The 117,593-nt window shown below is 44.1% G+C and overlaps 4 protein-coding genes and 3 long non-coding RNA genes across 10 annotated transcripts; 6 read left to right on the top strand and 1 right to left on the bottom strand.

Annotated features, from left to right (window-relative positions):
• Window positions 1-2,481: 2,481 nt before the first annotated feature.
• Window positions 2,482-11,740, bottom strand: qpct (glutaminyl-peptide cyclotransferase). 3 transcript variants are annotated; one of them, XM_062396792.1, is made up of 8 exons: window positions 11,362-11,740; window positions 10,613-10,845; window positions 8,052-8,198; window positions 7,389-7,670; window positions 5,211-5,378; window positions 4,682-4,781; window positions 3,731-3,847; window positions 2,482-3,639 (listed from the first exon to the last, which is right to left on the bottom strand). In XM_062396792.1, exons 2-8 carry the CDS (start codon window positions 10,742-10,744, stop codon window positions 3,422-3,424), a joined length of 1,164 nt encoding a protein of 387 aa, XP_062252776.1. In that variant the 5' UTR covers window positions 10,745-10,845; window positions 11,362-11,740; the 3' UTR covers window positions 2,482-3,421. The 3 variants fall into 3 exon arrangements, with proteins under 3 accessions (XP_062252776.1, XP_062252777.1, XP_062252778.1); XM_062396793.1 differs by having other exon boundaries at window positions 10,613-10,840; XM_062396794.1 differs by having other exon boundaries at window positions 10,613-10,755.
• Window positions 11,741-12,511: 771 nt separating this feature from the next.
• Window positions 12,512-21,119, top strand: mocs3 (molybdenum cofactor synthesis 3). The gene is made up of 13 exons (XM_062397674.1): window positions 12,512-12,728; window positions 14,032-14,164; window positions 14,281-14,373; window positions 15,542-15,662; window positions 16,508-16,586; window positions 16,791-16,904; window positions 16,972-17,080; window positions 17,649-17,711; window positions 18,224-18,387; window positions 18,496-18,543; window positions 19,088-19,184; window positions 19,921-20,028; window positions 20,933-21,119. Exons 1-13 carry the CDS (start codon window positions 12,636-12,638, stop codon window positions 21,088-21,090), a joined length of 1,380 nt encoding a protein of 459 aa, XP_062253658.1. The 5' UTR covers window positions 12,512-12,635; the 3' UTR covers window positions 21,091-21,119.
• Window positions 21,120-21,951: 832 nt separating this feature from the next.
• Window positions 21,952-65,884, top strand: prkd3 (protein kinase D3). Of its 2 annotated transcripts, none has more exons than XM_062397787.1 (19): window positions 21,952-22,322; window positions 23,356-23,976; window positions 45,253-45,391; window positions 50,073-50,204; window positions 50,744-50,901; window positions 52,036-52,228; window positions 52,327-52,404; window positions 52,498-52,684; window positions 53,601-53,724; window positions 53,953-54,030; window positions 57,822-58,098; window positions 59,640-59,692; window positions 60,085-60,157; window positions 60,261-60,367; window positions 60,505-60,666; window positions 61,870-61,968; window positions 62,055-62,322; window positions 62,768-62,853; window positions 63,913-65,884. In XM_062397787.1, the coding sequence occupies exons 2-19, from the start codon at window positions 23,710-23,712 to the stop codon at window positions 64,084-64,086; spliced, it is 2,655 nt and encodes an 884-aa protein (XP_062253771.1). In that variant the 5' UTR covers window positions 21,952-22,322; window positions 23,356-23,709; the 3' UTR covers window positions 64,087-65,884. The 2 variants fall into 2 exon arrangements, with proteins under 2 accessions (XP_062253771.1, XP_062253770.1); XM_062397786.1 differs by having other exon boundaries at window positions 52,033-52,228.
• A 4,029-nt stretch (window positions 65,885-69,913) lies between these two features.
• Window positions 69,914-72,296, top strand: LOC133961458 (uncharacterized). Its single transcript, XR_009922012.1, has 3 exons — window positions 69,914-70,281; window positions 71,449-71,541; window positions 71,687-72,296. It is a non-coding gene; the product is annotated as an uncharacterized LOC133961458 (long non-coding RNA).
• Window positions 72,297-77,201: 4,905 nt separating this feature from the next.
• Window positions 77,202-79,865, top strand: foxa2 (forkhead box A2). The gene is made up of 2 exons (XM_062397580.1): window positions 77,202-77,557; window positions 78,245-79,865. The coding sequence occupies exons 1-2, from the start codon at window positions 77,486-77,488 to the stop codon at window positions 79,418-79,420; spliced, it is 1,248 nt and encodes a 415-aa protein (XP_062253564.1). The 5' UTR covers window positions 77,202-77,485; the 3' UTR covers window positions 79,421-79,865.
• A 1,658-nt stretch (window positions 79,866-81,523) lies between these two features.
• LOC133962106 (uncharacterized) lies at window positions 81,524-96,898 on the top strand. The gene is made up of 3 exons (XR_009922079.1): window positions 81,524-81,821; window positions 93,313-93,498; window positions 95,088-96,898. It is a non-coding gene; the product is annotated as an uncharacterized LOC133962106 (long non-coding RNA).
• A 138-nt stretch (window positions 96,899-97,036) lies between these two features.
• LOC133962107 (uncharacterized) lies at window positions 97,037-97,784 on the top strand. Its single transcript, XR_009922080.1, has 2 exons — window positions 97,037-97,390; window positions 97,532-97,784. It is a non-coding gene; the product is annotated as an uncharacterized LOC133962107 (long non-coding RNA).
• The last annotated feature ends 19,809 nt before the right edge of the window (window positions 97,785-117,593 follow it).

The following is a 117,593-nucleotide window of genomic DNA, read 5'->3' as shown; positions in this document are numbered from 1 at the left end:
CCAACTGACGTGTTAGGGACACACACACACCCAGGTATGATCAGCCTGTCGGGGGCCTGCATGAGAAGGGGGTGTCTTGTGGTTAAAAAGCCCAAAACACCGGTTAATGCTCAGGTGCACAACTGAAGATATGTCCCTATTATTTGTTGGTGGTTTCTAACATCTGTTAGCATCTATTGGCGGTCGGCAACTTAACAACTGCAAAACACCTTCAAAAGTACAAGGGATATTCACCGTGTTGACCTATGTTCTGAAATTAAATTGAAGTCATTCTAACTTATATACAAGCTGCACATGTGAACAGAAATAAAGAAGGTTCAGTTTAATTTTATGAAATACACTGACTATAAAATTTTCATTGCAGGTAAACCAGGTAGGATAAACACAAAGTTTACTGACTTAACTCTGCACCATAGAGTGTTTATATAAAGGTCTGCACACAAACATTAGGCAGTATGTTGTAGAACTGAGGAGGACTCACTACTGAGTAATTTTGAAGTAGCTCCAGCCTTAACACAGGCCAGGAGACCAGAAAATTACAAACAGGCACTGCACTAGTTTTATAAAAGTGTATGCACACTTTATAAATATTCATGATCAAAAATACACAAACGCCTGATAGTGTTTATTTACCATCCTGAAACATGGATACAAGGGTTAACATGCAGCACCTGAATGCAGCGTATGATGTAGGTGGTTTCTCTGTGTTCACCGCCCTCATTTGAAACTGGAGGCGTGTTCACTGAACAGTGTGCAGCTCAGTTTATATTTGGTTTCTCCCACTTTCTTCTTTCCAGTGAACTCAATGTGACTCACCACTGCCCTCTGTCGGTGTCAGGGCACACACCGCTGAACACTATTCACAAATATACTTCACATTGTATTCATTCTCATTAACTTATTTAATACAAGCACATTTTTTAGGCCATAACTAACTAACGAACTCACTAACTGAAACTAAATGTACCTTTGTTGATCCTCAGAAGAGAAAATTAAAATCTGACACAGCAACACAAACTATTGTCTTGATCTAAATCTAATTAAAGAACATAACACTTGATTATTGCGTTTTAAATAGTAGAAAACTAGTTTAACTCTCTTTGACATCATATCAAATATAAAGACCAACTTAAGATAAACTCCTCTTTATCCCTAAAAATTTGTGAATCAGGCTCTGGCAATAAAAGCATGAATCAGACTATGGTGGGCGAACCAGGGATTTGCAGGTGCTGGAGCAGCTGAAAGAAAACCCATATCTGTTAAAATCTCTACCAAAATGAAATCAAAAAGATCTTCACTTGAAAAACCCTGGATCCTATAATGCAAGGCTTTAAGAAATTGCAAATGCTTTATAGCTGAATGTCTTTATTGGAAGCTGCTCAACAGAGGTGATGGTTTTAAGTGGTTTTAAATTATGGTTTCTGACATTAAATAACCTTTTGTGGCTCAGTGTTTTTAATACCAATCTAAAACACACCTTTCATGGGAGAGTCCGGGCCCTTCCACATGACTCCCCCACCGCACGGCTCAATGTGCTGCACTGTAATTCAGCTGCATATTAAACCTCAGCTGTTATTAAACTTCCTGAGCAATGCATCAGTTGGCTGTCAGACACAGAGTCCTGGAAGCCACAATAGAGTCTAGGGCTATTACATGTAGTCCTGTTCAAACACGCTGTTCCTCCCGCTGGTTGGTCTTTGCCTTAGATTAAAGTTAATTAGCCTTTTTTTTTTTAATAACCAAAATTAGACAAACTGATGTTTTCTTTACAGTCTCCGAGCCAAGTCTCACTGGTGATGACTGACAGGTAAAGGTTGAAGCTAGGTTACACAACACCCGTTCTCAAAAGAAACAAGAACAAATGGAGTAAGAGTGGGATCGGCACAAAAGTATGGAAGTATAAAATGAAGGTTAAAATAAAGAAATGAAATGCTTCAAAGCAGGCGACTAACATTACTCTACCAGCCAAAAGAACACAACATGAACACAACATGTTGAACCATGTACTTTTAGTCTCCTTCAAGACAGAGGTAAACTGTATGTTGGTGTGCGCTGTTTCTAGGCTTCATAAGGATTTCTGATTGCAGCAAACGGGGGAGTCCGACCCACGTTCGGTTCTCATGGGAGGGGGCTGGATATGGAAGGGGATTTGGGTGGTGTGGAATTCAGGGGAGGTCCTCCCTGATAGGATTAAGTGAATCATGGGATTGTTGTTGTCGAGGTGAGGCTGAAGGATGGAGGGATTGTTTGGTCTGCTGCTAGGAAGAGAGGGCCCAGGCTTCAAGGCTGAGAGAGAGGAACTGTACTGGCCATTCTTGCTTAATGCTATGAGGTCAAAACGACGGGAAAAGGTTCACACTTCCTCAAAGGTCACCTCTCTGTATCATAACGACCAAGCTTCAGAGCAGGATCAGCGTCTTTGCCCCCAGTGTACTCACATTCAAGCAAAGACTTCAAGATCAAAAACTCCCCACGATCTGCTTTGTACTCTGAATCAACATTTATTTTCAGCCTCGAAATACAGGAAGTCCAGATTTGGCATTGTATATTATTCCGGGATCTTCCACTTTAACATCGCTGCTAATACAGAGACGTATAAACAAAGGCAGGCATGAGAAACATCAGCACGGGAAGTTATCCCCGTCGCTATCGGAGATGACAGGATATGAAGTGCTTAATATGTTGTGATAATACAAATACACCCACTTCCTGCCACTGACAGCTTTACAATCCAGACACTGAGCAGATTTACGGGTGGAGAAGAGATGTCACATACCCTGGAGCTGAGGCACACCTTGTGACACATGTGCGTTGCAACATGGTAGTTGTCACATGTAAAACTCATGTGAATGACCTGTTGCAAGTGTCCCCAGTCTGTTCCCATTGTAATTCTGGGAGAGCACACATGAGCAACTTTGGACTTGCCAGGCAATAATTTCATATTTTCAAATTGTTTCCCTCAGAAATTGGAAAAGTCAGGACAACATTTATCATTTATTTTTAACTTCTTGTCCTCATGCCTGATCCTCGGCCTCAGCATTGGCACTGAGACGCCTGCTCACAGGGTAAATGAGGGGTTTAAGGGTGATATAAAGAGAGCAGTGTGGTAAACACAGAAGGTCCTGTGTGCTCATCTCACTGCTGGGGACTAAAGCTGTGAAATCTCAAAGAAACCATTGAGAAAAAGAAGAAGACTGCTTATATATGTATATATATATATATATATATATATACTAAGAAAATATCAGCATTAAAATGGATTTTGATATCATACAGGAGTTCTCATACAAACATATTCTCTGTGTTAGAGAATGCAGTTGGCGGCCGCACACTGGTATTTAAAGAGCCGCTAATGCTATGTCTATAAAATACGAGCTGAGGATCTTTTCTGCATTCAAACATCGAAAGAAACGTCATGATTTTATGGAGCATTCTGTGGATTAGAAGGTACTGATGGTGCTGAAGTGATGGATGTGATGGAAGGGACAGCTGGTCTGGCGCCGAGGTACTCCAGGACAAAGACCTGCATGATCTTGTTGAGGTTCTGAATGGCGGAGCGATCCAGGTTCTGTTCGTTGTCGTCGAACGTGTGCCACACGGTCGGGAACGGTGAGGGGATGAGGTGGAGGACACGTACGCCTGAAAGAGGAGCACAGGATGAGAACCCAAAAGATTTGACACACGTCAAATGAGACCATGTTTAAATGACTGTGTTAATGAGTGTGTGTACCTCTGTTCAGGAATGGTATATGGTCGTCCTGTATGTGGCCGACTGGTTGATCAGGCCAGAAATACTGCACGCTGTTGGGATGATCCGCCAGCTGGTTCATGGAGTGGAGACGCTTTTCTGAGGATACAGGAGGCAAAGAGTGATAATGTGTATCTGTACGTTTAGTTTCATGAAAAAAAAACACTAATGTTTTGGTTTGAGCAGTTTGGAAACATATCCCACGACCACACAAAAGAAGGCACACTTTTGGTTCAAGACCAAATACTGATCTGATATATCAGCTGATATATTTCTATATTTGGAAAAGAAAAATGGCAAAGATCCCTAAGATGTTGTTTTTAAACGCGTGTGAAAAAGAAATGCAATTGAGTCTTGATATTTTACCATTGAACCATAAACTAAATACTTAAGATGAAAAATAAAACAAAAATACCAAACCAAACATAGAACTTGAAGTTTAAAAAGTGAAGATATAAATCTATTCTGCATTGTTCAATATATAAAATGCTCACAAGAATCCTCATACCGTATGATATAAAAGGCTTGTATTGTCCGACATGTTCAATGTGTGACACTATCTGCTTCCAACCAATGTTAAAATAAGTTTAAGTTTAAATAAACAAAAAAAAAAAGATTCTTATTATGGCAACGATTTGAATCTAGAAAGAAGCTATCAGGCCCTTTAATGCTCCGTTACTGAATTTAAAATAAAAAAATAAATGTAATGTCTCTGGTGTAGTCAGAGAGGAAGGGAAAGTTACAGGCTAATTCCAACACTTTGAACTGTCAGCAGATTGGCACATTGGCCTCCGCACACTGACGAATGGCTTTAATGGGACTGGTAATTCATAACTAGTAATTACAGTACAATGACTCATGGCTGATTTGTGGCGGCTGCCTGGCACATCTTCAACGTGCCAGGCAGCAATAGAAGAATGTGAGATCATTCACCAATGTTCTGCAGTCTGGTGAGCCAGGGCGTAGTGCTGGGGAACTGGTTTCCAAAGTGAGGGCTGGGAGCTCCGATCAGGTCCAACAGCATGAGCAGATCCTGGAGGAGGAGAGTCGAGGGGGGAGGATTGTGAACCATGCTGGTGAGAAACCTTTTCTGACATCCTGATGATAAATCTACTGTCCACACGGTCAGATTTTATCTCTGTGTGTCCACACAGGATTTTCTCCATGTTGTGATAAACAGTAGCAGTATCTGGGTAGAGCCAGGATACAGAAATACTGTACATACCAATGAAAGATAATAAATTATCTTTGATAGCAGGACACCCAAGACTCCCAAATTATAAAATATGTGTCTTTGTGAGCTTATGAGATTCCTGAAAACACACACCTGTTTTAGACTTTATTGTGTGTGTGTCTCTGAGTGTGTCAAGATCAGGCATAAGCAGTTTTTCCTGAAATTGATGAGGGTGAGCAAAGGGATGATGTTGTCATTAAGAGAAGGATGAGTAGAAGTGATATGTACTATGCCGTGTAGCTGGTTGGTGTGTGTGGCCCCGGCCGGGTGTGGCGTGCTCTCCATCTTCTGGGCGAGGTGGCGGGAGCCGTAGAGGGAGTCCGTGGGCGTCCAGTGGAAGAGGGCCTCCTCTCCGTCGAAGAAGATCAGCTGCAGGGTCAGGTCGGGGCTGGAGCTCTACAGTGGGAGGTAGAAAAGAAAAAAGTTGTACAGCAATGCCCCAAAAAAGTTTGTTATTTGCACAAGGTTAAGGTAGACAATATCCTTCTATAAGAATTAAAGTTTAAACAAACTTACAGGAAAAACTACATGTGATTTAAGTCTGTTTTTTCAAGGGCGTAACTTTGGGTGGAACATTCGGGGTTTGGGTGGGGTGGGGTGCTTATGGTCACTGCCCATTCAGCTTTAGTTTCGCTAAAACTTAGCCAGTTCCTACAGATTGAAATGCAGTGGTGAAAAAACGTGCAAGTATCCACTACAATTCTGTGGAACCACAACCCCTCGAAAAATAACGAACAACAAAAATTGAATCAAGATGCTTTTTCATATTTTTCATTCTTCATGGTATTGAGATTATGGGGTTGTGGTTATAACCCTACATCCCTCCCCAACCTTGCTTTGCAAATGTACCAGTTCAGTTTTTACTTCATTCAGTTGCTGCCCTCTAGTGGCCATTTAAATGACAGCGACGAAAAAAACAGCAGCAGGGTTAAAAAAAAAAATATATAGTTTTGATTTCATCTCTTAAGATTTGTTCCACATATGCCTCTGTAATGTCATTTTAACCACGTCTCCTATGTGGGGAATCAGCTGCGACTGATTCCATGTCCTCCTCCTCCGATGTGTTTGTATTCAGAGGGATTCTTATTCCCTCAGTGAGCTTTGTGACAGACAGGCCGAGGCCGAGGAACGTGTCCCTTGGCTGATCTCCACGTCACAGAGTCTGTCACTCTCCGCCCTATAGACGAGACTTTCAACTGTCACATGGGAAACGTATGAATGCTAAGTGTTTCCCCTCTGCATCTCTTGTACATGCAACTACTAAATATTGCTGGTGGCAAATAAATGTTTACGACTATAAGAAAGAAAAAATAATTTCAATGTGGGTTGTGTTCCAAGTGAAAATGAGATCGAGTGTGGATATTTACAGAGGTTTGTTTAAATAATCAAATTTGTACACAAATCAACATGCAGACTGTTTAGTAAAATCTGTAATCTCTTATTGAATGACTCATTGGAAATGCTTACAGGAAAAGGCTGGTGAGATGAAATCACCATAGCCCCACAAATAACTGCAATATTTATTACATTTTTGTTGCCGTAAAGAAATTAAAATCATCAATAAATGTCGTATTTGTCAATACTGGTCTTTCCACGAGATTTGTCAAAACCTAAACAGAAAAGCGATCCTACTAACAGGTATTGTCATTATAGCCCAACCGTGTTAAACGATGGCTTAATCCTCCATTGCCTTTTTTTTTTTATTATGCCGACTAACGAAACATCCATGTGAGCTTTGTCCAAGGGGCGAGGTATTTGCAACATAGGGACATGGACTATCATTTTAATCATAAAATGTATTATCATTATTATTATTACTATCCTGCAGTTATAAATACTAACTGATGTGCCAAATGCAAATAGGTCCCAATAAATTTGCTATACGTATTCTTGATTGAGTACCATTTGCTACAAACTACAATTCCCAGGTTGTTAAGTAAATGACTCAGCCCTTTGTCCAAATGAAGCTTTATATTTGTGACCTATTTTTAAAGAGAGACATCGTTCGCGTGATTGTCATCGACACTTGTTGACTGGCAGAAAAATGTAGAATAACACCTCAATAACAACAGTCTTATCTACGAAGCTCAACTTTGTTTTCATTGCAACACTGATAAAATGTCTTCTAAGGAAGCATTCTTCTTCTTACACCTCGGCTTGAAGTGAAAGCTGTTTCCAATGTTTACGTGATGAAAAGGGATGTCCACCCAGTTCTGATAACGTCTGCCATGTTTGGCCTTGTTATTCAAGAGCTTACTGGTGTTGACTCTGTGTGTAGGACTTTCCAGTGATTCATGAGTACAATTCAAGTTATTACGACATCACGATATCTAATGCACTCTGGATGCATTATGAAGAAGATGTTTGACTTATTATACATGCAAGTCAATTGTTAGCCCACTACACCTTCTGAGTCTTCAGCTCTTCATCCAGGGCTCGCGCCACCTCCAGCATCATGGCACAGGGAACGGCAGAGTCGGTGGCGCCCTGGAACTCCCTCCCGTGCCACTGTGGCGGGTAGTACTTGGAGTCATAGTGACAGGCCAGAACCAGGCGGCGCTGGGCTGACGGGTTGAGGGTGGCGACCAGGTTGGTGAAGGGCAGAGGGCCGTAGGGGGTTTGTGACCTAAACTTGTCCTCTGTGACCTCCCAGCCGGCGCCCATCGAACCAAGGGTGGTTTTGATATGCTGGAAGGAAGATGAACACACACACATGGACGTATTACTAGTTAGCAAAGAGTGCTCCACCACTTATCACCCCATGAGAAACTAACGGGTGTATGTCCGTTGCAGATAACCTGTGAAAAGGAATAATTGTATTAAGATCTGTCACGTTTTGTAATGAAACAGCATTTTGTGATTATTGACAAAACAATAAGACATCAAATGTGTTTAAAAAAACAGTAGGATATCAGCTGATATCCGATGTCTTTAGTTGCCGTGATGTTGGTAGATGTAAATGTGGCGTTCTCCCCAGACTAAGACATTTTTCTTGCCAATTACTATCAAATATCTTTCACAACAAACTGCATAGGGTTGTGGTCTAATTCCATCAAACGATGATCCCACCTCCTGCACAGCTTGGCTGCCCGAAGAGCCCGGGTACCTGGTGACCAACAGCGGCCTCAGATCCCTCTGCCACATCTGCTCCAGATCTGTGTGAGACACCGCCGTGAGAATCTCATCCTGCGTCAGTGTCACTGCTCGGTGATGGAGCTGAACGGGACCGGAAGAAAGAAAAACAAGATGAGACGACATGGTTTCAATTGTTATTTAAAGAGGAAATACAGGTGCACATAGAGGAACTATTCTAAGGTCTCATTGTGGTGTGTGATCATGTTAATCACTGTTAGAATGTTATATACAAACATTATCATGTTTACAAATATTTTCCATCAGCGTTCCGGTTCAACAACCTGTTACTAAGGGCAGTGGAAATCTTCCTGTTATGGATTTAAATGGAGCAACAATGTGGATGACACATAGAGTGAATAACCACTGTCAGTGACTCACATCAGTCAAAACACCCGTTTATTACTGGAAACTACAAACGGGGAGGTTTATTTCAGTATTTAGGATTTGATAATGACATCTCAGGAAAATATCCATTTAAAAACTGAATTACTAACAGTGAGCTACTTTAATATCAGCTATAACAACGTGTAGAGAAACCAGATGGTATTTTCATGTAAAAAAAATTTAAATAAACAATTAGAATTCACTCTAACATCTCCTCAGCGAGAGACTGAACAGCCAATTAAAGTTGTGTGAACTGTCGCTGATTGAGGGGCTTCATATACGCACAATGGCTGCTTTACTGAATCAGGGATCCACAGAAGAGTGAGGGGCTCTTTTTCTCGAAGACACAGCCCCTTGCAAATCAATGTATTTGTGCATCTTAAGCAACACAATATGGGCTCAGATTCATGTTCCAAGCTGAGTGTCAGTCCGGTGTGCTCATGATTGTGGTCAGAGGTTTAAGAGAAACATATCGATCCTTCGATCCCATGGTTCTGTTTTCATTTGGTCTCAAAGTTCAGCTGCTAAGCACCACGGTTGTCCGGGTAACAACCTGAACTGACATGGAGGAGGGGGGGGGGGGCAGAGCTGATTGTGAATGTCAGAGCACTGTCAATGCATGCGTGTGTTTGTGTATGTGTGTGTGTGTGTGTGTGTGTGTGTGTGTACAATTCCAGCCTCGCAGATAACAGAAATTCTGGGTAGTAATGGTGGAAGTGACAAACATATAGTGAAATTATCCAATCCAGATAACAAGCCCTGTCTGTTTGGTTATGGGTTTGTTTATTTGTTTATCTGCTTTTAAGCAAGATTACACAAAAATATCCAAACTGATATCCACGAAGCTTGGTGGATGGATGTGAAATGGGTCACAGGAAGAACCAGTCACATTTTGGTATGGATCTGGATCAGGTGGTGGATTACATTTTTTTCAACTTTCTTCAACATTGAGGGTTTTGCGACATTTTCCCTTATTGGCGAGTTCAATTAATCATTTAGTCTTTACCATTTCAAAAAACAGTGAAAATATAGCGAGCATATTTCCAGAACACCCAGGGATTGTCATTAAGTCCAAAACACAATGAAATTCAATTTACAGTGAGAGTTATCACATAGGATCGGACGGGAATATTAAACGTTTGGCACTTACTGAATAACTTCAACAATGAACTGATGAAGTGACTGATTAACTGACATCACATTGTAGCCCTGCTCAAGAGACGTATGTCAGCTAAATAAGCTTCTTTTAAAGGGACATAACAGTACTACACGTTTGTTCTTCCTCCTACAGTTTGGCGTGACTATCCTTTCGGGGCACATTCCCTCAGTCTGTCCATTTACAACAGAATAAACACTCACTTGCAAAACATGGACCACACTACTTGCTGACTCTGAGTCCTGTAATCAAACAGTGGCACAAGCATAGTGCCCGAGGTATAATTATGTGGTCATGTGATCCAAAGAGCTGGTGGGGCTCACTGAGCTCAGAGAGGGTTAAATTGGGGGGTCCACTTAGAGGTCTATAAATACCTCAGACCTGCAATTGGAGGATCAATGATGAGGACGGTGCTGCCATAGCAACCAGGCAAAGAGAAGAGGAGGAAAACACAGATGAGGGAACAGGAGTGGCCAGGCATGTACCCCAGGTGCATCTCAGGGGGATTACACAAGCAGTGCCAAGAATCTGAGCACACGACTGCTGGGATATCATGAATATTCATGTTGGATTAATGTAAAAGATGGATTCAAACATGTTATTGCCTATTTTATAATAAATAACAGTAAGCACTGGGGATATTTCATTCAAACGGAAACGTGCACAGGCAGTGGCAAAATATCCACTGAAATTCATTGCATTTCCCCAATACTATTGCTAAATAAATTGAGTACACACACATGATATAGTATGATGCAAACTGTAATATCTTTATCAAATGACGATTCAAATGAATAATTGGGAGTTAATCAAGCAACCAATCACATGAGCCTCGTAAAAAACACTGACTGTGGCAAGTTAAAAAAAAAATGGCTCCACTTTTTCAGACACTTATCTGATTGACTGAATGTACAAATGTGACTGAACCTGGTCAAGCGTTGAGAGTAAGTCTTACCTTTTCCTGTGTCCAGGGGATTGCAGTGGCGCAGTGGATGAATGTGAAGCAGATGAACACAGTGTAGAATATGTGCATTGTGGAGGCACCCTGGCTCCGCTCGGCCATCGCTGCTGTGGCTCCTCTGCACATTCCTCTCCCTCCTGTGTGAGAGCTCACAGGATTGTTGCAGTCATGTGAAGAGCAAGAGGGAGGACCTGAGGCTCTTTACACCACAGCGTCACCATACTGCTCTGTGTGTGGGTGTGTGTGCGTGTGTGTATTTGTGTGTGTGTGTGTATGTGTGTGTGTGTGTGGGGGGCAATATTGACATAGTGATACAAAATAAGATAATTGGTCGTTTTCACCACCAAACCAACAGTGTAGGTCAAAGGACATAATCCAATGAGACCTATCGTGTCCTCTGATTATTGGACAACATTTTAAATAGGACAAAAAATAAAATTTGACAAAAGAATGCATATACTTGTCTCATAATGTATTAACAAACTAACAAACTAACAAACTAACTAACTAACTAACTAGTTAACCAGGCAGTAAAACTTATTACCCAATAATATATTACTTTTGATAATTTATGTTTCATACAATTACGGACTAATAATACTGAAATAAGATACAATAATTAAATAAATAATCAAATACCCCATTACTAAATCATAAATCCCTTATTTGATCAAATATTTTCTATATATAGACATAATAAAACAACTAATTCATAACTTAAGTATTTTCGTCTTATTTCTCACTCAGAAGGCGGTGCAGGTTCTGGTCCAGGCTCTGGTCATCTCACGTCTAGATTACTGTAACTCCCTCCTGGCAGGTCTACCTGCTACTGCCATCCGACCTTTGCAGCTCATCCAGAATGCAGCAGCTCGACTGTTTTTTAACCAACCGAAATTCACTCACACTACTCCTCTCCTCCGCTCCCTTCACTGGTTTCCAGTGGCTGCTCGCATCCGGTTCAAAACACTAGTACTTGCGTACCATGCTGTGAACGGATCCGGTCCAGTCTACATCCAGGACATGGTCAAACGTTACACCCCACCCCGTTCACTCCGCTCTGCTTCGGCTAATCGGCTCGCTGCTCCCTCACTGCGAGCTAAACACTCATCAAAAACACGACTGTTTGCCGTCCTGGCTCCTAAATGGTGGAATGAGCTCCCCATTGACATCCAGACATCAGAAAGTTTACACATCTTCCGCCGAAAACTAAAAACATACCTCTTCCGCCTTTACCTTGAATAAAAAGAAATAAAAAAAAAAAATAAATAAATAACAACTTTTGAAACTAACACTTTAGTAGCACTTAAATGGCACTTAATTATAGGACTTTGTAGTTTTGCTTTATTTTGAAGAAATTGTACTTTCTTGATTCTTGTCGTCCTTGGTATGTACCCTCGGGTTTGAATGCACTTATTTTAAGTCGCTTTGGATAAAAGCGTCAGCTAAATGAAATGTAATGTAATATAATAATGGACTTATTAGGTCAAAAATTAAATAATATCTGCCATATATAATTGTGAGGGTTCTTATACTGGAAATACTTATTTCATTTTTTTTGTCTATTTTCTTTTCTTTTCTGTATTTCACAAAATCTTGATTCAACATTACGTTATTTTTAAGCAAATTAAAAAGATGTCAACATCAATTGTGAGGTAAATATAATGAAACGACAAACCACAATCGAGATGATGATAGAAAACGTAAAGGACACAGTTAATTATAAAAAATGATCTACAATAATTTAACAAAAGAGGAAGGCATTAAGTTCGATTTATGGAAATAATTCATTTTATCAAATTTCTTTTCTTTTTCCTGTTAAATACATTTTCCTATTGAGCCCATTCACAGCGCATCGACGTCATCTACCACGTGGTCTCATTTCACGTGGCATAACCCGGAAGTACGTTGCCTGGTCTGCTCCACACTCTGTTCGCAGATACAAAGTCTGTCCTGGTGACACGCTGTTGATCGTTTCCTAACAGAAGTGTCGTGCTCGTGTTGAGCAGCAGCAGCGAGGATGTGCGAGGAGCTGCGCAGTTTGAAAGCTCAGCTCAGGGAGCAGGAGAGAGACCTGGATGCTCTGAGGAAGAAGCTGGCTCAGCTGGAGAAGGTATGGAAGTTTAATGAAAATGACCAATATTTATACACTTGTTAAATTAAAGTCTTTCAATGTTTAAAAAGTGTCATAAAGCAATAGGGCAGTAGCTTAATTTTATCATTTGAATAGAGCTACATGCTACATAAGGTTAGCAAAACAGCCCGTTTCACCCAGGTTCTCCTATGTGTAGTAGAACACAGATACTCCACCTAGCTAGTTGTCATATGCATTTCCTGTTGACATGCTGATACAGGTGGCAGTTCAGTGAGATCAGTGCTGGTGATGCTGTGATATCCTCCCCCCTCATGTGTGTGAAGAGGAAACTTAATTTATTGATCTCCTTTAGAACCCCATCTTCAACTAAGACCCCAGTAATGATGGATATGCACATGGTCAACCATGTCAACAAAACAGATCATTATCACCTCTGGGAACAGGGGATGTTTTGAAAAGAAGGTTGAGGGGAAGGGTATTCAGCTGCAATATGCAAACTTCCCCACTAGATGTCACTTAATTCTCCGCACTGAACCTTTAAAGTGTTTGGAATAAGACATCACATGTTATAATGAATGACGTCTGAGGACAATGAGCCCAGTTCTTTAAAAGGAGAGAGTGATCACAGAACACCCATGTAACATCATGTCAAAAATCTCTCTCCTCATCTCATTTTCATCCGCTTATCCGGGGTCGGGTCGCGGGGGGAGCAGCTCAAGCAGGGGGCCCCAGACTTCCCTTTCCCGGGCCACATTGACCAACTCTGACGGGGGGATCCCGAGGCGTTCCCAGGCCAGTGTTGAGATATAATCTCTCCACCTAGTCCTGGGTCTTCCCCGAGGTCTCCTCCCCACTGGACGTGCCTGAAACACCTCCCAAGGAAGGCGCCCAGTGGGCATCCTTACCAGATGCCCGAACCACCTCAGCTGACAAAGATGTCAAAAATAAGATACATAAATACTTGCTAATGCAATCTTATACTAATGTGATAAAATAATAAATAAACATGTTTTTAATCTACCAAATAAAAATATACTTTATCATCATAAATGACAGAAAATAGACTCCCAAGTCCAAACTGGATATTTCAGAATTAATCAGAGGCAGTTACCAGATCAAATCTTGAAGTTTGTAAGGACATCAAATCCCTTATGATGTAGCAGCACTCCGTTAGCTGTATTGCCTGTAGAGCTAAAGAGTGACATAATCAAAGATTGTGATGTTATAGAGGTACTGTAGATTGATGCCAAATGGACCAAAGCTCCTGAACAAACTAGTGTCCTTTTATTTGATCTAATAATCGTCTTGTGTTGTAATTCAGAGTCACACTCCAGCACTGGAGCTCCATGACAAAGTGACGCCCCTCACCCCACTGAAAGCCAAGCCGGCCCTGAGCAACGAGGACATCATGCGGTACAGCAGACAGCTCCTGCTGCCTGAGCTGGGTGTACAAGGTATGGAAGACCACATGCAGTGTCATTCTAGGATACAGCCGAGTAAGCACTCTGTCAAGTCAGTTCTATTTTATGGTGTGACTCATCACAACAGAGAACGTCTGGACTGTCCACAGGTCAGCTGAACTTATCCAAGACGTCAGTGCTGGTTGTTGGCTGTGGAGGACTCGGCTGCCCCCTGGCGCAGTACCTAGCAGCAGCAGGCATCGGTAGGTGGTCTACTTGTGAAACCCATCCAAGCTGATTCAATCATTATCCCTTCTGTAATTTTCATCAGATACTAAATGTATAAATTTAGTGTTATGAAATCTTGACATGTCAAGTGTTTCGTCTTGAATCAGCAGAATCTAAAATTAGTAAAATGGTTCCAGGGGCTTTTAAATTAAATAGGGAGGGGAGAGGTTTGTAAGATGTGTATCCCAGTACTCATTTTAGTGCTGTATAATGAATACAATCTGGTGTACAGTGAAAACGTACTACAGAGAAAAGAGTATATTCAATTTATGACATATTTATTTAAGTTTTCTTTGGCCGTTGAACAACACCATTGTTTATCTAACTGAGGATAACTGTTGGAGTTTGTTTACAGGCATGTTAATAACAGCATGCTGGTTAACAGTGGTTGGATGTAACAAATACATTTACTTCCTCACTTTCCTTAAGAACATTTTTCCTGTGCTTTATAAAAGTAGTTTTATTTGTGGGTACTTTTCACTCTGAATCCTCTACAGATATCAGCAAATATCTGTACTTTCTAATCCACAGAATTGTATAATACATTTTGTTACATGTTCACAAAGTTTAAAAGTAATCACTAAATAAAGGGGAAGGGATCCACTGATCTTCAATGAGAGCAGCAGCAGCATCACTGGTGAAGAAACATAAAGTATTTTCAGTATCAACATCTGCAGCGTTCTTTATTAATATGACATCTGTGTTATTCTTGTACTAAACAGAATATGTGGTAGAGATAGCTAATGGTGTAATTGAGTGTTGCATTAGGAAACAAGCTACTCTGGGCAATTACTTTTACTTGTAAAACTTAAAGCATATTTGAACACAAGTACTTACTTACTTTTACTCAAGTAGAAAAGTTAATGTGGTACTTTTCATGCACATTTTTTTGTTATTTGTACTTTTACTTGAGTAAAATGTTTGAGTACTTTCTCTACAACTGCTGGTTAGGGACAGAATCACTGAGAGAAATTCTGAGAAAAGGCAAAGACCGAGTGCTATAGATAGAAAGTACCAGTGGAGTCTGCCAAACACATCCTGTTCAATTTGACTTTAATTGTCACGATTCACAAGCATCATCTTGTCACTTTGTCATTTATTCTGAAGCTTTTCTGTCTGACCTGTTCCTCTGTGTCTCTGCAGGGCGTCTGGGTCTGCTGGACTACGACCAGGTGGAGCTCAGTAACCTGCACAGACAGGTGCTGCACGGGGAGGAGAACCAGGGCCAGGCCAAGGCTCTGTCCGCTGCCAATGCAGTGAGAAGGTACTGACTGGTACCCGTGCATACTTAAAAAAAAACTGATCCTACCTAGAATTACACATAGTGTCGTACAGTATACAGTACATAGAGGTCAATCTTACCAATCCTCTCCTAGATTTAAAGTGTTTGAGATAATGTATTCCTGCGCACTTGTGCCAAATTTGACCTGAAAGTATTTATTAGTAAATTAAATATAAATAAATGCTCAGTAACAAGGATAATTGGTGTATTTATGTGTCCTTGGGTTGCTGTGTAATGTATGCTGGCGCACTCCAGTCTCACCACAGATTATATTTGGTTGTGTATTCCTCCCCAGTCTGCAAATATTGTGTAAACATGTTATTTCAGAGGCAGCTTTTCTCCCTCACAGTCGGCCTACTGTGGTTAGCACACACACAGTGACGACACACGGCCACAAGAGGGCGTCATTTCACTGACTTGCAAAGAGAAGGACAGTGTTTTTATGCTGCATTACACTAACACTACAAAGTATTCCTTCTTTTATTGTTCATTGTTCATTGATAAGTTAAGCTGTGTGCACAGTGCATGAGCATTTATTAGCTCCATCACCTCTTTGACGGCTGAGAGATGGACAGCACAGATTAACAGGGGGGTTGGGTTGGGGAGGGAGGCGGCCGTCATGTGACTCCGATCCCATGTCCCATTCAAAGCTCACATGTTGTTGTTTTTGAGCTGTTCTTGCTTTAACTGAAACACCAGCACCGCCCTGACATGGGCTTTGTTTTTAAAGGTCAATAGTACTTATGTAATGCTGCTCTGTTTGGTTTGAATCAGACAATTATAGACGATCATAACCGGCTTCTGTGAATCTGACGTATTGTCTGCAGGTTGAACTCCACTGTCGAGTGTGTTCCCTACCACCTGCAGCTTTCGTCGGAGAACGCCTTGCAACTCATCCAACAGTATCCTGCCGCCTCACAGTCCTCCACCTACATCTGTTCCGCAGATCTGCTGCTGGCTAATTCTTTGTCATGAATATTTCCTACAGCTGCCGCCCGCTACGTCCATTTCAAGCTTATTGTTTCCTTTCAGAATTTTGCAGAAACCTACTAACTGATCTCGTATATTTTCAAACTCTGGTGACACCTTGACTTTGCTGACGTCATGTATGACATCGTGGCCGATTGCTCAGACAATGTCCCCACTCGCTATCTGGTGAATGACGCCTGTGTCCTCAGTGGGAAACCTCTGGTGTCAGCAGGCGCCCTGAGGATGGAGGGACAGGTGAGGCCGGAAGCCTTCGCAGTGGCCCCGCTCTCTGATCTGTAAATTAATTTCTGTGTCTCTCTAGTTGACAGTATATAATTACCGTGGAGGCCCCTGCTACAGATGTCTGTACCCAGTGCCCCCTCCCCCAGAGACGGTAACCAACTGTTCCGACGGAGGGGTGCTAGGAGTGGGTGAGTGTTTTTTACGCCCAGGTCGCGCTGGATGCGTGAGTGGTGCACGTGCGTCACGGAACATCTGGCTTGTTATTGGCGCCCATGTTATCAGGTTGGAGCGTTTACACTGCCTCAGGCGCCTCAGCTGCCTGTGAGCCGTGCTGCCCTTCAGGAGAGTCGGGGTCTCGCCTGTTTTAACACCAAGCGGTTCACAAAATACCCAGTGATCTTACGCCACAGTGTCCATGTCTGTCTGTCTAATGTGACACAAATAGTTGCAACACTTGCTGTACCTGTTACAAAGTAAAAGGGCTTTAGTGTTTCTGTTGACTGAATCAGTTCACCTCAAATTTGTATTTATACTGCAGGACTAGGAGAAGCATGGCTGTAGACATGAGTCCTGGCATTCTGTTGAGTACTTATATTCACAGAAATACAGGAGGCAAAGCAGCAGATCAACTACACAGCCGGAACACTCTGCACGTGCACCCAGTGTGGCCCGGGCCTTACTTGTCCTGAAGACATTCACTTCACAAAAAGCACAGTCTTTGTAGTTCATAGTAATCGTTTTCCACTTTTCTTGAAGTTCCAGGGACAATGGGCTGCTTGCAGGCCTTAGAAGTCATGAAGATCGCCTCTGGACTCGGCTGTATCCTTTGATTTTCCATCACTCACTCCCACGTTGCATGCAGAACCACCCCTGACCAATTTGTTCAGGCGTTGCGATGAATCAGCACTCATCAACGGCCAGAAGGGATTTCATTGTAATCAAAGTCAGTGATGAGAAGTGCTGATTTGTGCCGCTCTGATGAAACAAAACAAAAACAGGAATATTTTAGTTTCCCTCCTGTGGAGTCCGCTCACTACTCATGGGCCATTGTCTCCTGAAGCCTCTGTGGTTTCAGCGCTCACATGCTTATCTGGAGACTCACGTCAGAGAATAGACTCACTCTGTCGGGCCCTTCTGATCTGCATTGTGATACTCGCGCCAACACCTGGCTCTGATGCGTCAGCCCGGGGGAACAGTACAGTGTTGTTTTTCATACAACGTGTTGCTACGGTGTTCATACACGACTGGGACACACGCCTGCTGATTCTATGAATCAAGCCGCGCGGCGATCCTCTGAACAAAGTGGCTTTATCTTTGACTGGGCGCTCCAGCTTCCTGCGGCCAGAATTTGCTGATGTTTGACGCTCAAGACGCCAGATTCAGGTCCATCAAGCTGCGGCCCAAGCAGGCTGGCTGCGCAGTGTGTGGAGAGAAGCCCAGTGTGACCAAGCTTGTGGACTATGAGAGCTTCTGTGGGTCGGCCGCCACAGATAAGGTTGGTCACGAGAGATGAAACAGATGTGACTGAACATGACACGGCACATGTAATTTCCCCTTAATCATCAGAAAATTCTCTTATTTTCTCATTTCCCCTGTGTTTCAGTGCCGCAAACTCAACCTCCTCTCCGGGAATCAGAGGATCACTGTACAGGTAGGGAGTATATCCAACGCAGCAGTCAGCCATTGCGTGACTTCCTCTATTTAGTGCTGTTTATTGTATGATTACTCACAATTTTCTCCGTTTTCATTTGCATTCATAAACTGATTAGATCTCAGCGCTGACCCAGCCCCAAATGGGAAATGACTTAAAATGTGCCTGTAGATTTTCTATGGGAAAGAAAAACATGTTCCATTTGGCAGCAGGAGCAGCGGCGATGGGATTGCATCTGTTTATATTTCTGCAGAATCTGCACTTTCAAAGCCGCTGAGTCATTAAACACAGCGATGGGGATCATGATTGATTGGGCTGTAATCGAGATTGGGCAAAGGGGCTCCAGTCAGAAACCGTGTTGTTTCCTGTGATTTAAGGAGAAGCAGTTAAAAACGCTTGTATTACTCCACAAATCCAACATTTAGCTGCAAGTCATTTAGGTTTCCCCGTTTAACTGTGGATACTAATCAATGTCTTTATCCCAAAAATATAGCCACACCTCTTCCCTCTCTCTCTAAGTTGTGCTGTTTTGATATAATTCCAGGATTATAAATCGATATTGGACAACGCTGAGCCCCATCTTTTGTTGGACGTGCGCCCTCTTGTGGAGGTGGACATTTGCCACTTGCCCTTCTCTCTCAGTATCCTTTTGATGATGAAGCCACAGGAAACTCTCTCACTGTGTCATAATTCTGTACTTTGACTTCATCTTTATCTGAGCCTGACTGATACTTATATTAAGGAGTAAAAAAAGTAATATATATATATATATATATATATATATATATTAGATTTTCAAGATTCTCAAACCTTTATGACAAAGCAAAGTAACTGCGGTTTGATGTTTCAAAGTTAACCATAAACTTTATTATTTATTATAATTGACTATAGATAAAAAAAAAACATTAATACAAAACCAATATCTAGAGCTTTAATTAAGAAAACAAACTGTTAACATAAATGCTCCTTATTTCCCATGAAGCACCACTAGGTTGTCTTGGTTTGCCCTCTACACGTTCCAAAAGGCGAATGCTTCCTTTTGTAACACGTCAGTTCAGAGGAGCGTGTGATTTTTGTTGGTCATTGTCATTTTTGCGCTGATTTATAGTTACAACCATTAGTTTGGTGGCGGTTAAATTTCTTCACTCAAGCTGGATTTGCAATTGGCTATTTTAAAGTTAGCGTCCCCAGAGGTCAGTGATGCTCTAAAACTTTGAAATGAAGAAATCGGTGCAAATTAGCAAAATTCTGACTGATGCTCAATGTCACTGACCCGACTCTGAGAGGTTAATATGGTCAAACAGTTATATTGGTCAGGCTCTAATGTTTTATCACTTTTTTTTCCTGTTTGATTATTTCCCTTCATATTCCTGTCAGACATCCCACTCGCCCGTCTAGAGGAGAGAGAGAGTGGACATATGCAGTTATTCCAGGAGCGAATCGGCCAGTTGAAGCAGCAGACGGCAGGTGACCGCCGGCCTCCAGGTAACGTGACAAATTGCCATTCGGGCTCCGTACACGCTGTTTGAGATGAGCAGACGCGTAGAGACGTCCGTGTCCTTCTCACTGTCCCCTGTGTCTGTGGGCCAGAGGCTCACGTTGGACACCCAGTAGAAGGTTGTAAGGAGGTTGCTAGGTGACCTCTTTTCCAAAACAAGCGGTCAACCTGAGCAGCTGGCCTGCTTCAGAGAAATGAATACTCAAAACGTTATTTTGGTGGTGGTGCTCTGGATTCACTGTGCGGAGCTTTCTGTATCAATGAGCTAAATTTAGGTTTTGCGGAGTTTTATCTTTAATACTTCAGTCTTGATTGTGAATTATTCAAATTCAAATCTTGTTAACTCAGATTTGATTATTTTTAACTTTTTACCTGCTCATAAATTAAACACAGAATTTTCATCGGCTTTCTGTCCATGGTGTAGAATGGGTCAAGGAAGAACTCTTCAGATATTGGTCAGATCCAGGAATATCGTTTTTACTTTCTTCATCATTTTGGTCCATTTTTTAAGCAATAATGAGATCTTTATGTCAAAGTTTAGACGTGTAGAGTTCTAATATCTGTGAATAGGTGAAATTTAGTGTAGATCTAAATAATAATCCAGATGGTCATTCAAAATTCATATTTTTATTAGGAATGATTTTAATTCTGTTACCATACAGTAACAAATCTAGTCTGATTTTAACGTGAGCAGTTTGGAGACGTTTCTACATACATGGCATATGTATCTGATCTCAATATGCTGAATTGGTGTTAAAGATGCCAATCAGCCATGGTGTATGTTCTCTGTCCTCTTCCAGTTTGCAAGTTGACTCTAAAGCGAATTCTCCTTATAATTTAGTCCCATCATTGTGACCATACTGTGACAGCTCTGTGTGTTATCTCCCCCAGTGTATGTGATCTGTAAGCTGGGTAACGACTCTCAGAAAGCGGTGCAGCTGCTGGAGGAGATGAGTGGATCTGAAGTGGACAGTATCACACTGAAGGACATCCGCGGAGGCCTCGCGTCCTGGTCAAAGAAAATAGACCCCACATTTCCACAGTATTGATCCATCAATAAACTTTTATTTGAACAATTGCTGCATCTCTGTTTTTTTTCCCCCTCCTCTCCATCTTTCTTTTAGGTAGAGTGTGTCGAGTTACAAAACCTCCCATACCGAGCATGTCAATGGACCTGTTTCTAAAATGTGTTGTTTAATCTGCTGTGTGTGAGGTCATCAACAACATGAGCTGCAGGTAGATAACACACAAGCATCCTTGAGAAAATATTCCTGTGTTTCCCTTCATTTATTTGAATATGTATAACATGACTCTTACACTTTCTTTTTAGAACAGGCCACTATCCTGGTCAGAATAAATGACAACTGACCCAATTTACTAATTAAAAAAAACAGTCTTGCCCCAAACCTTCGGGATCTTGGTTGTCTCTGCCTCACTTTCTGACGTTGAACTCACTCCTGGACATTTCGAATGTGTTATGGATTGACATGCAAAGGAGTATTTGTTCTGTGATTTGGTAGTTTGTTAGTTTTTCTGTTTTGTTATCTGTGTCTTGTTAAAAAAATTGAATTTCATGAATAAGATATATATAAAAAAAGAGTCCAGCTGGTTGCGGGGTGATAGATGCCACGGTAGAATGAAATCTAAAATCAAAAACCTTCTTTATTTATTGTTCATTTGTGAGTCAGTGCATTTCTTGTCGTCCAAGGCGCCTGGACTCCACTGTGGAAAGCTGTGTGTTTCAAACTGAACCGGGTCGTGTGTGGGATCGTTTTTTTTTTCTCCTTGGCTTGACCAAGTTGAAATAACGGAAAAAGAAAAGCACATGCGCATTTGGTCCGAGCTCCAGCGGAGGCGCCATTGCCTCACAGGCGCTGTAGTTCAAGTTTTCCTCCCCACACATGGAAAGTCAGTTATGCGTGGATAATAAAAAGACTTCAAGCCCCAGCGTCGGCCGCGGCTCTTTCTCCTCGTCGAGCAGAGGGGGGAGTAGTCACAGCTGGAAGAAGGATAATAAGATGCGCATGAATTTACACTCTGGAATAAAAAGATAAGAAAGACAAATAAATGGACGGCTCGGCTCTCCTCCGCGCGCCCGTGCGTCCAACTGAAGTCGGTGCTCGTTGCGTGTAGGCGACGCCGCTGCGCCTTTTCGTGCGTAATACTACCAGAAGAAGAAGAAAGTGCAGGGTAGTAAAAGTTCAGGCTCAGTTGATGGAGTTAAAAAGTTTCTTCAGTCCGCTCACAATGGAGAGAAACGCGCCCTTCGCTCACTGTGAAGGTAAAGTATCATTTCTGGATCTTTCCCACTCGACGTTCGCCGCTTTGCTTCTTCGAACGGGTTAACTTCTACTTAGTGTCCCGGTGAATGTGCACGTTGGGCGCTTGTATAACTTGTTTTGCTGGCGTTCTCCACTCGGCTTGTGTTCTGCCAGCGGAGCCCGATAGAAAGTGGGAGGGGTGCAGATGTTGCGGAGCCGCGGTTCCAGATGTTGGTGGAGTTTGACCTCGTGTAAACACAGGAAAAGATGCGCTTTGTCAACTTTTGCGCATCGGTGGGGCTTTACTTGTCATGTTTTACTCACGAGCATGTGTCGTGTAGCAGTTCTACTTGTGACATGTTTATTAAAGTCACTAAGAGCTCGATAATACACTTAAGTTTAAACTGTGGCTGCTCTAGCATGGCTCATTCACTTAAAAAGGCAATATGGGTTAACTGACAGCTAGCCTTCACACAATAATAACAATGCAAGGACACAACCCAACACAACACAGCACAGCACAACAAAACACAGCACAGTACCACACTGAACAGCACATCACGGAACAGCACAACCCAAGACAACCTAACACAGCACATCACAGAACAGCACAAAACAGCACAAGACAAGACAACATAAGACAACACACCAGCACAACACAGAACAACACAATGCAGAACAACACAGCACAACATAGAACCACACAACCTAACACGGCACAAAACAAAACAAAGAAACAAAACACAGGAAAGCAAAACCTACTTAAACCTATAAGTGCTTTAAGAGAGTGGAGAGTGGTTATAATTGTGTTTTCAGTATCTTGATAATTATACTGGAAACTTTTCATGAACCCATGGCAGAGTGCCACGGACCCCTGGGGCCCCGTGTCCCCTGTTTGAGAACCACTTTTCACCCTTTAAGTGAAGAGCTGTTTCATTCATACATCTGAGCTCCACCAGTCAACACTTTCTCCACTGTATTCAGAAAGATGAATTGTTTATTTCTTTGTGAAACTAGCTCTCTGTGTTTGTCCCTGTTTGTTTGCGGTGGCAGGTTTCCTGTGGTCGGAGTGGATTACTGACTTCAGTAAGGAGAGGGAACACCACTGCAGGGTATGAAGCTTGTGGCGGTGATTCTACTGCACACGCCCGCGGATGGTCCCGAGACATTTCCTCCATCACCCTCCCACTTCATTGATGAGTGTGTGGTGTGTGAGCCCAGGTGGGCGGACAGTATACTACCCTCTTCGTTTCTAAAAGAAACAATGTCACTTCGATAAAAAAACAAACATCCAGTGCTCAGTCACCGACGACTGATGAGGACCAAAGATTCCCCCCGACCAAGAGTTCATTCCGACTCTGAATCCTCCACTATTCAGCAGTTCACGTCGCCATTGGAAGAAACCCAATGTCTGCCTCCTCTCCCCCGTCCTTACCTCGAGCCTACCTCCACTCTCTCCAGCCGCTCCACCCGCCCTCGTCGCCTGGACCGCTCTACACGCGGCTGTCCAACGGCAGCCACAGCGCTCCAAGCCCCACCAACTCCCGCAGCTCCTTCCACGGGGTGTCCTTCCTTCTGCAGATCGGACTGACCAGAGAGACGGTCAACCTGGAGGCCAGTGACCTGTCGCTGTCCGCCGTGAGGGACCTGGTGTGCTCCATAGTGGACCAGAAGGTAAGGACGCCTTTATTACGAGTCGCACTGTACACAACAAATTTTCTCTTCTTCAAATCCATGGAGACCCAAAACAGTTACTTTTGTTTTCGAACAATGAAATATTTTGGGGCTTCTGGTGTAGACAACAGTTATCAAGGTCAGGATTTCTGCTCGCTCAATACTGTTTACAGTCCAACTAGTTTCCTTATCACATATATAACCGACGAACCAGCGAAGGCTACAGCATGACCGAAAAGGCCTGGTGAGGAAGCAAATGCAAGTGTTTCAAAACATCTCAGTTTCTTGCTGCCCAGACTAAAATTCCACCCTGGACTTTTCAAAGTAAAATCGGACCAGCAGCGTTTCCAAACTTCTCCTTTTTAGGGGCTCTAGTAGGAGTAGTGTGAGCACCGGGCGTATCCATAGCAAACATTGATGTGTTTTCTAACAAAAAAGTATCGTATTGCCTAAAAATCCCATAGCCGATACATTTCAGTCAATGTATTAACAACATGTTGATCAAAGTACAAACAAAAACCAGAAGAATTACGGCCCCGAAAATATTGTCCCTCCCCGAAAGATTCAGCATTTTCGCTTGCAGAATCAGTTTGTAGAGTTGCACCTTAGGGTAACAGAGGCAGAACATGACGATGCACTCGTTTAATTTTTGTTTTTGAGTCCTCTAACCTATTCATCGGTTAAGGTTTGTTCCCAGAGCAGACGTCCCGGGCCTCGTGCCCCAAACATGACTCAAATACCCGCAAGAGACACAACAGCACCGATGCTAGTTAGGACACGATGTAGTAGCCGCAGTTATTTATATTGCGGTGTAATGTTGCTGGACTTAACAAAATGCAAGTTCTCGCATACAAGCTCACATGCACAGAAGTACTCTGTGGTTTTTGCTCGGCCCCCTGTGCGATTTTGGAAGTGCTTCATTTTCCATAACAATGATGATGTGTTGTACAACCTCGGTATAAGAAGTGGCTTTAACCACACGTATAGGCCGAGTCATTACAGATCATTTGCCATCTTGTATTTGGCCGTGTGAGAATATTTTAAGTCTATATCAATGGCGCCAGCTTTAATTGGCAGGTTCTTGCTGGTTGGTGCTGAGTGTGTGTGTCGGTTTAAAAGTGAAAATAGGGCTAAAACATTTACATTTTCTGATTTAAAGGCGCACCATATAAGATTAAGATGCATTTATTAGTCCCAAACACATGCATGCAAAGGCACACTCATGCAGGTAGGGAAATTTAATCTCTGCTGTTGACCCATCTGGTGCAGGACACACAGAGCAGTGAGCGACCATGTACGGCGCTCGGGGAGCAGATGTTGAGGGAGTAAGGTGCCTTGCTCAGGGGCACTAGACAGGGTAGGGAGACCCTTGGATTTTTGGACAGATCAATCCAGGTTCGTCTTTTGTTGTCTCTCTGTGGAGTCGAACCAGAGACCTTCTCTGCCCATAGTCCAAGTTTCTGCCACTAGACCACCGCCTCATAAGCACTGTGTGATGTCTGATGGGTGGGTGGCTATAGCTAGGTAGCTAGGTAGGCGAGTAGATAGGTAGATAAAAGGATGGTTGGATGATAGATAGATATATTTATAGATAGATAGATAGATAGATAGATAGATAGATAGATGGATGGATGGCTGGATGGATGGATGGATGGATGGCTGGATGGATGGATGGATGGATGGATGGATGGATGGATGGATGGATGGATGGATGGATAGATAGATAGATGGATATTTCTCTACTTATGCCGGTGCTGTAAACCTCGGACTCAGTTATTTTGAGCCCATGGATCGGCCCTGCCCTTCATAGCTGTGTGGGATTAATGGTGTGTAAAGCCTGTTGGAATAATGAAATGGCTCCTGTGTGCAGCCACACGTCGCTGTTTTAAACGCTTGTGCATAATGATGATTGCTCCACTTGTGTCTGTAATTATCATTGACTGGATAAAAAAAGAGGGTGATTAAACAAAGCACTTTTCATCAGCCCCCCAGGATCTGAACATTTAGGTCGGTCAGAGCTGCATTTGCTGCTCGAGGGGGCTGATAGCAGAAATAAGGAAAAGAGAGAAAAAATGAATGAATCATAAACTTGTGCGGAGCAGCAAGTGCAGGATATTGAAGGAGCAGTCTGTGTTCAGCCTGTGTCCTTTGGTTCCATGTTGTCCAAGTTGGCATTCCAGAGGAGCGCGGTAATGTTGTTGTTCTTTACGAGGTCTGCTGATTCTCACTAGCTAGTTATGAACAGTTCTGGTCCGCAGAGCAGAAAATCTCATCACTGCATATTTACATGGATCCTGTAACCCTGGCACAGTCTCAAGAATCTGTAACAGGAAAAGAGTTGAATCCTCAACCCTTTTAGAGCTACTGCACAGATAAATGTGTTTTATGAGCTGTGAACTAAATTATATGATTGTTGTTTATAGAAGAAATCAACATTTATGGGTTGAACATGGCTCATCCCACCACATGTGTTTAGAACTTGCTAAAACCATGCTTATGTAGAGGTAACCATTTGGGATGACTCTTCATCATGAAATCAGTATATATTTGAAAAAGTGAACACGTCTCTAATCAAAGGTGGGCTCTCCCTCCTGCCAACAGTGGCCGGCTTGGGAGTGGGAATCTGCAAACCTCGACAATGATGTCTGTGTGGATGGGGTATGGGGGATAAGGGTGGTAGGTAGGTGGGCCATAGCCCCGCCTTCAAGCACTGCGTTATATAGGCATTTTTTTAATTTCCATTAAGAAGCACTTTAGCCAAAACTTACTGCGGGAGTTACACTTTAAAGAAAAGCATGGAGGGTTGTTGGTAATCTGCCACAAAATGATCAGGATCACATATCGCGACTCTATGAATGTGTATCACTTCATATTGTATGCAATCGTGTAAAGAGGCCTCAGAGTCCAATAAATTATGGCAGGAAGCTGTCTGATTTATGGCCCACAGTCATGGGATCTTTGAAAGGGCTATATCTACAGTAAACATCTGCACATATAGTGTATTATATACTGTACATCAGTAACACAGGACAAATCGAGCCAGTTCATCCACATTATTGTGCATTTCTTTTATTAAACGCTGCCAAACGCAGTGTTCTGCCTCAGCTATTTCATGAAATCAAGCCATATGGCTTTGATATCAATGGAAAATATGAGTGTGAGGCCTTCCGCGCTCTCCAATCCGGCCCTGTCTCTCTGTCTTGTTCTGAAATGTGTGTGACAACGGTGAGCCTTTCACTAAGTCCACCCGTTGCCGGACAGCTTTTCCAGCTGAGGATCCCTGACCCCGGCTCAGCCCTGTTGACAGTCGTCCCAGGATGTCTCCAGTCAGCAGAACCTCAGGTGTCTGTCAGCAGCAGAGGCGAGAACGGAAAAGGGCTTTTTAGACCACATGTGGTAATATCTGCTTGGAGATGGAGTCTGGCTGGAAGTGTATTCCCCTCTTCATGCTGCTGCCGTTTCCTCCGCTGAGAGCTGGCCTGCTCCGCTGAGTGACTCACCGCTCAGCCATGCAACAAACATGGATGCTCGTCCCCAACTGCCCATTCAGTGTCGGGTCTTTTCCGCTGTGTCAGCTGTTGTGAAAAGTCACAGTGGGATTTATTTGTATGCAAATCACATTAGTTATCATGCAGATACCTCGCTGGCCCTCAGACTTGTATTACAGCGGCAGAGCAAGTTCATCTTCCTGCTGATGATCAGGGTCTGGGTCACCGTGCCAGCAGAGCAAGAGCAGTGAACCAGATTTACTTTCCCCATTATTTATTTTCATGGGATCCCAAGCTTCTTTTGGACCGACATGGAAAGGTAGCTTGTCCACTGTGGACTGTCTCGGCTTTGGTTTTTTCCCCAATACACAGCCAATCAACCTCCACTGCTTCACCCCTCACTGACCAATCGGATTAGTGAAGCTGCTTAACTAAACACAAGAGTCCCTCTATAGCTTCCATCTGTGTAGGTCTGAATGTATAGTGGGCCGTCAGATTCCAGCTGTTGATAATACCAACACTGGATGAATGTACTGCACAGGATCAGACTGCATTGTCCACTAAGTAGCCTGTATTCCCCACGCCGACTGTGTTTACATTCCTTCCTTTACTTTGTGATACACAGGGACGCCGGGCTTCACACATACTCACGGGACTGGAGTTACATCAAGGCCACTTTTCCTTGTGTTGTTACTGATTAAGAAACCGTTGCCTCACAGTTGCTGTGTGTAAGTTCATCAATTCATACAGAACAGCCGTGGCAAACTGAAGGTCTGCAGTAATAAACAGGTGGAGTCTTTTCTTCGGCGTCTTTCTCTATAAACGCCAACAGCATCGGAAACTTGGAGAAAGCACATGCTGCCCATGCTGGTTGATCACAGCTCTTTTTCACTGCCTTTGACCCAATATGTAGTTCCATTTTTACAAGAGCGTATATATATATATATATATATATATATATTAAGATGGACGATGTGTCTCGACTATCGGCAATCACCAATTCGGCATTCGTCCATTCGTGATTGATGATTATGATGTTTCAACCCATTTTTTAGATAGCGTCAAAGAATTAACTAGATTGGCACTTAGAGATCACATATCTACGCCAAGGCCCCACAGGCCACTTATGAAACCACATTTAAATTCACCAGATTTTGATAGACCTGTACCAAAATGCACACACTGATAAATATCAGTCCCCTAAACATTGCTGTTTTTTTCAAATTACATTTTTGAGAAAGGACCTGTTTTTTAACCTGTTTATTTGACCATTCACTTTGACCATGTCCCATCCACGGACATGGAGGAGGCAGGATTTGTGACCTTTACTGCTGCCAGCCCACCAGGTGTCGATTGAAAGGATCAAGGAACATTGTTTTTGGCTTTACTTTTAGGGAGCAGGCGTGTCGTCCATCTTTATATACATTTTTCAATGGGTGTAACCACAGGGCCCACGCACATAGCTGCTTTAGGTATGTGTTTAACCCTTATGTACAGAAGCATGATTCAAGTTTAAGACGTATACATTTCATTTCAGAGAATACAACAACCCTGCCTGTGTCTGCAATCCCATTCTTCCACTTTCTTCTCAAAGCTTGTGACCATAGCTTAAGGACAGAAAGTATGTTGTCTACTTTTTTTGCTTGCACTGCTGCTGCTGTTGGTATGTTTGTGTTCTTCAATTTTGAAACCCTGTTCTTTCGCTGGTTTAGCTATAAGATGTGTGAGATCTTTTGCTGCACAACATCAACAACATCTGACAAAACAACTCACGTCCAATTTTCAATGATCCTATGTATCAAAGGCGCTTTTTACTTGCAGAGAAATAACTCAGCAGACCGGGAACACAAGGCCTTTTTCTGCAGCTGCACTCTGGATTCAGTTGTGCAGCTGTAAAACTTCCAGATGTTTGCGTGTGCTCTCTTTATTTATATTGTGTCGTGGCTTAAAGGTTGACATTTCATATCTTTCCTGAACCCTTTGCTTTTCAATCAGTCTCATTGTTTGACAGGGAGTCTTGCAGCCCGTTGTAATAGCTATGTATTGTATAGATTTCTGTACAGCTCATTCCTCTTCCTGCTAAGCCCTCAACCGCAGAATAGATTTGCTTTCTCTCTGTTCCCCCTTACTGATCTGAGGTTTGTTTTGATAGCAGTGGTTGGGACCGCACTCACCAACATTTGTGGTAAAGGTCCACCTTAGTCCAGGACAGCCGGATCCTGATAGGCTTAGTCTCTTAGAGCAGCTACTATAGTTACAGCTCTTGAAATCTATTGAATACTAAAGAATATTTTGATATCACCACTTGGCACAAGGTTGCAGAATTTTGGCTTGGCTCCTTGAGGACTGTGAGAAAGGATGAAAGGGGCCAGCCAGTGGCGGAGAGACCCTCCCAGTCGGGTACCATCTAGCCCAGATCTTACCCATGATGGCACGCTGGCGGCTCCTTAGTGGCTCCGAGAAGGACAGCCCCGGTCGGGGTTTCGACTTCTCTGTCTGTTTTTTTGGGGGCTTGATGAATGGGCGGGAGATAAACATCCAAAGCTTCCACTTGTTGAACCCTTCCTGTTTGGTGTCGCCCAAGTCCTCGCGTGTAGCCAGTGAGGGAGCAGTGGCAGGACAAAAGCTCACGTTTAAAAACATTAACAAAATATTTCTTTAGACTCCAAAAGTAATTTGAATGATGTAAATGTTTTTTTGTTGTTGAGAAATGCCCATGCAACTCTGCTCGTCTCCTGTTACAGCTCCGTTTGTTTCAACATGTTTTGCAACACAGGTTGAGGTAATGTGATGATGTCATCCGATGCGCTTAATATGATGAGGCATAAGAGAGAAGCCTTAAGTCTTTGGTACAAAAATAATTAATCTTAACTAAATTACTCAATAATTAACTTACTAACTATTGTATTTATCCCCGCCAAGGACGTTGTGTTCTCACCCTGTCCGTTTGTTTGTTAGGTTAGACAAAAACTACAGGATGGATTACCATGAAACTAGTGGAATGATGTGGTTTGGGTCAGGGAAGATCCTATTAAATTTCATGTAGATCTGGATCGGGGTGCGGATCAAGGAACATTGTGTGATCGGACATTTTTCAGGAAATAATTCAATGATCTCGATGAAAACAAATCTGCTTTGGAAACTGATATCTACGTGTGTGTGCAATTTGATGCTTCGTGATTGCATTTTGAACAGTTGGGCCTTGGCGGAGGTATGAACTCTACTGAGTACCATTCTAGTTGTTTTTTCAGTTTCATTTAAACAGGATCATGCCAACAACAACCTCCCGTGGTTAGGGGCCGGCAACTTGAGGGTTAAACCTCAAATATTACTAGTTTCTTTTAGTACTTGCCCTTATAGGAAAATGAAAATGTTGTGAACAGCGGCAGCCTCAGCCACAGGTTCCTCTGGTCAGGATGAGGGCTTTACATCTGCCTCTGTACATCCTAAGACAAAGGAAGTTTTGAGTCCGAAACATAGAGTAAAATGCCGGAGTGCTATGAGGTATTTGGATTGTTCTGAAGCTCTAAGTAATATCACTTGCATGATGCAAGGTAACACTTGGCAGAGCGACTGAGATCGGCTCAACATTCCTCTTCAAGATTATTTAGACTGAGTTACAGGAAAGACGGCTGAGTTATTGTGATTTGAACCAGAAAACTTTACTTTAGTGATTATGGAAACAATAACTGACTGTAATCTCTCAGTGTGCGAGCTTGTTGATCCAAAGTTTCCAAAATGTGTCTATAGGCAACGAGAGCAAGCAAGAATGAAACAGTCACAAGGCGAGGAAACTGAGAAGAGAACATAGCAAGAAAGAAGGGTGCAGATGGAAAATGGAGGGACTGCACTTCACATTGACCAGAGCGGACTGAAACACACGGGAAATAAATCACAGCCATCTCCCTCCCCCTCTCCCTCCCTCCCTTCAACAGTATACGTCCACATCTGCATGTTCCTATGGAGCGGGCAGCCATATTTCACCCCAGAGGACGTCCCAACAGCACAGGGCTTGATGTGTGATATACATGGAGCCAGACGTTTCCTGGAAAGCACATTCAGCTCCCTCTCAAGAAAAAACAGGTCACCCCCGAATCAAAATATTCACTGTTGGTGTTGGTTCTGAATACACACTGTTACAGCCTTAGTCCCTTTTTCAAGCTTAGATGGTTTACAGTGTTCATTTGTAGGCATACTGGTGTTATCCAAAGTTTGCTTTTCTGATATCACAATTGGGAGAATAAGTCCTCCGTGTTCAACTCAAAAGACCTACTTGCAGGAATCTATCAATTTCCAGCAGCCTTGGAGTAATTCATGAAAAACAGAGAAATAGAGAGAGACAGAAGAAAAGGAAAAAAAAAAAAAAATGTCTCTGAAGTTAAGTGAGCGAAGTAATTTCGACCATCTGCAGTGCACATTTCTGCCGCCTCGCTCTCCTTTAAATGTAAAGTGGCAAGGCAGAACGCAGGGCCCCGGCCACAAGAGTCAGCGAATGACAGAGTGGAGAAGAGTGGTCGCCGTCGGGGAGATGAAGAAGAGGGGGGCAGGGGAGGCCGGCCCCGTTGGCAGGCCTCATGCAGGGGCACGAGGTGTGGGGGGGTTGTGGCGGCTGTAGTCCTGATGTTCCGATGCCAAAACCATCAGTAGGCGGGCCGCTCCTGCCGTCGCCGAGTGCCGCTTTGCTTTCGGATTTCCTGCGCTTGTAGGTTGCACCAGAAATGCCCTTCAGCACACTTGACTTTAGCCAGGCCGGGTGATAATCTCGCGTCACTCCAATCTCTGCTAATGCCACGTGAACGGGCTTTGATTGTGATTATATTGAAGTGGCAGGCAGCCGTAATTTCTGGCGACTTTGTCCTTGTGAAGCCAACCACATGTGGGGATTTCCGAGTACTTCCTGAGAGACCACCGTCAGTTTCCATTCACAAGTTTCTAGCCATGTGCTGAACACGGATCGCTGAAAGAGGATATTTTTTTTACTCTTATTAATTTACTCATTAACGGCTCGAGTTTCCCCTCGTTGCACCTTGACTGCTCCTGTTGACGAAGTCAGCTCACTTCGAGGACTTCAACCATGACCATAGCTGAATGAAGGAGGTTTAAACTTGGCTTAATGACAAGAACATCTCCATACGAACCCTTTGTTGAGCCCCTTAAGCAAACTACTACCACGAACCACTAATACCCACTAACATCTGGCTTTTGTCTGTAATGGGAATAAATACAATGGGCATCCATGCCCCGGTCAAATGGATCTGCAGTAGACACAGGTTTTTATCGTAATGGAAATGTGTCACCTCTGTGAATGTTCTGATTTGGTAAAACAGCAAGGTGAAGTTAAAAAATCTTCCTTTTAATAGAAGTAAAAGTGGTTCAAGTGAAATAGATCTTGAATTATATTAATATGACATGAGTCTCAGTTTGCTTTGCACATTAGAAATGGCCTTTAGAGGGAAACTTTATGTTTTGAGTACATTTTATAGCTTGTACTTATATACTTTTTACTTCAAGGTTGAATCAGGGCTTATATTTTACTTGAGTCGTTTTTAACACAAGTATCTGTACTTCTACTTTAGTACAGAATGTGTGTAGTTTTTACACCTCTGCAAACAGATTCGCAAGACAATCATTGAGTCTGGTCCAATGAAATGGTTGGTCGTGTTTATACCGGTCCTGCGAGGGCCATTTAAAAAAAACTTTTCAGACGACTTTATTCATTGATCAGGACATGCCGAGGATTTCCACAAATAATATAAAAAGAGTATCAGCAACTCACCAACCCGGCCTTTAATCACTAACGTTGCTTCTCTGAACTGGACAACCCTTCATTCCATGCGCCCGGTACAAACAGATGTTATAATCATGACCTCAGCAGATCTGTCAACAGCTACAGGTGCTTCCAGGGTCCGACGATGGAGAGCGTGTCGTGTGTGTTGCAGCTACACAGTCGTATATGTGTGGAATTATCGATCCCGGCAGAATGAGCCGGTTGCAGAATGTCTTCCTCTGTGCTGTTTTCTTAGCACTGTTTGCCTTTCCTGTTTTTTTCAACGCAGCGGGTGATCTGTCAAACTGATAGGAAGGTGGCATGGGGGGGGGGGGGGGGGGTGCAATTCCATGTTGATACCACAAGTTGTTGATAGAGTAAGAAGCCTTGGGCTAAAGGGCAACGGCATATAAGAAGCAGCTTAAAACGAAAAACACCACCGGCCATATTGGAAGGAAGAGTAGTCGTGTAATAATCCTGCCTTTGTTTGATTTGTTTTTTGAACCCAGGCGAAACAGTCAGCCACTCAGCATGACCCCTTTTGTCGCTGTGTGTCTTCCTCCAGCCGAGCTTGCCGCCGTTACGGTTAGTTCCCCCCTCGGAGCCGCTCCCTGTTTCCATATTCTCTCTGTGCTCCCGCTCTCCAATCTGCTGTGGTCGGTGGAGCAGCGCTGCCTGTGCAGTCAGTGTGTGTGTGCCTGCGTTCAAATGGCTTTTCCCTACGCTCCACTCGCAATTACTCTTGTCTGTGTGTTTAAAGACTCTGACAAACTGCCTCTGCCTTGAAGACGACGGTGACAGCCTGGGTGTTGGAATTTGGCCGGAGTCTAGGTTTAGTTTAAACAATTTTTTTTATTATGCAGGTGCTATTGTATTTCAATGAAAGAACCTCTGTATAAGTAAGTTCTTGTTATTAATCATGAGGACGTAGAAAGCCTCAAGCGGCTGTAGTCCCTGATCAACTTATTTCATGCAACACAGAGCCATTATGAATATTTCAGTGGAACAACAGTGGCGTGTTCCCACGTCTGTGTGATTACATCCCACCCTCAGACCTCCTGCTTCACCAGAATAAGAGAAAGGGCCGTCACCATCAATTTCGCACAAATTCCCCCAGGGTCACTTTTTATTTGCTCCGTGTGGCAGTGAAGCTGATGGCTTGTCCTCCCGCAACTCCAGGCCAAAGAGAGGGGTAGATGAAGTGTATCTCTGAGGTGGAGGGCCCCTGGCCGAGGATCGCAGCGGGGCTATAACTCATCAGCGGCGCGCGGGGGCCCGGCCAAGCAAGCATGTCTTAGATCACACTGCTCTTTTCCTGAGAGGCTCTGGATCCTGTGACTCAGCCTTCCTCTCCTCTGCCTGGCGTCTGGACACTGCGCACAATACTCACACACTCATAGTATATACACAGATGCATGCATGCAAACACCCAAACGTGTGCAGCACAATGTCATCGAGGCAGGATGAGTAAGTTTCTGTCATGTGTGTAAAATAGAAATGATTAGAGCTATTAGGCCACAAGCCACCTGGCCTCCATTGGAGATACACAGTGGCAAGTAACCAACAAGTGACCTCACCACAATTATCCTCCCACTCCACTTCAGTGCAACTGTACATGAGGCCAAACTACCACAGAGGAGTATTGTTTCCCTGGATCCAAATAATCAAAAAGCCTGTTGAAATAATTAAGGGCTTCTCTTTGGAGGGCTTCGCAGCCACGTGTTTTTTTGGGAACACAGAGAGATTTGGCTGGAAACCCTGAGCGATTGTGGTGGATGGGAATTGGGTAAGTGGTATAGCTTTGTTAGAGTCTCCTGATGATTTGAAGAGGTTTAGGATGACAAGTGTAGAGTCTCCTGCTTTTACCCTGTGGTCTGGACGTGGCCCTGGACCTGAGCTCAGCGGTCAGAGTTGTGATTCCACTTTGTCTGCACCAGAACTGTAGATGCGCTCATGTTCGCGTAGGCTGCAGTCACACAATCACACACACACACACACACACACACGCACACACACACACACACACACACACTGAGCTCTCCGCTTACAGTCAGAAGTTAACTAATTGCATGTAAATTCTTGGTATTTTCTGAGACCCCTGTGTTTCTCATCTTACTGCATCTCAGCCAGACTTCGGTGTTTGTACTTTTGTGAAACATGCATTCCAAGATGCAACGTTGTCTTGAGAGCTCTCATCTTTTTGTTAAACAATAAGTCGCTTTGTCACGATGTTGACACTTATTCACAGGAAACTGCAGAATCGGCATTTTGCCAGGAAGAGTCACAGCTGAGTGGCTGTGGCGTTGATAATAATAATAATAATATTGTGTCTTAGACAGTAACTTTTTACTCAATTACTGAACGTGAGTCCACATTTGTGGTACTTGTACCTAGCATTGGCATTAATGCAACTTTCTCCTTCTACTCCTCTACATCTCAGAGGGAGATGTACTTTTCGCTCCACTTGTCTGACAGCTTACTCTGATATTCATATTATAACGAGCCAATCACCACTCCTCATACTTAAACCAACCAAAAGAGGCACCAAGCGCTAGCCAATCAGACGCAGTGTAAAGCGGGTCCTGATGTTGCAGTCGTATGAGAAAAATAGGCTTGCAGCAGCAGCACACTACTGAATGATGCGTATCAGAGGTGATGGGTTAGCTCTTTAAAAAGCCTCTTGAATGCAACGACAGTATATAAAATAGTTCCAATGAGCTCCACCTTAAACAACTACAGCAATAAAAGGCAACATAAACATACATTTTGCAATATTAATCCAAAAACAACAAATAGAATAAGGAAAACATTTGTATGCACTGTGAGTAATTTTACTTTTTATCTTTTAAGTACATTGTTCTGATAATATTTACATATGTTTACTTTAGTAAGGTTTTGCACTGTGTCGTGAATTCTGAAATTGACAGGTTTCCAGACGGATTTGGAGTAAAGATTTATTTCACTCAGTGAGAAGCATCGTTCACACTGGATTTACACTCCTGACGAACTGACTGATGTGCTCTGCGATGATACAGTAGAAAAAAAAAAAACTATGACTGAGCAATGAGCCATGTACAGCCACATGGAAGGAAACGGGTTAGTCAGAGTCGAGTGAGAAAGTCACAGCTTCTCTCGCCGCACTCCTGACAGCATGAGTTTCCTCTCTGCTGCTTTAGTTTGTTGCTTTTAGTGGAGTCTTCCTCCTGAGGTGGAAAAGAAGCTGACTTGAGTTAAGGAGAATGAGGCCCAGCTCACATTATGAATGTCTAGTGAAGGGTGATTGGATACTTCATCCTGCATGTGTACAGAGATACTTGCTTAAATACAACCCACATGAGGGTGGTGCTTTGTCAGTCAGCTACACAGACTTTCCTCTTCCAGCTGTAGACTGTTTGTCTTGGCCCATGTCTGTAGCCTGGATTCCAGACGAACTTAGCCCCGCCCACAACATTTGAGGTCGGGAAGTTCGGTCTGGTGGTGCGCCGTTGGAGAGAAACTATGCCCGAACAGAAGCTGTTCGGACCAATGAAAATTGTAAGGGCGGGCTTTATACGATGATGGACAGATGATCAACAGTAACGTAATCAACCACGTCATCAAAGAGGGCTTAGGTTGTATTAGTTTTTCAACAAACATGCCTGCCGCTGGAGAGCTGAGATGTGTAGATGCTGCCATTGAGTCTGTTTTAGAAGACATCGACAGCGCATTCCTTTTTGAAAGAGGAACAGAGAAACGCGACCCAGGCATTTGTAGATCGAAAAGATGTTTTTGCCGTCCTTCCTTCGGGATTCGGAATGTGTGTTTATCACATTGGACAATAAACACGACTCACTATTCACGCATGAAAAACTTGGCAATCAAGGTTATTGTCATAGTCATATCATAAGAAGTAGAAATGTATCAACAACAAGCTTACCTCTGTAATGCTTCTTCCCATTTTTGTACCGGTTGGAGTTGACGGATTGGGGCAGAACTTCTTCAGAGCCCTGGGCGTCTTGTAGGGAGTTTTTCTCTGATGCCTCAGATGAACACGCTTCTTCAGCCTGGTCTCCTTCGTCGTCTGTCCATTTTTTAAACACGGGAATGTCGCGTTCCAACCGTGTTATTAAGTTCTTACAGGACCGACAAATGCGATACGATTTGTCTGATGTGTTGTGGAGTTGTAATCCTAAATGGAGAACTTGTTCGTACATGCATTCACCTTTACTGTTTGTCTCAAAAATGGTGATCGTGTTGGTAAGTTCTCTGTGTATCCTTAAATTATTTTTACAAAACCGGCAAAAATCGTTTTTACTCCTTTTACTTCTTCCAGCGTGCAGTTAAGTTCTGTTGACAACAACTATGCGTCGCTTAACATACGTCACATACTACTTTGCTCTGATTGGTTGTAGGTCTATCCAATTGAGCGAAGAGGTATTTTTTTTCCTGGTTCGGTTGAAACACGCCACATAATCACAGCCCAATGGAGCGGTATCAGACTCATATGCTGACTAGAATTATGAGTATGACAACGTCAGGTGTCTGCAGACGCAGGAGCAAATAGTTTGATGTAATGCACCACTGACATAGAGCATGTATCTCTGCCTCTCTCTCTCTCTGAGCAGTGTAAGTCGACTTGTAAAATGATCTAAAATATATTGCTGAGTTAATTAAAAGTGGGAGCTGTGGTTATCAATGTGGTCATCTTTTTAATAATGTGAAGGGATTTGTAAACTGTTGAATAAAGTTGTATTCAGCTTTATTTCTATGAGCTTGTTTGAATTAGAGCTAGACACATGAATGAGCTGTGTATTGTGTATACAGTGTATACAGTATATCTATACAGTTCATCTATAATGTGCATTACTAGTTAGTATTGTAGTTTTAGTTTGGTTCTCTAGAATGTACCAGGTCTGGGAAAGATATTCAAGGAATAGTGCATCATTTCGGAATTTTTTATTCATTTAATTTAGCCATGATGTGAGTTTCGTGTTTCCCTAACCCCCCTGAATTCAAACAGCACAGTGATTTCATGCTTCACATGTGGCATTGAAGTGGCCGGCCTAAGTCTGCCTGTTTGGAATGGGCTGTTTGTTTGGCCTGTGGTGGCGCTGGTTGCAGCTTTTCTTTCTGAAACCTGCAGTAATCGAGAGTGCAGTAAAAAAAGAGCGACTGCAGGACTCAGAACTCCACAGAACCCTGAAAGCTGCGGACCCCCGCTGCTGCACAAAGAGCTGTTCACCTGTTTAGTCAGAGTTCAGTACATTAGAACCCCTAACTGGAGAACCGGTTGTTATGAACACGCCTGTTGTCGTGATCAACAACGTCACTTATGTTGATGAGTCCCAGCTGTTGCTGCCATAGAGCACTTCTTGTCTGTTTATTGAAATTAATACGGAACATATCTTGTGTCCAGATGGCACAGAATTCGACACTGCACTTCCTCGGGCACTTAACAATACACATGACAAGTGTGAAGCTGATAAGATGAACAGTTCATTTCCTCGGTTTCCTCCGGGTACTCCAGCTTCCTCCTGCAGCCCAAAGACATGCAGATTGGAGTCAGGTCAACTGGAGACTCTCAATTAATCAAAAGTGTGAATATGAGGGAATGGCTGTTTGTCTCTATACCGTATCTTGGCCCTGTTCCACATCTCTCACACAATGTCAGCAGAGATTGGCTCCAGTATATATGTAAGGATTTGCAAGAATATATGCTCACTGCTGATCCCCTTCTAAGTTGGAACGTCACAATACATTATATTGAATATGCTCCATTTCTACTCCACATCGAGGACACTTGCACCATCGATGTGAAATATCCAGAAGTCATGCAGCCAAATTATATGGAAACTGTTAAAGCAGGACCGAAAAAACCAGAGAGTTTCCAACATGCCGTCGCTGATGCCCACATCTAGTAATCGTTTGATTGGCTCTGCATGTGTTTCTCTGACTGCGTGGAATTTTTTTTTTTGCTGCGCATTACTTTAATAATATATAATGAAAACAGATACAATTCCAAAGTTGACTTTAATAAATTGACACAGTTTTCCACACTGTGTTTGATGTGACTTGAACAAGGCAATTACAAAGCTCCCCCCCCCCCCCCCCCCAAAAAAGGTTGGCGTGCAGCACATAATTGGATTTTCCAATGCGTTCGTTTGACGAGTTCTTGAAGTGGATTTTCCTCTGTTGTGGGCGGCGACGTGCACCTCAAAGTCAAATAATGTTCCCCCCATTGTTTTGACACGAAACACTGTTTTCCTATTTGTGAGAGCCGCACTGCAGCTCGGTGGAACCTCTGGTTTCATGAGTGACTGAGAAGCACGTTGATGCAGCACGTGTTATCTATTAAATCTGCTCTGCATTAATGTCACCCAGTCTTGCTCTGAGTTATTTACCGAGTTTGAATATAACATATGTAATTTGTTTCACACTTCTTATTGGCCCGTTCTTCTCTTCAGATGAATAAGAGGAAGAGGAGTCGACATCCTGTGGCTTCTGATGTAGGTCTCTGGGGCAGCAGTGTGATCTGTGTATCAGCACTATCAAATCATTGCAGGCTTATTAGTCAATGGACTTATTTATCCGGTGAATAAAAGCTCCTTGTGTCATTCTGATCTTATGATAGTCTTTATCTTGCCACCTCAAGCTAAACCAAGCGGCGGCTCCTTCCTCCTGACTGTTTCACAAGAGCCCTGTACCTTGATGAAAATATTTAGGTTCAGACCTCTTGAGGGAGGTTGGTTGGATAATCCCTCAGCCTCTGCTTGTGTCTGGATAACAGTAGTCTTCAGTGCTGGCCTGAGTGCCATGCTCAAAGGCACATCAAAAGCATTTGCTGAGTAAGTCTTTTGCTTATTCACTTGCACAGTTTCCCAGCTGGACTTTGGATTCGAACTGGCGCATGGACAAGTACACGTCTTAAGTTTTCCATCCACTCCAGCATTTCAGGTCTATTTCTCCTGGTGTACTGTCTGCAGTGAAATGCCAGGGCAACAGCAAAATGCTTAAATCTCATATGGAGTACGTGATGGAACGCTTTTGTTTGGGTTTCACGAATATAAGTCTGTCACATTGCATAGTGACAGCTCTAGTATCTATTTAAATATATTCAATCTGATTATAATGGGGCGAGCCAGCAAGTGAACATTGTGAAAAACAAGTCACATGCTGACAACTTGCCAGTGGTCACATGACAATAATACAGAATTTGGAAAAACTCTTTATTTCCGCCCCCCCACCACATTTTTAAATGCATCCACTTTGAGGAGTGTTATTGAAAAGCTCCATTTTTTTTTTGGCACTGCTGACTTAGGACATATGAAGAAAAGAGTTAAAATGATCAGCCTATTAATGACTTAGTTGTTTGAAAGAGAAATGAGCAGGAGTTCCGATAATCTATTAACTGTTTACAATTATTTCTTTAAAGGAGACATGTGATTGTTTGGCAGTGTTTTGTTTTTTGTACAGGTTTCTTGTGTAAAAATTTAGCAAAGTTAAAAAGCTCAAAGTCTGCAGTAAAGTGAGTCCATATAAACTGCATTCAGTCCCAGGTCAAATGACTCTGCAATGGACACAGGTTTATGTCGGCTCCTGCTCCAATCGGCATCAGCCATGACGCACCGCCTTTTTGTCTTTACCCACATTTATAAAAAAACTTGTATATGTGCTTATTTAGGTGGAAAGCGGTATTAGTTCATCCGGCATGCCCCCTCACAAAGCCAGGCATGGTGAGAGTAGAGGCCAATATGTTGTACACGTGCTGGAAGGGGTTGACCACTCACAACAGAGCCAGCCGGCCAATCAGAGCAGACTGGGCTTCATCAGGAGGGGGGGGGGCTTAGAGAGACTAAAACCAATAGCCACTGTCCTCCACGTGTGTGTGGGCAGCTGCCGGTCTCTGAAAGGTGTGAGGAAGCCGGAGGTCAGGCAGCATACTTTTCCTCACTGTAATCACATGGTCATCAGTCAGAGCCGGTGCACCGCTCGCAGCGCCGCTTCCTCTTTCTGCCACCCACCTCCGCCACACATCACACACATCAAGCTCCAATGTCTAAACCACATAATCATGTGCACGCTGTTCTTTTGCAACGCAAGCTCTTGTTGTCCTCTGTGACTGAGAGTCTCCACACATTGGATTTATATGTGTAGCTGCTTCAGACATGCAGTGAAGTATGTGAGGACTCAAATATCACGAATGAGTTGCTCCAGACACTTTCCTGAACTTTACCCGACAGCCCCTATTAAAATGTCCGAGCACTTAACAGCTCACTCACAGCAGCTGATGATAAAGACTAACGGCAACACATATCGGACACATAAGTGGACAAAAAGATAAATAATACAAATATGTCAGGATGAAAAAGATGAGCCACAAACGTAGAAGATGCTGATGAAGATGTCCACTTGGAAAGAGAACTATAGATTCGAGAGCTTTTTGGGATAAGGGCCGACGCTGGTGTCAATCTGCAGTAAACCAAAACACGTTTTACCCAGGCCCCACCCCTCACCTGAATGATCTGGATATTTTCCTGCTGTTGTGAGCTCGTCTGACAACTGGACAACTTCCTGTCTAAAGAAATGGCGTCAGTTCACGGTGATAGCAAAGAAATTGAGTGGAACATTCAAAACAAGCCGCAGCCCCTCCCCCCCGTTTCTAACATCACATTTATCATTAGATGCAAATGGCGGAGTTATGAGTCACTTTCCAATGTATCATTTTGAGCTTTGTCAAACAGCTACAATCAACTGCACACTTGATTATTCAAACCAGACTGATCCCACCCAACCCAGATCATCTCCCTTCTTTTCCTCTCCTCTCCTGTCTCTCACTCTCTTTCCATATAACAGGATTTAGCATATCAATGGAGGATTAGCTCGTTTAACAAAAGCTTACTACAGCAAAGCCCCTTTCCACTCGTCTTTCCAGGCTGACTTGTGGACCTCACACACAGCTCCTCTGCGGCCGGGGTCTTTGGTGTGTGTGTGTGGTCGCGGCTGCTCCTCTGAATGGATTTGCGTTAGAAGATGACAATAGACATGCTTAGTCACTATGGGCTTTGGAGACCAACACGCTAGCATGTGCGGGTGAGGGTGTGTGTGAGTGTGCACGGGAGCACGGAGGAGGTGAATGGTGTGTTTTTTTACACGCGGGGAGGAGAGATGTGTTGATGTGGGGATTTCTACTTCATATCCCCACAGGTTGGCCATCAATTATACCTTTCATCCGTTTGAACTGAACAACATATTGTTAAAGTGTGCCCCCAACCAGCCCATCTATTGTTCTTGTACCTTCCTCTTGCTTTAATGGACCTTGGAAAAAAGTAGTGTCCTCTGGCCCTGAGGTTGTTACGTGCCGGCCTGCAGATGCTCCTGCTCTGGAATGGAACCTGTTCTCTTCACTGGAAAGTGTTGCACAAAGTGCCAACAGGCGGTGACTTCAGCTGGCAAGATGCGGGCCTGGGCAACAATATGTGTGTGTGTGTCGGAGATCAGGCATGCCAGGAGAGTGGAGGAAAACCCCACCATGACACTGCAGCCGCCTCAGGAAGGATGCCCCCCCCCCCCCCCCCCCCCGGCCACCCACCCTTGCCTGTGGTGATGGTGAAGGTTTGGGCCACATCGCATCAATCACCTCAGATGGTGACAGGATTTAGGATGTAGCTGTGTCAGAAGCAGCCGGCGAGTCGGAAACGTTCCATCATTCAGCCACGTGCCTCGGTGTCGAGTAGAACTTTCTCCTTCACAAACTGTTTCCGTCAAATTATTTCCATTATCCTGTTTGTGTCTGCAGCAGCTGAAATATCTTTATACGATGGAAGTCAGAACCTGAAAACTTGGTAAAAGATATGACTCATAACATTTTTTAATACTTCATTTAATATTGCTTTTTCACCAACTGCCCAGGAAACAATTTATAATATTTTTTTTCCTGATGAAAAACATCCAACATATTAAGGGTCAGTGTTTGAGTCCAAAAAACACTTTTGTAGTCTCAGGGGTAAACAGTTTATGCCTGAAACTCCCAAAGTTTTTTTAACCCTAACCCTTCACCTACTTCCCCCATCGGCATAAGGGTGAGTAGATAATAGGTGAATTTTCATATCTGAGTGAACTATCCCTTTAACAACGCCGTTTCGAGAAGAATATATATGATTACATAAACAGATAAGAAATAATAATGTGACATTTATCTACAGATTTATTATTATTATTATTTATTCATTTATCAAGTTTTGTCTTGATATAAGGTTTGGCCGGATAGCCCAGCCCAACTGTTAGCCCTTGGTGTAGCTATGATATGACCGATGTCTATGGTTGTGTGCAATACATTTTTTGATCGGATCAGATTCTAGTTTACAACACATCCTTTTGCAGTGTCACAGTTGTATATAACGTCCACTCTGACATACTGATGTTCAAACTATATATTGTTTATTTCGAGATTGAACTGACACGAGTCGTCTCGTATATACCCTGTGTTTTCCTGAGCCATCAATCTCTCTCACTGTCTGTGTGTGTGTGTGTGTGTTTGTTGGTCGTCAAAGGTCTGCAGGTGTCTTCTGCGTCCCTTGCACAGACACTATGCCCACCTCAGGGCTCCTGGGCTGCGGTGGCATTGTTCTTGTGTGGCCCATTGTGTGTGACCCGTGTTCAGGGGGAAACAGCTGGTAGATCTTCCAGTACCAGCCTGCTTGGCATTGATCCTGACGCTCAGGCTTTGGTGTTAAATGACGGTGCCCCAATTCATGAATTCCTACCACTCAGGACATCCATCTGCTGATGACTGGCTTTTTCCACTGGTGTTCGAAACGGCATTCTTCTTGAATTTGTGTATTTGTAAAATTGATATTTGCAAATACACACTTTCTTAGCTCTATGCTTATGACAACAGCCTCTCCAAAAGGCTGAGCTGCCTTCAGTGCAGGAAGTGACTCAGTATTGACTGGCGCTGCACTTCCTGTGCGCTGATTCTCCTCTACTCCTCACAGGATGTTTACCTCCTCCTCCTCCTGCACGCCTCACTCTCCAACCCTCCTCCCCGCCCCCTTCCTCTGTCACATGACTTTACGTCAGTGCGCCCGGCTCCAGTTCATGACCTGGTTTGTCTCGGTTTGGTTTGGCCCAGACTTCTGCAATGATGGCGACAGATGCTGTTGACGAAGACCTTGGATGTGCCAGAAAGGCCAAAAGTGGATTTTTCTGTGTGCACCTTTATTAAAACATACACCCAATGCATTACTTTCATTTTTCAAGCATTTTATCATGATTATTCCAGGTTTGCATTAAGATATCAATGTATTAATGGAAAAGTGGGAAATGAAATACTCCAGATTTGCTCATAATGCTCTGCAGCTGGTTTTTACGAATGATAATAAATGTGGGACATTAATATTGATGGTGGAAAGGATATTGAGTATCAGTTGTCAGTGACGGGTCGTTTTCGTGGTATTTCCTCTAACTTTATGTTGAGACTGTCTGAAAGAGGAAAGCAGGTCTTAGCAAGAGCTCACTTCCTGAGGTTTCAAAACACTCCTCATACGGATTGTGATGTAATGGTAAATGGTTTTATATTTATAAAGCGCTTTTCTAGTCTTTGAGGACCACTCAAAGCTCTTTACAGTATAGTTTTACATTCACCCATTCACACACACATTCATACAGTGCATCTATTCGTAGCCCTTTGTTATTCTATGGGGGGCCATTCAGGGTTCAGAATCTTGCCCAAGGACACTTCGGCATGCAGATGGGTTAGACTGGGGATCGAACTTCCGACCTTCAGGTTGGAGGACGACCACTCTACCCCTGCAAGCCACTGGATATGATGTAACGTGTGTGTGTGTGTGCTTATGTATATTTTCGGGATGTTTACTATTGCACAGATCGTAAATATGAGTCAGACAAACTCTGTCAGCTTTCTTAATCAGAGTTACAGTTTGTTTCGTCACCTCTATCTTCTTTGTTTTTATCAGGCTCAGTGTTTCCCTAGCATCTTCACTCTGCCTCCATCTAACAACTCATATATCTACTTCTCCTCAGTTCCCTGAGTGCGGCTTCTTTGGCATGTACGACAAGATCCTGCTGTTCCGCCACGACCTGAGCGACGAGAACATCCTGCAGAGGCTGACCTGTGCAGAAGACATTCATGAAGGAGACCTCATCGAGGTGGTGCTCTCTGGTACGTAAACCGCACTGCAAATTTAAGTTAATGTGTATTGAAGTAGTGCCTCTTCAGAGAATGCATTTGAAGATGGATTGTGGCTTGTGTAGGGTGTCCCATTTCTGAGGAATCCTCAAGATGTGTCCTTTCATTTGTGAGTGACTAAAGATCCACATGGGGGATACCTCTAGAGGCAACCTGTCCTAGGATGCAATGCAAGCCGGTGACAAAGCTAATGAGCTGGCTATGCGGGCAGTTGTGCAGTGGCTCAAAGTAGATCGTCTGATTTCCGTTCTGGCTTTGTGGTCTATACGTTGCCCACAAAGGTCACTCGCTTCATGGTTTGGTCACAGCAAGAGTTTGTACCTCTTAAGCCATTTTCAGAAACGAAAATCCGGAGAATTTAAAGCTTTACTGTGATTATAAGTAATCCAAGTAACTTTTAGCTTTTTATCGGTTTGGTGGGGATGTTTAATTTTTGCATTTAATGTTTAATGTTTTAAGATCAAGTTTTAAATATAAGAGAGACTTTAGAGCCTATTTAACCCGTATATTGCAATGAGGAAAAAACATTTATTCAGTTATCTTCATATTTGTGTGTGTCAGCTGAAACACAAGCAGAGACTGTATACAACATGTAGTGCAGTGGCTCTGTTGGCTCAGGGTTCGTATCAGACTGAAGTCCAAAACCAACAGACGTAAGGTCACGCTTCTTTTCACTCCCCAAACAGGAGAAATAGGAGAGTAAAATTCCACCATACAGTCACAAACCAAGTGTTATTAAAATCCAGACCATTGCCTTAAACTAATAAAGTGGAGGAAGCCGGACTTTTAGTCACGGCTGACACACCTTCCAGCACTCACTGCCTGTGTTGTCTCGTTCAAGGCAGCTCAGTGGATCAGCTGCTGTCAGAGTCGTCTGTACTCGCTGAAACTCCGAGGCCTGAATGAAATGTTATTCCTGCGGGTGAATCACTCAGCACAACACTCACTCACTGACCTGCTTTTATTTTTCATGATGAATTGGTGTTTTCTTTTGTTTTGGTTTCTGTCTCCCTCGTCAAAGTTTCCATCAGAGGCTTGAGGCCTTTACTACCGAGCAGGATTTAGCTTATTGACGTAACTTCAGCTTAAACCCTGGGTGTTACATGGATGGATCCCTTTTTACTGTGGTATATCATATATGCTGCACACATACTCCGCCTCAGAGCAGAGGTGTGGATCAAACCTCAGTCAGTAGCCAAGCTCATGACCAATCCGGTCAGTTGACTGCGGCCACCTTCAGTTGTAGTTGTGCTGTACTGTTTTTAGAGCAGCGAAGAAGAAGAAGAAGAAGAAGAAGAAGGAGGAGGAGGAGGAGGAGGAGGAGGAGGAGGAGGAGGAGGAGGAGGAGGAGGAGGAGGAGAAGAAGAAGAAGAAGAAGAAGAAGGAGGAGGAGGAGGAGGAGGAGGAGGAGGAGGAGGAGGAGGAGGAGGAGGAGAAGAAGAAGAAGAAGAAGAAGAAGGTGTTGCAGTTCCACAAGTACAGCTGCAACGTGCACCTTAAGCAAAACTTCCGTTTCGACCTATTTAAAGGAAATACTTGTTTCAAGGTATCAAAATCGGTATAAGGAAAATGTTCTCAAAACTCAAACTCAACATTAGAGCTCTCAAAACTCAAACTCGACATTAGAGCTCTTATTCTTGCACTGCAGCTATTTCAGAGAGATTTTCTGAGAGAGATTGAGATTTTAGTGGAAAAGAAAAACTCTGACGTCTTTTATTAGGACAATTATCCCCACACAGTTAAATATTTCCATAGATTATAAATAAAAACATGTCAGTCAGACTGAACCCTTCAGACATGAGTTATCTCAATATGAAATTACTTTATTTTTATCCGTATCACATGTTAATAATACTTTGATCATATCAGGCAAAATACCAAAAATAATCAGTCAGTAAGGGACGTTCAGAATATCCTCAACTTGGCTTCAATAGCTGGAAATGATATCGCATTCTCCATTATTTTTCGATGCCAGTACAAAGACGTTGCTCGGTACAACAGAGCCCCACATGGTCCACCACTGTTACATCTACACAGGTGTTTTTCTGTGTCATACTTCCTGCGATGACTGAATCAGCTTCCTGTGCGTGGCCGGGAGCAGCCAACGGCTTTAGAGTATCTGTTCTGCTCTAATCTGTTCTCCTGCTCCATCTGCCTCCGCGAGGAAGCACTAGACGCCACCTGTGCCGAGCGTCTCCTCCTCTCCCCTGATCTGCGAGACCATTGTTTGTGGGGATTTATGTGGGATGGGTGTATAGGTTCAGGATCTGAGGATACTTCGGGGCTGAGGAATGCAGACGAAGGACTGGAGAACTTCCTCCTTTTTGTTTCTTTTTGTCTCGATCTCTCTCTCTCTCTCTCTCTCCCTCCCTCCCTCCCTCTGCTGCGTCTTCTTCTTCAAATCTATCTGCAGGTGTAATCCACACCTGAGGAGCTATAGACACTGTACAGATTTACTCGCTAAGGAGATTTGAGATTTGCTACATATGCAAGCCTTTTTTTAAATTCCTTTTCTTTTCACTCAACACTCCATAAATGTGGTCCCTCCTCTTCAGAGGGGCTTTGCTATGTCAGACACTTGATCTTTGTTTGGGAAGCACAAGCTCAGCGATCAACATCCCCAAGCCTTTCATTTGGTTCAGAGAAAAAAAATATGAACCCTTTCCGCCCCACAATTTGTCCCCTGTCATCCCTCGCCCTCTGCGCTCCCTGACCAACCTGCTGCTGGATTCCGCGGCTGTGGGCGAGAGACCATGTGGATATCTCTCTTGCTGCGGGAGGGAGTCAGAAGTGGCTTTTTCTTGGCTGCGGGCTCAAAGGCGAGGGCTTTTTTTGTCGCTGCAGTAAGTGATTGTAGCAGACCCGTGGAGTGTAAACAAGCTCTGATGTGCGGGGCGGCCCTGGACACAGCCGACGCGGCGCAGGCCATCTCAGGCCCATGAGGTTTGAGGCTTGGCCCGACCGATTGTCCCTTTGTTCTGTCTTTCGCTGCCTCGGGTTCCCACCGGCTCCCGCAGGCTCCACATTCGCCACCAGCAGCGGTGTGAAATTGGCGTTATAGAAAATACTGTCTGTTTGTCGTAAATACGGCAAACATGTTTTTGTCAGATGGAAACTTTGTCAACTCTCTGGCTCAAAGCGAATCATTGTGAGCCTCTCCGCTCGTGAGAAGCGCAGCGAAAAAACAACGCGCCGGGCTTATGTTTGCCGTCGTTTGATGCTAATAAGCACGACGGGCAATACAAAACACTGCGGCAGCTAAGAAGCAGCCGGTTGTTTTGCAGGCGTGTGTGAAAACGCTCATGAATGCTGCCTTTCATGTGCCTGTGCCAGGGAGCTGTGACATGTGACCCGCCTATGTGCTCTTTCCTCACTCAAATCAAAACGGCCTGCATCACCCCACCATGGAAAAATGTGGCCTGACGATCCCTGTTTACATTAATGCTGCTCAAAAAATATCTCTCATCACATTGGTTCCAGGCCGTGACGCTGAAATTAGCCCTCAACCTGTCATTTCTGTTGAAATGTTGCATTTTTTTTCGTAAAGTGAACAAATCAAATTGATACAATTTAACTTCCTGTGACATCTGATACTTTTTTCCTCCTCTGACTAACTTTGTTTTCTCCAAGCATGTTTTCTCTTTAATTTATATGGAGCATGTGCAGATTCCTGACAAAGGAAAATGCTCTTTTTAATTTATCACTGGCCAAATGTCATACTTTGTTGTGCAAGTCTGTATCTAATCACGGCAAACAACAGCTGAGAATGTTGTCCCCGCTCATCCCAGGAGAAAACAAAAAAGTGATCGGTTGAATCACACACACACGTTACGTGACACCACCGTCAACCGCACTAACTCCTGCAGCAAGTTCTGCAGCTTAACCTGAGCGTTAAGATGAACTATTGTGTTTGATGGTCACTGGTCAGAGGATTGCAGAGGAACACAAAAGAAGAGACACACACACACCCACCCCCCCCCCACACACATGTGCAAACACACAAGTTGATCTTACTCATCTCCACATCTTTGATGATTCACAGTCGTGATTAGCCGAGCCTCGCTTCCAGCAGTGAGCTCAGAGCGTCTGTTTGAAAACAAACCCTGAAGAGAGGAAGAGAAACAGAATGAAAAAAAACATGGCCACAGCTTTGTTGGATTTATTATTACGAGCAGAATAACAGAGATGGATATAACAGGGTCACACTGTGGGTCTCCGCTCTCCCATGGGTGTTTTCCCTGTCACTTTGATACAAGCAATGATGAAATTGAAGTGGTGCCAGTGAAGATGTGACGCCCTCTAGGGGAGCAAAGTGGATTCGGCATTTACAAGACAGCACTGGCAGACATGTTCTTCTTTGCTTTCTTGTGTAGAAAAACTTCCTTTAAAGGTTTTACCTCAACACAAGTACATCATACATACATAATGAGACTGTATTGTCTGCAGTGTTGCTTTAAATAATGAAAACTGTATCAAATAGTTGATAAATACATGTGTTTAACTGCTGCTCTTTTGCTTCCTTTGTCATCTTTTTCTCATTTTTTCTCTTCCAATCCTTCAGTTTCCTTTGCAAAATGATTTTCCAGATTTCTTTTGCTCCCGCCAAGTTTTAGTTATACATCTTGTGTGTGTCGTATTTGTTTTATTTTTTTAGCTCAAGCGACAGTTGAAGACTTCCAGATCCGACCCCATGCCCTTTTTGTCCACTCCTACAAGGCCCCCACCTTCTGCGATTACTGCGGGGAGATGCTCTGGGGTCTGGTGCGGCAGGGGCTCAAATGTGAAGGTCAGGAGCATGCACACACACCAACACACACACACCCACACACACACACACACCTGGACAAACACTACACAGCAAACTGTTTCTCACTCCGAGCCTTTGACTTCTCTAAGACCTTTTTCACTAGAAATCCAGCCTGGCTCCTATTGTAGCCACCCAGATGCACAAACACACGACATCTCTGACCTCAAGAATGTATCTGAGAGATACACAAGCAAACAAGAAAGATTCAGTCCAAGCACTGCAGCCAGTGAAATGCTTGACATTCAGATCCCAGTGGAGTTATGGCACGACGGCTCGCTTTCATTTTTTGGCTTTGTTGGATCAGATTCAAATCAAACTCTTTCATGTTCTTGTCATACGGCAGCGTCTGAAGACCTCCCTGACTGTGAATTTGATTAAAAACATTAATAACATCAATAAGTGCAAACACACGTAGTCATAAATTGTGGTATAGAGGCCCTTTCATGCATCTTGTAGCTAATTTTCTAAATAAATCCTTGTTTTTTGTGACCGATGTCTTCTGTGTTTTTGTTTTTAAGGATGTGGGCTGAACTACCACAAGCGCTGTGCCTTTAAGATCCCGAATAACTGCACCGGTGTGAGGAAGAGGCGACTGTCCAATGTCTCCCTGCCCGTACCGTCCCTCTCTGTCCCCCGGCCGGCACCTGCTGAGAATGCCGTCGTCATCCTGGATGAGGTGAGACTGTGATTTAGTCCCTGGTATTCCTCACTTCCCTATGTGCCGACAGACTGTCTGACTATAGGGAGGTTATGGATTACTCGAACTTGTCAGCTGAACTTCCTGAGGTCCTCCACCATCAACCTGTGAACCAGGGCTTCGAGCTCGGCCTACCCAGCTCTCTCCAGAGTTCTTTTCGAACCGGAGATCTGCTGGGACGCCATCTGCCGTCAGCTGCCGTTGCTCTCCTTGGTGTCTCAGGTGTGCTGGAGCCAGATGTGTTCAGGCCCGAGTGAGTTAAGTGAGTTATTCCCAAAAGGGGCGAACCCCAAACTACTCATAGTATAAAAAGAAAGGAGTAGGAGTCGGCGACTGTGATGATTATTTTTATCCTCTGTGCATACACTGAGCTGGCTGCAGTTTTGACATCAACCTAAATCAGATTGGAAGCCAGGTGACCGAGCCAAGAATGTGAGGTAGCCGCTCTGCGTGCTGTTTCTAAACTTAGCAAAACTGGCTCTTTTTCCCTCGTATCTCCTGGGCCCTGTTGTGGAACGCCACTGATTCAGAAAATTGAATTGAGAGAGGCATAGCTCAGCGCTGAGAGATCCTCAGCGAGGTCTTATGAAACAGTTTTAGGGATAAGCCCACAATGGAATATTCTCCTCTTGTCCATGTCCCCTCGAAAAGGTCATCAGGAAATATGATTACGCTAATGACATTAAAAGTCCTCGTTTGTGTATTTGCTCACTCGCTGGCGAAAATGAGAGATCGCTCCGTTCCCGTTTCTGTCAGCAGCTTCCAGACGACTCAATTTATTCATATAAAAGCAGGATTAAGTGCTTATATGTGGTAAAACATGACAAATCTAATAACAGTGGAGGGACCACCAGGGTTGAGTCATGCTAACTCAGTGTGACAGTTTAGCTTTTTCCACTGACTTCTGTCTCTTCTTCGACTGCCATCTCATTATTCACTGTCGTTCCCTATCGCTCCCACACATCCGTTGAGGCCGTTCTTCGTTCCATTTTTCCATTTGCTTCCTTCCAGCAGATGTTTTTTAATTCCTCTGGACATCCCTCCATCTTTCACTTTGGTAAATACAGTCTGTCCCTGTCTGTTTTTTTTAAATCCTTCCAACCCCCTCAGCAGCAGAGGTCCCATCAGGAGGCGGGGAAGCGGATCCTGTCCTGGAGCGGCAGGCCGATCTGGATGGAGAAGTTGGTGCTGGGGCGGGTCAAGGTGCCGCACACCTTCGCCATACACACCTACACGCGGCCGACGATCTGCCAGTACTGCAAGCGTCTGCTCAAGGGTCTCTTTCGCCAGGGCATGCAGTGTAAAGGTATGAAGAGTGTGTTTCAAGGAGATCACTTGAGAACACCATGGCAGCTTTTTACCATAATCATAAGTTGGCATTGTTTTTTTTATTTCAATGACAAGATTGCAGATTCAACTGCCACAAACGATGTGCTTCGAAGGTGCCAAGAGACTGTTTAGGAGAGGTGGACTTCAATGGAGGTAATCAGTTCATCTTGTTTCGCAGTGACAGTGTTATAACCCGTCGATATTTGGGATTTCAAATATTTCAATTTTTCATGTGCATATTTATAGAGCCGGCCAGCCCCGGCCCGGATTCAGACACGACCATGGACACGATGGAGGTGGACAGTAGTGACATGGAGGGCGGCAGAGGACTGGATGACCCAGAGGAACCCTCGACACCAGAGGAGAGGATGTTCGACATGGACTCTCCCTTCTTGGATAGAGAAAAGGATGAAGAGCCCATCAAGATGATTAGGTGTGAAGATGCTGATGTAAAGAGATACTGCACACTCAAATGTGTTGTTGAGCTGTCTAGCTAAATAATAAGAGTGTTATTTGATGAAATACATTAATGCTGGTTTTAATCTCACATTTATGACCAAAAACTTTCGAAATGAATGGCTTTAACTTGGCTCAAAACGCCCCCTGGTGTTTCAAACCATCTCCGGCATTTTAAGGCCAATGCTTGCGTAGAGTCAACCTCATCGTATTCATGTCATGATATTTATAGATATGTGACATTTATTTATATACATCTATAAATCTCTGTTGAAATTAAACCCCCAAGTCACCACAATGTCTGCCATTCAGAGACGTCCCCCATCCCCTTCTGCCCCTCGGCTGTCTCTGACTCATAAACCATTTGATCCGCTGGTGAGATAAGCTTGTGCCAGCGGTTCGAACGGCTCAGGACCACTGCACTCCTCAGACACAGATCCATGGCTGTTTGAGCCCTGACGGGGCCACCTTCCCAAATTCGGCTTTTTTTTATAGTACTTGTTTTGGATATTTCAGTGCAGAGTGACAGAAAAAAGGGAGAGATGGAGGAAGAATTGCATGAAAGGTCACCGTCCTAATTGAAACCGGGGACTTTGTGGTTGTGTGTTAAACCACCAGGTCTAACTGGCCATTGCCTGAGTTTATTCTAGGCCAGCAGTGGAGTTTTTATGTTTGTTTGTCACCACGGCTGCAAACATTAAATCAAGCATCACTCTCTGTGCAGGGTTTCTCTCAGGTAAAACTTGGCTGTCTAGAAAAGCTTATTTAAAACTATTCCTTAACAGGGTTTTAGTTTGTTAAAATGTTATCAATTTTTGTGATATTAACCAATAAAATCGTATATTTGTATCTTTTGTCTGTGTGTGTTTGTGTGTGTTTGTGTGTGTGTGTAGTCCTTCCACCAGCAGCAACATCCCTCTCATGCGGGTGGTCCAGTCCATCAAACACACCAAGAGGCGGAGCACCACTGTAGTGAAGGAGGGCTGGATGGTACATTATACGAGCAGGGACAACCTGGTAAGACTGATAACCTCCCAAAGCCCTACAGAGGAGCCCAGTCTGAAATGGGCTGTGCTTAGCCTTAATGCTGGGGAAAACTCCCTCTCTCCAAAGCTGTTGAATTCATGTGTTGAATTCAGCGCAGAAGGTATTTTGCTTGAGAAACTAAATAAATAGCAACTACTGCAACATTGGCTGTGTTTCTGGGCAGTTTAACGTGGTGTTTGTTTTACTCCCCTTTAACAGCGGAAGAGACACTACTGGAGGCTGGAAGGCAAGAGTCTGAGTCTCTTCCAGAACGACACTGGAGCCAAGTTCTACAAAGTAAGAATGAAACTCTCGCCTCTGTGTCTCTGTGTCCGTTTTCAGATGTGAACTCCGGAGAATGTCCACCCAATTGGGTTCTAGCCTTCGCCGGAGTATGCCTTTCAGTTTTGAAGACCGCAGCAGGAGATTCCTACGCTCATACACATTTTCAACAACAGAGAAATCCCCGGAGCGTTCAGGGGTGATGCAGCATGTAGGAGATAGGACAGACGTATAAACACTGCTGCCGAGATCATGTGGTTTTGTTTTTCAGCACATCAACAGCCATTATCACCAACAGCTCTGGAATCTTATTGTCTTTCTATGTCGACATCTTTGTCTGTGTCTGTGGCACATCTTTTCCATCCTGAGATATTTATTTTTTTCAGTTTTGCGGATGTTGTGTGTTAAAATCATCATCAACACACCCACTCACTCATGCAGAGGATCTCTTGGTGTTTTTCTCACATGGGCTCAGTCGGACATTAGCCAGGGTTTTTACTAGAGGGCTGCCAGGAGAAACTCCAGAGAAAGTCCGGAGGCTCTCAGATTGACATTTGGCAGGAAATGTTCCAGAAAATGTCCAGAGCAGCTGAATCGGACATTTGCATGCAGCCCCCTCTGGAACATTTCAGGCCAATGTGCGTGCATGTCTGAAAGCAGCTTGAGTGATACTGAAGTCCTCGATGTGTTTTTTCATATAAATACCGCCCGCCACCACTTTGATGAGAGGTGTGTAAATAAATGTGTCAGCAGCAGGTTCCTGTGTGTTTGAAGGTCAGTTTGTCTCGCTGAAACTCCCCTTGGGGTTTTTCTGCTCTTCCTCCATGCAGTCAAAAGACACAGCCACTAACGCTCGCTGTGTTTAGCTCTTGTGGATCGGGTCAGATGGGATATACTCAGGGGTTTTGAGGAGATAGAGTTGAAACTTTCGGTACCAAAATAGTGCATCTGCTGCGCGACCTTTTAAAATAAACGGATCTATTTCCTCAAAGTCAAAAACCAAGGATGATTGAAATGAATCTTTATCTCAACCATACATCTTATAGCTCAACCTTTGTCTCAGAGTTCCCCGTGCCTGCGAGTGAATAAAAAATGCCATTTGTATCTGTAGAATCAGTCGTGGAGAGTGTGTGACACTTCCCGCTCAATGCCAGCACCGGAGTCAGTCATTACACTACCGCAGGGGCTTACTAGCACAGTAATTACACACTGAAGAGCGAGGGAGGGAACTGCGAGGTAAATACTTCCACATGTGTGTGTTGGTTGGTTGTCTTCATGTGTGTGTGTGTGTGTGTGTGTAGGGTGGGTGGGTTGGGTGTAATCATTTTATTGTTCATGTCGCTCTGTATGTTTTGAGACTGTGATACCTCTTTGAGTTGTGGTCAGAGTTATGCGGGTGTGTCGGTTTTGCGCTAGAGTTTCCAGAGCGAGGGGCGGCACGCTCACTTTGTGTTCGGGTGTGTGTGTGCGCATGTGTGTGTTAAAAAGTGGTGGTTGTGTAAGCAGCTGCGCTTACAGTCCTTCTTTTCTTCTCTCTGTCACTGGTTGTGAAACAAGGCTGAAAAACAGCTCGACTCCCTTCACCCCTCTTCCCCAATTACTCTGTCACACCCTGCAGCCTCGGCCACCAAAGCCTCGGGAGGAAACCTCCGCAGGGACCGACTCCTGTTTACAGGAGGCTTTATGTGGTTCTTTATTATCAACTTGGCACTCAGCCTTGTTTAAGGCCTTCAGGAGGCTAATTGAAGGTTCGCTGTAAATGCTCGAAAGGTTTGCAGGCCTCGTGCAGAGCGGCAGGTTTCTGTCTGTGATAGATAACGTGAGATGATCTCCTGTACACTAGATAAAAGCTTCCTCCAGGGGTTTCTGCTCAGAAACCACAGCTTCTCCATCTGCCCCATCTGTATCCGGGAAATGTTACTATTATTTCTCTGAAGTTCCTTGCCTGCTGCTCATCAGCGTGCGCCCACTGTCCTCCCCTTTGCTTTATACCTCCAATCTGATTAGTGGTGGTCGTGCGGTGGCTCGCTTGCCAGGCATGGCAGCCATTTGCACCATTTGGAAGCCATAACAGCTTCCCGTTTGAAGATGAGACCCCTGTACTTGTGGCTTTTCTCTGAAGAACCTTTCATGGGGTGAGGGGGCTTCTCTCTGTCTCTGCCAGATTGAGTGCTGTCACAATCAAAACACACACACACACACACACACACACACACACTCTACCCAGTAGAAGAATGGCAGTTGCAGCGTCTTTCGTCTCAGTGGCTAGCGGTAGCGCCAGCGGCTCATGCTCAGATGGGGCCTCTGGCTGGCCCTGCCTTGTAATCAGGGAACCAGAGCGCTTCGGCCGCCGCAGGGCCCCGCTCACGTGACCCGGCCCCGCTAACCACAAGCACTTCATCTGATACTCCTGTGGTGAGCCACGCGGAGGGGACAGCGTGTGCCTCAGGGAGCCCCCATTGGCTGGAAGTTCTGTGTTTTTTCTGATTTTTGACCCTCCCTCCTCTCCTTTGATTTGACACTGAGCTTGAAGGGGAAGGGGGGGAACTTTTAAAGAGTGCTGCCACTGTTCACTCTTTAGAGAAGAGGAAGAGAGAAAGATAGAGCTCGGATTATAGAGTCAACAACTGAGCAACTGAGTGTGGAGACTGTGTGAGTGTTAATACCTCTATTATTGTCATGTTATTGTGTAGGGTGAGCACTGCATCTGTAGAATTAGTTTTCATTTAGTTATATTAGATGATCACAATTTATTTTACTATCGTTGCCCATTTAAGGTACATAGAAACAAGCCAATTTTCTGAAGTGAGGGGATGTGATTTATTATTTTATCAGTTTTTAATTTAAATTTTAAATTTTTCACCTCAATGTTTATTTATTTATGTATAATATATATTTTTCTGATCATCCATTTAGATATTTTGGTGTTAAAGTACAAGCACAAGCTGTTTGTACCTTCTGTTTGTTCACATGTGAGCATACCCTTCCTTAGTTACCCTTATATACAATGTATATTTAGCCATTTATCTGATTGTCCATTTAGATATTTTAGTGTTTTAATATCTTTGTTCTTTTTTTCTCCTCCATGTTATTCCTTTTTTCAAGCAAATACAGCCTGTATAATGTACTCGTTCATTGGTGAATAAGCATGAGTAGGGGGGAATTCAGGTAATCTGGGACATTTTTGGCAATTTTGAATTCTGCGACATATTCTGATATCTGCGTTACACTTTCGACCAACATATTATACCTATCTTTAATCCTTAAGATCTCACCAGAAGAAAGAAAGGAGCTTTCATTCCCACAGGAGACATGGCACAGTTTTTAGTGTTCTTTGGGCCGAAAAAGGAAATTCTGCCCGACTAAGAAATTTAACAGGAACATGAATATTATTCTTGATTCTCTTCATTTATATTCACATGTAAAAGTAATATTTTTTCAAGAAGAAGAACCCTAAAGGTGTATCAATTACAATGCAATCAACAGCAAGTAACAAGACCAGATTATTTATTTTATTGGAGCTTCGCAGGGAACAAAAGGTGAGAGATCCATCGTGATCGATCGGATTGTTTTTTATACTTCAGGAAGTCCTTAAATGCATACTCCCTCAATAAGGGAACTTTATTAACTGTCCTAGATTATCCAAATCATGCTGTCCCACATCGTCGCCCATGTTAATAAAGTGGGACATTTAAACTATATTAAGAACGAAAGAAAATCTTTTTCTGAATCCTTTTCATTTTAGAATTATAATATTAAAATATAATGTGACTTGCTGTAACCCCCTCTCGCCCTCTCCCTTACAGGAAATCCCTCTGTCCGAGATCCTCCAGGTCGAGCAGTCCAGAGACTACAGCAGTCTGGCCCAGGGCAGCAACCCTCACTGCTTCGAGATCATCACAGGCACCATGGTGTACTACGTGGGAGAGAACAACGTCAGCCACTACCACAGCCCCGCTTTGGCTGCCTCGGGGGTGGGCATGGAGGTCGCCCAGGGCTGGGAGAAGGCCATCAGACAGGCCCTGATGCCCGTCACCCCCCAGTCCAGTGTGGCCAGTGGTGCCGGTCAGGGAAAAGATCACAGTAAGTTTGATATACAAACAGCCCTCAAGTGCAAAAAGCACTGATGTTGTGGTTGCAATGGAATGAATGACAAAGTTATGAATGAATATGAAAATTAATTTAAAAATACCTTTAGAATCAAGACTAATTGTGCGCATACTTTTATAACAGGTCCAAGGAAGACCACGATTTTGATATCAGATATAATAGTTTCTTCATGGCTACAAATGATCAACCTAAAAACAAGATATTCAAATATTTAAAGGGAGATGATTCAAACTTTCATTTGTTTTATGAAGCTAAAGTACAGACTAGGGCAACTCCAAATGTAGTGTCTCTTATCTACATTGTGTTTGTGAGAGGTGGGAGATCCGCGCCAAAGGATAGAAGACCCTGCCTACACGACTTCGGTTAAGGTGGCATTAAAAAATACAGGTGAACCAACTGAACTTTGGAGAGGAAGGGGAAGCCCTGTTTAAGTGTCTACAGGCCAAATAAGTGTGAGCATGAGGCAAGTCACTGTATGACTGTGACTGACTGTGCAGAATCTGATTCTCACTCTGGTCAGAGGTGTTGTTTTTCTCACACGTTTGTTCCCTAACAGCAAAGACAGGAGCCTGTAGAATGTCATTAGAGGCTATTTGGTTATAAACTGACTATAAGATATAAAATGAGAGACCTGATCATTAGAAGCAAATGATTTTCAGTGTGTGCATCACATTAGTAAAACGAGGCTGTCACAAAACAATCGGAATATGTGGAACAGCAATTCATCGGGTCACTTCTGAAACCATGAGAGTGTTCAGAAATGACTGCTCAGCTCTGTATGAAACGGTCCATGCTATGAACTTACATGTTAGTTGGATTCATTTGGTTTTTCCTGTTGGTTTAAATAGTTATTTTCCCAGATTAAAAAATATATATATATGTGCAACTGTGGCTCAGGAGGTACAACGGTTCAAACCCTAACCAGAGGGTTGGCGGTTCGATCCCATTCCCCCATTTTGCCAAAGAGTCCCTGGGCAATAATGAACCCAAAACCGATCCAGATGGAACTGTAAAGAGCTTTGAGTGGCTACAGAAGCACTATATAGATACATAGAAGTTACTATTTACCTTGAGCCAAATGATCCCAACATCATATTTCATATCTCCACAATGAGTAGCAAGTCAGAGATTAAAGCAAATGCAAAATATGATGTTGTGCGTAACATCAGCCGACGGTCACAGCTTCATTACTTTGCATTTGCTCTCGTCTCTGACTTTCTGTTCATTGTTTGCATTATGGGCTCCTGCATACTTGCAACACCCAGTCACACATAGTTTCTCAGATTATTGCATAGCCAGTTTATAGTGTAATAAAATGCTTCATTGCAAGGGGTTGTGATGTGTTGCATGCAGCTGCGATAGAGGGTAAAGTTGTGTAAGAGAAAAACACTAGTATGTGAGCATCAGACAACAATCACTTCACTGACCGATCGAGTGACCGGCGTCTTTATGCTTCGGCGAAGAGACATTTTTCGCTTGTCGAATGTGGAACCATCATGTGTCTTCTCTTTCAGAAGAGTTGTCCATCAGCATATCTGTGTCCAACTGCCAGATCCAGGAGAATGTGGTGAGTGGGGCTACTTTTCTTCTTCAGATCACTGTTGCACAGTTTCCCAGAACAGGGAAAGAAGTTGCTAAAGAAGGGGCTGTCGCGCTAACCATCAGAAATCATATCCCTAGTCTTAATGTGTTTCAACCAAAACCTCCGGTGGAAGCTTCCGTGCCGCACAAATGGGGAAGCTGCAGCCTCATGTTTTTTTTCCGAGGGGTTTTCGTCTCGGTTGCACTTCTGCATCGAGTGAAAGTTAAATATTTGCGGAGGAGCAGGGGTTTTGCCAGGATTTAGATGATGTAACGATACTGATTTCAATTGACAGCATGGAAAGTTTAACCAAATTTTTCACACAAGTACAAACAAAACACAATCATTAAGTAACCACGCAAATCCTCTCCGTGCAGGACATCGCCTCGGTGTACCAAATATTTTCTGATGAGGTGCTGGGGTCAGGCCAGTTCGGCATCGTGTATGGAGGTATGTCTCTACATCTGACCTTTATACACAATAGATCTGCTGTAAATTTCTATGCATCTTTTAGGCTGTTTAAATAATTCTCCCATGTCCCATTGTATCTTAGGCAAACACAGAAAGAGCGGCAGAGATGTGGCCATTAAAGTCATCGACAAGATGAGGTTTCCCACCAAGCAGGAGAGCCAGCTCAGGAACGAGGTGGCCATATTACAGGTAATGACCGGACTCCACCAAACAACCCGAAATGATTCTCAGAATTAAAAGAAGAGACATCCCCTTATAATGGATAGTGAGCTCTGCAGGCTCGAACAGGAGCTCGTCTCTTAGTCCTTGTGTCGGCTTTTCCTCAGAATCTGCACCACCCAGGTATCGTCAACCTGGAGTGCATGTTCGAGACGCCGGAGCGGGTCTTTGTTGTCATGGAGAAGCTGCACGGCGACATGCTGGAGATGATCCTGTCCAGCGAGAAGAGCAAGCTGCCCGAACGCATCACCAAGTTCCTGGTCACACAGGTGTGTGTGTGTGTGTGTGTTTCTGGAAAATACATTTTGCTCCGTCTCTTTCTGACGTTTTGTCTCTACTCAGATGTGTATGCGAAGCAAATGTTGCTTGTCAAATATTCACCAAAGTGGGACTCCACGAGCAGCCACACTGCGATTTGCCTCGCCACAGAAGGCAAATCGTGTTTTAGCCTCCTCGCTCTCAAAGATTGGAAGCGTATGGGGGGGGGGGGGGGGGGGGGCAGCACTGCTACATTTGTGTATGTGTGACTGTGCCATTAAGATTCCAACTGTTACAAGCTGACCCTAACAAGAACGATCTGTAACTTAATGTTACCATATTCTCTCTCGCAGCTGGTTATCGTCAAATAAACAGATAACCAATTGCATCTTTTATCCTTCCACACTTTTTAATAACCTGTTTCTTCAACTCCTGCTTTCATTTGTGTGTCTGGTCTCTTTATTTTCCATCGTAGCTTCTCTTCTCCTCCCTCCCTGTATCCTTCCCTCTCTTTTGGGGGTGTGTTAGCCCCCTGTGAGCGAGTCTGTGCCTCATCTCCAGGGCCTGTTTATTCTTGTGGTGAGCTGATTTGTGTGTGTGTTTGTGCATGTGTGTGTGTCAGGGTTTGGGTTGTTTACGCGATCAGTCTGCATGGCATCACGGCCTCCTCCCTGGCCCTGTGGATCACAGCCTGCCGCACGCCGGTGGCTTTGGGGGGGGGTTTGATTAGAAGAAGCAGCGGGCCCCCGGGCCTCTGCTGATCCCGGGTCCCAAACAGGAGCGGCGGGGCCATTATCAACAGCTGCATTAGCTGCGGCGGGGGCCGGGGCTCTGATGTGGCCCGGGGAGGACTTCTGTCAGAGCCAGGGTCAGGACAGGGGGAGCCAGGCGCTCTGTGGTTTTTGGTGAAGGGCCACGAGCAGACATGCGTGCAGCACGAGCTTAGGCCAGCGATCATGAATATAGATTGGATGAGGAGACGAGGGCACGTGTCTTTATCTGAAGGCACCGGTCAGGATGGAAGTATTTAAGGGCATTAGCGTGCCGTAGATTCGACTGAACAGAATACATAAACATTACCCTGTTTATACCTCATGCTGTTTACATGGAAACATTCAGACGCCGGTCTAAACAAAACCTTAAGACCAATTAGACATACAGTTATCTGGATTTCAGGAGCTCAATCTGTGTTTCTTCCCTTTCGGTTGCGACAGATCCTGGTGGCCCTGAGACATCTGCACTTCAAAAACATTGTTCACTGTGACTTGAAGCCTGAGAATGTACTGCTGGCCTCTGCAGAGCCCTTTCCTCAGGTAAGATGAAAAAAATAAACACAAACGCGTCAGTGTTTCCGTCTTTGTCCGCTTGTGTATAAAACGATATTTCTGTTTTGAACCAGGTGAAGCTTTGCGACTTTGGCTTTGCCCGCATCATCGGCGAGAAGTCGTTCCGGCGCTCTGTCGTGGGCACGCCGGCGTACCTGGCCCCAGAGGTGCTGCGCAGCAAAGGCTACAACCGCTCCTTAGACATGTGGTCGGTGGGGGTCATCGTGTACGTCAGCTTGAGCGGGACGTTCCCCTTCAACGAGGACGAGGACATTAACGATCAGATCCAGAATGCTGCCTTCATGTACCCTCCTACGCCCTGGAAGGATATCTCCCCCGAAGGTAATCTGTCGGCCTGCTCCATATTCAATTATGCGTGGTTTGATCTAGCAGTCCTTCACTCCTGTCAGAACACGGTGGCCTGGCTGCACTTGTGTGTTCGTGCCAGACTGACAGCCAGCAGCCTGGGTAGTGTCCTCACCACCTACACGTCTGGTTTTCTCTGTCTTCTCTTGTCTCCTCTCGTCTGCGGTCGAGATGATTCACTTCCAAACTCTCCCCAACTGCCCAAACTGCAGCTCCTCCCACACAGAGGAGGAAATAACTGTTGATGTGTGGTGAGCCCGGCTACTCTAACCCCCCTTCTTCTTCTTCTTGTCTCACTACTGATATTTATCTCTTGTTGTGAACAGTTTTTCCTCTTTAGGTGTCTGTTGCATGCTGTAATGCTGCAAGTATGAGACGATGGGAGATCAGTTTAGTAACATTATCTGTTTTCCCTTCACAGCCACAGATCTGATCAACAATCTTCTCCAGGTCAAGATGAGGAAGAGGTACAGCGTGGACAAGTGTCTCAGCCATCCCTGGTTACAGGTGACATATTTTTAATTGTATTGCTGACAGCTGAGATCTCTCTATCTATCTATCTATCTATCTATCTATCTATCTATCTATCTATCTATCTATCTATCTATCTATCTATCTCTCTATCTATCTATCTATCTATCTATCTATCTATCTCTCTATCTTTCTATCTATCTATCTATCTATCTATCTATCTATCTATCTATCTATCTATCTATCTATCTATCTATCTATCTATCATCTCTCTCTCTCTCTCTCTCTCTATCTATCTATCTATCTATCTATCTATCTATCTATCTATCTATCTATCTATCTATCTATCTATCTATCTATCTATCTATCTATCTATCTATCTATCTATCTATCTATCTATCTCTCTCTCTCTCTCTCTCTCTCTCTCTCTCTCTCTATCTATCTATCTATCTATCTATCTATCTATCTATCTATCTATCTATCTATCTATCTATCTATCTATCATCTATCTCTCTCTCTCTCTCTCTCTCTCTCTCTATCTATCTATCTATCTATCTATCTATCTATCTATCTATCTATCTATCTATCTATCTATCTCTCTATCTCTCTATCTCTCTCTCTATCTATCTCTCTCTCTCTATTTATCTTCTCATTGACTCCTTTGTAACATTATACTTCCTGCTTGCATTCCCCACAGCATTATGGGAAATGTTGGTCAATAATTTTGAACAAATTACCCCAATTTAATTTATAAGAACAAAATGGAAAACCAACAGGATTAAGAAAATCCATTAATGTCAGAATTGAGCTCAGATCTTTTAATACACGCTCTGACATTGTGAAGGCTCAGAAAGTCCAACATGGGTCTTGTTTCCCAGTAACTATGACACACTCTTATGTTATATAACAAAATACAATTTGAAGTTGTCTGCAACGGATTTTTTTCCCCAATAAAAAGAGCAACTCCAAAGACACATTTATTCTGAGAACAACATATAATATAAGGTGTGTCTGGCTTAAAAGCTGGGGTTCAGTAACCCAGTAACACAAACCACATAGTGACTTCATTTAAAAGTCCATGTCTCGTTCCCTCAGGACTATCAGACGTGGCTGGACCTCAGGGAGTTTGAGACGCGACGCGGCGAACGCTACATCACCCACGAGAGCGACGACGCGCGCTGGGAGGAGTACTCCGACGAGCACAGCCTCCTTCACCCCAAACACTTCATCATGGCTCCCAACCTGGACGACATGGAAGAAGACCCCTAGGGGCTCGGGGGACTTACTACACAGCATGTGTCAAAGTAGAAAGGCTTGTCACAGGGACTTTATTTGCATGAAGCTTAAGGGAGCGCCGGATTTCCCCCTCCTGGACTGTTTGTTGTGGAAACAGAGGGAAGCCAATCAGACGGAGAGTTCCGCTCCGCAGGCTTTGAAAGTTGGGGAAAACCCTGCTCCGCTACAAGAAGCAGGCAGGTGGGGACGCAGGCCGCAGAAACCCATTCAACGAAAGGAGAGAAAGATGTTCTCTCCTCCTTTTTGCACAACATCAAAACATTCCATGGTTTTTTTCCTCCACAAGCCAAAATATGCAATGTGAACGTTGAGTGAGTGTACATAGGATTTAGATGCATTTTGAGTAAGGGTCATGGCTCTTATGTTCAGTGTGTGACAGACGAGTTCAGAGCGAGATCCTTCCCCAGGAGAGGAGGGCACTTTTCACAAGGGATTTACAGCCTGAGAATCAAACGCGCTCGGGTCGGCTCTCGCGTACGAGTCGTTTGTGAGACTGTCCTTCGGCATGAAACTGGAACCATCCCATGTATTTGTATGTTGTTTGTTTTTTTAATGTATTTAGTAAATGTGGTCGGTTTTTGCACTATCTTACCACGGAGCGTGGCAAATGAATAGGAAACACTATTCGATGCTACGGATATCGAGGTGCAAAGAGTCAAAGGAAGTTGATGCAGCTCACACAGCATTGGTCCCCGTGTACATCCCATCAGGTGTTTTCACCATTACATCCAGATCTGTTCTTAGTGTGTAAGTTTGATCAACTTTCCTGACCCTGACCAATCATGTTCACAGAAGCTGTTCGTTTTTCAAACTATTTATCTCAGTCAGTATTGTTTTCTTTTGTTGCAGCTGTAGGATAAGATAAGGTATGATAAAAAAACATCAACTTTATTATACTTGAGAGATGCACTTGTTGTAGCAGCTTTAAGTCAGAATGAGGTGACAAACAGAATAAAAAAGGCAACAAAATAAATATCTGTAATGCTGAAGTTATTTAAATTTTAAATGTCATCGTCATATCATTCTACTCTCAACACTGACAATACCAAAGCAAAGCAGAGATCTATGCATTTAATACGCAACTCAATAGAGCATATTTCACACACTACATAACACATAAAACAAATGTAGGCAAGATCCACGAATGCTTCCTGAGAAAATCCAGGAAAAAATGTTGAAAATCTCACAATTTTAATAAAGAAAGTTAAGTTAACATACATATCTTGATCCAGAGCTGCATCAAAATGGAATAGGTTCCTCTTTGAGACGTTCGGTTGGTTCTGTAGATTTTGCATAATCCGGTTAACTAACAAACAAATGCGGAACAAAAACACAACCTCCTTGGTTGAGGTGATGAGTAAGGAAATCAGTGAGGTGATCTGAATCCTTTCTGAACATATACTGTAAGTGTTTTTTCTGAAACGTTGCCACGCCACACACAAGCCAATCTAAGTTTTCACATGGAACAGGATATTGGTGTCCATTGTCTTGTTTATTATGATGTCTGGACCATTCCCCCCCCGCCCCCCCCCCCCCCCCAACCCCGTCTAGACAGCAGACATGGTAGAAAGTTCAGTATGAGTACAGTTCGGTTCACATGGGAGTTTATAGTGCTACAGTTTTACAGTTTGCTTTATTGGCGTGTTTTGGGAGTACATTCCTCTTTCCTGTTGTCCTTCTCCCTGTCTTCGTTGCCGCTGGATTGGCAGGTGTCAGTGTTTTGTACATTTCAGTTCATACCAATGGAATAAAAAAAAAAACAACGTCTTAACTTGTCAATGAAAGTCCTCTTCCCGTCTTCCTGTTCACGCTCCTCCAGAATGTGGATTTCATTGCCCCGGCACGCATGCACAAGCAGCCGGGGCTTGTAGCGCTTGTCTATGTTGCATAATGGTGTGTGTGTGCGTGTATGTGTGTGCGTGTAGTGGTTTCACGTGTCAGATCCCATTCTCAGCAGCTGGATGTGATTGTTGCACCACACCGAGCGGTCTGCAGAGCCAGCCGCTCGCCACAAGGGAGTAATGACATAGTTAAAGAGGGTGGCGGTGATGTGGGGCTTTGTGGACGACTTTGAAATCAGCCCGTGACAAATGCCATCACGGAATCCCTTTGTGTATCCAACGTGCGCTGGGCTCCAGCCGTATGAATAAAAGGGTCTCGTTCCTGGACTGTACTTCTGAATGGGCCTATTGTCTGAGGGGACAGTTTAAAGATGGCTGTCATTGATTCAGGGAAATCTTTGAAGTGTGCCCTCCTTGAGTCCTTCGCTGTATTTACTGCAGATACAGAGAAACCACTGTTAACAAGCTATAGCCTTATTGTGCTTGCCACCAGCCACTGATGAGAAGCTGAAGTTCCCCTTTAAAGATATTTGATAGTACTCTCCTGTGTCTGTTAGTCCGAATGATTTCAAGATGTGGACCGTCCTCAAGCCACATGTCCCCCATTAACCCCGGAGACAGTTTTGACTGGACGGGCACAGACACAGCAGCACTAATGGAGAGTTGATCGGGTCAATCCTCTCACATTCAGCTAAATCCGATCTAATCTTTCCTCCATAAAATATTTGAGTGTGACTGGTGTTAGTCAGGTTTAAGGACACCACAAGAAAAAGGGGTTTTAATTCAGGAAGTTCCCGAGCTGAGGAAATGAGGAGCAATGTCTCCCTCCTCTGGTGGGATGAAGTAGTTTAAACCTTACGTAACATATTTCAAACATGTTTAATGCTGTGTAATTTCACGCAAGCCAATATTTCATTTAAGTGGAGAGAACTGTTCAAAGTCCTCAACTCTCTGAAATTATTTTTTTTAATTATTTTTAGTTTATTTGCATGTTTGATCTTTATTTTCGCAGAAAGATGTTTAGTTTGACTCTTTCAAATCAAATCAAATCCAATTTTATATGACAGCCATTATTCACAAATCACAGTTTGCCTCATAGAGCTTAACAAACCAAAGGTGTGACGTCCTCTGGCCTTAACTTTTTTGACTAGGGGGACAAAAAAAACACATCAACATTTTAACAGAGCAAAAACACAGAACCTTCAAGGAGGGAACCAAGCCAGGGATCCCTCTCTGAGGATGGACAGAATCTCGAAGCCTCCATTACACCTGCACTGAAAATGTACTTTTCAATGTAGTTGGAAACATCGAGTATCTGTAGTTGGAGGTAAAACCCTTTTATTGGAGGAAGAATCGATGTCAGACACAAATAGGGTTGTGCATTAGATTTGTTACAATCTAATGCAGATTAAACCTTTATACATAAAGCATGTCAAGAGGGTACCTTTAAACTTTTACAAAACATTTCTTACAATGCCACACAATACAACGTTATTAATCCTGCAGCCAATTTAGTTTCGGACAATTAAAAGACGAGAGACACAGAGATGCACTGATAAACATCCACTGAAACGATAATACAATAAAACACCACTGTTCAGCTGCATTGAGCTAAAAGTTAAATTTCTTAAAAAATACTGAATGTCATTACAAATTATAAAAGGCTATAATAATGAATAAATACACTAAACGATTGAAATACAGATATTTCAATCGAGATTTGAGATTAAGTGTTTTTTCTCATTTACCAACCTCAAAGTGGTCGGCTTCTGGGACGAATGATGCCCTGTGCTGGTTGGTTGAGCCAAAGACACAATCTGAATTGTATATATATGTACTTGTATATTCATATGGGCCCATGACTCCTCATCGTGCTGTTTCCATGAAGGAAGCAATTCTCCATGCTGCCAGAAGATGTCACTCACTGTAGGTTCACCCACTGAAATTGTGGGAGAGCTCGGTGTGTCTGGTACAACATTTGATTATCTTAAGGTGGGTTACCACTATATGAAAATAAATATCATAATATAGTATGTGTTTTACTTCACCACATTTTGAAATGACTTGTGTCAATACCTGAATACCAAAGGTTTTCTCTTCAATAAGAGGGTGAGCTCTGAAACCAGTTGTCGGGGTTATTTACATGTATTAACACTGAGCTATTCCGACGTGTGTCAGAAATAACATCTGTTTGAAGCGGAGACAGCGATCTGTCTTTGTGGCCCTGATCCTGAGCTCATGTGTATATTTGTCGAGGAGCTTTGCCTGGTGGCTTCTCGGCAGGTCTCTCGTCACCTCAAGGGGAGGTCTGTTGTGTGTGTCGTGCACGCTCGTCCACCACCACCGTCCCCGCCACCTCCTTGCCTCTCCTCTCTCCTCCGCGTCCTCCATTCCTCCGCTTCTCCTCTCTCTGCGCCCATGCTGGGTATCCATGGGCTACAGACCAAACAAGCAAACAAACAGAACAACAGAAAAAAACCCATCAGCCGGACAAGGCTGGCCTGGGCTTGGGGGAGAGAGATGGAGGGAGATCTTGTTTGTTTTCTGGGCCAGTGTCATTTCACTGTGACGGCGGCAGAGGCCTCCCAGGACACGGCTACCCACACTTGTGTTTGACTTCCAGCGGGGATCAAGGTGGTCCTCAGTCCGCGCTGACACCGCCTCTCCTGACCCAATACACAGCTGGCTGCGTCCGCAGGCCCGTAGCCTTTACCTAAGCTGATCCTGTTCTCTGTAGCCGTGGGCCCGGCCTTTCTGTGAGTGGCTTGTTGGTGTGGCATTCAGCTGGTGGCCTTTCATCCTCCACAATGCTGCCTCTCAGGCTTGACCAGTAAACAGGGATTCATTTGATTGACTATTATTCTACGCTCACAGTGAATGTTTGCCTGGAATCAAGGGAGCTGCCGAGCAATTTCTTAAGATGCGTGTTCCAAACTAAAACGACAAAGAAAAACACAACCATGTTTTATCAGTTCACTGCCGTCTGCCTGTAACCAACTGTAGCCCACACTGTTTTACTTTTTCTTCCTGTGTCCTTGACAAAGGACACGAGTACAGAGAAACACGCTATCTCCAATCTCTAATACAATCTCACAGCACACCGTGTATTTTCCCGGTCTGGGTTTTCCACATTATGACCTGGATGACACGTGAGTCCAACCTCAGAGGGCGTTTACACCTTTAATGTGTGCACTGGAGACAAAGAGTCCAAAACACGACACATGAGTGGATGACAAGCTCAGCTTTCAATGCCCCTGCATGTTTACTTATATAACCTAATGGTGATCGGAGTTATGGTTCCATTTGTAGGGAGTTTCCACCCCTGTCCGTTTGATGGTTGTTTTGTAAGCAAGATAACACAAAAAACAACGCAACTGATTTCCCCGGAACTTGGTGGAATGGTGTGGTATGGGTCCGGAAAGAAACCACACAACTTCAGTGTGGATTTGCATCAGGGGACAGATTCAAGACTTTTATTTAACATTGCGGGATCAGAGGTTTTTCGACATTTTCCTCAATTTCAAGAGCTGTTATCTATGAGTGTGTGAAATGTAGGTATCTGCTCTATACCATTCTAGTTGTGTCAGTGTATTTGTTGATGGAGAGATTAATAAGGCTTAATATTATATGTGTTTTTAAGTCAGGGTTATACAATGTGAATTGCAGGGGAATAAAAGGTCAAATCTGCGTGTGTGGTGGCTGCCCGGTGACACCGAGTCGCTGTCTTGTTGTAAAAGCTGTGGAGGGTGGAAATGAAAGCTGAGAACGGTTTCCCAGTCTGGGAAAATGCAAATGAGCCATATAGGTATGTTTGATTTGCTGCCCCCAGCTGTGCCTGGAGAATTCCCCTGACCCGCTCTGTGCACCCGTTGCTGTGTGAAGCCACATGCACCCCTGTTGCAAAGCAGGCAGGCGCAATACGCACCCTCCTGAAAACACTGGCCATTGAACTCTCAGGCAAGTGGCAATATTTGCTCACCTGATACACACACATCTGGTCGGGGTGGGCCCGGGGGAGACCGGGGAAAGGACCCCTTGATGCAGCTGTGGCCCCCGGAGAAAGAGCAGACCAGGAAGTTTTGTGGCTGGAGGAGGGTGGGGGGCTGTCTTGGCGGGGTGCTGTTTAGCTGGGGTGGCCCCATTGTCCCTTTAAAGAGGCAGGGGCCGTATTTGCTCGGAGCCGCAGGAGGCTGATGAGGTGCTAATCTGTTGAGTGGCTGTGTCATTGGGCCCCTGTTCCCAATAGTCTGTTAGCTGTCAGGGCCTGTAAAAAAAAAGGGCACAATTTACGGGCCCCTGGCCAGGACTCAGCCACCGGCGTCCACGGGTAAGCAAACACAGATTGGACACTTATGTTGTTGCTCTGGTAGGGCAGGCTTTACCAGCAGGCCCCTGGGGTGACGTGTAGGTAGCTCCTTTTCAGCCCTCTTCATGAGTTGTCGGCCCCCTCCAGGCTCCCGTGAAAACACTACAAATTAGCCATCTGCATATGGATGGGCCCTCAGCCTTTACAGGAAGGAGAGTGACGGAAGAGGACACGCTATATTCTCGACCTTTAAACGTAAAGTCCTCTATCAGCTTTCAATTCTGTCCTAGCACATACAAAACAAAGACACTTAGACATAGAATCAGACTCTGGGATTTAAACCGGCGCATGGCCGCAGTCTGCTCAGGAGGGTGTAGGATTCGGTTGCACCGGGGCTCTGAAGCGTGATGATGATGGACGTGCAGGCCCGGTTGTCTGAGATGGGTCTGGGTCAGCAGTCAGAGGTAATCCCAAACTTGAATTTCCCCATCAGCCCGGAATACAGATAAGACGGCAGCAGATATGAACCTCACTCGCTCGCTCACTGAGTGACTGATGGAAAAAGGAAATGGACCGAAAGCCTCGCTCAGATGTAGAACTGAGATGTGTGTGTGTGTGTGTGTGTGTGTGTGTGTGTGTGTGCGCGTGTGTGTGTGTGTGTGCGCGCGTGTGTGTGCGTTTCTCAAGAGGCCTCTCCCAGCACATTTGGGGAAATTGACCATTGTGATGATCCGAAGAAGATTTGGATTGACTTAACCTATATTTCATACCCTTGTGTCGATTCAAAACGAGATCACACTAGTTGATTAATTATCCTAGCTGACGTGGAAAGGATGTTGGTGTTTTACCCTCATGTTTGAGCTAATTAGGATTAGGACGACCATCACTGATACACACATTTTTAATCATCAGTCCTGCTTTGTTCTCCTGTCCGCGCTGACAGGGACCTGACAGCCCGGCGGTCGAGAGTAAACGGCGATGGCTCATCGTGGATTATGGCGTGGGCTCGATTGTAGTGATATTTTCAACACGGAGCTTCCCATGGGAGCCCGGCGCTTTAATTAACATAGCACCACTGGCCCCCCTCCTGTTTTAATTGCCTCCAGTCTGTGATTAAATGTGTATTGACTCTGCAGTTGGTCCACTAATGAATAACAATGTGCTGATTTGGTGATATTAAATCTTCAGGCTCTAATACACAACCCGTCCATGTTGGCTGTAAAGTTCAGACAGCGGTGACGAGGGGCCGCGGCACAGGAGATGAACCATGAAAGAGTCGGGGTATCTCACTCACCTTACAATTGAGCAATACTTTCACATATAGCGCCATTTTAAAAGGCTGAAGCCATTCTAGCTTTATGAATGATTAAAAAAATAATTTCAGATCATCCTATGTCCTTTAATTGAATACCTTTTGGGTTGCCAGGATTTGGAAACCTCACGTTGCCAATCGGCTTGCTGCTGCCTCACAAAACCACAGCTGTCCAGGCTCCTAAATGGTGGAACAAGCTCCCAATTGACCTCAGGACGGCAGTAGGTCTCCACATCTTCAGCTGCAGACTAACAACACATCTCCTCCGACTACCCTTTGGTTAAAAAAGTAAAATGAAATAATAAAATAAATACAATAATAATAATTAGTTGCACTTATATGGCACTTACACTTCTTAGTTTTGCTTTTTGGAAGTAAATTTACTTATGTGATTCTTGTTGATCTGGGTTTGTACCCCTCATGGTTGAATGCACTTATTGTTAGTCGCTTTTGATAAAACTTCAGCTAAATGAAATGTATTGTATTGTAATGTAATGTAATGTAATGTAGCGTTGGGCAGGTGTTTTTCAGTTTAGTTTGTTGTCCATGCTGTTATAAATACTGGTAATCCATTAATACATCCTCATTTGTCTTTACATTTCAAATAAGCCATCAATTCTTGTGGTAATAATGTATATAAGGTCTCAGTGGTTATTATTGTTCCATTAAGCTTTTTTCCAATGATTTATTGATAAGTAATAAAGCTCTTTGTTATTTAAAAGCCCCTCATGGAAAAAGATTAGGAGTTATACTTTTTATTATAGAATTTAAAACTTAATAAAGCCTCTACTTTAAGGCACATACATTCTTTGGTGTCATCCGATCTGTTGATCCGATCGCTGTGGATCCCAACGTCCTCCCTCTACTCCTGTGGTCCAATAGATAAACTGTCACCCTGTTTGATAAATGAAGGGCAGCGGTCAACATAGGCTCCTTTAACATGACAAGGGACGAATATTGGATCTGCAGCGGCCTGGATACAGTCAACATAAAACATATCGAATGGCATTCCCACACCGCATTCCTCTCAATATCAAAAGGTGCGTATTTGAGGATATCCTTAGTGCGTTTACGCCTGTGTTTGCGCCCTGACCCACTGGGGCCAGTGCAATAACTTTGGACTCCCTCCCACTGCCCCTCGCTGCAATGGCCCACTCTCACTTTTATTTAGCTGGGTTGTGTGCCTTCCCAGTCCAGCCGCTTTTCAGATTCATTTCCAGGTAAACACAGCGTGGCCAGCCACAAACCTGCGGCCAACAGGCGTTGTCACAGCTGTGGCAGATAATGGCAAGTCCAAACTCCAGCCCGGCTCTGGAATGTTTACTGTCACCACAGGCGAGTTGGCAGCAAACAGTTTTTTTTCCAGCACTTTCTAAGAGGAATACTACTCCAGTTATTAATTTTATTTTGATGAATAACATGCTTAACCCCTTTGCCCTGTGCTTTGTGCGTGTGTGTGTGTGACTTGGAGCATTGAGATGGATACAAAAGCACAAAAAAAAGGGGAATCTTCAAATTCAGAGGGAGAAACGGGGGTCTTACTTTGAAAGTTGAAACTTAAAGTTAACACATTCTTGCCAACAACTCCTGGGTGTTTGAAGGAATGTCCGAAGAGTTCCGCCTTCCTCACAGAGCGAGGGAACAACCTGCCTCCATCCCCCTGCACCCGGACCCTCGGCCGCCCGCATTTGCAGCACACAACTACAGTCGCATTGGTGTCAATATAGGGACCGAGCTCATGCAGGCGTTGTGCTATCACTTCTTTAAATGACTCATTAAACTTTCAACACTTGGCGTTTCGTCCCTATCATAACCAGTGAAGGGTGACGCCTGAGAGTGTGAAATGTAACACTGATCATCATGGAGGCTAAATGGTCAGCAAAGTGGAAGTAGAGATGCATAGGACACACACACACACACACACACACACTGCTAATATGTCAACTTCACAAGAAGACACTGTGCCTGCGTGTGACTCATTCTTTTAAATACAAGCAAATACAGTTCTGCTCTCATTTCCCGTGTTCACACCGGGCTGTGAAGGCATGAGCTGGGAACACAATGATCAACAGTGAATGAAGCAGCAGTTTGTGTTGCCCATGTTGCGTTGGTGCTCGAGAGACATCTACAAGCACAACGCTGCAGTTAATGTGATGAAGTCTTGAAAAAAGACAGATTTGTCAGTTCACACACTTCAGACTAAAAAATACAGACATAAAAAACAATAAAAGCCTGAATTTGACCAGATGTTTATGTTTCACCGTCATACGACTGTAATCAAAACACAAGATCCTTTTGATTTGCATTGAGATCGAGAATTGTATATGGAGAAACACTTTTCTGAGAAATGAGATCTTATTTTGTGAAAACCAAAGGTGAATAACATCAGAATCAAGGAGGTCATTGGAAGGGCTGAATATAAACCAGTGCTAACCTGGGAGATAAATATATATGTTGTATTGCAAGTATTATAAAATTACTGAGAAAAGTATCAGCCAAAGAATTATAGCTAAAAGTTAATTGTACTCTGGTTGAAGTGTTGTTTAAGTTACATTTATTCAGCCATGCTCAGCGCCATTGTTTTATTTTAATTTATTTATTTGTTATCTGTGTAACATGTGGATATGGTTTTCAATCACATTTAATAGATAATGAAATAAATCTCATTCAAAACATTGTTTCCTAAAATGCTGCTGCTGTTCGTTTGACGTCTATTTACACTTCATTACAGTTGCAGTAATGCAACCTTACCATTTTGTCCTTCAGTAACAGGCCTGCACGGTTAAATCTGGGTATAATTCAATGTAGGTGGATGTGTGACGTTTAAACCCCAGAGAATCACTGGCTGCTGCTGTTGCACATTTAAGAAAATCTGTTGTTGCAATAAGGCAAATTTAAATAGTGTTATTTATAATAATTATTTAGTTCAGATATCATCTCATGAAGGCCATGCTCCCGACATCTTCAACCTCTCCTCTGCTCACACACTTAATGTGTTGGTGTCTGTTATCTTATGTGAAAAGAACTAAATAGCAATTGAATCATGGCACATTTTAAAAGTGGAAAATAACCGTTCTTTGTTACTCATACTTGACGATGATTTATCATTAATGACAAGCCAAACAGAATTGACAAAGGAGTCATGTTTCAGCTCTTTAGAAAATGTGACCCAGTTGAGATATTGTGAAACCGACAATGACTGATGTCCCTCTGTTGCCCAGGAGAGCTGTTGCCCAACTTTCAAGCACCCCATGTGCAGAGGTAATAATCAGGGCAGTCATTGGTTCTGCAAGACTCCCCACGCCACCTATGGCAACTGGAGCACAGAGTGTATTGTTACACACACACACTACTACAGAGCATGTACATGAAATACACACAAAATAGGGTGATAGAGCAAATGGAGCCACGCTGGAGTTTTTTGTTTTTCACTAAATCCAAAATGTGACCTTCACCCGTGTGAGAGCACTGAGGCAGGTTGATGATTAACTATGGAATTAGCAACATGTCTCATTCAGGAACATAATGTCGAGCAGGTCAAGGACCATTTCAGAGAGCTGCGGGTATGTGCCTGTTTGTTGGGATAAAACATATCATGGACCTATTGGAAGACACTAACACACAAACACACACACACTGTAGCCTATATCTATTTGGTCATAAACTGGGAACAGTAAAGATTTCATTAAACATCCACTTGGAGATTCTTGGTCATGTTCACACACTTGATACGCACCTTGCTTGCAGTGCATGCAATTGATTTTATTCAAATATTCCTTATTTCTAAATGCGAAGTTCTCATACATTATTCATGGCTGTCCTTTTATATTTAAAAGCCTACATGCCCAGCATCCCTGATACGTGCACAGCTCTACAAATATAAATCTATGATTACACGTAAAATATATATAATTAGTTATGTTTATTTTCTAATGCCTTTTATTCATTATTAAATTCTGAATGATTCGAATAAAATTGGTGTTGACTGAGTCCAGCGGAGAAAGCGCAGATTTGACCGCCTCCGCCGGTGCAATCCCCAATCCTCAAACACACACGCACTCTCACGCAGCTTTTTTTTCTCATGATCTCATTTCCAAGTTAAGCAGAGTCTGTTAGTCCCTCGTCAACACGACAGGTTTACTCGCCTTTACTAATGGGGCTCTATACTGATAGTTATGCTCTTGCGTAAATATGCAGTCAAATAGATGTACAACCACTGACACGTGGCTGGCACCGGACTGCAGCCTCACCTAGATGTTTGTGTCATACAAATACTACTGTACAGACAGTGTGTGGAGCAGACTCAACAGTGTGATTCCGTGTGGCTAGATCAAAATAAATAAAGATGTGTTATTTAAAGAGCGTCACAAAGCTAATATGGATAGAACTCCTTCCCTCCGCTCTTTTACGCACACTCTAAATTGACGCCATTAAGGTTTAACCACTATGTTCTGCTCAGCACATAAACACGTGGTTTATTGTGGTTTAAATAATTTGAATTATTGTCAAAAATATTCAGAGGCAATCTCCCCTTATTGCATCGATTTTAAAAATATCTCACAGGCGTTTAATATCCGAGAATTTGGGCTGCGTTTTGTGCCAGAGACAGCAGAGCCAGTTGGAGACGACAACCGAGAGAGGGCGCTCTGAAGCTATGTCTGGCCCATTCAACACTAATTAAAACATTTAGAAACAATAATGCGGTCATCCAGGTTTGGTAAAGTACAACAAAGTCTCACCTGGTCGCAAATATCAGTGAAAATATTTGGGGAAATTACGCACGATTTATCGGTGGGACACGTGGAGAGCGCAGCAAGAGGAGAAGGACAGGAGATCTCAAATATCTGGAGCAAAGTGAGGATCATAACTCACCTCTGGGTATCCCTTTATTATTAATAATGTAACTATGACTATTAAAATCATGTGGATGGATCAGAGCAGCACTGGTGGACTGCATCTATGAATTTACGCAGGGCCCACTTATACGCGATCAATTTCCCCAAGCGTCTGTAAATCTGGGCCTAGTATGTTTTTAAAGACAGCTGAGCGGGCCTGGATTTATAGCAGCACAGTCATGACGGAGTAATAATAAACAGTAATAAATTATTAGCCTAATCAATGTTTGTATTTGCCCAAATACAACCTCTTTCTGATTATAGGTGAATGTGCGCATTTCACTTCTGAAACGTTGTAACAATATTATTGTTTTTATGTCCCCGGTGTAAAAATAGATCTCTCATTTCTTTGAACGCCATAAAAGTGGATTATGATTTGAGGTCAGACGAAGTGGAATGAGCCGGCTCTGCTTACTGAGGATGTGCGTAATGAAAGACGCACCAAAGGAAGAGCGCCACACATTCCTTTTACGGCTCTCTCCATTTTCTCTATCCTTTTCTATTTTCTTCTTTCTTTTTTAAAATACAACGAGATTAGTTTATAATGGCGCTTTTAATATGAAACTGTTCCTTTCAGGCAGCGCAGGTGTACAATTGGGGTTGGTGTCGGTGGGTGGGTGGCTCTGAGAGGAGGTGGGGTGGGTGGTGGAGGAGGAGGAGGAGGAGTAGGCGTAGGAGGAGAGGGGGGGTGAAGCTTGAGGAGTCTCGCATCTAGGTGCGAGGAGATTATTCAAATAGGGCCCAAGGCGTAGAAGTAGGGATTGGAGGCTTGCCTGGCGCACAGAGCTATATCACAGCGCTAACAGGCTGCTCGGAGCGTCAGTTCAACTCCAGTCACCGCACAGACGCATCGCAGCGGCTGGCTCCGTGCAGACACCACATGCGCCAGTCCTCTACGACGGGACACGCCGGCAGACGATCCAAACACGCCCAGTGGTCCCCAGTCACCTGCTATTAGAGAGACTTTTTGGCTTTTCCTCAGCTGGGAGACGCTTCGTGGGGAAAGAAACGTTCCTCCATGATGCTTGGAGCGGTTAAAATGGAAGGACACGAACACACCGACTGGAGCAGCTACTACGGAGAGCCCGAGGTGGGTACCTTAAATATATCTTGTTTTCCCCTCTCTCTCCCGCCGTCTAAAGCCGATCCCATTTTATACAACTCAATATTAGCCCTGAGATAATATTAACTTGTGATCAAATATTGACTTGAGGCGCCTCCAAATCCTCCCCCATCTCCGACACGGTGCACAATTCTAACAAAGTTGCTTGACATGTAGACGGGGGGTTGGAGGGAAGGCAGGGGTGAAATACTTTTTTCGCCGGGATTATATTTTCACAAATCCAATTTTTTTTAGTAAATCAGATTATTCCGTCCGACAAACATCCAAATTGAGCGCTTGCGTCTGTGTGTGTGTGTTTTTTACGGAGATTGATTCAAATATTTGTGTTCGCTATTTGCTGTGTGAACAGCCGTGTTAGGTGTCAACATTTTCATCAACATTATTTAGCGGATTATTTAAACTAATATTATCTTAGATTATTACACATGTGTAACTTTGTTTTGATTCTCAAACCAATTCGTTCAAAAGGCGTACAGGTCAGCGTTGATCTAGCAGTGCGCATTAGAAATCAATCATTGAATTATTGTTGCGCTATAAATAATGATTATAATCTGGTTTTATTGGGCTTGAAAGAAATATGACTCTGGTGTTAAGTTGTATTTATTTGCCTGTGCCGGATGAAACTGACGATTGCTTCTTTCCCCTCCCTGGCAGTGTTACACCTCGGTTGGCAACATGAACGCGGGCCTGGGAATGAACTCCATGAACACCTACATGAGCATGTCCGGCATGAGCACCAGTGCCAACATGACGGCAAACTCCATGAACATGTCGTACGTCAACACGGGCATGAGCCCCTCCATGACCGGCATGTCACCGGGCACCGGTGCCATGAACGGCATGGGCCCAGCGGGCATGACGGCCATGAGCGCAGCCATGAGCCCCAGCATGAGCCCCATGACGGCGCAGCCCTCGTCCATGAACGGCCTGACATCCTACAACACCATGAACGCCATGAGTCCCATTTACGGACAGTCGAACATCAACAGGTCCAGAGACCCTAAGACCTACCGCAGGAGCTACACGCACGCCAAACCGCCGTACTCCTACATCTCCCTCATCACCATGGCCATCCAGCAGTCTCCCAGTAAGATGCTGACACTGGCCGAGATCTACCAGTGGATAATGGACCTGTTCCCTTTTTACCGACAGAACCAGCAGCGCTGGCAGAACTCCATCCGCCACTCTTTGTCCTTCAATGACTGTTTCCTCAAAGTGCCCAGGTCGCCGGATAAACCGGGGAAGGGCTCCTTCTGGACTCTGCACCCGGACTCCGGGAACATGTTTGAGAACGGCTGCTACCTGAGGAGGCAGAAGCGCTTCAAGTGCGACATCAAGAAGATAACCACGAAGGACTCGGGTCGCAAGGGAGGCGACGGCGGCTCCTCCAGCTCCGAGAGCTGCAACGGCAACGAGTCCCCGCACTCCAACTCCTCCTCCGGCGAGCACAAGCGGTCCCTGTCGGACATGAAGGCGAGCCAGGCGATGAGCCCGGAGCACGCCACCGCCTCCCCGGTGTCGCAGGGCCAGCACCTCATGGCCCAGCATCACTCGGTCCTGGCGCACGAGGCGCACCTGAAGCCGGAGCACCACTACTCCTTCAACCACCCCTTCTCCATCAATAACCTCATGTCGTCGGAGCAGCAGCACCACAAAATGGACCTAAAGACTTACGAGCAGGTGATGCATTACTCCGGCTACGGCTCCCCGATGGCCGGGGCTCTTTCCATGGGCTCCATGGCAGGGAAAGCCGGACTGGATTCTTCATCCATACCTGACACGACTTACTATCAGGGCGTCTACTCCAGGCCGATCATGAACTCTTCATAAACTCCCCACAGCCTCCACCTGGACTGTCTCTCCCTCCGATTTGTACATTTGTAAAGAAAAAATATAGAGTTTGTGTACAATATGTATTTCAGATATTTTTTGATGTTTGCCACCGTTTTAGTTGTCGAGTTTGTCAGTAGCCTAATTTTTTTCAGAATAAGGGAGTTGACAATGATTATAGTAATGATGATAATGATTTTAAATGATAATGATAATGTGACGAGATCTGTTCAGCGGTCGGCTTCAGGAATGGACCCAAAGACAAAACATAAAACTTGCTGTAAAATAAAATTGCCTCCATGCGCATTGTTCTACATGAATTTAAAATGCCTCGCAGGATTTCTTCAATCATTTGTGTAATTCCTATTTATGGCTTGTATATGTGTATTCTTGTAGTGACAAGAACAGAATCTATATTAAAGTGTTATTGGTTTTGTTTCCTGAATACGATGTTGTTTGACTTTTATTATTATTATCATTATTGTTATTATTACGCTTATATTATTATTATTATTATTATTATTATTATTATTATTATACTGAGCTAGTGGTTAACTTCTCTAACAATACATTTTGTTAAGAGCAGCTGAGGGTGAACTAAAGATGAGCGTTACTTAATAAGGTTAAATTAATATAACAAAATACCATCTAATCGTAAGCAGAAATATTTCTCAATAGATATATATATATATATACATACGTTTAAATTCGTTTACAACCGATACACATGGAATGGAAACATTCTACTAAATTACAAACTAATATTTCTGAAGAGGACGAGACAACCAAGGACAGTCTGTTATTTATTTTTTAATTAGTATTTTCTTTAACTAAGATCCACCTGTTAATAACATATTTAAGTATCCAGCTGGTTATAACACGCTGAATAATTAGTGGATGAAATTAGTGGCATAATAACGATTGTTTTCTTTTTAAATTCTGGGCATCAGCATGTTGTTATAGCGGGGCGCATATTTTCAGCAGGGATTAATAGCTTTGTGGGACAACACTGAGCACAATGCTCTCGGTTTGTCTTCCGGGAAAATGTAAACAACAGCAACACACTTTCATTAATCCCAAACATAAATTGGGATTTTTATAAAGTTTATCCAGCGCATCAGCTGATTTGTCATATTTTCTTCAGACTGCAGCCGTGACGAATATGGAGAATGTATTTCTGCAGAGAAATGAGTTTGGATAAAAATGAAAGCCTGCAGAGGAATTTGTGTTTTCTGCAGAGAATGATATTATGCAATTAACACACTCGCGCACAGACACGCACACACAGGCTACAATTTAATGTTGCTGATATGCAGCTTACATGGAGTGTGTGAGGGGGTTCAATCAGCCATTTAAATCCCCCCACACACACATACAGTGGATGATTGAAACTGTCACACACACACACTCACAGACACACACGCTGCAGAAGTTTTGGATCAGTGACTAAAGATTAAGTGTCATTGTCACATAAAACAGCCCCCCCTTGGCGCGGGAGAATGGGCGCTGGAAAACGAGACTGATTTGGGAACAGGCGCCTCAATGTGCTGCTCTAACTTCCATCCCCACAATCTGGGGGCTCCATTGTCTCACTCCCTATTTTAAAAGGAGCTGGACCCTCCCCTCTTGTTAGATAAGATAGGCGATGCTGTCCTCCAGAAGAATGCAAGACCCCCCTCTCCTCCTCCTCCTCCTCTTCTTCTTCTTCTTCTTCTTCTCCTCCTCCTGCCTCTTCATCCCTGCTGAGCTCAAATCCAAGGCCATGCAGGGGAGTCTCGTGTATGTGTCGGTGGGTGGGTGGGTGGGTGTGTGTGTGTGGGGGGGGGGGGATACATTTCTGCTGCTCACCATGATGACACCCCTTCGCCTTCTGAACACGTAGGGCCTAAAAAGTGTGCGTTTATTCTCCAGACCCTCTTTACAGATCGCACTTTAAACAGCATGATCTGCGAATAAACAAAGCCAGTAAACAATAGAGTGGAGGCTATGCCCACATATAGGAAGAGTACACACACACACACACACATACACACACGCACACGCACGCATGCACACACAAGCACGCACGCACAAACCAAATTGCACAAGTGTAAACTTTGAATAGGACGCTGCGGCTCTGTAAATTTACACAGACATTAAATTTCGTTCTATTCATTTTAGACATATAATGCTAAGCTGATTATTTTTTATAGCGCACTGATCGATATCTCTGTAAAATAATCATTTTTTTTAACTAGCGGGGCAGTGAAATCTTTGCTTTGTGCTAAAGTCAACAGTGACAGAGTTTGAGCTCAAATAAATGCCGTGATGTCTGGAGCCCTTTGCAGAAGGCAGAAGGCGAGCTTCTTCAATGGGCTCCTGTGTGGCGTGCCAGCAACAAGCACCCGGCTATTTTGCACAGGTATGAAGCTTTCTTTATTTTCTGTATTTCCTATCTCTTTTCTTTTTTTTTCCCCGTCTTCTTTTGAAAGGAAACTGAATTGATATTTTGGAGGGTGCGATGGTTTCGGTTCTGGGACATGCATGTGAGAGAGAAGGGGGGTGGGTGGGGTGGGGGGTGGGGGGGCGCAGGGGGAGAAGACGACGGGCAAGAGGCTGATATCCAGAATTCACGAGAAACGGATTGGGTTTCACGACAGGGTGGCGCAGAGCCGATCCGCGGGTCGTGTGTGGCTGCGAGGCTGCTGCGTGATGGAAGTGGGATCCGGCTGCACTGCAAAAAAAAATTTTCAAAACAACTTTAAAAGGATCCTAAATCATTGTCTTTTGGGGGGTGAGATCATTCCAGATGTGCTCAGTGGCTGGTTTTAATGACTTCAAACACCACGACATGCGAGTAACATCTGGAAAATACACATTGATTGCAGGCGAGGAACCGATCGCGGATCCTTTCACCTGTTCAGTGAAATATGAGACTCCGGGATGTGTTGAGATGGATATTTTTTGCAGTGTGCGGCTGGTCGATATCATTGTTGCTGCACACGCTGCAATGAAAACCAGCTTTGCTGCAGCTGCTCCCATATGAAACCAGTAAACTAATCGATTCAGAATTTATTTTTTTTGTCAGGGGGATTTTATATATTAAATATATATTGGTTGCATCAAACAAAAATCATCACATGGGGATATTCCAAATTAAGATAACAGCCAATTCATTTTATTTCTGTTTCTTGTTTAGAAATAGAAAATCAATAACGTATATTTTCAATTTATTTAGAGGTAGCTCTGATATATGCTCATTGCTTATCTTTGAATCCTAATTTATTAAATATAATATCTTTAACTTGTAAACACATCAACAACATTATAATAATATTATTAATAATAATAATAATAATAATAATAATAATTTACATGGAATAATATTAACTTTTCAACATTTTGAGAGCTCAGTCTATTGTCCAGCATGAAAGCGCTGTGTCCAGATGCGGCTCTCCCTGCGATCCTCTGAACGCGGTGTGACCCCCCCTCAGCCCTCTCCGCAGCGCACTGAGATGGGAATGGCCTTTCGCAGCTTTGCCGGTTCAAAGGTAGCCAACCTCAATCTGTACCGGCGGACACGAGTTCGCCGGGGCCACATCTCCGCACCCTCCTCACACGTCTCCCAACTCGGTGCACCGGGATTTTCCATCAGGGGGAGGATGTAGTGGTTTGTCCTGCGCCGCGCCATCACATATAGGCTATAGACGGGCACATCTGTTGTTATAGCAACAGAATAAAGGACGGTGCGGCCTGTTGATCCCTTTCTTTTTTTAACCTGATTTCGCTGCGTTTTTTGTGGACGCATTTGCATGTTTCTTGATTAAGGCCTGGGAGTCAGAGCGCACAAAGACGCATGGGCTCTCTGACGCGTCGCCCGCAGCCCGTGTGGATTCGGCTGCAGGTGGTTGACCAGAAAATCCGCAGTTAGAGAAATGTCGTTCTGTTAAAACAATCCATGCATACAAATTAATACAGCAGACACAGTCAAAAATAATACAGTCATTCATCAAACATCAGTATTGTGACATAACATACCAATAAGCGATTTGGCCCATCTTCTGCCCATGACTTTTAAATCCCATCTAATTGTACCAGACCTCCTAAGTGAGACATTTTCCCTACAGCAATATATTGCAATGCCTCGGCGAGTTTGGGCCTCAATTTGCAACGAATGACTCAGTACATCATAAGCCACGTTGCGCATCCACCCATGGGCGTCAGCTGAATACGTGAGTGCCAACATTTAGCTGCAGATTTACGCATGACGGTCATTCACAATAATAGAAATGATAGAAAATTATAAGAGAAATATGTGGAGGTTCCCATCAAGAGCAGTTTATTAGAGATCCGTGCAGAATAGTGTGGTCTCCTCCGGCAGTGCTCCTGGTAATAACGGTGGGGCAGTATAGTGGCTCTCCTCGTCAGAATGTGTGGCTGTATATTATTAAATCAGGTGTAATGTTGTTCTACACGGTGTCACATGGTGTTGTATACATACACCAGGGTGTCTGCAGCACCTACAGGCTCCGTGCATGCGCTGCAGCCCCGCGCACTGGAACACCCAAGTAGCCGTGTCTCCAGGGCGACAGCGGGACACCGGTCCAACAAGCTGTAATTCTGTCTCAGCCCTTTGCAGGGGAGGGACCGTCCACACTGGCCCGACTTAACTCCCCTTTCACTAGAAATACTCCTAATCCCATATCTTAGCAAGGCAAACTGCCGACCCTCAGTATATTAAAGGGAGCACAAAGTCAAAACTCAAAAGCCACCCATGGTTTCTCAGCAGGCGGCCTCGTCCCGGTGCGTGACGCTGCGTCGGCCCGTCCAGTCCATCCATCCTTCCATCCATCCTCACCGTACGTGTCTCCACTTTTCTCCTCACTGAATAAACCCGCTTGGCCGTTAGCTTATATTACAATACACGAAAAGAAGTGTGTGCAGGGGAAAAAAGCAGAAAAGGGTATATTATTATTTTCACTCAAGAAATCCACTTAGTTGAAAATATATTTAAAATAAAAATGTCTGTTTATCTTGGTTAATAAATCAATAATTGTTTTGTCCTCGGTAGATCTCTGGTTTATCAGCCTGCTTGAATAATTCCCTTTCATTTTCCAATACTGGTAATTGGCCTCTTGTGAATTTTGGAGGAACGCACAGCCAAACAAATTTTGAAGTTTGTCTAAACATGATCCAAACATTTTAATTATTATTCAATTCCAATTAAGATTAAATTGAGCTGAATGGCTACTTTGTAATTAAATCTGTATAGTCTTGTGTCTGTGGTAATGGATTAACATTTATATTAAAGTTAAATGATAAATATGATTCAGTTACTTAATTCTTCGTATTGCACATTTTGCTGTGTTTCCAGTTATTGCACGAATATAAAAATAAATGTAATTTGCACAATTTGGGAAATCATTGCATAATTTAGGAATACAATTATAAGTGTTCTGTCACCTTGTATTTCAGCTCTAGTAGTTATCTTTAAAAGGCATCAAATGCATTCACACTGTAGTTATAGCCCGCAGCCAAAATCTGTATTTTTGTTTTACAAAAGGAAATCAAAACAAATTAAAAATGTTCTAAATAAACGTGTGATTACACTGCAACCCTGTCAGACTTAAAAATGATCAAGGAACTCAGATTGGAACGGCCTTTTCATAAAGACTTGTGCAAGCGGTCCACACGTGTAAATTATGCCTGTATGATTTTATATGACCAAAAAATACAGTTAATACCTTAAATATATGGTTATTGTTTGTTATGAAGGAACGGTATTTCGAAGAATATACAGGAGAGAGTATAAACCAACTTGTGGAGAGGTCTGTTCTTCTGCTCTGATCCTGAAACATCCTTTCAAAGTATAATCAGGGATTTACCGATGTGTACCAAAGATATACATATACTCTGCTCCTTTTTTCTCCCTCTCCTTTGTGTTCACACCAAAATTTGTCACTTTCCCCTTTTCTGTTTGGGCCATTTGGATTTCAGAGACAATTTACAGGAGGCAAATCTTTTCAGCATCAAAATAAACTTCCTCTCATTACTTGACTGAATGACGTGGCTGTTGTTTTGAAAATCTATATGAGGGCCAAGTTAGAACATGTTTGATGGAAAATGTGTGTGTGTCTGTGTGTGTGTTTTTTTTGTGTTTGAGAGAGAGAGAGAGGGCTCATGAGAGACAGAAAATGAGAGAAGGATGGAAGGATGGACAGGGTGAGAATGCGGCCGATGGCTGTGATGTGTCTGCACTCTTCTGACACGACTATGTGACATTCCAGTGCAGGACTCCTTCATGTCCTGAGAGAGGGAGAGACTGAGAGAGAGAGAGAGAGAGAGAGAGAGAGAGAGAGAGAGAGAGAGAGAGAGAGAGAGAGAGAGAGAGAGAGAGAAAGAGAGGTCCATCAACAATGCCCATTGAGCACTGTGAGGCAGCAGCTGGTGGGACGTGCACTGACCTAAAGGCGATCTATTCAGGCCAGCACGGGGTGCCCCTCACTACCCTGCAGCTTTTATATGGCTGGAAGTGGATGGATGGTGCAGTGTTTATCCTCGTATCGTATTGCAACCTTGGTCGGTCATCATTCAAATGTAGGGGAAGAGGCCCCTCAACCTACCGGACTAACTTGCGTGGGGATTCATTCAAGGGGGAGGGTGCAAAAATCAAGGGTATAATGGAGATGATGTGATTGTCTGATGAAGAACTTTCCTCATGTCAGAGCGTCGGCGATAAAATGGAGATGACATTCAAAGCTTTCGTTTTGTCGCGACAGCTGAAGTGAGACTCAAGAGGAGGAGGAGATTAGCTTCTCAAAGCGTGAAGAAGAAAGGAAAAAAAAGAAAACTCCACGCCAGCGACAATATACGTGTGATCAACCAGGTAGAAAGAAACTATATTGGATGGAGATTAAAGATGCTCGAAATATGAGGTTATTGCCTGGAAACATTTGTGTGCATGCACGCATAGGCGCTCATGTGCTGAGCCCCTCTCTGGTAATTCCTCAGGCATTTCCCAGAGGGTCTCATGGCCGTCTTGAGATCAAACCTTGTTGGGAAAGCTACCATAAAGCGATATGTCAGTCAGCTGTGCTAAAGGGACGCCTGCTTGGCTGTGATTGATCTTCCAAGGTTTCTTTATTCCCCTCGAGGCCCGACACCCTCAGGTTTTTTAGATTCAGCAGTTGCCAGTGCTGATGGATATCTTTGTGGGGCTTCTGCTCTTTGGACCAGCACCACATGATATTTCCCTCTTTTTTCTCACCCATTTCTACCCGCTGTGGCCCATTCAGCAGCACATGGCACATAACGCGGAAGCCAACATGCTGCAATATCTCCTCCATTACCCCTCGGCCGCAGTTCCAGGAAGTGAAGGCAAAGCTCTGCCAGCCAATCACGGCGAAGGACACCCAACTCATTAAAAGTTAATGAAACCTATAAACGTGGTGCGCCAGCGATTCATTTAAACCCCCAATCCAATCTCCTCTCCCAGCAAAGGCAAACAAGCCCGGTGCCCCCGGCGCTGTCCTCGGAATAACAAACTACGGAATATTTTGTCCTGCATATGTTCCGCTGTACAGAAATGTGCACTGTGATAGGCTATCTTACAATGGGACTTGTCCAATTTAGTGAATGCCAGGACGGTGTTCTGCCGGGGTGAATTCTGTAATCTGCGGCCGAGTTGAATTTAATGCCTTTACTTTACACCGCGCAGCTTGTCGGGGAAACGGCGGCGATGGATATGCCATTTCAACATTCATGAGAATCACTGACATTCAAATAATGTGCTCATTTTAATACCGTATGAGTACGAGCCAAATCTGTGTGAAAAGACGTGTATTTGCTTCCACGCGAGCGGCAGGAACCCGCCTTGATCCGTGCAGATAGACGAGGCCAGATGTGAGGGTAAGCCTTCGCATAAGCCCACCTCTCTCTCTCTCTCTCTCTGTGTTCGGCAGCAGTCGTTCTATTTCAGGACCCCCGGCACCTAATAGCATTGCCGCTCTCAATTTGATAACAGCCCATCAACAGCAATGAAGTGCCACCTCAGTGTCCAAATCTAAAGAGTGAGTGGAACAATATCCCCCCTTGTCTGTTAGACCTCCATTTCGGCGCCCCACCGCTCTTCCCTCGGGGGATTCAAATTAAATTCTCCCCATGTATAGTGCCACTTTCAGCCCGCTAATGAATTCCCATACCCGGACTTGAATCAAATTAATCCCCAATTTAATCCCATATAAATGGCTGTGTTATTTAGAATGGGGAGGCTGACGCTCAGTTGAAGGATTCGAGGAAAGCTGGGAGTGTCTACAGGGCTGTCGAGCAGATTACGGTGAAGGATGAGGCCTCCAATGTCCCCCCCCCCCCCCCCCCCCCCCCACTGCAGAGTAGTCCCTTGATACACACTATTTAACCCTCGCCTGCTTGACGCTGACAGGAACATCACGGCGTTCGTCACTTAATATCCTTCCAGATTAAGGAGTCAACTGGCATCTTTATTGGTCAGAGCTGGGCTACCCTTATCTTGAAGTGGCCCAGCGGAAGGATAACGTGGTGTGAAAGGTGCACGTGTCGCGAAGGACCCGGGGTTACAGTTAGATCAACTGTGGGTCCGGACTTGTTACAACCGACCACTGGTTGAGGTCACAGCGTCAGAGACAGTTGTGTTAATGCTTTGATGCAAATTTCCCAGTGACTTCCATTCATATGCAAACTTTTCATGCGATGACGAGTGGGTTTTCTTGAGAGCAGCTCCCTATCAGTTTCAGGATCAGAGCACCACCATATTTTATTATTGGATTCAGCCAGGGGAGAATGACAGGTAATTTGTCTAGGGGCTTATTCATACAAATTGCACAGTTGCCCGCCTCACGGTGAAATATTACTAATTCTTTTTAGATGCAAATACAATGGTCCACTATAATGTTGGATGCAGAGAGAAGCAAAGTCCAGATGGCGGCTCCAGGTTATTGACGTGTGGCTCTGAGGACTGGAACTGTTGGGCCGCCTGCTCCCGTGTTGTTTTTGGTCTGTTTATCTAAGAGACATGCCAGCAGGGCGATATTTAAAAAAGACTAAAGCAATTTTCTTACTTAAAAAAAAAAAAAGAGAAACATTCAGGATATTTGGGATTGATACTGGATCGGAAAGTGTCTGAGCAGCCAAAAGTTTTCAACAGTATCAAATGTGGGACTTTCTTCAGCGCTTTTTGGAAATTTAGTGCAAAGTTTGTGCTAAAACTGGTCGTTCAAGATCCCAAAGTTGCCTCTTAAATGGAGCTAGGTTGAATATATGACTCAATGGACATACAGTGCATATATTTGTAAATCCAAAATGTAAAATATATTGTGTATAGTTATCAAATAAAGCGGTGGCGTGGAAGCGTAATGTGGATGACAGACGGTTCTAAAGTCACTTTGGCAGTTCAGGGGACAGTTTGGAGCATTTAAAGCTCGGTCCACCAAATGTTCCGAACAGCTATGGTTTATTGAGGCATCTGTAAGCTTACTCGTTCCACTGCCAAGCTTGGCTCGTGTACCTACCGTCATGGAGAGGGACGGGGGAAAAAAAAACAAAAAAAAACGTAAACACACAAACACACAAAAGTTTGCTGTTTGCCTTCATTTCACCAAATCCTTGACAGCCGCGCTATAGCCCATCACTATTCACACCATTGTGCTGTCACAACAACTAAACACATCATTCGTGTTGCAGAAACTCATCCTGCATGTATCCAATACCAAATGTTTGGCGACTTGAGACAAGGCAATGGTGCGTGGGGCGGGGGGTGGAGGGTGGCGACGGGGAGGGGGTGCATAATTTGCTAGGAAACATTTTACCGAACATTTGGTGATAAAAACGCCGGCGTCGGCCCCGAGGCTTAAAGCAATTAATTCAGGATCCTGACATAAACTCTCCAATCCTTTGACAGCTTGGAGCTGAAATAAAAATGCTAGTTCTCCTGGGAACGGCAGGAGATAGCTGGCTCTTTTCTGGACTGTTTGCTCACTGGCCCTGAGAGCAATCTTCCCCAGTCAGAATGAAATGCAAGGACACAAACAATGTACCGGCGAGAGAATGGGAGATGGGGAATGAACAGTTTGGACTATTTGCTCAGCAGAAGGGCAGCCACAATGGCCGGCCCATGGCTTTCCCATGCATCAAGCCTCTTAGTCTTAGGCCTCCCTTTGTTGCCGGGTTTCTTCTTCCCCGGCCAGATAAGAGCCCAGCTGCCCTATACTTTTAATTCCCATTGTAGGCCATACTGTATGGTCATTTATCTGTGCACATTGGGCCTGTCATGACGGTGTTGTCTAATTGCACGGGTTATCGCGCGTGTATCTCGGTTCACCTTAGCGTGTGTACTCGTTTAAGGGGTTGAATTGCCGCCACTTTGCCATAAAAGGCAAGGTGGCAGCCGGGGTGGGGGGATAACGGCTGACCCCTCTTCTCTCCTTAGAGGAGGCAGCACAAGTCAAGCACGCAGTGCGATAACGATACCCAAGCAGGTTTTTTTTTTATTCTTCTTGTGCCCGGGCGGACACAGAGTTTCCATTTTAAAGCAATTTTCCATCCTACAGAATGAAAATGAGAGTGAGCTGGACTTGGAAAGTGAGAAATTGAAATTTAAAAGTCTGTTTATAATAAAAATAAATGGCGAGGAGATCCCGACAAAGATGTACTTTTCCAGCCAAAGTCAGAAAGCGTCTGAGGGCTCTTGAGAGAGAAATGAGATGCGGCCATTATATGACCTAATGGCAACTCCAGCCAGAGGAGAGGGCAAACAGAGCGAGTGTAGTGGCTCCGGCCCGAGAGAAGGATCCATATTGTGCTCTTTTGTTTTGGTTTGTTGGTTTGTGTTTGCATTTACATTGACCACATCTCCGCTGAATGCGTATTCGCACTCAATAGATGTGATGTTGTCTGCGGGGCAGGAAATGGAAGTAGCGTGCTCCCCTGCTGAAGTCTGCCGGGAATAAAAATAACAATAGTAAATGTGTCTGCAAGAAATAAATAAACAAACAAACAAACAAATAAACAAACATGGATGGTGGGATGTCACGGGAGGATCAATACACATAAGATGAAGGAGCATATTCATGCATGGGAGCAGACACTTGCCTAAACACAAACACACACACTCGCCCATCCCCCTCTGTAAAGGTTGTGGTGTCAGGGACCCCCTGGGTGGTCAGACCGAGGATGATTTCTACACAATATGATGTCTTGAAGAAAAAGAATCATTGTGTGTTTTTGCTCTGTCACATTTGTATAACCACTAACACATATCTAAATGTGTCGCCTTTATTTTCCTTAGAGTCGTAATGTATTTGAAGAGAGCGGCGGATCTGTTACAAGCGGCTTTTGCTCTCAAAGAAACTGCAGGAAAAACTGTTCTTTTTGCACCACAGTGAAAACACGACCCGCGATGATTCCACGGTGGTTTATTGTATCAGCTAAGCTCTTAATCTGTCAGATCAGATTTCAAAGTGCCAGTAGCTGTGCCAAGACAGGCCCCAGGAAGGACAGCCCTTTTGTTTGGGGCAGAAATTTAAAAAATTGAAGGGCCCTAATCACACACACAAAAAGGTAGGCTATATGAACCTGTAGCGGAAGCAATGCCTCAAAGAGAAACGTCATTAAAGAAACAGTGCGTGCTTGTTCTCACATCCACCTTTTTCGAGCACGATCAGCGTTTTTCTCCACTGTCAGCCTTCAGGTATATACGAGGAGATAAATAGCTGTCCTATTTGTGCCTGAGAGCGCCGGGGCTGCTTGTGGGGTGGTGCTCTCAGCGTCACGCTCCACTAACGCTCAAATAAAGCTCTGTTCCAGGCATTTCAACACCGCTTAAGGTTGTCCGCGGCCGTGTAATTTATGAGTCGAGAGGACTCTAACTCTAAGTTCACTCCACGACCAGCAATCCTCCCGGCATTCATGGGTGGAGGGAGGGAGATGTGTGTGTGAGTCATAGGAAACTTACAACACTCCAATTACCTGCAGACACTGGTGGTCTGAGTGGTACCTGCAGTGTGCTCTCTCTGCTGCGTGTGGCTCAGTTGCTAAATCGTCACGTGATGGGACTCAAAGTGACTGGATGTATACAGGCACTGGGACAGGTTAGGTCCTCTGTCACCTGCAGGTCAGTATGTGAAGCAGACGGGAGGAAGTTGGAGCTGCTCGGTTCACGAGGCTGCAGGGCTCTCAGTGGGTGGTCACATGGACGGACAGGCAGACAGCGAGACAGGCAGACAGACTTGTACTTGCAGGCACTGGTAGCCTCTTTAGCAACCCATTGCAGAAGACAGGATAACCTCAGGGTGACTGGGATAAGATTCCTGGCAACACAAATATTAATAGGGGTATATATGTATTTTGTTAGGTTGACATAAATCAGCAAAATGTGTTGCAAGCAATACTTTTTTTTAATTTATTTATTACATTATTCTTAATAATTCTTAATTATAAAATTGTGTGATTGGTATTTTTCTCAGTATTTAAATATAGCACATCTAATTATATTTCTCACTGTTCTTTATAAAAATAAATTACTGTAATCTTTATGTGCGTTAGAAAACAAACAATATCATTTTGAAAATCACCCTTTACAACCACAATTTGTTGAAAGATCGCGTGCCGACTTCAGCTGCTTTGTCGGGTTAAACCATTAAAGGTTTATATTTACATATCTTGTGTTTGCTCTTTGTTACAAGGAGCGGATATATGGCTGGATAATTGTGTTTTTATTGCTAAGCCGTCACATAAAGGGAAATTAAACCACATATTATCAAGCTAATCAGAGAATCCACATATTACTGTCATTTTATTTACAATCAGAGTCCTTTTATTTTGTTTGTTTTATGACCACAAAAACAACAGGTTTAATATAAACATATGGGAAAGTCATAAAGACAATAAATAAATGCTTGTAAAAAAGGTCAATATTTTTAAATGTATGATTTTATAAAATTACATTTAAATATTTACAAACATATTATTATCACTATTATTATACAATGGAGGTAACAAGTGAATTGTTTATCAAAAAAAACCTAAGCAAATAAAAAAAACACAACAAAATAAGATAACTCAATTATTATTTAAACAAATAAATATGCTCTTTATATTCTGTATTTCATGATTTATAATTACATGGATTTTAAAAGGAAATATTTATTTTGTGCTTTTTAGCCAAAGATATGTTTCCTGCAATAACAGTTTCATATTGTTGCATAAGTATTACATTACAAACAAACAAATAGGGGTTTTAAATTTTGTTCATACTGGAACATTGTTATTTCATATGAATTGTGTTGCACGTTTTCAGGCCCCTGCAGCTCAGACAGGCACACGGCTGCACCGTTCACATTACCTCTCTGCTAGAGTGTGAATGTCAACACCCTGTAAACACCTTTGACACACATGCTTGAATGCGACAGGCGAGTTAACTAAACATTCCTGGGTGTTCCCCGTAAAGGTCTCCCACTCATCCACCTCTCTGCAATGACCCGTCTCAGACACTACAAACTCAACTCATGGAAAAAAAGAGAGCATTTCTCTATTCATATCTTTACATTTTTCCACTTTTATATATTTTTCAACATACGATACATATTAAATAAAACACATTAAAAGATATATAACAAAAATGGCAGTAAGTAACCTGTTTATATGGTCTGGCTTTGTTTTGTGCTGTGCAAGTGTCTTAAAACGCAGTGGACCAAATGCTCTGTAAGGATTTGGGAATTTGGGAGTATAATTCCCGCCTCGTGCTTATCGCCGCACCCAGACTGTTTGAGTGTTTTGAGATGCGGGCTCCCTGAGGACGGATCGAAGGCGTCCTAGTAGAACTGCACATCAAATAAATAGGAGGACGGGATTTATATGGAGGTTTTGTCTCTGTCAAACAGGGCTCTGCTGACTGAAGTGATCCCCACGGCCCGAGTGGAGGAGAGGAGGGAGCTGACGCCTCAGAGGGAAGAGGGATGACTGCGGAGGGATGACACACACACACACACAAACACACACACACACCGAAACACTCACACAATGTCCCTCTCAGTCCTGGGTTGTGACCGGCCCATGGCATTGGCCAGGTATGTCAGCTATGTTTGCCAAGCCATCCATCACCCATCCACCTTCCCTCCTGAAACAGGAACTTTTGTTTGAAGCATACACTTGTTAAACCCATCCTTTGACTCTGTGCGACCTAATTTATTTCCTCATGGCCTAGACGGGGATTTATTGCCACCTATGTTTTGTTCTTTATTTTCCTCGTATTGTGGGCAGCACAGTGCACATGTGTTGGTGGAAACATGGGCCTGCTGTCACTAGGAGAGATTGCGAGCTACAGTTTGGGGACACCGATGGCCCTTATCACCGGTGGCCAGGGTTAGCAAATAAACACGCTACAGTGAAGTTGAGCCGCATGTAAGGAAAAGAAAGATTTGTGGCTGCATGACGCTCGCACATGACGCAGAGGATATAAAATGTGAGATTGAAAAGAAAAGAAAAGAAAATAGTTTAGGTCGCCGTGATGTTTAAAACAGCGGTTTAAGTTGGAGTAAAAAGTTATTTTTTATTAAATGGTTTCCTCATAGAGAAAATCATTTAATTATGCATAAACCACTTAGAACAAGGAAGCGTAAAACAAATATAAGAATCTAGGCTTTTTGATGGCGGATAGGTTGAGATGTGACGAGGTTTCCGCAGAATTCAGCTGGTGTCATCCTGACATTGACGCAAACCTGAGTCACTTCGCCATTGTTGGCCAGCCTGAGAACACGCTGTGTGAGGGGAAACTCTCACATGAGAACCGGCAGCAAACGTCTGAAAAGAAGCCTACGTGAGGGCTGGCATGTTTGCCAAAGCGCCTAAGTTGGAGCCGTTCTCATTCCCCTGAAAACACAACCTTCATTTATCTTTTGACTTCTACTCTGTGCGCGAGAGGGAGAGCAGATATCGCTGAAAGTGCCTCGTTAATGATTGACTCCCAGTGCGCCGAGCATCCTGCGTTGAGTGGCCACTTTGCCCGCTCTTGTGCTGCATTTTCAGCCGTAAATGTTTGTGGTCCCACTATCCTCTCCAAGTCCCATACAATATTATTAGCTCAGGGGGAAGGTTAGGGTGGGGTCGAGACTAACTTTCAATAAAGAACCATTGGCATGCTGAGGTAAAAGGGAGATAAGAGTTTTGTCTCTCACCCTTTTAGTGCTTAATAAGAATGTGGCTGTGTAAACCTAATCTCCCCCCTTTTAGATAAATGAAGCCCTGCTTTGTGAAAGCAAGTTCATGCATTGCCTTTTTCCCCTCCTCTTCCCAAGCCCACTTTGACAGGCGTGAAATGAGTCCTGGACTTTTCATTGACAGTTGAAGATGGAGAGCAAACTGCGATTAGGGCATGTTAATTAATTGTGGGGCTGGAAAATTGGCCTCTCTTTCCACGGAAGACTTGTTCCGCTTATTGCCATCCCGCCAATCAGTGACCGTGGTGCAATCACAAATTTGTCGTCCATCTTTTGGGGTTGGTATCAAAGGATTTCTTGTGCGGTGCAGCGTATTTATTAAGAATCAAGCATTTATTGATACTTTATAATCACTTTACAGCAGCGATACAATTATTTTATTGAGAAAAACTTTGGATATTGTGTCAAATTGACCAGTGTGTTCTCCCTGTCCTCCACAGGCGCACGTGGCTTTCCCTTTAAGGACACTTTCCCACTGCTGCTTCCCGTCTACCTCCATCACCCTGCAGCCGGCGACCTGAGAGAACTTTCCAGTCGATGTACTTGGCCATATCTGCGTCTGACCTGTCTGCCGTATGTAATATCAAAGCCTCTGTCAGCACGGAGCTGAATGGGAACAAAAGAGAGACCTCCATTAATGATTAACTGTTCTAAAAGCCCCGGCTTTTGTATTCCCATGGTGCCCGGGCTATCTGGCCGCCATGTGACATGCTCGCAGCATTTTTCGAGCAGATTGGGGGAAAGCTAGTGAGCAAACACAGGTGCTTTGGAGCAGCGTTGCCGACGCTGTCAGGGACAACCACAAACAAGAGCAGCTATGCCTGGCTAAATGAATCCCCACCCCTCCCGACGCCATCACCCCCCACCCCCCCCCCTTCTCTCTCTCACTAGCTAACTTGTTTGCTAGCTCCTATAGCGTTCTCCCCCGCCACCACCCCCCCACCACCCCCACAAGTCCAACGTCCGCCTCCAGCCGCGCTCCACAACTTCTCACACCCTCCACAGAAACAAACAAATAAAAGTGAGGACGGCCGGCCACTTCTTTGAGGTGATGGCATTTGCTGTGGTCATGACTAGTGGGAGAGCAAACAAATTAATGGTGTTTCGAGGTTTTCACTTTCAAACCAAACTAAATGTCTTTTAGCTCAAGTGGGGCAATTCCACTGACCCCGGTGTCACGCGCTGTGTAAGGATTGCACACTCTTGCACTTGAAACGCGGTGAGGAGTCCATAAGAAAAATTAAAACTGAACTCGAGCCCTAGGCCTACGTGAGCTCGGCGCGGTGACACCTGACAAATGAATGTCGGATAAATTGTGTGTGTACTAAACACTGCTTATTTCTGCCCTCGATGTATTTTGACCACAAACTTTAGCAGGGGGTACGTGGGGCACTTAACCTTTTCATCCGGGGCTGACTGATTGTTCACAGTGACTGCGGGGGTGCCGTGTCGCTCAACTTGGATAAGACAATCAGATGATAGGACGGCGTTATCTTAACACGGCTTTTCCGGCTGGGAGACAAATGAACAGCGTGCGATAACAAGAACAAAACGCTCGCCTCTCGTTGGCCGGCTCCTGTGAAGAGAGGGAAAATTATCAGGGTGGAAAATTCACAACGGGCGCAGTTTATTTCATTTTCAATTTTCTCTTTACCCCAGGTCATGAGAAGAGCTTGTTTTTACTCCATCGCTCAAATATTTATATTGTCTCCTGTGCGGCCCTTTGGTTTCACAGTCTGCAATTACCCGAGCCTGTAAAGCAGTTATCTCTAGCACGATGATAAAAAAAATTCTAAACAAACTATTTAAATCAACGGGAGAGGAAATGAAGTTGTAAAAGTGAGAGACAGAGGACAAAGACAGAAAGAGAGTAAAAATACACTCTGTCTTTTTTTTTTATATATATATATATATATATTGAAATGGATAGAAAAACGCTGTGTGTGTAAGAGGAAGAGGTGGAAACATGGAGAAGGAGGAAGGTCAGAAGTAGCTTCCACAGAGACCATGTGTCTGATCAGTAAAACACAGCTTGTGTCTGGCTTCTCTGACGCTCGCAGGCTAATTCTCCGAGTCAGAGGAGGGTGTGTGTGCTCAAGGATTCACTCAGGGCTCTGTTTGCTCTATTCCCGAAAAATGTCTGGAAGAAATATTAGCGCCCTGCAAAGAAATGTTAGGACTTTGTTAGAAGTATAAAGAAAACGTTGGAACTTTTTTAGAAAATGTATAAATAAAGGAACTGTCATTGTAATGGAAAGTGTTATGTGTTATTTAAAAAGTATGGTGTTCTCACAAAATAAATTACAATTTAACAGCCTTTTAAATGTACAGGTCCTCAGTTTTTCTAAAATTAGCATATTTTAAAGTTGAATTTAAGCTGCCCCCCCCCCCCCCCCCCCCCGAGTCTATCAGAGAGGGTTTAAAATGGGCAGAGACATACTCGGAGGAGCTCTTCTCAGCCCCTGCTCTGCCGCCGGTTCCCTGCAGGGATTTACCCTCCGCCGGTCGTGAGCTGAGTCTGATCAGAGGAGTTACAAATCCTCACTTTTAGGGGTCTTACTGTAATTCACATGCCCGTCGGCCACAGTGAAGCGTGGGGGCCCAGACTCTCGAGAGGGATTTGAGACAACATCTTTGTTGCCTCCTCATTGTGCCGCGGGGGGAAAGTCGTCCAGCGCCCATTGTCCGGCCAAACTCCGCTCAGACCTCAGCTCAATCAAAGAAAAAGTTTTCCAGTAATGAGGTAAGACATGAAAGCTCATTGAGCACAGCGACATGTTGAAAGGGCCCTTTTGATCTCGCCCGGCACAATGGCAAAAAATTGAAAAGAGCAAAGTGTGCTTTAAGCGGCGATGCACTGCATTAACCCCTTGTCTTTTGACAGGCCCACACCTACAAAGGCGAAATATTCCGCTCTATGGAAAATGCAGTTCATGAGGAACGGCCTCCTTGAGTGGGAGGAGCCCTTTGTGCTGATTCTACCTGCTGCCTTTAGAGGTCGGGCGGAGATGGCCTCAGATCAAACATTTGTCACATGCAACATTCTCTCGGCTCATACTAGAACTGTATCAGTACCGGTTTAATTAATTGGAGTGTTTACACAGTCGCATGTCCGTGAATAAAGTCTAAAGATGAAATCTGTCTCATCGAGTGATTCGGGATCACAGAATCAACTTAGAGGTATTTCAAAGTTGCCTGTCTTCTGTTATGAGAGATTTAATGGCAGCATGATTCAGTGTAGGAAACACTCACTGTGGGGTTACACGTAAAAGGATATTATGAAAACCTTCCAACACAGGATCATTTTGGTTGGTAAGTATGTCGTGTCACAACGTGCCACATCAATGTTGGTAAGTTCATATGATACTGAGCATATTTTCCCTCATGACTAAACAGAAAAAGATTCCGTCTCACTCTAACTGCTTTTCAATCCAGGCTGTTCTGTTTGCCGCAGCTTCTACAGAGTCCCATCTGAGCCTTTTTATGTGCTGCCCTTGTCAGACCAGCAAGATGTCAAATTGTTTGTGAAAAGCTGAAGTTGATACTCGGCCTTTACATTTAGGTTTAAAATAGATATATACATACATTACTGAATTCTCAGTGTGAAGAACTATCTATTTCAAAGTGTCCTATTTAGAGACAATACATTGGCCATTATGAGCCTTTCACAGACATATCATTATCAGCATTTATGTTTGTCCATATGTGCTGATTTGACGTGCTTTTGAGTTTTATTTTGATTTTTCAAAAACTGTTAAATATCAAACTTCTGTTACATTTCTTTATCATAAGGGTTTGATAACAACATATACAAATTCGTATATATATATATGGGCCAATATATAATATATGAGTATTCTAAATAAACATTAAGGCAGCAATGCAAAATGGTAAACTCACGTATTGACTTTATACTGGACTAAATGTGAGGAGTGAGCATCTTTCTCTTGTCTGGGCAGAAACTGCACGATTGCATTGATCATATTTGTCGTTTAAACTGAAGTCACCTTTTTCAGCTGTCGATTTCCCCGCTGACACCGCGACGGGTGAATCAACCAGCATCAGACTGGACCACACACTCAACATCAGATTTGTCCGGAGATAGTAACAATAAAAGGCTATTGACACAAGATGGCTGTATCCTCAATATTGATTAAAAAAAAAAAAATGAAAGACAGGCATTAATCTGTGCAATTCCGTTAAGAAATAAAAGGTAAGAGAAGATAAGGTCCCTCACTTACGACACTCACATGAAGAGTCTGTGTTTTTTCCCCCAGATAAAAAGGTTTTTCACTTGAGGGTAACGAGCAGAGGATGCTGCACTTTGTTTAGCCCTTTGAGGCAAATTGTGAAATCTGACAGTTGAACTACTCACACTGAAACAGTGCAAATCATAAATGACATGGGCTGCCAGAAATCCATTTAACATCCGGAAAACCAGATCATTACTTGGTGATAAATCAGGCTCAGCAAACCGCACGTCAAACAACATCTGATCTGGCAGTTATTCAACCCAGTTCTGAAATGATTTGCTAATGGTCTGTGTCCATCAGCCAGCTATAGTCGAATAAGCAAATTAAATATACCTGTCTTCTACTTTGAGATGCAAGTTCATGGTTTCTGTGAACTGATGTAGGTTTTTGGGATTGATGTACCAAAAGCTTGAAAAAAACCTCCAAGTTTAATGACTTTTAAAAAGGTACATTCGTCAGCTCAAGGCAGTACTCTCCTGAAACCACAACGCAAAGAGCAGGTGTTGGTTGAGTAACTGGAATTTAAATGTGGATATATGAAAATATGCCGGCGTGTTCTCGACAAACAAGAGGGCATAAAGACAAAGAACCAGTCCTGTGGGATGAAGGTGGTGGTCCACTCAGGTAATGGAGCACTCCCACTCTGCTCAGGTGGAAGACCTCTGTGCTGCCAGCGTCACGCCTGAAGTGCAGCCCAATGACAGACATACAGCCTGACGCCCCACTCAAGAAAGGCAAAAAAACTCAAAACCTCACAAATCAACCAAACTGCCAGAAGCTTCTGTTCCAACACACGTCTCTTCACTCACCTGTCTCCCTGCCTCCTTTATGATTGCAGCCGTCAGTCCCTCGTGTTCAATTACCTGAGTCAATATGAATGTATTGAACCCCCCCAACGTATGAGTCAAATCATAAAGTGTATATACCAGAGCAGGGACGTTATGGCCGTCTCGGAGGGGCCAGTGAAAATTGCATCGGTGATTTGCAGTCCAGGAAGTAAACACAGCGGTAAGATATGAGGGTAATAACGCACAAATGTGGCTCCGGTGTGTGGGGAACATCTGGCCAGCTGTTGCTTTCCACCATGTGAGTGGACGCCCGTTGCATCATAGAATCCTGTAAAACAAATGAGACGATAAAATACAAGTCCGTGCGCCACAATAGTGCTTGTGTGAGAGGGTTCATGTGAGACCCTGTGTGCATTGCGTGTATGAGACAGCTGCTGCTTTTTGGCACGCACACGCACAAGCACACACACACACACTCACACACACACACTCACACACACACACACTCACACACACACACACACACACCAACAGACACACACACTCACACACACAGGTAGCAGCTGGGTAGGCTCACCTGTCATATTAATAAAACCAGACAATCCCTTCCATCAGCAGCACAGCAGCAGCGGAGGCCTGAGCAGACAGAGGAGACAGAACAAAAGAGCCGGCAGCCGCAGAGACGTGCGGGAGAAAACGAGCAGGATGAGCTGATGAGTTGGTAACACTCTCTATGACGCCCCATACCACTAAGACAGTAATGTTAACAGCCTTACAAGAGCTGCTGTAAGCCCACGTGATGTATTGTAATGTCTCAAAGAGAATTTCAGAGGATTAAAAACGCGGGGTGTGGTATCAGCACAGACAAAACGTTTGATGCTCGAGGCCTGTCCTGATCCTTAGCATGTTTGCATCATATCATACATACAACACACTTAATTGTCATGACAGCATCATGCCACAATCTAATTCCATAATGATGAAATGAGGCACAACAGTGTTCGTATGACAACAGAGAGATTCATGGAAAAAAGAACTATGGGAATTTATGGCGTTACTTATAATGTTTTTTATCTATGTTTCATGTATATCCCTTAGGAGTGAAGTTGGTAAGGAGCATATACATAGTATTAGCCATTATAATTGAGTATAGCAATTTCCACAATACTTTTTTTTAATCATACATTATTTAGTAATGTCAGTAAGCTGACTGCACATGGCGGCCTCAGAAGGTTTTACAGAAACTCCTGTATGTATTTTTTCACATAAAACCAAAAGCAATCCATAAATAAAGTAAAATAAAGTGGAGAAAAAAAAACAAAGTGAAAAAACGTGTTTATAAAATGAATAAAACAGTAGGAATATGTATTTACTGTGTGGTTAAGGCCTGTTTCAACTCACAAGACATTAGTTAGTTTTGTCAAACAAGATGGGGACATACAAATACATAAATTCAAAAACATATTGTATTTTCTATAGGACAGGAACATCTTTTTAATCTAATTTATTTAAGCATAAACTCATTCCCAATCTCATCCTGTGTATAAATTCTACTTCCTTTTTTTTGGAGTCAGTGTTTAATCAGACAAGAGGATTGGCTGCGGATGATAGAGCGATGACAATACTGATAAGATAAGAAAAGCTCTTTAGAGACTTTCTGATTGTGTGTGATTGTTCTGTGTCTGTCTTTATGTGCGTGTTTATGTGTGTGTGTGTGTTGATGTGAGGGTGCATGTTGCTGCTTGCTTATGTGTGTTCTCTTGGCATCAGAATAGGCGTTGGACGGAGTGAAGAGAGGGCCCAGGGGAGAGCAAAAAGAGAGAGCTAAAAGAGAGAGAGGGAGCGACAGAGAGAGAGAGAGAGAGAGAGAGAGAGAGAGAGAGGGAGAGAGAGAGAGAGAGAGAGAGAGAGAGAGAGAGAGAGAAAGAGAGAGAGAGAAAGAGAGGTTAGAACAATAAAATGGATGGTTGAAAATGACAGGCCAGGTAAAGGAGGGCTTCCTGAAAGCCTCACGTCTCTGTTACCATCCGCCTCCTCCGCCTCCTCCGCCTCCTCCTCCTCCTCCATTAACCCCTGAAGCCTGGCTGCGCAGGTAGAGCTGATTCATTGAGGCCGACAGCTGCTCCATGGGTGGGATCCTGCGTGTTTACTTTTACCTGTAGACTCAGAGGACTCATCCTAAAGCCAATGAAAGCTCTAATGTGTCATAACTGACAGCGAAATGAAAACACTCTGATGGACCCACGAGCTCATCTGACAACCTGGTGAGATTGAAGCTGATTAATCTAAATCTATTGCTGTCAGCGCAAAAAAATTATAAAATAAAGGAACACTGACCGACTTTTACCCGACTTATTTGCATAAATTAAATTAGTAGACCATCCATATTCCATTGTGGCTGGATTGCTGGTTTCCTGGCAGCCTCAACATCAGCAGCGTGCGATTAGGCTGATTACCTACATGGGTGAATTGACAAAACGTGTCCAGGGGAGGAAGCAGGAAATGCTCCATAAAGAATCTTTTGACACCGGCTGACAGCGACCAGTGAGTGAGCACCAATTTATGGACGGAGGCACAAAAAAGAAAGTTCCCAGTGTTCATCGGAGGCCCGTGAATCCAAAATGAACTCTTTTTATGAGGCTGACTTTGCCTCCGTGATGCCGCCCGCACAAAGCCGCCAACAAAGGGCGGCAGTAAAAGGGGAGTTGTGACAAGATAGCGGCACAAAGGGAGAATCAACTTTCACGTGGCTGAATGCAGACAGGAGCCCGGCCCAGCTGTTTTTAATGACGACGCATTGACAGGAGGGCAGGCTATTTTTAATCGCGTGCACGTCTTTCAGACGCACACAACAAAACCCCCCTTTCACCGAGCTTTGTCAGTAACCTGCGGTGACCTGCATTCAAGGCTGCGTCAGGGTCCCGTGCACAAAAGACACCGGAGGAGAGGGGAAAGGGGACGTCTGCAGATGAATGTCCAGTCCAGAGCCTGGTGAGTGCACCCCCCTGCACCACCTCAGACCACCACCACAGACAACCTCACACCTCCACAGGCCAGCACAAACCTCCTCAGACCACCTCAACCCACCATAAACCACCCCAGACCACGTCACACCTCACTAGACCACCACAATCAACCTCAGATAACCTCAGACCATCATAGACCTCCACCGACCACTACAAACCTACTCAGACCACCTCAAACCACCACAAACCACCTCAGATAACCTCAGACCACCTCAAACCACCACAAACCACCTCCAACAACCACAAACCTCCTCAGACCATTACCTCAAACCACCATAAACCACCCCAGACCACGTCACACCTCACTAGACCACCACAATCAACCTCAGATAACCTCAGACCATCATAGACCTCCACCCACCACTACAAACCTACTCAGACCACCTCAAACCACCACAAACCACCTCAGATAACCTCAGACCACCTCAAACCACCACAAACCTCCCCAGACCATTCCCTCAAACCACCACAAACCTCCTCAGACCATTACCTCAAACCACCCCAAACCACCTCAGATAACCTCAGACCACTACAAACCTCACCAGACCACCTCAGACAACCTCACATCTCCACATACACCACAAACCTCCTCAAACCATTACCTCAAACCACCACAAACCTCCTCAGACCACCTCAAACCACCACAAATCCCCTTAGACAACCTCAGACCACCATCACAAAAGATATCAGGCCACCTTAGACCTCCACAGTACACATCAAACCTCCACGGACAACCTCAGACCACCACAGACCACCACAGACCACATCAGCCCTACCAAAAACCTTGTCAGACCGCCTCCACCTTCACAGACCTCCACAGACCACCTTGGAACACCACAAACCACCTCAGATCACCACACCACGTCAGACCAGCACAGACCAGCGCAGACATATAGGCTGCACAGGTTAATAAGAATAAAGAAAATGTCAAACTAAAGGAATAACTGAGTTAAGGCTGTGTGCAGAAACATGTAAAGCCACACTAAGTTTGCCGCAAGCTAAATAAGTGTCAAGCTAAATAAATGTCTAAAATGCCTCTGCAAACACACATGCACACACACAAAGAATGTACAAACAAGTTGGGAAACAAAAGGCTCTTGTAACAGGGCTCGGGATCTTGATGAAAAATTCAAACAATATTAAATGGGGAGTGTCAACAGCAGACACACTTCTGCTGAGGGCCCTTCAAACAAAACAGAGTAACTCGGCACACACATTACGCCGCCACAGTCCAACCTCTTAGTGTAATGATGATGGTGGCTTTAACTGGGGCACCGCTTTTAAGATCCCTCTCCTGCAAACACTCTCCCGAGGTGTGTTGTGTGTGTGTGTGTGTGTGTGTGTGCGCGGTGGGGGAGCGAGGAGTCTCTGTGTCCGGGCATGTTGTTCCCCCCCACTGGGTTACCTGCCAGCGCAACGTCACGGGTCACCTGGACGGCCTGCCCCCACCCACCCCACCCCCCCCCCCCCCCACCCCCCTCTCTAGTGACCACTTCATCGGGAGTCGCGCTCCTGAAAGACGCAGATTAAGATTTCGGTGTGGAGGGATTCCAACTGTCCTCCCCGGCACGTAGACGGAGCAGTAATGCCCCCTGACAGGCGAGCTTTAGAGCCCGGCCTCAGATTCTCACATCCGTCAGTGATCCCTCACATTTGGGGGGGGGGGGGGGGGGGTCGGAAAAAGAAACAACTCACATAAATATGTGGACTTCAGTGTGTGCACATAGAGGAAGAGGTGCGTTAGGAGAGGATGAGGGGCTGCTCGGCTGAAAGTCTGCATGTGGAGGCTGAGGATATTGAGGCATGCATTAGGCAAAAAAACGAAAGCACAAAAAACAAGTAAATACATAGATGATGGATTGTGTAGAGTCGCAAACAGGTCAGTCGTTCGAAAAAAGTTCATGTTGTACATTGAGCGCAGTAATATAAACAAATACATATTCTGCCATTACTGAGAATTTCTTTGAAATTAAGGGATCATTTTCAATGGTTTATGGGATGCATAGTTCCTATACTCATTAAAATGTCAGAAAATGTTTTTGTACCTTTACATATTTCCTTTTTGCCCATTTCAAATTTAAAACCGAGATGTGCCGAATCCCAGAAATCACATTAATGTTGAAACGTTGATTTCTGTTGTTACAGCTGTTTATGAGCTGGTAATGAATTAAAATGTCAGAAGCACCTCCATGTTTTCTGTGCGTGCTCTGCTCTGAGTTGTTAAAGGTTGGATGGATGTGGACTTTGTACCTCAGGCCGGTGACCTGTCAGTCAACAGTTAATATATAGTATAGTAAATTATATTTTTCGACATTTAGTTACTCCCTCTAAAGCGCAGCAGAGACGTCCCCATTATTTGTTCCATAATGCAAATAAATAGGGTCTTTAATGTGACATCATCACAATGATTTGTTCCAGACTTTGGAAAGCGCTCTACAGCTTTCTGGATCAGTTGCTGAATCTCATTGGTAAAATCGCTGCAGTGTTCATTAACGGACGTATTTCAGGTAGTTTAGCTGTTTTTGGAAAGGATGGTGACTATAAACAGCTCATTCTAGTTAAAAAACAATTTTCCATAATTGTTTTTTTGCGTGTATCTGGCGCCGCTGCTCCTCCGCCACCTGTAGGCACACAACAATGCTGACTGGGAGGGGCTGGAGCTGTGGTCGGACGCAGGAAGCGGAGACAGCAGGTGCCCTGTTATCACCTCCATAGAAAGGTAATGAAGCCACATCACAATCAGCAGGAAATGAAGCAGAGCAGCGGCGTGTGATTGCCCATGCTCTGTGACACTGAACGTCTCAGACAGTGCATGTGATCAGACATCAACGCTTGTGATAAGGGGGGAAAGAAAAAATTCCCAACTCCTGGGCCTCGCGGTTGTGTCCCTATTGTTTATGAGCGCTCCGCGTAGACTCAAAAGTGGTCTGACATTTATGGCGGCCCGCTTTGAAGAGGAGCCAACTGCTCTCCAAGCTGTAAAAGAGCCACCTGCCTCTCCTCACCTGCCCTTCTGCGGAGGCTTAGTGAATAAAAACTCCCCGAGTTCCAGTGTTAGCTCCAGACCCTGCCCACGAAGCTCCCGTACACCTTCAAAATCCCCCCACAATTTTGGCTCTTGCAACACATAGACGAAAAAAAGGGTTATAAAGAAGGAAGGCGGTTTTTCTTTTCTGTGTCTCCCCTCGGCTAAGTCTGGGGTAAGCCCGCTAATCCCGCTCGGTGTGATGACTCACAACGGGTGTGGCCAATGTGTTCCCAAAGATATCTTCTCCACAGTGTGAATATCAATGGGAATGTTTATGCTGGCTTTGTGAATCATGTTGTGTGGCATTTAATAGTTTCTAGTGGCTGCCGCTCACCTATTCTTTCATTTGTATTTACTTAAACTACGTAAAGCACAATACATTTTGTATTTTTCAATTTTTTCCCCAAATGTATGTTGTATGAGGGGCTCTGACACATGTGTGTGTGTTTGTGCACGTGCGAGGGAAAAGAGGGCGAGGGAGAGAATTGGGCCAGTGTCCCACCTAATTGTTATTGCGTCTGTGTTTGGCCTGGAGACAGTCGATAGGAATCAGCAGAGAGCCCGCTGGTGGCGGCGGCGAGGGGAGGGGGGGTGTTATGGAGGGGGCTGTGTCTTCCACTTCCCAGTGTCTTAGTTGTAATGCATCCCTCCACTAACAGGGATCAAGGTATTAGGGATTCAGGTTATTTGTATTGATTTTATGTGCTGTCATGCCGGGGCTCGAGGACGCCCTCATATTTGTGGAAATTGCAAATTCCGCCTCGGAAATGTCACCAGCGTTTAATCTCTTCCTGAGTGGTCAATATGGGATCCTCACTCTGGTCCGAATCCACGTTTATTAAACAGAGAGCAAGCGCTGGCCCGGTTGCCATGACACCGCGCGGCTCGGAGCCAGATTGGTCCGGACGAGAGGGTAACAAGGGAGCGAGGAAGCCGAAACTTCAACATTAATAACTTTTTATTAATATCTAAGTCAATTGGCTGTGAGATTGTTCGCGGACACAGAGAGTTGACTCTGGATTAGGTTTCAGCCCGGGGAGGCGTATGCGTGGTTAGGTTTATAAGAGTATGATCAGAGGTCATTCTGTGGAACTGCAGACTTACCTTGTGTGTTGTTACCGTTTTCCAAATAGGGTTTTATTTCCTGCTAAACGCATGTTCATTTCCTGCCGTCAGTGCAGACCAAGAGAAGTGTGACTCCGTTGTACACACCAGCGTCGGTGTCATTATTCCTCGAGGACTCTTCAAGGTCCGTAAAAGCAAACTGCTCTGTTGCATCGGCCAACATTTGCATGCTATTATCATCTTTGCTTTATCCGTGTCACAGCAAATGTTTCTCTTTCTCCCGTGTTTACAGGAATGGCCGGGCCACCCCTCCTCTCCCCATTCACCACAATCAAATTTGCTCTGGCCTTGAGTACACGTTTTAGTGGGGACCATTTGTTTGAGGCAAACACTTAGGGCCCTCGTATGTCATTGACCAGAGTCCACAAATATAATCCTATCAAGTTCAATCTTAGGATGTTCTACTACGCCGCTGTTTTCCTAATGCAATAAATGGAAATAATCCCATCTGGCTCGTTTTAATAAAGAGCCATCTTCGTTTTTTTAGTGAATGCGTTATGAACTGCCCCGAGCCGCTCGTCTATTTGTCCCAGTGCTGTACAAACCTCGTTGATGGTATGGAGATGTTTTTCACTGAAATCCCACTGTTGACATCCGCCACGTCGGAAGTATTTACGGTACAAGTAGAGCAGCGGCACAGCTGACAAACACCAACCTGCTGGGGGTGGACGGCGCGGGTGACCGTACCCTTTCTTGCTTGTTGATAAACCCCTGCTTCTTACGAAAGCCCTCAGTTGACATGTACCTACAAAGAAAGCCTTAGCAAAACAAGCCGGACCCTTGTAAATATGCAGTGTCCAACAGTGGCACACACAGTGTTGGTTTACACACTGCTCCCGGTGTTTCTCTTTTTACCTCCAAATTTGCTCGGAAAACTAATCATGGTCTGATAAAGCCCATGGTAAATAATGGGGAGATTGACACCCACATGTCAAAGTTTACATAGCCGCAGCAAGTGTACATATAGGGCAGGAGAGCTGCAGGGCAGAGCGTGGCTGAACTGGCCTGACCTCGGCGAGTCCATACCAGTGAAACAGATACTTTGTAAGAGGAAGAGGAGGAGGAAACACTCCAAAACCTGGGCAATGAAGGGCGACCATGACAGATATAAATTCTGTCTCTGCTGTGACGCTACACACTTATTATATATTTATATATATATATATACATATACATATTTATATACAATATCAGAATATCAGAAAAAAGTGTTTTCATATTTATCATTAATAATTAAACGTGGTGATAACATTCCCGCGGGCCTCCTTTCTCCCCGTCCTTTTGGAACACATTAAAATGAAGCCTGCGGACGGCTCTCCTCTCGGCCTCTCGCTGTCAGCCGTCCAATTGCTTGATAATCCACAGCAAAGACAGTGCAGCTAACAGAAAAGGTTAACCCCTGACTGATGTGTCTGATGTTAATCTATAGATCAATTAGGGAGAGGCGCACTGGGTCAAGCTACAGATATTGCGGTGGCTATTAGTTCCCCCTATCTGCCATTATTACACAGTCACATGCTCAAACATTGCGCCGGGTTGGTATGCTAGGCACAGATGCCTAGGGTAAACAGACAGGCCTACACGGCTTGCACAAAATATTGATCTGACAGCAGATGGGAACCTTGATATCAGCCGCTCACTTTGCTGCATGTGCAGTGTGTGTTCCTGTGTATAGTGCATGTGTTAGAATATTTATGGCAAATGTGTTTAGACATTGACATTGAAATATTTTAAAGCGCATATTGTGTGTTTGTTTTGTCTGTTGTGAGTCCACAGTAATTCACATTGCAGTCATTGCAGTTTCACTCGCTGGTATGATCTGCTTGCCCATCAGTAATATAGACAAAAGCATTTGTTCTTTACAATTCCCTTTTTAATAATATAATTTGCAATTTTACTCACCAAATGTCCTGTGAATTTTTCTACAAATTGAACCTTTGCTCTCCTTCATAATCCAAATGCAGAGGACATTTTTTTTTTCTCCCTCAAAAATACCAAACAAAGCCTGAAACGCACGCATCAGCTTCTTTTGTTGCATTAAGCTGCGTGTAAAAGAGGGAAGGGTTGTGAGTGAGAAAAGATGGATTGAAATTTTCCATGACTTCACCTCAAAGCTTCCCTTTCAGTTTCAGTGAATGAGCTGCGTGGTGCAATAACCGAGGAGATGGAATGATACCTTGTCCATCAGCTGAATGAGGGAATAAAGTTCCTAAATCCCCTGTTTCTTTGCCTATAGATATTTCTGAGTGTTGGAAACAGGCTCCCGCTGGGAAAAATGTCAAAAGGAATGACCCGTTTTATTGGCAAGGGCTGGTTTTCTTCTTCTCCAAAGCTGGCAGTGAGATTGAAGCACCACCTCATAATGAAGAAATGCAAGTGCTCTCAATGGTTATGAATAGAGAACCTCTACATATGAAATTTGGATTTTATGAAAGGGTCAGGCTGGGTCACATTTTCTCCGGACTATCCTCCAGTGCCACAATGCAGCCAACTTGTCCGAATAGTGCTGATGGGTAATCCAGCATTCCTCAATGCAACAATCCGGGGATCATCACAGCAGGGTGACGGGGGGATATTCATGACTAATTATGTTTCTATATCTTCCTCCTCTGCCTCTACGTTTGGAGCTCAATAGCGCGTTCTGACCCCGGGGATCAATCACCCGGAGATGCTTGGCCAAACACCACTGACAAGGCGGACGTGATGCAAAGCTGGCCCAGCGCCTCTATGGCCGACCACCGTTCAATTAGTCTTGGTCAGCAGGGGGCATGATTATTCCAAAATTAGTGATTATTTCCCTGGGTAAACAGAACACATCGGGCGGGATGCAGTCATACCTTGAGCTGATCACTGGGCCTCCACAAAGGGAGGCTGGGGGACTACAGAGTGAGAGGGCCGGGGTACAGAAGGCTGCTCCTCCTGAAAGAGCAGCCCGCTCCTACCTTCTCATGGCCGGACCCTGCGGCTCGACACAGCCCTCCCTGATAAAGTGGTATTTCCCGCATACAAAGGAGGCATCGGGCTTAATCCTCGGCTGGCCCACACCCCCTTCTTTCTTCCCAGCAAGACAGCACAAAGAGCGTGGACCTTGTCTTAATCCAAAAGGTGGGCTATCACAGTAATCTGATAATACACGCTGATCAAAGTCTATTCAATGCTAATCAGGACAGCAGATCAGCATTATGGTCTAATTAGTGGACACCCCATGTGCCAGTGAAGTGAAATGTCAGGGCATTGTAAACAGTAGAGGATGGCATTGAAATGCTACAAGTAGAAGAATGGGCTGAGTGTAATGCTGAGGCATTATGCATGCTCAGCCCCATAGAGCCAAAATAGTTAAACGAGGCCGAGTTGAATTGATGCCAGGATTACAGTCATATAGATTTATCACCTTTGAAATTGTCACTCAAAAATGACCTGATTTTATTTGGTTCTTTTAACAGGTTGTGTGTTTTTTTTTTGCAGTTCTGTGGCATCAAGAGGCCATTCGTGAGATAAAAGACAATGAACAGGTCAGAGGTCAGCCATGGTGGGGCACTGTCTCACAACATGTCATATGCTCTGCCACCAGCCACAGGAGGACAAAAAGAGCATCACTCTCCTCATCAGCTGGAAATGAGATATTCATCGAGCCCTCTCGGCCGTTTTTGACTTGTGCAAACCCATTCTGTGCTTTTGTTTGATTTTGCCACTCACGGCATGCCCAATTAGCCCAGAGCTATTAACAAAGCACCAAATCAATTACCCACTTGCCTTTTCGGAAGTTGATGTTCTCCTCTGGGAGGGCGCATCAGTCACGCCTTGCCTGCAGAGTCAGCCCCTGCGAGCTCCCGAAATCTGGGTGGCCACGGCTCTTTCAAAAGCAGCACAATGCAGCTCCTGCATTTGGATAAACTAAGACTCCTGTAACAAGGCTGGCAGCAATGGCTAATCCTATCAAAATGGACTCCTTTTTTTAGAAAAACAATAACAGCGAGTGCGCGCTAATAAGTTACGCAAGGAATGCAGGGAAGGCAGAAGCCGACGCACGAGCTCACGATGTAGAATTCCTCGCGCGGCGGCCGACATCCCTTCCACCTGGGCCTAAAACAACAAAGTGGTTTTTCGAATGCAGCACTGTTTAGATACTCCTTAGCTACGAAAATAAAGGCCAGATGTGCGAGCTGCAGCCTCGTGTGGCTACACGCAGGCTACTTGTGCAGCCCTGTCAACAGCCATCGCTTTGCAAACTGACTTTCCCTTTCAGACCGTGTACAAAGAAAGGTTTAACCCTTTAGTGCTAACTAAATGTACAAACATCACTGACACCGTGAGAGTTGAACTTGGCAGAGCTTCAGACGTGCCGTGTGTACGTGTGTGCTATAATACACATTTAAATGGCGTTTTTTCAAAATGTAAAATTGGAGTTCTTCAAGGACATGTCTAGATAAAAAAATGGATTTATTGTATTTGTCACTGTGCAAATATGAAATACATCAAAAAGAAAAAGATGGTGGTCCATCGTTTCAGTTTAACCCCAAAGCTGCTTCTAAATTTCTTGAACTTTCTACGTTGTCCTGTGTGGGTAAGCACAAGGCGCCGGCCCCACCCCCATCCTTAGTCCAACTCCCACACACAGGCAAGGGACAAAAAGACCCACCTCAGTGTGGCCCTATCAATGTCACCGCTTTGTGCAGCGGTCTTTCAGGGTACATGAAGTGTCTTTAGCCACAATGAGATCAATAGCGCGGCCAACTGTGCAGCGGCTAGCGGCGGTGGCGGTAGCAGCGGCCGCGCGGAGACGCGTCGCAGAGGAGATAAAGCTGATCAGACTCCACACATTGTCAGATCTGTATCTTTGATCTACTACCCGTGCACGCTCTGCTTTTACATGGAAGTTTTCAATCCTGTCGCAGTTCCCTGTGCTAAGAGCGGACGACTGCAGTCCAGCTGCAATATTGATGTGCCATATCTCCGATTAGTTGGAAACGTCCCTGAGGACCTTTCAAAGTTTTCTGTGTACTCTGCTGAGCCGGATCTTTCCTGACAGTGACCTCAGTCAGCCTATAGGTACACTGGCCTGGACGGGTCAGTTCCATTGATTTCCCATTTCCCTCTTGGCACAATAAAGACTGTCAACGAACCACTGAGATGTGTCCTTGACCAAAGTGTAACATATGCTGTTTTATCATGTCTGCTTCGGAGCTTTTCAACCAGTAAGAAGCTTCCTCATGGCACAATGATCCATTGAATAAAAATGCAGATTTAACTCTCCATTACCGTCACTTTGATCGCTGCCTTCTGTGATCATGTAAACTGTGGATGGATATATCATTACGAATAAATGGGGACCACCAAGTTAGACTTTAGAGGTTTTTCCTCTTTTTCCCAACAGTGAAAAGCCAGAGCCTAATTTGCCATCATCAGCTTCTTTTGTTCAGACAGGGGCTGGTATTTGGGAATAATCCTCCCTCCATAGATGAAATAGTGGCTCGACAGGCAGCGGCAAGACTCTGTCAAAACCCTTTCCAGAGGCGAATCTTTGTGAGATCTGCAGCGTTCGGGCTGAAATATGTCTCGTTAATGACAAAACAAATGATGTAAACTTGCCACCTGGCTTTGAGAACAGGAAATGTGCAATTAAAGCTCTGGCAAGAAGCTGGATGTTTGCTTTGTTTGCTGTTCTAATGGATGATTTCCCCAAAGTGGAAATATATTTTTTTTCCTATTATACATGATTAATGCATGTTATAAACAGTTTACATTCATTTTACAGATTTTCTATTATTCAGAAACGAGTTGAACTAAGGGTGAAATGGATGCCTTTATTTTATATTCAGCGTCTAGTTATCCTTTCAAAATGCCACGTCTAATGTCATGCAATATCTGACAAAGTGACCTTAATTTAAAGGGCCACCATTGATGTCAACAGCAGGTAAATACCAAGTTGCAAATGCGCATTGATTGTTTAGATGCTCCAGTGACATCGCGCCAGCGGAGACAACTTTTGTTTACCCCTCAAATTTCACAGAATGTTGAAGTGGCAATAAAAAGTTATTGACGTATTGCTAAAGTGTCAACGCTAAACGGCAGAGTGAACAATAAATCTCACGCGTCGAGTTAAAAGCTCTTTAAAAAAAATGTGTGTTTTCCAGCTCATTGTCAGTGATGTTTCAGTAGTTAGAATAAAACCCAGGATTTAAATGTGCATACATAGAGAAGTATATAGTATCCAGGCATCCTCACTATTCTCCTGGCTGTCTCATTGAGAGCCAAGCTGGCTGCTGCACACACTGCAATTCAATAAGTAAATGAGATGCAAAATACTCCATACGTCGACAGCATATTTTAGAAACGTTATTCAGTGTTTTGATCTGGACAATCCTTTTGTTAGTTAAAATGTACAAACTATTCAAGAGATTTCTTTTGTCCGTCACCTTTGTTAGAAAGAGGAGAAAATATTTGGAATGCATTAAGTTGTGAAAACCGCCTGTCATGGCAGACAATAAGGGAAGCCTAATAAATGTTAGCATTGATGGTGAAGAGGACAAAAAGAAGCAGCTCTCTGTTGTGCACAAACTGCCTGGCGCAACTAAAAATGAATCCATTTACTTCAGACTGTTTACTTTGTACTTTGGCTGTAAAGGCAAAGAAAATAAGGAAAAAAAAAAAGGAACCAAATTCAGGGGGTGCTGGAGCCAAGGCCTCAACTCCTCTTTCACAGGCCACGTTTTTTTAAGCGTTTTAAAAACTCACACGCCAAGCGCCCTGGCAGCCGAGCGCTGACGAGACGCAGGGGGGAGAGAAAAGACGGAGCGAGGAGACAAAACCAAACAAAAAAAACAGTAACATCTGCAGCCGCTTCCAGCCAGACAGTTTGATGTGAATAACTCAGCACTTTGTGCCCTGACCTTGGCGAACAAAGGGGGGGAGTTGGGGGGGGTGGGGATGCCTCAGGAGCAGAGCGGGACGCCCCGGGAGGCGAGCACCAAAAGAGCACCCCGGCTTGTTTCGCTTGGTGTCATGCCCCCCCCCTCCTGGTCAGGGCGGAGAGGTGCCACTGGGGCGCCCAGGCACTGCCTGCCACATGGACCGTCATCGCTTCAGCACAAAGATGGCTGCGTGTCAGCTGAAGCCGAGCGCTGCAGGAATAAAAATGTTCAGAACTGCTGCACTGCTGGGATTCCGGAGCCACATGAATGAAGAGCAGGGTCAGGCAAATAGCTATGGAAGCGGCTGATACATTTCCAGATAAATCAGTTGAAGGGGGCGTCGATGAATATTTATCAATCCCGTCAGAGGATGCTAATATATAGAGAGATTTATTTCACCTCAGTCCGAAGTTAGAAAAGGCAAATTCCTCCCCATCAAATCAAAGGAAGACCCAACAAAGCAACTGTGTACTTCAAGACTTAAATCTTACAAGTTCCTAATCCTCCTGAAGTCCACACGGGACCTTCTGTCTCCATGGCAACGGCAGGGCATTCAACCAAGTGATTGCCTCCAATGAATTTCAGATAAGACAAAATGGAAGAGAATTGATGTGATTTTAATGCAGAAGTGAGCGGCGGAGGGGAGGTCCACTCGGTTCATATTTGAATCAGGCAAACAGAGCAGACAAAAGGCTGACAGCCGTAAATGACATTGTCAGTGCAAAAATTATCAGCCAGTTTACAATCTGTTTGCTCATGTAGAACAAACAGAATGTGTGTGGCATCCCCGGGCTTTGTGAACGGCGGGGCCGGCGGCCGGCGGCGAGAGAAAAGCAGATATCAGCTCCCCCTGCAGCCCTGCAACAATTAGATAGCACTTTGACAGGCACACTCAAAATGGGAGTTTGTTGTTCTCGTCCAAGGGCGCCACGTCGCTTTTTTTTCTTTCTTTTTCCTTTTTTTTTTGGGGGGGGGGGGGGGGGGGGAATCAAAAAGGAAATACATAATTGAGGCATAGGGAACAAAGACAAATTGTGTGACCTGTGGTCGCAGGACTCGCAGGGTGGGATATGACCAGAGCAGGGGGACGCATTCCAAACATCAGACCCTCAGTTACCTAGCAAGGACTCGAATCAAGGTCCCCCTTTTTTCCTGCCTTGCCCTCCTTTGGTGGTAGGGGGGGGACAGGCACGGAGATCCTCCCTAACAGACAGCCCCGTTAGGCCCCGCTCACTCCCCACTGCCCTTTGTTGCATTTTGTCACTTGTTTTGTTTTGAGCTTGTTAACTTCTCTATAGACGCACGGACAGGCAGCAGCTGGTGGGCTTGCGGTGGGCCGTGAGGCATCAATTTTACCCCGGGGACAAGGAGGGGAGAAAACAGGCCAGGCTCACGTTCGACGACACCTTGAACCTTCTCACTGTGGCGTCATTCGTCCACGTTGCCGAGCAGCCGTGAGTCTGGCACAGAGTTCCGACTGGCGAGTGGCCCAAGGGTGCTAAAGGGCCATGAGCAATGTCACCTGTCATTTGTACACGCAGAATATTTCACATTAAAACCAGCTTCGTGCAAAAAAAACAACAACAATGTTTTTAGATGAATTTGCACAAAAATCGGAGTAAAAAAATGTTCATTGATTGAGGCTTCAGGGGTTCACAGAGTTCGGGGCGTGTTTGAGTCATGATGGGAAAATGCAAAATAAAAGGCCCATGGTTTTAAACGACGTCAGCAGCAGACTCCTCTCGGGGAAGGTGTGAATTCAGCTGCAGCGAACAAAGCAGCCCTGGAAGACGTCCAGCTGAAAAAGTCAAGTCCAGCTATGTCGGCGCTTTTCTCGCTGATGAGCGCTAAGCAGCCTAATGTGCAAGTAGCGCCGTGGCCTCGTGGAGCACAGCTTGCCCGACAGATCTGACAGCGACAAACAAAGTCAGCTGAATCTTCTTGATACTGTGTCAAACTTCTCATCGCGGGGGAAAAGCGGTGTGTCAGGGCGTTAATTGATATTCATCCCGAGGTTCCCCCCCCCACGCTGTGCCGTGAAGCGCCGCTTTGTTCTCTGGTGCTGGAGATGCTGTTTAGTCTTATTAAAAAGTTGTTTGATTAGCCGGCCCTGGAATGGAGGCTGCTGGAAAGGTCTGGCAGCAGCAGATAAAAGGGGAATGATAAATAGGCGAAAAGCCAGCCGATTGCCAGTCAGCCACTAGAGCATCAGAACACATCCATTTCTCTGCAAAGTTGATCCAATTATTGTCGGCCTGCGCACAGATAGCTACTATGCTTTACTCCTTTTCATTCCGGGCTAAATTGCTCTTCCCCTTTTTTGCCGATACGGCAATCGGTCATAAAGGGCCAGCCATCATTAGTGATGTTTGAATTGGAGCCCTGTAGTGTTTGGTTAAGAGGGTAAATGCAAATTTGATGAAAGAATAAGGCTGCATTTACATATCAGCCTCAGCTCACATGGGGAGGGTAAACATTCTGTTTATCTCAAGTGTCAATTTATGATTTCAGTCGAATATAAAACCGACCTTGGCCAAGTCGGACCAAAAGACCAAGCAAATGTACGATTGTTTAAACACAATTTATTCAAGTAGAATTTGTCAACAAATCTTGTGGACAAATAAATGAAGATGTTTTTTCACAAAAGGTGGATTTAGTGATATCCTGTTTTAAAGATCACGTCTTAATAGATGTTTCCATTTGAAATATTGCCCTAATTATAAAATAATATTCTTATTTGATATGTCTACAACTATACGCAAGGAAATTATACCCTGTTTAAGAGCCCCTTTAATTTATCATATAACTTAATTTACTATAGCAAAAATGTACAACATTTTAAAATAGAATAAAATAGACAATTGACACAATTATTAATTATATTTCCCACCATTAGCTCAGGGGAAACCACAAAATTACACATAAAATACAAAAACCTCTAAATAGGATAAATAGCGTCTGATATTAGGATGTAGAATTTAAATCTGTGAGACAACACATGAGACATGTCAATGTACAACGTCTAAATTACTATTTCCATTTATAATTTATTTCACAAATGCAGGAAACATTCCTTATGTAGCGTGCAGAAGAGCAGACAAAAATCTGAAATAAAATGCAAAGCTCAACGAAAAAATAAAAACTCGTAGTATTTCACACAAAGAGTATTTAATTTCTGCACAGCCCCGGAGCTCAGTGGGCTGTTAAAAATAAGGCAAAACACTGCCATCTATGGCTATGTTCCTAGGACTGCCGAGGTCCTGTGCACCCAGCACAAAGGCAATCAACTCTTCTGAGGAGAGAAAGAAAAACCCTCTCACTCCATATTTGTAAATAAGATTAATAAAATACAATTGCTATTTTAAAAATTGTAAACACACGCCTGACAATTCTCGACGTGGTAGAAGTGAAAAAGTGTTTTGGAACAGCGTTTGCACCAAAGTTTCTCACGTCGCTCACAGAGCTGACACGTTTTTGGCTTCCGAAATTGACAGATTAGAGTGAAACCTAGATTTTCATCCAAATGGGCATCTGGTGGCCATATCCTTTAAGCAACGCAATTCTGCACAAATCAGGGGTTCTGTCAGAGATTTCCGTACCACCTGCTGTGTATCTTCCCCTCAAAATGATTTGAGCCTGCCTTTCATTGTTTCATCATAATTTTATCTTCACACTCCGTTGGCCAAAATGCAACACACATTGCACATTTTGTACTTAAACGGGCCATATAATGAAGCTGTACATATACTGTGTGTCGGTATAACTTTACTGTAAATCTTAAGGCGGATACTTCATATCAAAGAAATTGATATTGG

The sequence above is a fragment of the Platichthys flesus genome, chromosome 10, assembly GCF_949316205.1.
Source record: "Platichthys flesus chromosome 10, fPlaFle2.1, whole genome shotgun sequence".
Lineage (NCBI taxonomy): Eukaryota > Metazoa > Chordata > Actinopteri > Pleuronectiformes > Pleuronectidae > Platichthys > Platichthys flesus.
The sequence above is the reverse complement of the archived record's forward strand: the minus strand, read 5'-3'. Positions and strand labels throughout refer to the sequence as shown.

Coding starts and splice junctions, on each gene's coding strand:
- mocs3 (XM_062397674.1), top strand. CDS start 12,636: ATGTGCGAGGAGCTGCGCAGTTTGAAAGCTCAGCTCAGGGAGCAGGAG. Junction 15,663..16,507: donor GCTGCCAATGCAGTGAGAAG/GTACTGACTGGT, acceptor TATTGTCTGCAG/GTTGAACTCCACTGTCGAGT. Junction 16,905..16,971: donor CCCTGAGGATGGAGGGACAG/GTGAGGCCGGAA, acceptor GTGTCTCTCTAG/TTGACAGTATATAATTACCG.
- foxa2 (XM_062397580.1), top strand. CDS start 77,486: ATGATGCTTGGAGCGGTTAAAATGGAAGGACACGAACACACCGACTGG. Junction 77,558..78,244: donor GCTACTACGGAGAGCCCGAG/GTGGGTACCTTA, acceptor CCTCCCTGGCAG/TGTTACACCTCGGTTGGCAA.
- prkd3 (XM_062397786.1), top strand. CDS start 23,710: ATGTCTGCCTCCTCTCCCCCGTCCTTACCTCGAGCCTACCTCCACTCT. Junction 60,158..60,260: donor GTTCGGCATCGTGTATGGAG/GTATGTCTCTAC, acceptor ATTGTATCTTAG/GCAAACACAGAAAGAGCGGC. Junction 60,368..60,504: donor ACGAGGTGGCCATATTACAG/GTAATGACCGGA, acceptor GCTTTTCCTCAG/AATCTGCACCACCCAGGTAT.
- qpct (XM_062396792.1), bottom strand. CDS start 10,744: ATGTGCAGAGGAGCCACAGCAGCGATGGCCGAGCGGAGCCAGGGTGCC. Junction 4,782..5,210: donor CCAACCAGCTACACGGCATA/GTACATATCACT, acceptor CTCCTCCTCCAG/GATCTGCTCATGCTGTTGGA. Junction 3,848..4,681: donor CACCAGACTGCAGAACATTG/GTGAATGATCTC, acceptor CTGTATCCTCAG/AAAAGCGTCTCCACTCCATG.